Here is a 144,179-nt window from a genome sequence, read left to right as displayed (position 1 = left end):
TGGGTCACCTCTCCTGGCTGTGCCCCCTCCCAGCTTCTTGTGCACCTGGCACAGCATGAGAAGTTGAAACATCCTTGGCCACTTAGCAACAACTAAACCATCAGTGTATTATCAATATCATTTTCATTCTAAATGCAAACCACAGCACTATACCAGCTACCAGGAAGAAAATGAACTCTATCCTAGCCAAAAGCAGGACATTTCTGGCTTACCACCAGACCTGAAGAAAAAAGTGAGGTTCCACTTTGTATTTGTCTGAGAAATGCTACTTGCCTAACTTGGCAGCTACAGTAAAGTATAGCATTCTCATGCTGTCTTTGCATTGTTTTACATTTTTGTAATTAAAACTTGTTGCAAGAGCTTGCATGTCCAGTGTGAAGGTATGATCCTGATATATTCTTTACAAACATATTTTTTTAGCTGTTGACACTATCTGAACTTCTACTTTATCATTCTTATGTTAATTCTAAAGAAAAACAAACTATTAGTTCTTTTTTTTTTTATATTACTAAAGGTCGGGGCAAACTTAACTTGCATGCTTTTCTTCTTTAAGAATATTTAGGCATTTTCTTCAGTGAAAGGGGAGATTTTCAGGATTCTTATAACACAAGTTTGTTTATTTGTTAGCAGGAGTCATTAGCCTAGTTGAATGCTCCTGTCCAATGTGGTATACTTGAACTTCAAGAATAATAGACTGAAAAGATTTGATGTTTCATGGGATTGTTCATATAAAATAATTTCAAAGCTAAACAGCATTTTAAAAAACAAAACCTAATACAGCAGTTGATTAAGAAGTCTTGCCTAAAGTTTTGACTGAAAACTGTTTCCCCTTTCACTTTTTTGAAGACGACAAAGATTTTAGAATGTAGAAAATATTTTGCTGTGAATATCACGCAAGTCAAGAATAAAAGATCTAGAAACATACTTTACCGATTCACAAACAAATGACAGAATGAGTTCTTCAAGAGAAATGCAGTGATCAGTAGTGCCATGCTAACAGAAAAAATGTCAAGATTTAAGTGGGGCAGGTTGCTGGTGGGCACATCTTCATTTTGGTAACAGTGATCTGTTAATCCAGCTTTCAAGGAACTGGTCCAAATCTCATAATACATCTTCATTTGTTTAGAATAATTCTCTCTGTTTTCAATACAAGGTGGATTTCAGTAGGTAGAGGTCTTTAATTTGAACTTAATCTTCACTGTAGCCACATCCAAGACTGAGAATTAAGTAGTGAGTTGCATGGCACTGTTCTTTACATAAACACTTCCATGTCTTTTAAGTACGTATTTATAGCCTGGGAGGAACAATTTTAACTGAACTGTAACTGTGGTTATATGTATGTAGTTATTTCCATGGTTTCTGAAGAGTAAAGCAGTGCTTTCCAGTGCAACCCAAGTGTTTTTGTCTTACAAAATCTGCTATGTTATTTGCAGTAAACACGATCTTGACAGGTGAGAATTGCTCTGAATCTAATTCAGCAGAGTACTCAAATGCAGCCTTACCTTTAACTATGCAAATACCCCTGTTGAGTTCAATATACGCATGTAAGACAAAATATATGCTACTAAGTGCTTTGCTGAATCATGACCAGAATGCACAAAACCTGCAGGATTACATCAGACTGGGCTTATTTCCATTGTCCTTAATACATCTACTCATATTTATTGGAAGATCACTTTCAAGGCCACTACAGCCTGGAAGTATAACAATTTAGTCTAAGAAATCAAGCAATTTAAAATTTCAGACTGTATATTGCATGTTTCGCCACTAGGGAACATATATAGATAAAGTGGGATTTTACATTTTAGAACAAGAATCCCAAACAGAAAATTGCTTTTACGTGCAGCTGGATACTGTTCTTTCCAACTCAAGCTTTTATTTTTTTTTTTGGTGATCTCTACAGAAATAGCGTAGTCAGAGATCTTTTACTTGGCAAAACAACTTATAGCCATTTGCTTGATAAGAACATCTATTGCAGGTTTGATACGGTTACAGAAATATCACAGAATTCATTTCACTACTGATTCAAAAGTAGATGTACTCTTTCTTCTTGCAACACTCACAACTTTAAAGCCATGAATGGTGCCATAATGGACAGGAACCTGTCCAGCCTGCTTTAGACTCTTCCAGTGCAGTAGTGACAGAAATGGTCAGTGACCCAAAGAGAAAAGCATTTCAGGCTTCTGTCACAAGAGAGACATAGGGCTAAAAGCAAGAGCTTGATGTGGCCAGGCTCATGCATCACCTTCTCTACAACCAGAGCAAGCACGTTCCCCACAGCCTGTCTCTGCATCTGTGAGGTTCAATAAAATGCAAATCAATCCCTATGGCCACAGTCTAGGATGGGCCTTAATCTTAAATACTTTTCATGGCCCAACCTGGAAGGCAAAAAGCATAATTACAACTATGTCAGTGGTGTGAAGTGTTTTGACACGTGCAACTATTTGCAGAGCCATTTCTATTGGCACAAACACTGCCTGCGGTCTGTGTCTCAGTGGGAGCCAGGATATATATCTGTATTCAGGTGTAGGGTAACAGCAGTCTTAAGAGATTCTGTGGTTTAGTAAACAGGAGAGATTTGTTTGGGCTAGATTGTCCCTCAATTTTCCAATGCCTTTGCCATCCCTCACATGATCTGAGGGTCTTTACTGCTTACACACAAACTTTTCCTTTTCTCTTCTGGGCTTTTGCAGGAGTATAAAACAGAAATTCATCAGTTGAGGTGTGCAGGAAGAGACCGAGCAAGATTTTAGGCAGGAAAGAGTAGAGGTGCAGTCAGAGGAGGGATAAAACAGACTCTTCATCCCTGCAACTTTTGCAGAGATACCCCAGAACACCTGCACAGCCCAGCCTACCCTGTTTTTAGAATGTCCTCCCAGTCAGAGGTAGCTTGACTGAATTGTGTCATTAACAAGGATGTCTGGCTCCGCCCAAACGGGGCTGCCACAGAGACAGGTTCCTGTGCCAACTGAAGCAAGCAGCATGAGTCCTAAGTGGAAAAACACATATATTGGAGAAAAGGCTCTAAAGGTCTTCCAGTCTCTCAGCAAGACAAGCTAGGAAAAAATGGCCTTAGCAAAGAGAACACTTAACATTTCCATCCACAAGTACCTTGCATCTCCTGTTCTTCCCTTTGGCCTTCTTCCCTCAGTTAAGGGTGGTCTAGAGATTTTAACAAAAGAGAAATGAAACTGATGAATTAGCTTACCATGGAAACACTCAAACGTTTCATCTGCTCATTCACTGAAATGCAATTAGGATTTCAGCGAATTCGTTTGTCTTGCTTTTGCAATGACTTGTCACCTCAGCTGCCAGTTCTCTCATATTTTCCTGCTCATGAGAATGGTTTGCTAGTGAGAAAAAAAACCCAAAACCAAAACCAAAGCTCTTTGGTGAAGCAGTCTGAAGCTTCTTGGGGCTGGTGGGGAGAGACAGGAATTAAGATGCAATGAAGTGGTGAGATGCAACAGGATACACACTGCTTAGTTCTAGGCATGCTTTCTTTCAGCCAATAAGTTCATGCTAGCCAGGAAGTGAACTTTTAAAAATCTTGCTGCTTCTAGGAGACAATCAACAAGATGATACCTTGAAGCATTCATACAAGTTAAATTCTCCAGTAACTAAAAAAAATTTACTCTGTGGAGGATTGCATACCATCTAGCTTAGACTGATACTTCTCTCTGAAGATGGAGAGAAGTAAATAGGTAGATATTTATTTCCCTTCACTACTCTATATTGGTGGACGGACCCAGCATAGGCTGTAGCACATAAAAGGCCTCAGCACTGATCACTGAAGTTTGGGTCCCATATGCGTACCAAGATGGGTGTAACCGTGGTTATTTAGGAATTGCTCAATGGGGTCAGTAGTGTTTTGTTTTGGTGTCCTATGATAACATTAACACAGCAGTTGGACTCGATGGTCCTTTGTTGGTCCTTTCTGGCTGAGGACATTTTATGATCAGCTCAAGCAACAATCAACTAAACAGACAGCAGCTGGAGGAATCATGTGTTTGGTTTCAGGAGATGATAGCAGTGTTGATACAAACATTACTGGCCGTTTGTTTTGCTGGGTAGGTGTGAATGTTAGATTAGAAGTGACAAATCAGATGACACTAAGCAAATAGCTTGCTGATGCGATCTAAGCCACATACAGTGACCCTCTCTCTTCCCCACTCCATAAGCCTAACAAGTCTATAAAGAGGGAGGGAGATAGGATCGAGATCCAAGGCATGCAGGGTATAGTTTACCAAACATGAGGACTCTCCAATTTAAAGAAATCTCTGTTCTTTAGGAAGCCAGAGAGGTCTGCCACAAATCTCTGCAGTTCATACTACAGCTCTGCCTTTAAGTTCCATTTGAAGGCTGTGACTCCTAAAGATCCCTTATGGAGGACATTACTGCAGCCTGCAGGAGCAGCGCTCCTTTTCCAGTGGAGCAGGAAATTCCACAGGATTTGCAACAGTTTGGCCTTTTTATTGAAGTTTCTTTATCGCTGGTTTAGGCAGTCATGCTGTGTTTCTCTGGCCCACCAGCAGCCCAGCATGACATGGCAGGTGAGATGCGGCAGGTGAGGTGAAGCATCCATCACCCAGATCGCTGAGGCTGTAGTGCCATCACCTGCAAAAGTGCAAGACAGCTTCAGTGCCTCCAGCTGCTCATCTCCCACTTCTGTGAACTCGCTGCTATGTTGCCTCACAGGTGATGTTTACAAGCATCTCTCTGTCATTTTTAACTAACCAGCCTTTAGCTGGATTTAGTAGAAATTATTATGCTTCATGGGAATGACAGCTGCCAGGACACACTTATTACATCAAATCCTTGGAGGACTGCAGTAGAGGAACACACTATGTATCATATATTTAGACACAAGAGTTACATTCATTTAATACTCTAATTCAAGACTGTAGTCCTCAAAACATATCCTCGTCTCTCACTGACTCTATTAAGATCTGAAATTTCTGCCATATTTCCTGAGAAATCTAAAATCAATCCCTCACCTGCTCACACAGTCAGAGGGGCTGCTATTTGAGGTACGAGGTATAGCAGGGTTGAACTGGGGTTCCGAAGGCATTGGTTAGCAGTGGAGTGAGCAGAGAACTATCCTGCATTTCAATTTATAAAATTTCAATCTATAAAATAGAGATGCCGGCTCTTCTCTGTATCATATGAACACTGTATCCATATGTGCACTTTAATATCTGGATAATGCAGTGAAAACAGACCAATAGTCCTTGGTGTGTGTAAAACCATAAGGCTTGGGGGTTATCTGCTTCATGCATGGACTACAATCTGTCCATTTTACTCAGTCTGAACAGCAGCTCCTGACATGGCTCTGAACCATCTCCTTCACTTTCAGATTTCAGGGGCAGGCCCCATTTGTGGTGGTTGGGTCATACTTTCATAGCAGTTGATATTAAAACACCATATGCAAAGCACGAAACACACAGGGCTTCTCCTGAGCAGCTTGTCTATCTGCTGTAGGCAGGTGATGCTCAAAGTCCATTCCAGCTCACTCCTTTTTCATCTCCATTTAGTGAAACGTGGGATGCATTAGTCTTCAACTGATTACGTTTCACTTGCACCTACCTCCTCCTCCCCCTGCCCTGAATTGTCTTACTACTTGATATGCATACAAAATTACAGCAAATTGATCTCATCTGAATTTGAAATAATATCTGCATTAGCCTTGCTTTCTTAAAAAGCTTAGTTTTCAACACCACCTTTTATGACCTCAAACTTAGTCTGAGACTCTGAATTTTAGTCTTCAGGGAATCTTCACGTTTTTCCTGTTGTACTGTTAGGAGTCTGCATTTTCTCCATTTCCAGACCTGAGATAAAAAATGAAAGAAGAAAAGTTTTTGTTTATAAGAAGAAAGACTAGAATTTCTTTATAAAACCCAGCTGCAATATTAATACATTTTATATTCTGAGGATGAAGCACATTTGAACTTCCAAAGTTCTTGGTGGGCACTGCATTTGTCCCGGTTTTATGCAAAAAGCTCAGTTCCTGACGAGACATTCAATTTTGTAAGAGAAATCTGAAATTGGGTAACCCTTCCATAGTTTCACATGCCAAAACAAGACTTCTTGTTGCCTTGGAGTCTATTTAGTTATAATCAGCTCGGCTTTTGGTCTGTCTGCCTCTGAAGTAGAAGAGATATTTTTAAAAATTGATTTGTGGATAAGAGTGTCTCCTTCAGGTCGCTGCTTCTGGTTCTGCTTAGTGAGCCTCCAGCTATTTCAGAAAACCTTAATGACTTCCAAGAATTTTGATAATTTCCATACACATTTTCCTACCCCTTCCCACCTGCCATTTACAGTTCTCTAATTCAGGAGACCATTGTTTTTCCATGTAGGACTAATGCAGCGCAATGGAGGATGCCAAATACAAGAAATATTCAAAGTAAATTGTTTACGTATTACCAATGGGTTGCAGATTCTTTCTCACCATCTAGGAAAATAAATGGTGGCATTTCTTTTAACAGGCTGTTTGCAACATCAGAGAACACCCACAGTTTTATGGGTCACAGGAAATGTTTATCAGCTCTTGGAGCATCAAATACTGGCTGTCTTCAGGCAGAGCACTTCAGTAATTAAAAAATTCATTTAGCAGTTCAAAAGGCGGTATGGCATCACAAGCAATTTCTACTGTACAACTGCATCCTTGCTGCTATGACAGGCCATACTTTTGCTGGGAAGCCATTTTAGAGTTGGAGCAAATGAAGGCGGTTTACCTCTGAGGTTTTTGTCTCAAACCTTGTAAAAATTCCATATACAGTTTGTGGGGTGTTTTTTTGTTTGGTTGTTTTATTTTCCTGATACCGGTAATAAAACACACGCTGATTTAACCACAAGAGTCCAGAAACTGGGTGGGATTCCTGGGCTAAATCTGAAGCCCCTATACTTCAAGCCATTCCCTGGCAGCAAGGCAGTTTCTGTTAACTTCAAGTACTCGCCAAGTATATTGTTTCTAGGGCATCAATTCAGTTCTATCATAACAGCTAAAATTACAGTTACAAACTACTTTCCAAATGTCACGTGTGTGAGCTTTTAATTTATGCCAAATGCTTGCTCCATTTCACCAGCTTGTTTCTTAGAAAAAGAAATGGAAGCAGAACCTTCTGCAACACTCCTTCTCACTCATCCACAAAGTAATTTGCAGACATCCATAACAAGGGAACACGGAAACCAAGACCAATTAAATGACAAATATTTGAAAAGTCATTGAGGTGATTTGCAGAACCTTGTAAATAAAAGGCAATTAAAAAAAAGGAAGCATGACATTTGTAATTAAATATTATATGATAAAAGTTTACATTTGTTATTTCATAAAGCTTTCAGATTAATTATTATGCCCAATTTTTGGAGAAGTGTAGTGATTAAAAAGGGAAGAAGAAATAAATCTTGTTTTCCTCTTAGGAAATATACCCATCTTGATTACAAAGCAAGAGTTTACCTTTAAAGCTCAGTTCTCATGAGTTAACTGGAATGCTCCATCTTTTCTCCACTTACTACTTCTTCAATGTCTCTTGCACAAGAATGCGGTCATTGTTCTGGCTAGGGACATTAAAAGAGTAAATTGAATTATACCTGTTCTGCAGAAGTATTAATATGCTCTTAGGTCTGCTCTACATATAGCCAGATGCTTTCCATGGTCCTAATCTAAAAACCACCTTTTGCTCATTGCAGTGATTATTACAGATGAACTGTATTTGATTCCTTTCCTTGGTTGTGTGTTCTCTCAAGATACCTGAATTAGTCACCTCTCAGACAATTCTGTAGGTTCTCAACTTTTGGCCAAGAAATCTTTAGCTATTTTTCACTAAAAATATGCAGAAAAGGCACAGTTTTATTGAATCAAGAAACTGATGTAAATAAGACAGTTTCTGGCTATAATGTTTGAGCAGCTGAATCCCAATATAACATTTTAGAAATGCTCCAGAGCCCTAGAGCACGAAGGTGTGTTGACTTTTGGGGATATTATGCTGCTGTAAAGTACTTCACAGTTCATGCAGCACAAGCACTGCTTAGTATTTAGAAGTATACTTTACAGCTCCGCATTAAACTAAGCATACTGACAACTGAAATAATCCAGTATGAAACCTCTAAGCCCTTGAACAGCTTGGAAAAATGCAATACCTCTCTCACCATCTAAAGAAATCAAGAACCACTCAAAGGACTTTCCCACAGAGATGTTCACTTGGAGTCAGGTTTCTGCAGTGCTTTGACATGAATCAAAATTAAGCAGCGATTCATAATTTCATTATCTCAGTATGATTTGCACTTGCCCAACATTCTTCTGAGGTGTGAGCACAAAGCAGGTACCTGCCGCTTTGCCCACAATGGTCCGTGCCAGCGGAAGTGCTCCAGATGACAATGAGTACCACTGCACCTGACTCTGAAAAGGCAGACTATGTAAACTTTCTCCAGTGGATGAAGCATAGAAAAGGACTGGGTATCCAGCTTTGGTGCTTAATCAATGCTAATTTAAGACAATTTTTAAATGTGAGAAGCTTAGTTTATGTAGGTTCCTCTCAAAACCTCTCTTTTTACAAAATAAATAATTTGTGTGATTTACAAACCAAACAGGATCCTCTCACCCACCTCAACAAAATCAGTGATATTAGACTGGTTGTTGTAGGACAACAAGTGTGTGACTCTTTAGCTTCTACCCACTCCAAGGCTGTATAGCAGGCAAGTGCTACATGATATTAACAGTGCTGCTTCCATAATCCTAACAAACAAATATTTTAAGCTTATAATAGAGGCTGTTTTACTGTACAGTAAGACTAGTAAGTGACTACGCAAGGATGTGAATGATTCTTTAACCTACTCTGAAAACCTAGTACTAATTTTGAAACAGTAACTGGAGAGCTGGAAAAGAAGCAGAACAACAAACACAAATCTTTTAAGTGATCTGTGTGCTTTGGATTTCTACAGACTATATGACAATAAAGAAATTTCCCAGCACAGTGAATGTTAAATATGGTACATCAGCACTACTTGCTTTTACATTCAGTTTCAAGTCTCTGTCTGAGGCTGAATTTGAAGTTTACTGGAATATGTTGCTCCTAAACAACACCCAGGAGAAACTAACATTGTCATCTGAGCATGCACAGGGTGGAGGTAAAGGCATGAACCCTGAAAATGATGGGAAATAAAAGTTTGAAGGCAATGTTCCAAGGGGAATAGTCTTATTGGAAGTGAAGAACCTCCAGCCAGAGGATAGGGGACTCTAGACATGCCTGGCAGCATGCCATGTACCACCTCCATACCTGAAACCAAGCAGCAATGGAACATATGTATATGGTAGGATTTTGTTAATGGCATTTACAGCCCTTTCTCCCCAACATTTAGCTAAAACATGGGGTGCTTGCTCAGGAAAAAAAAAAAAAAAAAGACAATTATTTGACTGCCAATGAATAAAAGGTAAAATCCCCATAGTCTTAAATCTTCAAGCCTGCAACAGCAGCCATGGATACTGAACACCTGTGCTTATCACAGACTGAGACACAGTGTGACCATTAATAATTCCCAAGTTTCCTCACAGTCCTGTACATTGCTCCTGTTTTGGCACAAATGTTTCCTCTAGTTATGGGCTTATAGCAGGTCGAAGCCCTGTGGCTGCTAGAAATTTGGCACTGGCAAAGTGGGGGAGAAATAATGTATTCCACATACCAGTTCACTGAAAGTGACTTCTCACTTATCAAAGGAACAAAAATTCACACCTTGGAAACCAAATCCTTTATTTCCAGCCACACTTATGCCATGTAATCATGTTTGCATACATACAGCTCTTGGCTTAAAGCTTGCAAAGGTGTCGAGAGCTCTGGTGAAGTCTTTGTTACCAACTATAAAACTTTAACAAGGTGCCCTGAAACAAAAGTGACTTCTAAAGAAAAAGGTGTGTGAACTTGCTATTTAGAGATATTGATTTTTAAAATTAATATTAATATAACATTCCTAACATAGGTGTATATTTTCACCTCCTTTCCAGTCTGTGGGTCTGATTTGGCACAATGAAACCTTTTCACTCTTCCTCCTCTTTCCTCCCTAATTCCTGATTTTGGGCTCTGCTTGTAGCTGGAAACATACTCTGACCTAATTTTAGGAAAGAGTAGCGAAAGTTACCTGCACTGGAACACAGTTTTAAAGTTGTGTTCCTTTCTGTTTAGAAGACATATCACAAGCCTCTTCTAAGACATCAGATGATACAATTGTCATCAGCATTACAATCGTGGCAACCTGTGCAGCTGTCATGGCCGCAGCCACGTTAGTTTGTGCATGGGTGTTTTGCCTTAAAGTCGCGTATGTCCTAAGTGACAGACTGATATTTTATTGGCAACATGGTTCTGTTTATATTGGATTTTTTTTTATGTGAAGGGGGCAGTGGAATGGAAAAAAGACAAAACACCTCATCCAAGGTCTCAATTAACCTTAAAAAAAAGGACTGAGGCTCTTAGGGACATGGTTTAGTGCTGTAGTTAGGTAATGGTTGGACTCGATGATCCTGAGGGTCTCTTCCAACCAAAATGATTCTATGATTAAAATTTTTAAGCACTTGTTTTTATCCATATTGCTAGGGTAGAATAAGGAAGCAGGAGATCTTCACTCATATCAAACTTTTCACAGGTTCAGTTAGGTTACAGATGAACTTTTATTTTTTAGTGTGTGTGAGTATTAACACGTCTGATTTGCAAGTATAAGTTCACTGATTTGGGGTTAGATACCTAGGAAACTTTCTTATAGCTTGCATCTGAAAAGAAAATTGTATGGTCTCACCATGCTTCCCTTTATTAGAGAGTGACTAACCCTGCTTGGTGGAGAAGGGGAGGACAGAAAACATACACCAGACAGAAAGAAGACAGGGACTCACATATAAACTGTATTTCTGCAGTAATATTGTTTCCTTGAGGGTAACTCATTCCTCTCTGCCTCAGTTTCCTTTGTGGAATGAGAACCAGAAAGGACAGCTATGCAAATATTTCAAACTTTGTGAACGGAGAGGCAGATTAAAAAAGAAAAACAGCAAAATCCCAACAATTACTAGGTGCTCAAGACACTCACCAGAGCCTTCTGCTGCAGACAGGGTCACCCAGATAACAGCAGCGCCTCGCTACCACCTGGTTCTTGCCCAGTAAATTATAGAACATATGGAAGAACAGAGGTATACACCCAGATTATCATATTATTTGAAAACATATTCAAATCGCGGAGCTCAAATAAATTCTTTTCTTCATTTAGCTGAGAAAGAATCATAATCAAAACACTGAAAGAAAGCAAAAATTCATAAGGGCTTTCATGCAAGATTATACCCAGATAAAAGAGTCTCCAGTGAATTTAATACAATTGGAAGAATCTTCTCCAGTTTAAACTGGACACGTGTGAGTGATGGTCATGATGAAGAAGACCAGAGACCGTATACTCCCAGCTTATCACAGTCCCTGTGCCTTATATCCATCTCAAGTTTTCTTGCTCATATTTTTGAGCAGTTCAAAAGCATTTATTTGGCATTTGTTACTGTGTCAGCTGCTTATTCCTGGTGTTATCTAACAGGATTATGGGGATGCAGAAGGTGGGAATGCACTGCTCCTGTAATACTTTGGGAAATTAATTGTTTTCTTTGTAAAGTCTTATTTAATTTTGAACCAATTTATAAGGGAATGACTTCTCCCCTCCTTTCCTTCCCCACCTCCTTCTATGTTTGAAGGGTGGCATGTCACCTTGAAAACAGCATGTGGGATCTAGATGAGAGAGACGGCAGAGAAAAGCTTTCAGGAGCAGATTTGTGGTCACTGTGGGAATCAAAAGTATAAATCTGAAAAGCGCAAGATTAAACAGAATCTCAGATTTCAATGTGAGAAGTAATGAAAACGTATCCTTTTCTACATTCTTGATAAAAGTAAAACTAGTTCTCTCTTTAGAAAGTTATTAGCAAAAACATCAGGTAAGATTTATCATTGTATCTCAAAAGCTATTCAAAAGGAGCCTAACATATTTGCAAGAATTCTGCTGTTTATATAGCTACTTCCCTTTATTCTAACAATGAATAGTTTCTAAAAAGCTGAATAGTGAAATATTAAGAAACCCCATTGCCTTCTAGTTAATTAGAAGCATGCCAGCACTGGAGCTCATAGGTCCATCTACATGACCTCCTACAGAAATTAAAATATATTATCTAACAATCCTGTTACAGCCTTATTGACATTCCTATGTCTGAATGCTCTATAAGTGACAACAGATATAAGATACTGTTCTAGGTAAGGACATACTGCTGTAATGGATGCCTGTGAAAGCCTTCATCCCTTCCCCGAACAGAACACTTGGAGAGGAAGAAGGAGCTGGGAGTGGAATATTTAAAGAGACATAAAGGCAAGGGCAGGCATGCTCACAGGGGACATGGCTGACTTTAATTTTGCCTCAGATGCTTTCAGATACAAAGCAGAGTGCATTTACTTAGGAAAATGGCCAGGCTTCAGTTGGCTTTCACACTGGCTAGCAACTAAAAAGCCTTTACCTCCTGTGTGCAGGAGTCTGTTACTGTCATACTTAACTACTCACACATAACACAAGTCAGTGCTATGAGGAAGCAGCATTATTCCCATGCTGCAGACACAGACCAAGAGCTTTTAAAGAAGTGAAACTAAACCTCAGGTTCTTGGTCAGAGGAAATCCAGCTCCAGGTTGTGGTCAAGAAGGCTTAACTCTTTACTTTCTAAGTCACTGAATCTGTTGGAACACGCATGGCTTGTTGTAAGAGAAAAAGAGGAGATTTTGGTTATATGGGTTGGTTTGCATTTTTGGTTTAAATTTATGCTCCTTAGACTTGTCTGAATCCTGGCTTTTTCACCCTTTCTTTCCCACCCAGCTCTCTACCTTGTCCTACCCAGCTCTCTACCCTGTTTCACCTTTCCCTCCAAATGTGAATTCTGCTGGATTTTAACTTCTTGCTTTCCCAGTTATAATTTTTATCTACATGTAGAGAAATTTAATGGTCAAGAACAGCAAGTAGTGAAATGCTAAAGCTGCTAGAATGAGCTGAATTATGCAAGCTGACAGCTAGGTAAGTAACCTGCTTTTTATCTATTTGCTTCAGCAGCCCCCACAGCAGATAGCTCAATTTGCTATTGGTAGGAAGATGCTAAGCATCATTCTAAAGTAGAGATTCACATCCATCCTCCTCCACTAATCTTTGGGAGCATTTGGCTTGAAAGAGTCATTACATCTGAATTCATCTTGCTCACCCTCTCTATTATGCCATTTTATTAACATCTGTGATGTGACTGAAGCATTCAGGGTTTCATTCATAACCTGTACAAAACCCAGCTACAGACATTGCAGATAAATGAAGCTCCAGGTTCTATGTGAAACATTATTACATAATACGTCAGTTTTATGTCAGAGCTACTGATGTTTTTATGGCCTCTCTGTTCAGAGTAATGGGCCTGTACTCACAGGGGCTTCATAATCTGAATAGCAAGCATCTTTTAGATTGACAAAGTAATTTATAAAATCTGCATCATGAGTCAAGGCTAGTTATGTAAATCGGAAGTTTTTTTGAAGTGAGAATTGCTGTTGCTTTCTGATGATGGATGTGGTCTGCACGTCCTCCGGAGAAACTCCTAACCGCTAACAGTATCCTGAAAATAGCATTATCCTAATGAAGGCCATTTTTGCCTTGTAATCCTACCCAATTAAATTTGAGCAATGGCTTTTTGCATATGGACATATGTAGCTTAATTTCCTAAGCTATTCCTTTCTCATGCCATAGCCAATGTAAAATCCCACCAATTCTGACCCACAGCACCTGCAGCAGCTGTTCTTAGTCATGATAAAATGCAGGTCCCCTATTTTGGCCCCAAATAGTCTGAAAAATAAAGGCTGAGATAAAGCAAAGAGTCTTTGACAAAGTATTTCTAACTCTCTTGGTAGACCTGAACAACACCTTTTTGAGCTAAAGAAAATAAGTCAAATAATATTAAGTAGCAACTGCTTTTTAAAAATCTAATATGTGTTCTTAAATGTCTCTTACATGCATCTCCCATGTGTAAATTAAGGCAAACTTGATTGAATGCATGGAGGTGACCAGTTGGAAGTAATGTCAGTTTTGATGAACTGACTCAAATTCTGTATTGCTTCAGTTCTTGTTGCAGGCTCCTTCTTCTGAATTTGTCACATTTCCTGTCCTGGTGCTTTGAAATCCTGATAATCTGAACAAAGAGAAACCCCAGCAATGCTCATGCCAGATATCATGCTGCATTCTCCTTTGCTGTCCTTGTCACCCAAATACAAAGGAAACATGCCACATAATTAAAGTTGTGTCTTAAAACTTCACTGGGACAAAACTGCTTTGCATTGTTACTCTGATCTGGAAAACAGGGAAACTGGAAGAAAGTTCAGGCAGTTTATCATTATAAACCACTCAACCTGTTGAATGATACATTGCCTCAAGTTTCTCTCCGACTCAACTTTCTCTCGTTAACCCTGTTATTCTAATGTTCCACCAAAACATGAAATAGTGTTTTAAGGCAGCTTTAGGAAAATGGCTGAGAAGTTCCAGGTCCATCTCAAATATTGATGTAATACTGATGGTCACTTCTGTACAGTGTCTGTTTTCTGAAACAACACTCCTCTTTCTGGCATCTCAGGAGCTTTAACATCCTTGTATAAACTTTAGATGTAATAACTTAGTTAAAAGAAAATCTAACTCCAAGTCTTTTAAGATGTACCTTTACCACTGCAAGTACAAAATAATGCATTAAATAACTTAATGTTTCCTTTATGTTCTTTCCAGCTTCAAAGAAAATCTCCAAGTGCTAGATCACATTCACAGCTATCAAGAGATTCCTTGATATACATGGACATGACTATTAGAAGACTGAATACCAAGAGTGAAAGATGAATGACCTTGAACTAAAGAAATAATGATGTTCTCATATTCTTCCTGTACCTTGCCAGGAAAGTTACAACCATAGCGTATTTTATATCGAAAAAACTACTGATTTAGCGCTGCATACAAGTAGCATAAGCTTCACTTGTTTTTATATTTAGAGTCTGAGAATTTAATTTTGTATAGGAACTTGCAAGGCAGACTTAGAGCCAACAGGATAGTTCAGTTTCCTGGAATTAAGGCAGTCCCCAAGTCTTATGGATGTAAAGGACCTAGTTATTTTATCGCAAATGTTGACCTCCTTAGTATTTTGTAGATTTCAGGGTGGTTTTTGGCCTCAACAAAAAAAAGTTGCCTTTTATTTTAAGTGCTCTAATGACAAACTATCAACAATTCTTTCTTTTATTCTTTTTTCAATCAAAATAATGAAATCCCAAGATGAACTCTTCGCGCAGTAAAGGTGCAAATGTTTGCATGCTGCGCTGACCACTCAGCTGATCCAGTGGGCACTTCTCACAGCAGCATATTTTTTTAGACCTACCATTCAAGTCAAGTACTAGCTGGTTGTTTGCTTTCAGTATGCCTCCATTCATTAACACTTCTGATTAGATGCTATGTTCTTTACCATTTGACTTCAAACAACATGTAACACATCTATGAAGGTATTACTGCTCTTAGAGATAGCTACAAAAAACAAGAGAAATACTCAGCGATTATGGGCCAACCTCATAGCCCCTCATGGGACATTCCATTAATATGCAATAGTCACTGAACACCACAAATGACTGCTTTTTCTTTCCCCTCCTGTCAAAATAATGTGTCATTATTCACTAGCATCAGAAATAACCACCAGCTCTTATAATTCCTGTTAGTTTCATATTAGCCAGCATATGTAAAAGTAGTCAGGAATTCGCATACTTACCTGGACTTGATGGAGCTACCTGGCATATTCCATGCCACAGACTGTACTCCATACTCTCATCTTCCACGCAGGTTTGCTCTTGGATGTCACAGAGCAATGCCTATTTCTCAGTCACTTGACCAGGATCCATGAGAGCCTAGACACACAGCTAATAGACCAAGAGACAGACAGTTCTTATGGATCTGTTTAACTTCTATCCCTACAATGAAAAGGGAGTTGTGTCTCCCTCGTATGTGTAAGGGTTTGAAGTTAACAGGTACAAAAACCTTGTGTTGCTAGCATGAGCAACCTACTGAAAAGATAGCTTTGCATAGAACTGCATTATAGTTCCCTCTGTCAGCGTGGTGAGACCCTGGCCCAGGCTGCCCAGAGAGGTGGTAGATGCCCCATCCCTGGAGACATTCCAGGCCAGGCTGGATGGGGCTTTGAGCAACCTGATCTAGTTGAAGATGTCCCTGCTCATTGCGGGGGGATTGGACTAGGTGAGCTTTGAAGGTCCCTTGCAACCCAAGCAATTCTATGGTTCTATGATTTAGGATAGGAAGACTTTAAGGAAAACTCCAGGTGACACAAAAATTTAAGCAAACGAGAGGAAAATGTTTATGTTGTTTTTCAGTCCAAGGAATCCTGAAAATATTAATAACTTTTAGTCCAAGGTAAAGAAAAGTTTGCAATTAAGAGTATTAAAATAGGATTTTTTCATAAAACATTTTGAAGCTAAATGTTCATCAAAACCAAGTCTTTCTCACAGTCATTTTCAACACAGTGGCATTCTCCAATTTGCAGTAGTTTTGCCTGAAGTGAGAAAAAAAGAAACCCCAAACCCACATACATACCTGGCTGGCATGTAAGCTAATTTCTGTTCGTAAGCTAGTTTTTAAAGCTAGTTCTGTGTTGAAGTAATTTACAAAAGCTAGATATTCAAAACAAATATGGATAGGCACATACCGAGAAGTCATCCAGGTTTTCAGTTTTTCTTTGGACAGCCTTGCATGAGGAGGAATAAAAGAAAGCACAGCAAGAAATGGGTTGTGTTATGTAGTTAAATTTCCAGTTACAACACAGATATTTATTGCAAAGGAGAAAGGGAGAAGATTAGGTAAACTAACCATTTCCTTCAGCCAGAGAATTTCCAAACTTTATCACTGATTACATAATGGATTTGTACACTACCCAGAATTTACCTAGTACTGTCATTTTAGCACCAGATTTTAGTATTCATGTGATTTTTATGTAACTGCTCCCCTGCCTTTTCCATGTATGTTTAGGCTTCAGACAAACTCTAGAAGTAAACCCAAGCATTCTCCAAATGCAACTCCGTTTCAAGATCACTTGATGGTAAAAGCAAGTTTGCTCTCTTTTACAGTAGCGCAGAAATGAAGCACACGCTAGAGCCAAGAAGAGCAGAGCTGGAACTGTAGCTACAAGAACATACAGAACTATTTTAAGAATAGTTAGGCCCTGGGCTGCAAGCACTAGGCAAATCATGAGAGCTTGTAATGGCCGAGTTCAATTGAAATGACAATACCCGCCCTACTATATGTTATTTCAAAGGATCACATCCCACTTTTTTTGGGTTCAAAGGAGCTCACTGAAGGGGACATTTGTTTGCCCTGCTATGCCCTGCTCAGGCCACCCAGGAAAAGGGCATCCTGTCACCAGTCCTCCTGGAGCCTGCTCTGTTCACCACAAGCCAGTTTACTTATTCATTACAAATCCTCATCAAAATGAAAGTGTGCATGAAGGAGGAAGCAGGATTCACATATTTTTCTCACAACCCTCAGTAGTGAAGGACTTTTGAATTGGGTCCCTTTTTTAGCCTAAAATTGCCATGGTAACCCTTCTCTGCATGGATGTTGCTGGTATCTCCTCCAGCACCCACCAAGCAACTCCCTAAATCTTTTGCGCAGTTCCTGGTTAATGAGTTTGAGCTTGCTTTACTTGGAGTTCTTACAGTCATTTTCTTCCTGATCCTCAAAAGGGAGCCAATTTCTTACTCTCTTCCCTGACCTAAATTACTCTTAGGAATTAAGAGGAGAAATAATAAGGTGCATGGTACTGGCTGAGAGCTATTAATGTGAGGCCTGTCCCCATAGGAGCCATGCCGCCAAGACCCTCAGGAGGAAATTAATTTTCCAGGACATCACATCTCCAACCACACACCGCTTTTGCTATCAAAAAGACTGCTCAGCTACTGCTACAAGGAGTCCGCACATTATGATTGGCAGCCTTTAATTTGTGTGGGAAACTTAAATATAGTCTTTAGTCTTGCTTATTTCTAACGGAGTTGAAATAGGAAATAGGAGTAGAGGGCTGAATTTGAAGAGGGTGGGGTGACTTGTATCAGCTTGAGTTGCAAAGGTTTAAAGGAGTTTTTTGGCCAGTCAGGCAACTGAGATGAAGAAACTAGATTACTCACTATGCAGCAGTGCTGCTAGCAAGGGTTGCATATAATGAAATGTCAATGACCTTTTCTCATACCTTTGGCATTTATCTTCTTAACCGTTTTCTAAGTCCTCTAAATTGCCCAGCTGTGTTCAACATGTTGTGCAGAGTCTGGCCTCACAAATCCTTTTGTGATTTCCGAGACATTGTTCTTGCCCACTGAGAGTCTCAGGGCTGTTCTCTGGAAGATGACCACTAGGCACAGCAGTTAATGCCCCAGCAAAAGCATTTTCCAATAGGGTGCTCTTGGGTTTGTCGAGAAATATTACCATGCAGTGGCAGGCAGCATTTGGAACAGTGAGGAGGCACCAGACACCAGTTCACTGAAGTCGTCAGCAAGTCACTTCACATCTCAACAGATGCCAGCCACCTACAGTATGTGCTAGCTGCTTGCTGCAGGTGAGGGATAAAAATGTTCCAGCCCCTTTGGGAGCCTGCCCAAACTTGCTTAAAGAACCAACAGAAGATTTCCCTATTCATCCTTCATTCACCTTCATTTCCTAATTAATTCACCACACTTATCTTCCCCTACATCTCTTCACATCTCATTTCAACAGATATAAATCCTTCTTCCCCTTTACTTTTGGGTCCTCTTTGTTATAGAAGTGTTCTCTTTCATCCGGGTAACTTCAATGCTATTCATTGTTTGGATATATATCTTTTGTTGCCCTGATTACTGCTACTTGCGACAGATTTTTACATTTCCCTTACATTTATGTATTATTTTGATTTCATAGCCTCCTGTCTCTTCAGTCCATTTAGTGTTCTCATTTTGCCCTGTAGACACCCTCCAAGTAATAAATACTTACTTTGATAATAAACTCAGAAGAGCATTTGACTTACTTTCTTCCCAAGTCCTTTTGCTAAAAGGGGATTATGCAATTGTTTCAGTAGAAGCCAGAAGGTGCACTGAAATTAGGGTTTCTATTGTGCTAAGCACTGTAAAGGCACATTAGTCTGACTAGTTGCAGTTACAATAAAATGTGTCCTTTGAAGAAGTTCAAAGTTTCAAAAACTGTTGACCCCAAAGGAAACAAAAAGTCATCCATTAAAACAAGATTCTGAAGAGCAAGTATTATTTATCCACAACTGCTAATGGAAAAAATACATGATGAAATGTTGCTGGAACAAGGGAGCTTTCAAAAAAATGTTTGCTCATGCTTTTCTAAAATGAAACATCGAAACAGTTTTTAATGAAAATTTTAGATCTTATTTGAAGGGACCTTGAGGTGGTACACTCTTATAGTAAATGTGGTTACCAACTCTAATAGTGAGTTTTCTAGGCAGGTGTGTATTGCCTTTTATATAGTCATTTGGAAAATATAAAATTGGCAAGTATAGAATTTGACATCACAAAAGAATGGCATTACTGTGGGTACACACATCTATAAAGGTCCTTAGCACAGGACATGAGAGGTGAACGGCTCTGCTCTGGCTCTGCCAGCCAGGAGATGAGCTGTTGCTGTCCCTGCACTCCATCAAAGGCTGTGAAGGACCTGTGAGCGCGAGAAATGGCTGCGGGGCACTGAGGACCCAGAGCACGGTTGTGTTCCCTGCAGCATCCGCGCTGCCAGCCTGACCTGGACATGGCCACAGGGCTCTGGCTGGGGCTGCCAGAGGAGCTCAGGCCCCCGTGGGAAGGTCAAACTGTCCCCACTGGGGATGCATGAGGCAGAGATCAAGGATATGTCACCGCAGCGGTACAGAAAGAGCTGACGAGTGGATTATACAGGATAAATGAGGTACCAGTGTTCACAGAAAACGTGGACATACACCACAGACCTACTCCCCCTCCCCATACTGCTGGTGACCAACTATTGACTTCAGATGTAGATGTTTCTTCTCTGCTTTACCTGCCAGAGTCTCCACCGCTCCCCCTCCTACTCTTGTGTTTGCATAGGCAGTGCGGGAATCCAACTACAGAATCAGTCTTTCACAAACTTCATGTGTGGCAGTAACCAGGAATTCTTTGGGACCTGGCTCATTTTACCTAGATGTCTTCTTTGGCCTTAGATACAAATGAAAATATCCATAAAAGTATTTGAATTACTACTAAACAAACAAGCAACATCAAAAACAAGACAACACATGAAGCCACACCATCCTACTTGTTTCCAAAACTTCCCATGACTAGAACTATATGTAATAAAAGTACTTCCTAGAGAAATCTCAAGTTTCAAGACAAAATTTTAAGTCTTGTGGACTCATTGGCATGGAGCAAGTGACAAATACACAGCTAGAACATTTTTGTATTTCTGATTAGTTTTACTTTGTTAAAGTATTATATCTTCTAGGTTAGATCTTTCCTTGCAGTTCAAGACCAAATGCCCAAATTCTGCCAGAAGAAAAGTGTCATGAAGTAGACTATTTCACTAGTTAGGTTCTGCCTAAAGCATAATCTCTGCTGCAAGACCTGCCTGAGCTTCACACCTGAAGAAAGAGATACAAAGTTCACAGAGCAAAAGCCCCTAAAACAAATGTGCTTTTTTTGCCCCTTTTTTATTTAACTTACCCACATTTTTTAGGATAATGAAACAATTTTAAAAATTAAACTATATCATTATTTCCTGCCAGTCAGTGTGTGAAGATACAATAGCTGCATTACCTGTTGCAAAAAACAATTCAGATCACAAACTCTTCTATGCAATCTAGAGACCAGTTTCTTGTCCTAAATACATTTTTTTGGTGAAATGTTGAATTTTCCTAGGTATGGAATCTCTCGCCAACTCTCCATTTGATTTTCTTTACTAGACAAAAAGGTTACTGTCACCAAATTATTTAGTACAGAAAAAAGAAGCAACAAAGTCTTCTTTCAATTTACTTCCTAAGTGAACAGGAACTTGCAATGAAATCTTACAATGAAATAAGAAAATGGCCTAAATAGAGCATACAGCAAACAAATGATGCCTTTCTCTGGCAGGCTTTGCCAGACAACTATGACAAACTTAGAAACTTTACACAGTTGTATCTCCGCACTTCCCCACTCTTGGATGAAAAACAAGGAGTGTAATGATAGTCAAGAAACAGCTCTAAAGAGAGAATTATATACGTATAAGGGCTATTCCATGAGAAGATATTACGTATAATACTTTTTGGATGTCCTCCCCTTCACACTGAAATAAAAAGAGGCAGTGCATTCGTCAGCTTGATAGATAGACACTGAAGGTATTTATGCCCCAGTCCCTCACTGATGCATGGCTGCTCTGCATGTCAAATGAGAGAAGACTATTTCCCTGATGCCCTGATCCCAAATATCTTGCTGTCTTTCTTCAGCTGCCACCTCTGTACTCTGCTGTTTTCTCCTCCAAATGGGTACCAGGCCAAGGAGGGTTTTGGAGAAAACAGTGATGATTATTTGCACTCAGAAAATTGCAATCAAAACACCCAGACATTGTCCAAACATTTAGAACCTGGTGTGCCACAAACAGTAGTTTCCACTCCTTAGTATTACTTAGGAGAGCCCTGTTTGGGTGGCCTGTGCACACTCTTCCAGTCTTACTTTAGGGATTACTGTTTGCAAACGAGCATTAGCTGGTCTGCACATGGTCAGAAAGTGACCACCAAACACTATCTGTGACAATGAAGGAAATAATTAGCTATAAAACAACTTGAGCTTGTATTCAAAGTGTCATATTTAAATACGTAAGGTGACAGAAATATCAGCTGGTATAACCTTCTGATGCATTAAAGTCTCATGTTTCCTTTTGCTTGTGTTTATGAGTTAGAGCAAGGTAAGGCAGTAGTTTCATTCAAGTCTTACAATTCCCTGACATCAGGAAGACCATGTTCAGAATAGCTGAATGGTTCAGAATAGCTTTACTTTTCCTCCTATGAAAGGAGATGCTTGATATTAGTATGGTTCTAGATAGGATTTTTTTCCCCCGTCAGTTTAGAAATAATAGATATAAGCAGGAAAACAAACAAACAAACCCTAGTCCTTCTCTGTAATCATCTACACTAAACCAAAACCAGCAGATTGTTCTGTTTCTGTATTAATCAGCTAATGAAAGGAGCAGAAAAAAATCCCCAAGCTGGTAGCACTTTGCTATCCAGAAGTTCACTTTTTGGTTTTTGCCCCAATCAGAATAATCAATCTACGATTCTCACTCCTTTGTTTTTGTGGTTTAACCTGAGTTAGCAATGTAACCACGATAACCACTCATTCACTCCCCCCTGCTCCCACCCCCAAATAGGGGAGAGACTTGAAAGGGAAGGGAGAAACTCGTGGATTGAGATAAATACAGTTTAATAAAATAACCAAATAACACTAATATACTACTACTGCTACTACTAATGTATATGCAATGAAAATAGAATATGAAATAAAAGATACTCAATGCAATTCCTCATGAACTCTGTCTGCACCGAGCAGCCAGTCCCAGGAAGCAGCGCCTGGTCCCGAACAGCTGATCCCAGAGAGAAAAAGGCAGAAAGGCCCAGAGGCCTCTGCAAAATGGCAGGATGGCAAGAGGCCAAAATAAAAGAAACTCCCAAACAGAAATCTCCTGAACAGGTCTCCATCCCAACTCAAAAGCAAACTGGAAGATCCTGATTCAAATATAAAGCAGGATGCTAATGGGATGGAACACTCTTATTGATCAGCCTGGATGTCAGTCAAGCTCTGCCCCATCCATGCCCCGCTTCCTCAATGCCTCACACCTGTGGGCAGAGCTTAGAGGCCTTGGATCCCAGACCAGAGCAATTAAAAACATTAACTCTCTCCTGGGGTGTTATCTCCTTGTTTTTAAACTTAATCCAAACAATGACTGTGCTAGCTACAAAAAAGAAAGTTTTCTAACTGCATGAGGGAAAATTAACTCATTTTCAGTCCAACAAGCACAGTTGTTTATATTCTGTCTTTATTCAATATGTCCATATCCATTAGAGGTCACAGAAACTTAGAGAACATCCAGAATCTTCACATTTGTAACTGCAGCAGTTGCTGGATCTGTAGTTTCAGAAATGACTGACTGATTGTTGGCAAGGGGTGGCCCAAGAAAAGAGTTGGACGCTAGATTCCAGTGCATAAGCTGTGTACCGCTGCAGTATGAAAAGATGTTGCAAATTCTATAAAGTGGGGGAGGGGATTGAAGGGAGAACAAAGACAGGAAAAAAAAATAGTTAGGTGCTCCCACAAACTTACATATAACACAAAGCCTCATGAACTTGGGCTTCGCTTAGAAATTGAATACCATCATGTATAAACTTATTTTTCCATTAGTGACCTCTGGAACATCTCAGCACTAAGTGGTGCTGGTGTTCAAGAAAAGAGGCAGCCTCATGCTTGTGTTATACAGTAAGCAAGGCCATGCTCCTTCTTCATCTATCACCCGGCAGCAACAGGATAGAGAGATTACAACATAGGAGACCCAGGTAGCTACAAAGGTCTCATAATTTCTGTCGGAGCTCACTTAAGGGGTACATAAATTAACTAATTTAGGGATTCTGAATGATTCAACTTCATGCCCATTCTGGCACTGAACGAGAGGCCCTGATGACGGAGAACCAGTCAGCAATGAGGACATAAGACTGAAAATACAACAGTACCAGAGGGGGCCAGGTCAAGCTGGGATCCAGAGAAACAATGAGTACTCTAGAAACACTTTCCTCATTTTAAGATGATGCCCAATTTCTAAGGTGAACACAGTGCAGTTTGCCTAGGAGTTTCATGATCCACTCCCACGCATAACAAGCAACGTCAATATGAAGTGCCTGAAATTTGTGGAGTGTTGCCAGCATGGAACACGTAAAGCTGTCTGGTGAGGTTGTCACAAACTACTTGGCTCTCAGCCAGAAGGCTGAGGAGAGCTGGCATTGGAAAGAGACCATGACAGTCTGTGGGAGCTCAACGTGCTGATACTGAAAGAAGCTGCCATGACAATAAGGATTAGGCAGGCAGCTGATATGTTCAGCAGAAGCATCTATGCATATTGAGGGTGCTAACTAGGCCCCTTCTTTGCTGGGATTTCTGAGGGTCAGAACAGACTATGTACGGATAAAACACACCATCTTCTCTGTCAGTACCATTAGGAATGGGAGTCAGTAATTTGAATATCTTGTGGCTGACAACCAAAATCCAGAGTAAAGTCTGCGTTCAGAAAGCCACCAACATCTTGACTTAAGGAGAAGAGAAAAAAAAGCTGTGTATACAAATAGTTTATTTTCTTCTGCACCAGTAGGTGGTGCTCTTTATATTCTATCACAGGTTACTTCTGAGAAAGAGGGCTTCCATGCCTGGGGGTGAAATCTCTAAGTGCTTTTTCCACACGCCCCTCTTCATCTCCTTAAATTGCCAGACCTTCTTCCCGCTAAAGTGGTTGGACAATAATCATATTAGCTCTCAATGGGTTCAACCAGGAACTTTAGATTAATCTGTCAAGGTAAATAACCAAAGGAGTCAGAGAACATGTAGGATTTCTATGGCTCTCTGGAAGGCTACCACTCAGTAAATACTAATGTATTCCTTCCTTTGTAAGTGCCACTGAAGGCATCTCACCATGCTTCTGTCCTTGGTTGTGCTGGCAGGATTGTGCTGAGCAGCGGACTGACACCGTGTCTGACAGAGCTCAAACATAGTACTTGTGGGTGCACAGTGTTTAGAGCTAGTATATGAATTTGACACCTTTGAGACCCATCAAAACCACCCTGTATGTTTCTGTCACACAACTTACGTGTATTAGGCTACCAGAATCCCAAACACTGCCACATTCAAATAAAATTTCCAAGTGCAAAATGAAGAAGGACATATCCTGGGGAATCCACATGAATACAGGCCCCTTTTCTGATCCCCAGAACAGAGGCATCTGTGGTCCAGCCAGTGGCAAAACCAGGTGTCGTCATCTCCACAGGCAGGCATAAATGCCCTTGTCCTCTGGAAATGGAGCATCTGGGCATTTGTCCCAGTGTACTCACTGTAACTCAGGCAGGTGATGGAAGATCACGCAGTCTTTAAATAGCCTCAGAGGCATAACCAAACAGAATCAATTTCTGGGATAATAGGAGGAGAAGTAGTCCAAATATGCACACACATAAATCAAGGCAGTTGGCACCCTTACATAAAAGTGCTATGAATGACGCAGTACTGTGCAGGTCTCTCTGTCCTATCCAAGTTGCCTTTTAAGTCTATTGCCTTCCACAACTGGCACTCATTATTTCATGGCTTCCTACTGAGCCTGGCACTGGAAGTTGCTCTGAAGACGATGTATTGTATGAAGTGACCTGGATTTATCAAAAAGGAATTAGCCTATACCACAAAATGCATCCAGCCCATGACAATAAGGGTAAGACCACAAACCACAAACAGTGGCACCGACACCGAGGTAGCAATACACTGCAGTGCTTGTCAATCAGCTTTCCCACCAGAGGGAAAACAAACAGCAAAAAACAAACAAGCATAAGTCTCCCCTAAGCCCATGGAAGTATCTATTGCATTTACTGCTACTTTAATTCCATTGTAAACCTGGTCAGGTGTTATTCTTCGGAGGCGTGAGATTGATTCGTTTCATCTCTAGCAGTGAAGGTATCTAACCCACAACAAACCACGTGGCGAGAACTAAGACTTCCTCAAGAATTAGCTCCTCCACAGCTGCTCCTTTTTTAAATCTAGAAAAGCTCCTCTGTTTTTTTGTCGGTTGTTAAACTTTAGCCCTTGTGTACAGAGCCTGCTCTGTGCCCTCGGCAGGAGGTGGAGTATTTCCCCAGAGCAGGTGAGGGAGGAGAAGCAAGTAGGTGGAACATGAGTTTCCTTCTTGAGTGGCAAGATTGAACACTTCCACAATTTTTTCCACATAAATGGATAAGATTTATACATCCGTTACCCATTTCCAACCTCCTGCCCCCACCTTGGCACAGTCCTTATGTAAGGACTCAGTTTTGCTCTTGCAGCAAGCCTCCCAAAGATTTCAAGGACATGTTAGCACCACCATCCAAGGCTCAGTGAGAACCTTTGTTGTCTGTCCTTTACTGAAATGATTCAAGTTCTGCTTTGTGTCTTTCTCCTATATCTCTTTCTTTATTCCTTATCTCTTCCTCATCTTAAGTCTTGCCTCTCTTTTCTCTGCAGTATTACCTGGTTGGCCTTTCCAGCAAGACCCATTCAATCTTCAATGTAAGAGGTTTGTTGCTAAACTGAAGCATTCATAACTTGAGGAAATTCCTGAGAGCAAAGGAACTCAGCTTCAAAATATACTGCTGAAAAGCATGCGCAGAGACTTAGGAACTCACCGCCTCAATAGGCATTTTCACAATTCCTTTCTGAGCTAGAACATTCACCTTGAGAGAGTGCTGAAAATGGCATCAAGATAAATACGGCTTTGGCACTCAGTGCACTCTGCTTTTTTGTTTGTCATTCTAATGAAGCAACACAAATGCCAGTACTTTTCTCCCAACAGAAGTCATGTATCTGATAGCCCAGAAAATCCCTTCCTGTACCTTAAACACCTATATCTCAGAAATGCCACCCTGTGTGGTAAACTGAATTATGTATCTTGACCTGATGTTTATGGTACATATTTTTCAGTTTGTTTTCACTCCACACTCTGCTCTCTCAAGATAAGCCACCCTTTGAACAGAGATGAGAGGAGAAAACAGAAACAAAGGCGAATGAGACAATTCTCTGGCACTGGGAGAAGACTCTGTCTCTTGCTGAGGGCACGGGACTGGTTCTGTGCTTAAAGGCAGAAAGATCAGAAGAGAATAGAACAGAGCTGGCCTGAAAGGAGGGAGCTTGAAAAGCTTTCCAAATTAACAGAGGTGTCTGCTAAAAGGATCTGAAGTTCTGGCTGCTTATCATCATAAGAAAGTCTTCACTCAGTACAGATAGATGTATTGACCATTTTAAAATCCTCTAATTAAATCATAGTTTGGGTTAATAAAGCAGAAAAATCCTTATGCTTGCCAGAAATCACAGGCAATGGATGTAAAGCAGCACATTTATTGATCCCACTTCAGGATAACAAACATCTTCATCTCTGAGCTACAGAAAAGCAGCTGCCAATTAACTGGCAGCCTCAGTGTGCTGGTGAGGTGAGGGACGTGTACGGCTGATCCGTGCAAAATAACCCTGCAAAACAGTAATAATTTCTCTCTGACCACAGAAGAAACTAGTTTTCTCTAAGAAGTGCTAATTGCATAGGTGGCATCCCACTACTTGGCCAGAATTTTCTAAATTTTAAAGATTTGCATGCCCTCCCCTTCGCCTCCTAATAGGAGACATCAGTGACATGCTGCTAAAGGCTTATGCATTCAGACAAGCCTCTGTTCTTTCTCCTATTAGTGTTGTCAGGTCTCTCATATGGGGTCAGACAACCTTGCCAGTTGTCTCCCATCACATGCTTCACTGTTGTTAGAGCTTTATCTCGTGAATCAGTGCGGAAGAAACACTCGAGCCCTGCGCTGCAGCTAGGGAGGCAGGTCGTGCCAGGAAAGACAGTGCTCAAAAGGTAGCCTGCCCATAGCAAACTGCTAATTGTGCAGCCCAGGGCAGGAGTCCCTCACCCACCTCAGGACCAGGATGGTCAAAGCAGTAGGTGTCACATCGGGAAAGCAGAGACATGAAAGGACTGTACAGTAATTACTGCTACCCACACATTAGTGTAATTCCTCATATGAGTGCTCTGCTTCCCTTTTTTGCTTCTCCAAACTTAAAATTTAACCAACTAAATCATCAGTGCCGACATCTTTAAAAACACTGGCATCAAAGTGAGAAGTGCAGGTAGTATTTCACAGCTGCTTTGTCAGGCTATCTGCAACCACAGGGAAATACTACTGAGTTGATGTGTAAGCCTTGTTATAAAAAACAAGCATGCTAGGAAGGGTAAAAACTCCCTCACTTCAGGAATTTTATAACTACTAGTATAATGTCCTTCCTGAAAACATCCACTTATTTAGCTTTAAATGCATTAAATCTCCAGATTTCTCTTGTGTTAAATTAAATGTGAATTAGTGCTCTCAGCAAGTCATTGGAGGTCTGAACTTGCAAATATGGCAATGCTCAAGGGAAACTCAGAGCCAAGACTCTGCACATGTACCATAGAACTGTTTGCACAAAGAGAAAATAGTTGCTTCAGTGTAGAGAGGAAAATGTGTGTTACTACTTCTATTTAGGGGAAGCCAACCTGCTTTCCTCATTTCAGGTCATCTTTCCATCATGGCTTTAAACAATCTCACAGAGCTGCTGCTGAGTAAGAGGTGTATTCTGTATCAGAACTGGCTGCAGTTGAATGTTGGATGTACGATCATGCTGTGTATGGTGCACAGCATTTATTGATTTCATTTTATAAAGTGTTTTGATATGTTTCAAGGATAGACAGTCCTGTAAGAAGTCTTTTCTATCAAGCCTTAAAAAGCACTTCAGTACAGATTCATTTCTGTATAGTTCACCTCTGGATTTCAGCATTGCCTAAGCTGAGCGGATGGGCACATTGAAATACAGAATTCCATTATATGGTAGCAGGGGAAAAAAAATTAGCATCAAGTCACAGCATAAGCATATGAATAATGCATCCAATTATACATGTTTAACTAGTGAAATAGAAACCTTTGTGAGCTACAAATGGTCTCTGAGTTTTTTTCTCTCAATTAAAAAGAAAAATAATAAAAACCCAAACCAAACCAAAACAATACAAATTTTCTTTAAAAGAACCTCCTGAGCCTCTAGCTATGGAGAAAGAAACTCTGGGTTTTGCATGTCAACACTGCACATTTGTTCAACAGTCTTATCAGTGCAAACTTTTGATGTATACAGGAAATTAATAATGGTTAAAAGAAAAGCAGACTTATATACATATGGAGAAAATTCCAGCTTTTCTTTGCACTCCACAGTTTTGTTACTGCTACTGGGTTTTAGGACAACTCCAGGAAAACTGGTATAAGGCACATCAGAACCTGCCATCTCTGTGTGATTAAATGACCCTCTGTGAACTCTCCCACAATGTAAAGTCATGTGTACATTTCAAACACAGAACAAAAGCATTCAGTAGGAGAAAGCCACAAACCAGAATGGCCAGCCTTTACCACAATTTTTTTCTCCCCAAATAGCACCAATACCCAGGTCGTGATTGCTCAGCTAAAACAGAGAATTGTTTACGAGAACCACAGAAAATAATTTACACTCTTCTCTCTATTTTAGCATGGTGCTATAACTCCTAAAATAAAGTTTCACTTCAAGTAAAAGGCACAGTGAGGTATGAAACTCATGCTTTATCCAGGATGCTTGGCTCACAGCAAGATGAACAGTTTTAACCATGCATTTAGTCATGTACTGAGAAGAAAATAAAGCTCAGTGCACAAAGATCAAATAGTAACACTAAAACCATTCCCTTGTTTGCCTCACTTAATTTTCAAGCTTATGGGGTGCTGGTACTTTTTTTTCTCTTTCGCTGAGGCGTGGGTAGAGCATATAATCCACCTCCCTACACCTCTCTATCCCGCTATGATACTTAGAAGTATGCCACCTCTCTGTTAGGGAAGTGTAGGTAAGGTTGGAAAATGGCTTGCTCTACTTGCCTCCTTTGCTTGAAGGGAATGCTATCAAGTTTCTGAACTCCATTTAGAAAAATATTTCTTTGCAGCAGCTGCAGAGCATGGCCTAAGGAGTATTCTACAAACTACATAGTTTAGCACACTTTCTGCTAAAAAGTCAACCAGTTTTAAAGGCAGAAACGCCATCTATTCCTGCAGTACTCACACAGAGGGACAGCACTGTTGGATACTTTGGTGTCACTCAACTCCTATCCCAGTCACAATTTCTTTGCTTCCCCTGGTCATGTCTGACATAGAGAGCTGAACCCACACACACATGCACATCAACGGTGATGCAGAAGGATGTGTGCTTTTAATGCATTGGTTAAATCAGCAACTGAAGAGAAATTTCTAAATAGCAACCAAATCACACAATTGCCCATCATCTTTAAATATGAAGTAATTTTGTTGTTTAGATTATAAAAGGAGAAAAGCCACTCGTGCAAATATTTCCGCATCCCTGGACAGTGCTGCAAATACAGTACTAGCTAAGCAACATAGCAAGAATTTATTGGGACCAATAGCAGCAAGCAGAGTAACTCTTTCCTAAGCATCAGCTATGGAAGTGGGAGCTGCACATGCACAAAAAAAGAAGACAAAAAATATGCCTAAGTAGCATATTTTCATAAAAAAGAAACACACCTTTCTTAAGCGATCAGACTCAAAATGATATTTGTTCAGCACAGGACATGAATAGAAAGACTAGCGGTCTAGATTAGAAACAAAGTGATAATCGAAGTCAGGGAATTATTCTGCTAGTGTATAAATTTGAAGGAACAAAGCCAGAGGTTGCTTAGAGGCAATCAGTTTTTCAGCAGTACCAGACTTCCAAGAGAACATGGGCTTTTTAGCCAGGAAGCTTAGTGAAATGCGGCATGACACTCCTGTTGGGAAAACTTCCTCCAGTTGAGGATGCAGCATTTGTGCGTGGCAGACTAAGGCTGCCCATGACACCTAACAAGGTCCGTCACCGCATTTTTCAGCTATCACACAGAGACAGAAGTTCAGTCCATGTCCTGCCTTCCCCACACAGACTCTCATGCCCGAAGAAAGCACCTTAAACATATATAATACTTACTTGGGCCTCTGAGAAATGCCAAAATGTGCATGTCAATGTAAAACAATCACTTTATAGCCTTACAACATTTTGTGGGACGAGACAGCCATTTTCCACGCACCTGTGCTCTTACTTTCTGCAAACGCTAACAAGTCACCGACAGTTTACACTATGGGGAAAGCAGCACATGCTTTGCTGTGCCCAGAAGAGCTGCTGAACAGGAAATAGTAACAATGTTTTAACAGCCGTGAATGTGACCAGACGGGCACTTTTATCTGCTTACTGGGTGTTTCTTTAAATAGAGATACAACCACAACACTGTTAAACTGAAAGGTTCGGTAGTTGAGTGATTGAGTTCAAATTCACTACTCCAATGCATCACTGATCACTTTTCAAGGGTTAGCTTCACAGTCGTTATTTCAAATCTTCATCTTAACCTACCGCACACTAATTAGTTCTAAATGGTCATTCAGCTGCACTGCAGAGATGCCTTGGCTTGTTGGTAAATATGTGCAACCACAGATTAAGTTGAGGCAGGCTCATGCATTTTCTAATTTCCTCATCACTGTTTCTGACCTTGCAGAGATGTGGATGAACACATACCTTGACTTGCAGTGCTGTGGTTCTCCTGCTGCCTTCTGGGAACTGGGTCATGGTAGGGGAACGGTGTCCCTACCCCTCTGAGATGAAACGCAGCAACGATTTGAGAGCAGAAAACCATGCAGTTCAAATGCTTTTCACTTGCATTGTCATGGCAAAGGGAGGCGGGAGCAGACACATACACAGCAGAGTATGACTTCTGAGTATGACTTCTAACAAGAAGCCCCAACAAGACAGCCTAGCCTAGGTCTCCAGCAGCTTTTAAAGAGCTCAAAACGTCTGTTGTGTCTAGAAGAGGGACAGGTCAAAGTCCAGTTAAGACCCGAGATGAATGCTGCTGTGATAACAGAGGCTTCGAGAAATGGTGGAAGAAGCTTAAAGTGCAGAGAGGGCAGCTTGAGTTAAGACAATTCATTAGCTGCGATACCAGTCATTCAGCAGAGCGCAGGTGTTGTTTTGCTCAAAGCAAGGGTTATTTTCATTCAAAATTTTATCTGGCAATACTTCACTCAAAGCAGAGCAAGGTTAACTCATTGCAACAGAGTGGATAAGCTTCTGATATTGTCTTAGCCAAATGCTGAAGCCAGAAGCAATGGATGAGAAAGTCCACTATGAAGGGCTAGGCCAGTTAAAGAATGCACTGCAGAACTGAGATCAGCTTAATCACTTTAGCAATGAGCACAACTGAGGACAAGTTGGGTCTACCTACTCAGCCTTAGTGCTGTAGAACGGGACTTAGACTCTTTGGGGAGATTGTCCACAAGGCTGCAGGCCACATACACACAAGTCTGGATTTTCTACACTGGCTTCAACTGAGTCACATGCACGTGCTCATGGTAGTCCCAAGCAACTCCTTTTAAAACCACAAACTCAGTATTTTAGGGACACTATCTTGCTCTCGAATTCTTTTTGCGCTTTGGTCAAAGTTTATAGAGTTGCAAGCTTGCTACTGAGCATAGAACGGAGCCTGCTGGCTTCACTAGCGTGTCTCACATGAGGAATAGTTACAGGATCAGGTCTTCGGCTGCCCACGGGAAAATGTTTGTCCACACTGTTTGTATAACTGTGTCAAGGGGGAATTAAAAAAATCCTAAAACCAGATAAATGGATAATGACAACTTTAATACGAAATGCATTCTTCTTGTGGCTATTGGAAGAAATATCACTAGAGATTACAGCTCTCTCAGCATACCGTGTCTGTCTGAACAGAATACAGAATCCACTAAAGTCATTGGGAAGGCCACACTTTACTTCTGCAGGTTCTGGATGAAACGGCATCTGTTCTGTTTTCTCTCTGCTAGTCATGCAGAGCCTGCTCAGCTATCTTACAGCATGCAACATAAAAAACCCCACCCAGAGCTGCACAAGTGTGCAGTGTTTGCTTTCAATGGAAATTTTGACAGTGCAGAATTACCAAGATAAGAAGCTTTCTCTTTACAGTCCTTGATAATAAGGCTTTGTAGCATTCGGAAAAAAACCCTGTGGTTTCCCCACAGGAAACCCATGGTACTGCTTGTAATAGGAGCCATAATTTCAGGGGCAGTTAATGAGATAACATTGTGCTTAACACTGGTTTAAGTAAAATAGTGAAATTCAGGACTCTGCAAAAATGACACTGATTTTTTTAAAATTTTATCATTAAGAACAAAATTCACTGTAAGAGTCAGAAAAGCTCTCTGCAGCATTTGAGGCTGGCTTGAAAGGCCTCACTCCTTCTGGTAGCTGTTTTACGTCAGCCTCTCTTCTGTGGTCTTGTTGCTCATTTATGTTCACTACACAAGGAAGACCAGGTCTGCACCTGAATCTAAGCAAAGAGCCACGTGCTAAACTTAAAAGAATGGTTCTACTTCTCTGATGTATTTGTGAGATTAGAACCAGAGCAGACTCCAGTATAAGATGTAGTCACTTTCCCCAGCAAATCCAAGAAGATACATTGTCAAAAACATATTCCCACTTCAAACAGAAATGTCATTTACATCTTGCAGGAATACCTACGCTTTTCAAGACTTTTACTACAAACAGTTTCTCTTTCGTTCTTTGCAAAGGGGTTTCCACTACACCCCTTAGCATTGAAAATGACATCATTTTTCATAGAAAGGTTGTAATTTGAGTAGTGACAGAGAATATAGGCATTTGAAGCCCGATTCCATTGTTAGCTGTGCAATTTATTTCACCTTCAGGAAGCTTGCATAAACATGTATTCTGTGGTCTTAGAAAAGTACAACTTGCTGGCAACATTCACACATCACGAAAATGTACTGAACTAAATTACTTGTTAAGTAAATAAGAGATGCAGATTTATCAAGTCAAATGCATTGAAGCCTTGTGCCAGCTGCCTGTTAAATTTGCATTTTCTCCAATTACACTTGTAAAATGTAGTATTTAGTTTTAACGCTCATTTTCTGAGAAAGAGTTAAGGGTGTTGTTACCTTTTTAACAAAACAACAGTAAAACATTCCATCCTTATATGCTTTATCCACAGCCAGAAAAGTCCTTTAAATATAAAAATTCTGGTAACTGTATTGCTTCTGGAAACTTGCTCACTTCCTCTATTGGGGTCTCAGCACTATTATAATCTGTCCTTGGTCAGCCACTGCCTTAGCTCCATGGGAAGAGTCTGCTGTCTCATCACAAAAGTTAGATATAGATATCTAACATGTTTGGCTGCTGCCATGTATCTCCTTCTTCAAAAAATTAGTGTAAACCTTCCAATTTCATATATACCACTGATGAATAAACATACATGTAGAAGTAACTTCATAGTAAGGGTGAGTTACAATCTCCTAGAACATGAGTACTTAACACAGGCACTTCCAGGTTTTCTAACTATTCCACTCTGTAGATAGCACAATGTGTATTCAAAACAAAAGCATACAAACAAAAAAGCAACAACCCCCCCCTACATCCATAACATACTTCCCCTCTGCCCCCCTTTCTCTACACTAATATCAAGCTTAGGAAGACTCAGCTAAGCCCAAAGAAAGAAATTTGAGACCTACCCTCTCCTTTCTAAGTATGCCTTTCCTCCCCAAGGTAGAGTTGTCTTTCATGCCTACTTTAGGATGCTTCTGCTTGTCTTTCTCTAAAACAACAAACAAAATACTACCTCATAAGCTCTTTTTCTTACTTTCTCAAGTGATCTCTCAGTCAGCTTCACTCAGTCATCTAAGTCTTCTGCCAAACATTACTGTTTGCTTGACTCCATTTGAGCAGACTTACTCCTTCATATACAGCTGTGCACATCAATATTTAATAATACTCCATTTACCTTCTCCAAGCACTTAAATACTAACAGCTATTCCCAGCCAAGTCAGATGTCCACTTGACATAGATTCTTATGTTGGAGACATCAGCAGCATATGTTTACCAAAGATCACATAAGCAGCTAAGCAGTCAGAGATACTTTCCCAGAATACGCACCCAACAGTTTATAGCTTGGGGACTTTGAAAAGAAGATAAAATGTCTTTGTACAGAATAGATGTGGATGGAATAGCATTACCTTATGTCCCATCTTTCTAAAATTGGGCATAATTTGTCCTTGTCTTTACCATCCTGAATAACAGCACTTCAAGCAGACTATTGGCTCACTAAGTTTTTTAATGTAACACCAATATAAAGGACAAGAAAGAAAAGTAAGAAATCCTTTATATTCACGGTGGATTTTACAGCCTGCAGCAAATAATTTCTTACTATTGAACAGAGCTTTCATTCTGTTGCAGGCTGCCCAAAATAGTATACCAAGCTCATGTCCAATCCAATAGACTTTGCTTCTGCAGCCAGTCTGACACTGTAAAACGATGATTTGCTCTTGGAGAGCAGATTTATTAACACACCACCAGGATCACAAACCCAGAAATCCCCTGCTGCATCCTCAGTTTTCACCTTTCCATCATGCCCTTAATTATCTCCAAAGGAGTTTATTCCTTGTAAGCTTCTTGTTCAGGCTGATAAGCATTTCATTCTGAGTCCTCTGCAGATCTCGGATTTACTCCTCATGCTCTCAGCTGAGAAACCAAGCAACTGTCTCCAGTTTTACAATGCGTATCTCCCACTCTCTCCAGCTTCTCTTTCAGTTCAAGATCCTTCTTTGCTTAACAAGAGGCCTCCTCTTGAGGTGCAGACTCTTATCAGATGGTCCTGGGACTCTTCTGTTCACTTGATCCTACAAATGGGATGGCTCAATCCAGTCCTTATAACTGGTTGAGTCCTTCTCCTTCCCTGGGCTCGTGACAAACCCTTTACTTTCAAACACATGAATTGCAGTCTCCACTTCATAAAACTGGATGTCTTCCCTGCTTTAAGCCACAGTTCAGACTACAGATGATAGAATGCATCACTTACCGAAAGGAGCTCTAGTTCTATTACATATCCTGTTTTTCAGTGAAGCGTGATGGACTCATGCCTTTTGGTTTATCAATGAGAAATTTTGATTCTACTCACATTTATGAGTGTGGTCTCTAAATTGAGTTGCTGGCAAATGCCAAAGATATGTCCACTTTAAAATAGTGTCATTTTCATGCGATTTTTCATCATGTTAATTACAACCTCAAGAACTGTACAAAGTGGAAGAATTCCCACAATTTTCAGTGTTTTTTTATTAATTTCTCCTCATCCACTCTCTTCATTATGATAAAACTCTAAATAGTTAAGAGTCTATATCACCTTTGGACTCAGATGGAAGGTTATATTATATTAATCAAGACTAACCTGCTCCTTCACGTTCAGATAAGATGCTAATCCAGTAAATTATTTCTTAAGCATTGATCAAAGGCAGTTAATGTAAAAATAATTTTCCAAAGTAATAACATCTCAAATAAACATATACTGCAAAGGACATTTTCTCAGGTAAGAACTTTTCTTGAAGAACAATGTTTTACATTGCTCCTTAGACTACACTGAGGGCTATTTCAATGTACTTATTCCAAAAAGATAAATGTAGTCATGTGATTCACTTTTTCTGTTAAGAAACCCTTCCCCCTTCCACATTGTGCATGATTGGAAATAAAATCCTTTGCTCTGCAAAAACAAATGAATAAACAAAAACCCATAAAAAACCAAACCCTCAGAAGTTAACAGAAAACTTCTTTGACAGTGCTCAGAGTGCAATCTTCCTCTGGAAGAAGCTACTCCGATGCCTTGTCTACCCAAACACGGGCATGTTTCATTAAATTTTAAAAATAAATACACACTGTAAGCCACATGCTGATGTACTCCGTCTTTCCACAAATGTTCTGGATTGTGGGCCCAGATTTATAGACTTTAAAGGACAGAGGAAGTGTATTATGATATCCTAACCTGACCTTCCAGAGCTGGCAATGGTATCATTTTTGCACTGTGCCTCTGAATCCTATTTCGGCTAAAACGTAGGCTCTCTCGGTGATGAACTTTCAGACTTGGTGTAGAAACCTCAAGAGATAAAGAGTCAAATAGCACACCTAGGTAATATAGATCTGTAATTTAGTTTAAGAAGTATCTAAATACTTTTGTTGAGTTCAACACAACATCACAAACAGGAAGACTTAGAGCACGGGTCTCATATGAATATCACAAAAGCAGGTTTGTTTCACATAAAATGGAACTAATATTCCTGTACATGCGCTTCTGTGGCAAGGCAGGTGGATAATAAATACATTAATAAATACATACATAATTACATACTTGAATGAATTTCAAATTCATTTGAATGAAATTACACATTTGAATGAGGCAAACACTGAAGGAGACTGTCAGTTTGCTAGTGAGGTTGTATAAGCCTGAACCACACTTCCTGTTTTTAAGAAAGCTGGTGGAAAAAAAAGGCTGGAGACCTTAAAGACTGGTGATAGCTGTAGAGATAGATTCATGCCGCCAGGTCCAACACAAAAGAGCATCCACGGTTTGCCAACATAACTTGATTGCCTGTTGGATAAAGGGGTGGGGAGTATTCCTAGAAACACCGAAAACAGGTAAGCCTTATCTTTTCAGTGTTATAAACTTGTAAACAAATCAGCAGTAAAAACACACTGTGGTAGAGCACCAGTATTGCAAGAAGGTTGCTCAGGGTTCTGAATTCAAATTATTAATAATAATCATCATGATGATGAGTCATCATCGACAGCTTAAATCTTCCTTAATGTTTGTTAATGAAGACTAAGGATTGGTGTTAGTTTTGTGCTTAATATATTTACTGTGCTGTAGGCTTCTTATTTTACAATGTGCTGCTTCCCTTCTGAAGTATGAAGTTGATAACTTACAAAGCAATTAGTTGTGCACTAATTAATTGCAGTTTAAGGAATGCTTTCCAGAGAATTAATCTTGTCTTACAAACTCACACAGGTGGAAGCATGTTTAATGCTAATTTAACATTCATCAGTCTTTTAATGGGTTTCTTTATCTAAGGGTCATTAGTATGTAATATTATTTATCTCACCATTCAATTGGAGAGGGGGGAAAACGCTAATTTTATCTCATACTTGACAAATTTGCAGACAGAACAGGAAACAAATAATTTTGTGCTCCAGATGATCATTTTAAATCTGGTAGCGACCAAAGTAATTAATCTGCTTGTATGAATGATGAGTTGATACCATAGATGGCATGTCCAGCTACACGTGTATCTATATTCCGCACCTCACGTTCCTTTTCAGTAGGAGAAACTGGTCGAAGTGTGGTATCTTCCTGTTATCCTTTGTGAGAGATTCTCTAAATACATTAGAACAAGAAGGAACGAAACATAGTACTTCCGCTACCTATTCTTATGCTGTTAGGAGGACAAACACCTACTTCTAGCCCCAAATTGTTAAATCTGTCCCCTGCTCCCAAAGGTAAGTACAGGATTATATCCACTCCTTTGAGTTGCAATAATATTGAATTGCAGAAATTAATCCAGGAAAGTTTAGAATGTTTGGGGGGCTTCTGTTTGTTTGGTTATTCTTTTTGTTTGCTTCCTCCTCTCCATCCCCCTCCAATTCCAGTATAATGAGCCCTGCAAAGAGAAAACCTGACAAGTGACCAAAAGTCTATTTATTCCTGGTTTTTGCCTCTGTTGGTAGAGAAAGTCATCAATATATTTAAAAAAGAGAAAAGACACAAATAACTATGTCTTTAGAAAATCTTTTACTTGCCTGTATTTTGTTGTTGAATATAGTACCTTTAGTTTACAGCAGTGTAAAATATACTAAGAGGAGACGAGTAACTCCATCTCTAAACTCAGAAAAGTAAAAACATCATCCAGATGGAGCAAATTACCTAAGGTAGATGTTTACTTGGGTACAACTCCAAGTTTGACCTGGTTTCTAAAGAGAAGTGAAAGAACAGCAGAACAGGAGTATATAATTAATACTAGAGAGATTCAGGTATTAGATAGTCAAAATACTGTCACCTTGATAATGATTAAATATAGTACTTTTGCCACTCACACTTCCCAACATGTAACAATAAAATGAGAATTGTTGTCCTTCTCATGAAACCCTTGGCTATACAATGAGCTACTTCACAGAGGAGCACAGTAGTTTAAGAATAGCTTCAATATAATTTCTTATGAACAAACTACCATCACTCTTAGTTGTTCCCATCAGAGATAGACTATTACAGAAAATCCTGATGAAATGTGAGCTTATCCCATTAGAATCACAGTGTACTATTCCCAGGGGCCTATTTTTTCCTTAGGACTTTTTTTTTCAAAGATATAACAAAATTTTAAAAAATATGCAATTCGATCGCAATAGAGTGAGAATGTCCTTGAACACAGTGCTACAGGTTCTTTGGAATAAATATGTAATATGTAAAAATTAATAATCTGCTTTTGCTACATTTGACAGTAAATTACTTGAATGATAATTAAAATGAGTATAGAATACAAGAGACTATTTCAGAACAGACTATAATTAGTCTAATAGACTTCTCTTTCTGTTTATTTCTCACTCTCCATCAACAGCCACTTCATTTTTTTTTTTTTTTTTGTCTTTAGCACAACCAGTTAACTGTCACAGGTTGCATCTGCTATTATACATACAGGGACAGCAGTGTAGTTATTTGAGGAGACGTATTTTTTTCTTCACACAGGTATTCAGCTTTTCTTCTACTGCTGCTGTTGCCAAAGTAATAAATATTTAAATTATGCAGCATACTGGCAACAGCTGTAAGGGTAGTACAAGAACACGTGGGAAAGAGCTGCGAGTTGTATATCTGTAAAGCTAAGGTATATAATCAAAATCTCACATATTTTGTACTTGGAAAGTAAGATTAACTTGAAACTGACGTTAGAAAAACATAGAGAACTCAGAGTGGCACCTGTATGTCTCTGATCATGCCTTTGCTATGGTTTTATGGGGTAAATGAAAACTGCTGTTGTTTCTCAGATATAACTAGTGTTGTCTGACAAACAAATAGCTCCTATGGCAAAGACAAAAACCAAAACAACCTGAAGTCACACGTATATTTGTATACATTCTCCTGAAATACAAGCAGATGTTTAAGTCAGAGCTGTGGAAAATAAATTTAACAATAAACTCAGTTGTGTTCAGCTAGGAGTAAATTTAAATATTGTTTTCTTAATCTCCCCACACCTATGCAATTTCCTTAATTGTATTTAAGAAAGAACTATAGATAGTGAGGTTTAACACATTGGTACGTTGTATTAGAAATCCAAGTTTCATGACTTTTGTTTTGTTAGAATATTTTTTAAGTCCTAGAGAAGTGGGACTGCTCAAATACTGTAGATGTTAAACCTGAGACTGAAAAGGGAAACAACTTTTTTTCCAAACCTTTACTATTTTCCAGATAATACTTCCAATTTAAATCAGAAGCTGAACCACAAAAATAATACTTGTCATCAAAATTTCGTTTTCCTCCTCCACTTCAATTAAGGGCTGAAAATATTAAAATTGAAACTAAGAGTTCTCCTTCTACCTGGAAACATCAGGGAAAAATAGGATTCCTGAATCAGAAAAATAAATGACAGCATTGAGTATCAAGAAAAAGGTACATACTTTGGTCAGAACTTTATTTTAGGTATCGACTCTCTTTATTCAAATGAATTACAGGGTTGTAGTTTCTATGTGCTTCCCTACTCTTATGCAACAATACTGGTTTTGCTCCCTGAAAAAAAAAAAAAAATAAAGAGAGTTTGTAGGAGAAGAAGGAAGGAAGACAAGGATGACTCTTATTATTTAGGAACTATCTTGAGACTTAAAAGTTCTTGCCTTTGACACAGACTTCTTGTAGTTTTGGACAGGTTGCATAGGATGCAAATGCTGAGTGACTAATTGTAGACTAACAAGGTTCCAAACATTGATGGTTCTTGATGTGGCCTGGTAACATCTTCTCAAGGTAGGATGTCCCTTTCTTTTAACGCTGTCTCTGAAAAATCAGAATAATATGTAGCTGCTTCATGGAGGTGTCATGTCTCCTTATGAATGTCTGTACCTTGTAAAAAAGTGCCTTTCAACATGAAGAGTAGTATTGCAGTGAAGTAGAATGCTCAAACACCTTTGGGAGAACTCAAGTAGGAGAAAAGAAAGGAGTGGAAATTGGATGTACAGTGAAAAAGGAAGGATAAATGGCCACTGGAAGTACCATGTGCAAAAACCAGCTACAAGCCAGTCAGAAAGTCTATTTTGTTCCTTTTAAAAGAGAGTTCTGATAGGAAGGAAACATGCATCACAGAAGTCCATGTGATTTGTGATTTTTTACTACCAAGGATTACCTTATCTTGTTTCAACATCATAAATACACCTGCGGCTTGAAATAAAACAAAACTAAAAGAGCTTTTGCAACCCCAGCATAATTAGGGAGCAAAGCCCGTAAAGGGGCTGTCCCCAAGATGAGCTGGAGCCAGTCAGCCAAGGAACAAACCTGTCTTCTCAGCAGGAGCACATGCATTGCCCCTGCCGCCCGTGGCTGGCAACATGGGAATGTGTATTCCTGTATTCTTTTACCTCAGCGTTCCTTTAAGGAGGAAAGAAAACATCGGCCCCACGAAGGAATCCAGCTGCAGCAAAACCAAATAAGTGTATTAAGGACCTGCTCAAATCTCATTCTGACAGTATCATCCAGTCTCTCCCCTTGACTGCTCTGTTCCAGCTAGACTTTTTATGCAATATTAGTGGAATTGACTAGTTTTGGGCATCAGGCTTTATCTCAAACACTCTGAATCTAGAAAAATATAAAACATGCCTCTAGGGAAAGTGAAAAATCTAGCTTCAAGCTCCTTTCACTCATGTATTTGGCTCAGCATTTCCTCTGTAAAGGAAGGGTTTTCACAGGCCATTTGCAGCAATGCTGATCACTTTGGCCACTAGACTGTCACAAATAGGCTATTTTCTTCAGCATGGTTTGTGATGGAAAATCTGTATGAGCTAGGTTAATCGAAGGATTAATTAAATGGCAAAATTCATTTGGTGCAAGGGGAGTTCCTTCCTGTATTTCTAACGGGGCTCTAAGAAGAGGCAAGCTCAGTGCAAAAGGAGGCTTTATTCATTTAAGTTGACCCACCTTTTCCCAAGTGATTCTTCAGGAGCTGTTCAGGTTTTATCCTGTAGTACTTCTGGAGGGTTCACTGGTTCCCAGCCACTTCTCATCCTTTGCCACTACAACCTCTACTTTCTCAGGAAGGAGAGTGAGGATATGAGTACAAGTGGTTTTAATAGGAGATGCAAGAAAAGACATAACCAACCTTTGAAATCTGTTGCAGAGAGAATTAAAACCTGATGGTCTTAGCTATTATTCAGAGACATTTCCAGTGAAGTTGTTTTGACTGAATTAATCTTAAGAACTGCATTCATGAACTCCAGAATTGAGCCCAAAATTTACTGCAAATAATAAGTTAAAGACAATTACAAAAATAATTTCAAAGCTATTGACTTTTTTCTTTATCAATTTCTGACTTTTACTGCATCTTACAGGTAAACTATAGTCCAACCTTTGGCTGAATTCCTATGAAATAGTAGTTCTGTTAACAGCTTATTGACGTTGCTCTCTTATTATTTAGCGTCTGGTTTCGATATTAATTATTTAGCTTGTATAGCAATGGCTGTCAGAGAGTAAACAACAAAATAGCAGCTTCAATTACAGAAAGCAAAAATCAACCAACCACAAAGAATACAGTAAAACTGTTAGACAACACAAACTATGGAATTATTTTCTCTCAGTTGCAGAAATGGACTGCCATTTTTCTGTCTGGGGAGTTTTGGTCTTTCTGAGTTTGGCCCTCATTGTTTCGTTGATACTGAACATTTCACACTATATGAAAAAGAAGCAAGGTAAGTCATGTGTTTCTGTAAGGAATGGAGTTTGAGTGTTTAAAGTGTTTGCAGAGAAAGCCATCACTGCTGGGAGATTTCAAGCCAACAAATGGATTAATTATCTTTTGGCAAGAATGGTTCTAGTAGAGAGGATGTAACTTTCAAACATTTTTAGGGGAGTCAGGTATGATTATACAATGGTTGCTAGCTGCCCAATCCGCTGCCAAACACAGCTGTCTGAATCCATTCTCTGAAGAAAAACCAACAGAACATGTACAAGTTGAGAAATTTAGTTTTGGCTAAATTTGTATTTTTAATGTACATTTTTAACATCTGTAACTTCCTTTTTTTAAAGTGTACTTTTCATGTAACTGGTTATTATTCTTACTTTAGTTTAAAAATTATTTTAAGTAGCTGCACTGACACAAAATACATTTGAGAAAATTTTATCGTCCCAAAATTCCTGAATGCTTATTTGAATTCCAGATTTCATACACATTTTATGCTTAATTAGTTTGTTTTGAAGAAGTCCAAATTGCTTTTCATCATGGGATGCTAATGTAGCTCTTAAGTCAATGTGTCACTCACAATAAGGAACTGATTTGTTTAATTCACGTTAGAGGGTGACTACAGTCATACTCTCGTTTCGGTTAAAATTAACTATGACTTTTAACAGATTTGATGATGCCAGTGCAAAATCTCTTATGCATGCAATTCTGTAGTTTTTAAGTTGCACAATCCTCACCACTCCCATTCAGAGAAAAAGTGCATTTCCACAGGGAAAACTGCACCTGTGCTATATGCACATGGGTGCTCAGGCAAACACCGGTGGGTTCAACCCCATTAAACACACATACGTTCGTAACCTACATAAACAGGCCTATGCTTATAAACTGAACTCACCAAGTACAAGAGAATTAGAATATGACAGGATATTAAAAGAGCTGCTGGAGAGCTGTGGGATGAGGGAGTGCCTTTTTGGTTTGTCTTTTAGTACTGCTAGGCAGGTATTTCCATGATGAAAGATCACAGTCATTTACAAAACTAATTTTGAGCAAGGTTTTGGTAAGGTTGGCTGATGTTGCATTGCTCATGTAATCGGAGCTTACTGTGCTAAATTCTCGAGTTCTGGAGCAGAAGATAGAAAGTCAGACATTCCTGAGTTATTAATCAAGCTCCAGCAACAAACCTCTTTGGAGCCAATGCCTCTCTGCTTCAGTTTCTTTTTCTCCGTGGTCACAGGATATACATCTCTCTTTCAGAGATACAAGCAGCAGAACTAGCAAAATAAATAAACCCTTCACCTTGTAATATAAACACATGATGCACCTCCCTAGGCGGAGAAAAAGATGGGGTAGAAGCAGAAGGAGGAGGAAATAAGAAATTAATCGCAGTTGTTACAATACATTTTTGGGGACTTGTAAACTAATGTGGACTTTGCAGCCACAGCACAGGGTAACGCATAAACATTTCTTGTATTAGTCAAAAGTGTTTGTGAAAAGCAAGGGGACAAATGAAGGTCCTCAGAGCCAAGAGCTTTCAATTTTACTGTCTACAGTGAAATCAAAAGCACGTCAGTTGGACAATTATCTGAAGTGTTCTAAAAATAGCATGTTTCATTTGCTCTCAACTTTATTTTTTTTAAACAATTTTTCCAGCTAAAATGTATAAAGACTATGAAGACAACAGTCCAAGGTAAGTTTGATAAAATATTTCTTTCTGGAAAGGTTGAAATAAGCAATAAATAATGACAGAAGGCTTTGGCGGGACAGCATAGGGAAAAATCCAGTATCTCATGCAGCCTGCCTGGAAATATCAGAGCACACGCTGGTTGTGGGGGAAAAAAAAAAAAAAATCCAAAGAAAACAGGAACAAAAATCATGTGGGAGAGATGTACTCCAGTCATTTTATCAACAAAGAAATAATTGCATGTTAATATGATAATTTTATATACTAAAGTGCAAGATATTGAGCTAAAACAATATTTACTATCACTCAAACTCAGTAAGTGTATAATTTAAAATAAATATCAGAAAACAATAAGTTATATAAAAACATGTATTTACATTTCTTACTCTTATTTTACACATGATGTTCGAAAGCAATAAAACGGAGTCTGTATACAGCTGCTGGATACCTCATAATCTGTTACAAGTCTGTTTCTCTTATCCCATAGTAAAAAAGGAAATGGCTCCTGTGTCAACCCAAATATAAAAGGCCCTTGAAATAAAAATCCAAAAGCCTCCACCTGTTTCCCCAAGCCAATCCTCAATTACAAATTTACCTGAAGCTGGGAAGTCTCTGTCTATTACTGCCTGTTCAGTTGAAAAATATCACTGTAAAAGTGGTGTTAGATTCCATTATTTCATTCCCTTGACAAGGCACAGTACATGGATGCAAAAGGAACAAGGTTACTCAGTGCTTCCCACTAACAATTCCCATTTTACAAACATCGTTAAAAATATTTTCAACCAACACGGGCTGATAAAACACAGAATACCGCTAAGAATCCAAAGCTGAACTTTACCTTGGTCTTCTCTAGTTGGGTCAACATAAGTACTTTAGTTGAATCGAGACTGGAGTTTTTAAGAACATTGCCACAAGAGACCCATTTAGTGCTTTAGTTTGTATCGCAAAGCGGGCTCAGAGGACATGAAGTGGATTCCTTTCAGTGATCAATAATATCTCTAGAACTACATCAAACAGTAGCTTAGTGGTCTTGAGATTAGCTTTATACTTAAGTAAGTTCCAGGAAAGAAGAGTTCTATTCTTGGCTATATAACAAATCTCTCTTCAGAACAGTCACATAGCCGTTTCTGCACTGTGTCCCCCCACTTGCTTGGTCTTGTTTTTTAGATCACATACAATCTGCTTGCTGTTGCTACATGTGTGTAAAATGTTTAAAGTAGAACAGTGAGGCCCTAAATAAAGCATATTCTGTGAATTAAAAGTATTTTTTCCATTGCCCTTCTAGCTATGATGACTACTACACAGAAGACGATCCAGTTTATGGCAATCTCAATCAAGATATTTTAGGTAAGCTTCACTTTAAAAACACGTGTCTGTTCAGAGGCTGTAATAAATGTGTAGTTGAAAGCTGACTGACCAACACTTTCTGTGTTTCTCAACACGTAATTAATACCTACTTGGGATAGAACTGCCAACCATCATACTGCACTACTATTTGTAAGACCAGATCTCATACTGAATTGGATTTTTTACAGTCCAAATGATCCTGTTCAGCCAAATATCTCAAAAACAAGAGCTGTTCCTCATGTAAAGTTGCACCGGTTGAAATAACAGCTTGATCCACGCAGGTAGAGCAATCTAAGACACTTATTGCTCTCTGCCCGAAGTCAATGCTCCCATAGAAGCTGGTAGAAACAGATACAGACCAGTTCTCTGTTGTGGCTGTCCACAGTTCATCAGCAATGTTGACAAATATGCTGGAACAAGCCCAGTGGCTAAATGGTGGGCAGACACAGCTTTTCCCTGCCTTACTGGGCTGAAGTTAATAATCCTTGGCAGAGAAGGCAGCAGCATCATAAAACTGCAGCTAGAGCTAGATATGCTGAGGGTATGTCTCTCAAAGACCTTATGGTGTTAAAGCAGTATTTAAGTAATGTGAGCACAAATGTTTGCTAGTTCTCTTTGGGATTATCAAAACTAAACCGAAGTACTTGAACTGCAGGGAAAAAATCCAACAAAGTCAACTTTTTCATACAGGGTTTGCATAAATTTAACTAAGCCAACACTCAAATGCATTGACACTACAAAAGTCTGAAAACTGTGAGGAAATAATCTGTTTTACTGATGGCTAAAATGAGATATGTGATGAAAAGATGACTTGCACCGGATTTTTCAGAAAACTGGAAGTAGAGTCAGGAATACAATTTAATCACCAGTTGCTGCAACTCACAGCCTCTTTCTTAGCCCAATAGAAGATTGCCCGTGCTGAAAAATACATCAGTATGTGGTTACCCTCTAATTGCAAGATCACAGAATCACAGAATCACAGAATGTTAGGGATTGGAAGGGACCTCAAAAGATCATCTAGTCCAATCCCCCTGCCAGAGCAGGAAAACTTAGGTGAGGTTACACAGGAAGGCGTCCAGGCGGGTTTTGAATGTCTCCAGAGAAGGAGAATCCACAACCCCCCTGGGCAGCCTGTTCCAGTGCTCTGTCACCCTCACTGAGAAGAAGTTTCTTCTCACATTTAAGTGGAACCTCTTGTGTTCCAGCTTGAACCCATTACCCCTTGTCTTACTGTTGGTTGTCACCGAGAAGAGCCTGGCTCCATCCTCGTGACACCCACCCTTTATATATTTATAAACATTATTATCATATATATAGATGTACCCCTAGCAGTCTAAAATGATGCCCACTTAGTGAATAATGAGAAACTTTCCATCCATATGAACAGAAAATGCTTTTCATTTTCACAGTATGCACGTCTGAATTTCTTAGCTATTCGCCCTTCTGTTAATAGAGAAAGACATCTGTGTGTGATTTCAAAACAAAACAAACTTCTACCAAAGCAAACTGGGGGAAATTAGTTCTGTAACAGGGAGGATCTGCTGATTTGATCTTTTAAGACTCAGTGGTGTGCCTTAATAACTAAAGCATTTTTCTACTTTGATAAATTATAGAGGAATGTTGTTACGAGCAGATGAAGTCCCAGCCTCAAAGGCCAGTTAACCAACTACAGGTATCTCTAATTTTAATTCTGGATTTATGAATTAGGGTAATGTGGTCTGTCTCAGAATTCTTGTGTGTATCCCATGACAATATATAACAAAAATCTTCACGCTGCTCATCACAAAAATTACCATGCATTAGTGTCTTAGTTCATCAAGAAATTTAAGCACGGACTCGACCCTTTGTTCCATCTGGGTCATTAATAAGGGAGCAGGAGAATTATAGACAGTTCATTTCCATCCATGTGGCATAATAAAGCTCAGACACAGGCATGCAGATCAGGCTGAATTGAGCCTATATCTACTGCCATGGCTTATGTAAAGAATTAATTGTATTTATTTTGGACATCAGTCAACTGAAAACACAAGCGGCATCACTTGAGAATCATGAGTTTGACTGGCTCTCTCCTGCCCGACACAAAATCTATATGCCTTAACAAATAAACACCTGTTTTTGTATTGCTTTATATTTTGTTGAGACACCTGGATGCCTAAAAGTATGCAACCTTCAGCTGAAATTTGTCTGTAATTGAAGCATTCCTAGCATCAATTTTCTGAGTTGATTTCCAACTTCTCTCTCAGGATACTTCCAGGTGGTGGAAATTTTTTTTTTTTTTCTTTTTAAATCTAGACATTTGCTTTATTAACTTCACAGAAACAGACTAACCTATGAAAATGCCAATATGAAAAATGTTTGATAATTTGGCTTGAAAAACACAGAGAAAAGCAGGGAAAAGACACATGAAGCATACATTTTGCACTGGAAATGAGATCATATTTACAGACAAGAATCACTCATCTTTCGTTTTCTGCACAGACCAAGCCTATGAAAAATGTTGCTAGTAACTGGATTATAATTTAAAAACCAACCAACCAATGAACAACAGTAAGAAGAAAACCAGATCAAATAATGTCTTACATCCCAAAGAACTTGGACCAATTAGATAAAGTACTCTCACTCCTATAGTGAATCTTTCCAATAATAGCTGCCACTACCCTAAGAACATGAGTCATTTACTGTTAGGTTACGTTGGTCTGTTTTCTGTGCTGCCACAGCTTAATCGTTTGTACTTTTAATGAGTTCATTTACAGCTAATTTGGGTAAACCTCAGCCACTATTATGATTACAGTATAGACATACTCAAAGTCTTAGACATAATTTTAAAGCAAGCATAACTACTGAACGTTAAAGTGAATTTTCATCTAGGTGGAGTCTGCCAATCAGATGTGTTATGCCTCACTTGATCACAGTGTCAAGGGAAAACGCAGAAAACCGAGGAGAAAGAAAGGCCCTTCATCAGAGGAGGATGAAGAAGAAAGATCATCTAACCCCACCATGACGGCTTCCAAAGTTAGCATTTATCTCAACAGTGAGCAGCTAGCTGCTGAAAACACAGCAAACGTAGAAGCTATTCATGATGATCCCATCAGATTAATGGGCTTGATTCATACTACAAAGGAGAGAACATTTGAAGTGGCTTCATAAACCAAATATGTAATCATAAAGTGATATCTGCTTCTCCATTCTGGAAAAACAGTGAATGATTAGAGGCAACATCCTGACAAACTGACATACCAAACCATGTTATAAAATGGGTAAGTTAAGTGTTCTAAAGTGTCTTCCAAGCACATTTACAGACTAAGCAAGAAATAAGATCCAGACTGCCACTTTGAAGGACCTGCCCTTCTGAAGACGTTTTGGAAAGGAGTTGTAGAAGCTGGTATCAGCATTCACATGGTATTGATTCTAGTAAAAATTAATCCTTAGTTTAAAACAACCATCAACTTTCAAACGGTCCTAAAAGACTCACCGTGTTGCCTGCAGAGCTCTAGCAGAGTGTAACTGCTCTTCTGTATAGGTTTGAACAACACCTTTGGAAGGAAATTGTGTTTCATGCTTGCACACTTAATGATTTAGTTGTTTTCCCAACTAAGAACTGATCTGCTGTTTGACATTTTATACTTTCCTACTGTGACTGGTCTATGGTATTAACACAACATATTTAAAGCTAATTGGAGAATAAGTTAATTGCTTGTTTAAAGTAGTAATTGTACATCTTGCAAGATTTAACAGCATCCTTGTACATCTTTCGTTTCCTTCTGTGAGCAATACCAGAATACATCTCAAGTCTCAACTCCTCTAATAATGTAATGTTGTATCCAGCCCATATTAAAGAGTCCACAAAGATATTACCCAAATATCTGTAACATTAAATCTCCCAGGGAGTATTTTTTCCTTCTAATATTCTATGTGATGTTTAACATTCTCTGTGGGTTTTACACTGCCATTGTTACCAATAATTTTACAAAAGTAGAGTTGTTTTTTTTCTCCAAATAATTCACATATTGTGCACACATTTATCTTAAGACTTTAAACTCATCAGATGGTAACCTTTTATAGAGTGGGGATTTATTTTTATATTCCAGGAGTCATTAAGTAGTAGAAGCAGGAAACAGTAAGGCGTGGTGATGTATTTAGGCCAGTGCAAAAGCAACTGAAGTTTTTGCATTATTGAAATTTTCCATTTGATATTGGAATACATTCTTAAATAAATGTGGTTATGTTATGCATCATTTTAATGCACTTTTCTTGCTTTATGGGGTTTTTTTAAATTTTTTTTTTGGCTAGCGACTTATTACTCGCTGTATATTTTATATTTATTTTAGACTATGGAAATGATGTTAGACAAAAAAATTTGAGTGGTTTTCTTATTCAAGTTCAAAATGAGTCATAAAGCAGTGGAGACAGCTCACAACATCAACCATGCATTTGGCCCAGGAACTACTAAGGAATGTCACAGTGCAATGGTGGTTTAAGAAGTTTCACAAAGGAGATGAGAGCCTTGAGGAGTATAGCAGCCAGCCATTGCAAGTTGACAATGACCAGTTCAGAGCAATCAAAGCTGATCATCTTACAACTACACAAGTTGCTGAAGAACTCAGCGTTGACCGTCCTACAGTTGTTTGGCATTTGAAGCAAATTGGAAAGGTGAAAAAGCTTGATTAGCGGGTGCCTCATGAGCTGACCAAAAAAGAGTCAAGAAAATCATAATTTGTCTTCTCTTATTCTACACAATAACAATGAACCATTTCTTGATTGGATTGTGATGGATTGATGAAAAGTGGATTTTGTACAAAAACCGGTGATGACCAGCGCAGTGGTTGGACAGAGAAGAACCTCCGAAACGCTTCCCAAAGCCAAACTTGCACCAAAAAAAGGTCATGGTCACTGTTTGGTGGTCTGCTGCTGGTCTGATCCACTACAGCTTTCTGAATCCTGGCGAAACCTGAAAAGTTATGCTCAGCAAATCAATGAGATGCACTGAAAACTGCAAAGCCTGCAGCCGGCCTCGGTCAACAGAAAGGGCCCAATTCTTCTCCACGACAATGCCCAACTGCACATCGCCCAGCACTTCAGAAGTTGAATAAACTGGGCTACAAAGTTTTGCCTCATCTGCCATATTCACATGTCACTTCTTCAAGCATCTTGACAACTTTTTGCAGGGAAAAATCTTTCAATACCAGCAGGATGCAGAAAATGCTTTCCAAGAGTGTGTCGAATCCCGAAGCATGGATTTTTATGCTACAGGAATAAACAAACTTATTTATTATTGGCAAAAATGTGTTGACTGTAATGGATCCTATTTTGATTAATAAAGGTGCGTTTGAGTCTAGTTATAATGATTTAAAATTCACGGTCCAAAACCACAATTACTTTTGCACCAACTAAGAATATGTCTGCCTCTAAGTGTCAGAGAGTTCTGCCTTCTCAAAATAAGCATATTAGTGCCTTTAAAATCCATGCAGAGCGCAGCGTCAAGGAGTTTGAAACTCTCAAGCACATAGAGCCCTGCAAGTGTTTCAGGTACTGAAAAAATATAACCCCGAAAGCAGTTACAAGAAACAACCAAAAAAAGCCCATAGTACAAAGAACCAATACCTCTTGTAAAGGCAGAAATGGGTGGACGTATCCAGATGTGACAAATTTAACAAGGAAAAATAAAAAGAAAAAGTTCTTTGACAGCCTGGTTCATGTTTTGTTTAGCTCATAGTTAATGAGCCTCTTTAACTTGCCCTAACTTCTACGCAAGACCCAAAGGCCAGCCCTTGTATCCAAAGCTGCCCAGTGTCACTGCCTGTCTTGCACTAGCACTTGCTTTTGTGTGCAGAAATCAAGTCAATATATGCTTGATTCTTACACTGCAGAAACCAGGCAGACTTGGAATTAAAGCAACCATATTATCATGGTCTTAGACCGACTACCATTGTATAAGCAAAAGTAAATACTGTCAAAGCATTGATAAAAAACATTTTAATGAAAAAACATTTAATGACGACTCTGACTAAGAGCCAAAGTGGGGGAAGGAGGAAGGCAAATCCAACGCCAAAGATCCAAAGCTAAACACCGATATATCAGTGCATGAAATACTAACTTAATTTAATCAGATTGGAAAGACTTATACTTTGTTCCATAGTAGGAGCAAAATAAGTAGTATTTATCATACACTCTTGCTTAAACTTGCACATCAAAATGGTTTGAATAGCATTAATATGTAAAACATTTATATAAAATATCTCAGTTTAGCTGGCACCAATCAGATCCAATACTCAGCCCTCTGAGATGATTAAAAGCTATCTTATCTCTCAAGCAAATAAACACATGCCCAAGAGTCTATTTTCTACTATTTTCCAACATACACATGAAATGAGGGATGTTGTATTTTAATACTATTTGTGTACATTTTGTACAAAAGTTGCTATTTCCCAATTTTCTCACAGCATTTGCACTCTTGATTATGCCTTTCCTCTAAATATCCCAAAGTCAAAGAACTTCTATGAGTTACTTAACTTCCATCTGTCATTTCAGTCTGATCATTAATTTAACGGAAATGAAGTACACACTCCTCTCATCGAGTATACATAATACAGTAAACCCACTTCACAGCCTTTAGGTACATATAACTTCCTCTGTATTCATTAGTCTTCACTGTTTAGTCCGGCTATGTATTTATGCCAATTTTCAGCAGCTGCTTTCCCTTGGAACATAGCTTGCTAAAACCAGGGCACTTCTGTAAATATTCTCCTTCAATATATATTTCCCTTCCACATTCAGTCACTGCTTCCATTAAATTATTCACTGCTGCTCTCACAGACTCCCCCCCGCTTCAAGATCATATTTAATGGCCTATCAACTGCTTCCAAGGAACTAGTGCTACCACATTCCAGATTTAGTTTTATTCTTCCAGCTCTTTACCCTCTATCTGCTTAAATAAGCAACTGAATGACTTATTTTTCTTTTTTTAATGACTTTTTGGGATAGTTTTCAAATGACTACTGAATTCTTACATGAAATAACATGTTCAACATTGCTTCATCTTCATGTCATTGGAGAAAGATCTATATAAATGATCACAGATTAGCTAAATTTTAGCTTCAACTAATTACAACAAAATAAGGAGATACTAGGTTCTAGGTTTATACTGCCTCAGTAACCTATCCTGTTTTTCCAGTGCTCTTTATAAAAATTTTGAAGCAGAGGGAAGCAGTCTGAAGCTTTTATTAACAGTAAGCTTTGCATTCAAGTATCAGTTCAATGAAACAGTGCAGAAAGAGTAAACAAAACACAGTGGAAGAAGCAAAATTGTTTGGGAGGGAAGAAGAATGGAGCTCAAAACAGAAAAGAGATCAAGTAGCACCACGAAATCTTTGTAAGTCTCGCACAGGTATACTCCAGTAGTCATTATAGCATCTGACAATCACTGCAGATGCATCTGTTTAAACAGTATTGTTAGGAAAAACACCACAGACTTTTGGTTATATCATACTTTTAAGAGTCCTATGGCTCAAGTGGATGTCGGAGGATCAAACTGTAAAAATAATTGTGTAACTTTCTCCCATTTTTTTTGCTATTGTTAGCAATAAAAAGAGATGTGCTTATCTTCCAACACCTCAAGGTTTTTCAAGAACCACCTCTTAAAATTCTTTCAAAGTAGTTTTCATGGAGACAATGAACTATTGCTATATTGCTTAAATAAACTTACCTTCCTACTTGGGTAAGACTGTATTCAGGTTGCAGTGTAAGAGACATATGTAGAGTCAGAACATGTCCAAAACCCAATTCCAGTTTACATTTAATTTACTTTAGAACAGAAAACATTAAGTTATGTAATCTCTCAGTATTGGTGTATCAAGAAATATTGGGAAATAACTACTTCAACAAATCCAAGGAGAACATAGTTCATAGAGCATATTCCCTACAGTTCATCCATGTCTGGAACAGGAAGAAAAATGAGCCACAAAAGCATTTCTAAAAGACAATCTTTTTTGCTGTTGTTAAAGGAAACATAATACACAAATTATGAGGGACAGAAGGTGTGTGTATATTGCAGAAGCTCATCTTATTGTAAACCTCACTGAAACTGGCTTCTTGGCCCTTTCAAGAAAAACACGTAAGGTAAGATTTTGGTTTTAAGAACTAAAACAACATAAAAACTCCTGTGTGCCCAGAAATGAAGTAAAGCCAAAGGAACGTGATTTTTTCCTTTTCTGGAGCTCAGAAAGCTGACAAGGGGCAGGGTTGATAAAACAGAGTGTACTTGGCCTGACACCACTAAAACAATCTCCTTGTCAAGAAAGAATGCAACGACGAAAACCTGTGGGACCCAGCCACACCACTCTCATGTATTTGCTGTAGGGATACAAACTCCTCATGAGAATTCACATACCTGAAATAAAATGTTGAAAGCAGATACTTGTTGAGAACAGGTTTTTATTTAGAACATATATTGTGTCAGGTAGGATTTTGTCAGAACACAGAATATAACTATCAAATTCACTAAAACATATAAAATTTTATCGAACAATCCACTCTGGTGAGCTATGCAGAAAATGTAACATTAAAATTGCATAGCAGGCATATTACAAGTCATAGCGTCTAATACTGCATTTGAATCATCCATCCCAGTTTAGAATTTTTCATTTAGTGTCAATACACTTATAAAGCATGAATAGGCAGGAATCCAGCAAAAAGAGCTTGTTTCTTATCTTATGACTCATATGTTAAGAATCAAAGCTTATTAGCAGATAACAAGAAAATACTGATCACACTGTTATAATAAACACTACTAAATACAAAATTTAAACATAGCCATAGAATGGAACCCTGATTCCCTGCAATACCTGATGAAGCCAAAGGACTAAGAAGTGCCCTGCCGGAAGGGATGAACCAGTCCTGAAGATTTACATTACAGGTAAGCATAAAACAGGACTAACTGCATAACATATACATAAAATACATCCCTGATTCTTGGAAGAAGAACGAAAAACAAAACAAAAACTTTATAAAACAAAGTTTTTCCTGTGGCAGTCCATGAATGCTCCTTCGTGAGTTTCAACCAGGAAGTCGCCCAAGGGATTGCTGGGATTGTCATCTTTACCTACAGCATAGCTTAGTTTTCTGGATACCCTATAGAAAAGAATTGTTAAGAGGATAAAGTAAATTACACAAAAATACTATGCCTGCTGAAACTCTGATGAACAGAATGAAATTGAAACAAATCAAAGCAAGATATCTGAACATCTTGACTGTAAACAGCAGCAGGACTCCTTGTCCACATTCCTATGTGGTCTCAGCTAGACAAGAAAACTTTACATCCTATGTCATTTTAATGTCTCAGTAATGCTATCTTAACCTAAATCATGTAAGTATCTCTTAAACTTCCAGATGTAATCTTTGAATGTATTCACCAATAGCTAAAAAGGAAAGATACAAGTGAGAATGTAATTATTTCCTTGCATATTACTTAAGAAATGACATTTTTTAACATCGATTTTGAACCGTTTTGATTTACATCTGACAATTCAGTATAGCACTATAGCTGTACAACAGCAGTCACACAGAGCTCAAGAAAAGTTTTAGTTATGAACGTTTACTTTTCTGAAATATGTCTTTCATAATCACCTTCTACATAAAGGCTATCAAGCTTGAGACAGGAAGACAATACTAGTTTCTTTCAACAATCATTCATTACAAATGCAGCATTTTGCCACGTGGCTTAAGCATAAAAATTCTGAGGGCTCTGTAGCCATTAAAGAAGATCTTCACTCCTTGGAACCATAGACAAGAACGATGCACTACAGGCCTAAGGAAGCTTGCCAGCTGACAGTCCATCTGAGTTATATCTAAAATAATAAATATGTCTACAGGGAACAGAAAGAAGGACTAGAGTAGCTATTCAGTCAAGCCATCTTACTAACTTATTTTCACCGGCCAGCCATGCTGAAGTCTGCCTAGTTTTGTCCACAGACAATTGCCTCCCAGTGTTTGAGTCTGCAGGTTTCATTAGCTTGGGCTTTCCCAAGCATCCATTCTGATTTTCATTCTAGAAGTACACATGTAAGCAACAGCCTTCACACCTTTAATATAGATGTAAAGCACCAAGAATTTCTTTTGAATTTTCTTTTTGAGAAAGAACTTACCTTCGGTGACAGTACTGTGCATTTCTGGGACTGCTGAAATTCTTCACTGCACTAGGCCAACCAGAGTCGGTACCCGCAATCCCAGATTCTGGTGGTAAAAAACAGTAGTATGAAAAGGGTAAGAACAATGCTGAGTAGCATGGACACTACTGTATGTTGTTAAAATATTAGCATGTTAACACATGGGTAATATTTCACTGGCATACTTCAATGAGCAAACTGCCTTACAAAAATATTCTAATGCAAAAGGTGCTGGCAAAACTTAATTTCAAATACATTTTATGCACTCTATTTAAGTATAAGCTACGTTTCTTCAAAAATGCTTATGCCATTAGAAAAATGTAGAAGGAACTGCTGATACCAGAAAAAACATAATAAAGTATGAGTTAAAATTTGAGGAAAGCAAAATAGACAGATGTCCACCTCAAGTAATCAAGTTATTTACAATTAACCAGCAATGAAAATGCAACAGAGCAAGAAACATGCAAAGAAGTACTTTTCTTCTGTCATTTTCTTCTTGTATACCAGTTGCCAATATATTGAGGAACCTTCTTCAGTATTTTCCTTTACATGTTAGTTGTTATCTTGGTGACAAGGTTCATAAAAATAAAACAAACATTTTACTTAGTAGGAAAAAAGTCCAGGTCATGTTACAGATATGCTTTAAAGCAAAATCAGATTTTAAAAAGAAAATTAGAAGATCAGCATTTACAAATCTTACACTAAGGTAGTTTTGGCGATTTTTTTTTAATTATAAAATTCTACTGTCCTGAATTAGCAAAAGTCTTTTTATCCAGCTTAACAATCTAATTCACCTAAGAAAGTGACAGTAGCCATGCAACAACTCAATTGCAAGTTTTTGTAAAGCTGAAGAATCCAAACGAAAGCATGTGGTTATTCAAGTGTAGGATTAATAAACTATGCATTTCCTGCTGAACATGTAGATATAGAAAGTAAAAAAGAGACGACAAATTTTAAATAAAATAGAAAAAAGGAAGGGAGAAAACCAATGGGTAATAAGCAACGCTTTGGTAGGAAAAGTCCTAGTTAACCTGCAGAAAACCTTCTTAAATTGCTGTTAACATGTGATTCAGAAAACCCTTTTCTGTATAGATTCCTTAAAGGACTGCTTGAACATATCCAACTATTACTGGGGAAGAACAGCTGTCACCTAGACAGTGGTCTGTTGAGATTTGTAGATCTACCCTTGAAGAAGCGCTTGTAATTGCTAAAGTAGTAATTCATAAAGTCTCTGAAACCAACCTTGCAGGGAAGTACCAGGAACACCAAGAAAAGTTTTATCTGAAGAAGCATGAAATCCAGAGTCCTGAGAATAAAAGCATTAACAGATTACATTGATGGAAAAACTCATGTATTATGTCACAGCTTGCCTCAGAAGAAATGACTGGGAACCTGGAAATAAGGGCTGGATTTAACATTTCAATCAACAAATCTAATGATTCCAGTGGAATCTGGTAAAGTTTAATTTGTTCACCTCAATTCGTTCACCTACAAAGTGTTATCATTTCAGAAGGACAACACCTTCATTAACAGGCTCACTGTCTGAGATTATTTTAACCAGTGACACAGTCTATTAAAACAAACTATTATTGAGCATTTTATAACCACTTTCAAGGTTATTAAGTATAGTGAACTTCCTCACATGATCCTGGAGACCTGATATGACTTATATTTTAGCAAATTAAAACCCCCTAAACCCCAAAGTTATAGAACAACTCTGCTGACCAAATCACACAAGTAGTAAGCTACTGCTTGTTTAAAAAGCTTCCAGCTCTAACATATTTTTAAGCCCTTCTCCAAATATCAAAGAGTACACAATATTATTTTTTTTACAAGGTCCTTTAGTACCTGACTCTGGTAGTTGTGACTGTCAAAAATGCTGGGGTTACTGCCATCGTATGGGCTCAAAAACCTCATGCCATCTGTCTGAAGTTCAGCGTTTTTTCTGTGAGTAGTCTGTTCCCATTTTATTGAAGAAAAATAACGTTCCGGTATATCTCTCAGTCGCTTTACTGGTGAACAAAGATGATCATTTTGGAAATTCCCTAGTCTTTTAACTCTGGGAGATGCAGATAAAGTTCGAACAGGCGAGTTAACAAGAGCATTTACAGTTTCAGACATCTGTATTCCTTCATACTTCTTTAAATTTGAAGCTCTCTGAAACCCAGGAAGTTTTGGAACACCCCCACTACACAATTGCTCATAGATCCTGTCAAATTCTCTATCACATGGTGTATAGGACCTCACAGAATGACTTAAATTACTCTTCACTAATCTTCCTTTATCTTCAAGGTTCTGTGAACTTGAAAGATGTCTTGTCAATGTCAAAGGCTTTTGGATTTCTTTGGGACACAGTTTGTAGTAGAGCTTTTCAAATGCGTCTTCGTATTTCTGGGGCATCTTTGAAGGACTCTGCTTTGTAGACAATGAGGAAAATAAGTGTTTGTGCTGGAAAGAAATTTGTCTTTCAGAAGTTATTTTTTCAGGATTTATGAGTAAAGTATTTGATGCTCTCGCAAGAGAACACTTTGTGACAGGTGTAAAAGCATTACTATTGCCATAGGAACTGCAAGTAGATGAACACAACTCTGAGGTATCGCCACAAGAATAATTTTTTTGAGTTTTAATCTCTTTTACCAGATGAAGTCCTGTTGACCCTGAACTGGCAACAGACATTATGAAACGGTATTCTGAAGGACATTTGTAAGCAGATTTTTCACTTTCTTTGCACTTCGAATTAAGTGAGACAGTAGTCTGCAACTCATCTTCAACTATAAATGTCTCTCCCATTCTAGCCATAACATTAGGAAAAACAGTCTGTCTGGAGACTTTTGGGCTTTTCCTAGATTCCAAATGATGTTCTAAACTTGAGTCGGAGCAGTCCATTTTGATTTCATTTGTATCAATGTAAGAATAAGGTAAGAGACCAGACAAATTATTAATGGAACACTTGTCATCACGAAGTTCTCTATTCTCATTTCCAGAAGTTTGATTCTGGATGTCTTCATGTCTACTGCTGCATATGCTGGGTTGTGCTCGCTTCAGTTTAAGAGGTCTGAACCCTCTTATTTTGACTAAGGTGACATTGAGCTTTGGTCTTCTAGAAGGGTGTCTTCTGTGCCTTAATTGTCCAAACATGTATTTTGACTCCTTTCTCCGAGTCTGCTTCGTCATGAGCCTTGTAAGTTCCTCTAACATCCCTGGATACAAGTCTGCAAGAGTTACATTGCTCCAGGAACATTCCTCATCTGCAGACTGATATTCTTCCAAGATACTATCACAGCAAGTTTTATTCAGTTCTGGGGAAGTCTGATGCCTGGGTATGGTTATTGCATTTGTTGAAATGGGAACATCAGAAGATTGTAACTGTGGAGGTCTGGATGACAAACATTCATTTGACAATTCTACTTTCCTTCTGCAAACAGCAGCTTGGTTGCCTATTAAAAAAACCCAACCAAATTAATGACAAAACAAAACAAGAAGAAGAAAAAAACCCCCAAATCTATTAAGGCACTTCCACTAATGTATTACATGACTTAGAAACAAGTCTTACTGTAATAGCATATTTCATTAAGCTTTTTTGACAGGCTAAATGGATGATTAACATACAATCTATTAGGAAAAAAAATAAAAGGTTTTTCCTAACCATATTGATTTCACAGACTATAGAAGACAGAAAAGAGATGTGTTGGAAAACCCCCTCCATCTTAAAATAGCTTAATATATATCTATATCTCTAAAATATTTTCATTGTAGAGGAAGACTGCTTTGCTCTTTGTGATTTCTGATCAGAAGGAACAGCCTTATCCAACAGGTTTTGTTACTCTATTTTTATATTACTTTAAAGCTTTGTAGTTGGCTAGTACCAGCGCAGCTTTGCTTGCCATAAAGCATGATTAAGATAATGCTTTTTGTAGTTGTTAGGCTTGAAGTATTTACACCAAAATTCTATTTTAGGTTCACATCAAGTCTGGAGACCTTCTGAAGAAAAAGTTTACTAGTAAAGTACCACTTTGAGTACCAGTTACCAGCCAACACAAAGCCATTCATGACATTCCAGAACCAAAAAAACTATGCTTTCATTTAATGGAGCATAATGCTCCTGAATTTTGTAACTATGCGTTTTCTTTTTCCTGGGGCTGTTTAAGGAAAGCTGCTTTTATGTACACAAGTTATTTATTTTCTGTTTTTCAAACACATTTTGCCATAGGCAAAATCATGTCTATCTTCTCTTCAAGAATCCAGTCTGTTGAACTTTTCTGTTGGTTAAACAGTGCTTCTGTGTTTTCAATAAATTAAATATTTCTAATAAATTTTAATAAAAACATGTTTTGTAACTAACATATTTGACCAACCTCCAAAAGATTTAGTTGTACCAATCAGTTCTTGCACTGGGGAAGCTAAATGCAGACCTTTTGACAAACCTTGACATCCTATCTGAAACACAAACAAAAGACACATAATCTAATATCCTCAATTTTTTGCACATTAGAAGTAACGACAAAACCTTATTTGTGACCTGTCCTACTCTCTCCTTACTATAATAGGTCCTGTACAGAGTTATGGTCCTAAGGGGCTTCGTAAGTTTCAGACAAGGAAGAAAATGTCTAGTCAGACTTCAGTTACAATTTTTAAGAGTTACCAGTTTAATCTTGGAAAGGCTATTTATCTTTGCAACTTCTACATTATGTATATTTTAACCCCTTTCCCAAATATGAGAATCTATACATGGATATATATACCTGGATAATCTATACATCTCTGGCAACTTCAGTAGGAAACAGAAGCCATACCATGTAACATAACCCTTTGTGCCCCTAATCCCCCTTATCCCCAAACCCAAAATAAAGCTAAAACTCCCTTTTTCTCTACAACCTTCAAATTTAGGCTTCTCAGAAAACTTACTGAAGTGAAGATGAACTCACACATCAGGGTTCAAAGAACAAAGTAATAAAACCAAAAAACAAAAACCACACTTGGATACAGTCTGCACTGCTTCTTACAAATCACTGCTGTCAGAGACCTGAGATACTGTGATATTTATGTAAATAGCAAGCAAGAGAGGAACAATGATAGAACAGCAGAGAAGTTATATTAGAATTCACTGTGCTGCACAGTTAGAGAGCTCTTACTTTATTCTAATTAGCTAATAACTTAGAACAGGAGAAATATGTTACCATAATCCAGCTGGGAATTTTTCTAGCCTTATCTTGTACTATAACATCCACTTTTACTTTCTCTTGTATTTTCCCATCACGTACGTACAGATTCTTAGTGGGCAGGAAGGAAAAAAAAAAGTTAAATTCAACACATAGAAGTTATTGACGCTGACAAACCCAAACAATATTACTTAGATTTGTTTCAAACCACTATTATTCAGATGAGGATATCCAACCTGCATAAACTTATTTTTAATGTAAACATTTAATGCCAAAAATATCCCAAGAGGAAACTGGATGTGAAGACATATTAAAAAAAGAGATAAATAGCCAGTTCCTTGATGCAGCAAAAAGCACACACTGCCTCAGAAGACCTTCTGATAAATACAAAACCAAAAAACTCCAAACAACAAAAAAAAAAGAAAAAGAGTCCTAGTGTTAGGCTACAAATCTCTGGTAATTACAGCTGCAAATCTTTGTATCTATTATTAGTATTCCCTGAGCTCATATACAAATTAAGGCCTACTCTGTAATTCACCTCTATGTAAAATCTAAAAGCATTTGGTGATAAACAGCAAATGTTTTTCATTAGTGAAACTCTTGCTTTCTGAAGCGGTTTGTATTAGTTGTTGTCAGAGACATGACAACACCTAGCACTATGCTAAACAAGCAAAGACAGTAAATTTAATTTTAGTAATTGGTATTTGAGCAAGCAGAACACAGGATTAGTATGGCTGCACACACAAAGTGTGCGTTGTACTTTTCTGCATCAGTGTAACTACTCTGGGTAGCCCATAGTCCAGTTTGGGAAACAACAGCAGAATATTCCAGTTTGCTTTTGTTATGGTATCCATTATCTCAGATTTACTTTTCTTTTTTTTAAAAAAAACCCCAAACCACCATGTTACCTGTTTATGTTCGGCTCTCAGGTGAATGATCATATTTTTCTAAGTTTTTTCATTTTGTGATTCATCTGGTTATTCTTTTTCCATACCTATCATAGCCTTTCTCAGGGTTGCCTATTCTATGCAATATATTGTATGGCTTTCTCTGGTATACTAATAATACAAGACATAATATTACTTCATATTGGTCTTCATGACATTATTTATTGAACCTCTCTCTTGTTATACTTGCTGAAAATATGCATTAATACGCAGGCTACATGGAGTCTTCTGCTGACTGCATCAGCTCATCAGGCATATGTAAGCTATTCAAATAATTCAATCATTTCTATTGAACATAAAATTATTCCATTGCATTGGACATCAGAAATTTTTACCTGTAAGTGAATGTCTTGAAATTTTCTTCTTACTGAAACTATATCGGCATCACTTTCTTCACCTACAATTTGAAAATAAATACTAAATAAAACCCAGTTGAATTCAAAACCAAAACGGAAATGTTTTTAAACACACTCTGTATGACTCATTGTCTAAACAGGTTTCATTTTAGAAAACTCTTTTCTACACTAAAACTGTTTATCTGTATTACCTTTCCATTTCAAGTCAAATTTAAAAGCATGGCTTATAGGGTCCTAAATGGCTTGAGTGGAACAAAGAAGAGTGGAGATAACTTGTTTGTGACCAGTTCTTTAAGGTTTACACTAACAATTTCAGACAGTAAATATTTTCAAAGTACTGAACTGCAAGATTCACTATTCATTAATGTATCATTCCCACTTATTTCCTACTACATTCCTAAATTTCCCAACAAAGATTGTAAGGACCTTCTACCATGCTTCCTTTTCCTAGTTGCTTCTCATCAAGGCTGCCTTAAAACTGCCAAGGCAAGAAATAAGACAGACTTAAGAATACTAAAAAGCAAGTCCAAATCTTCCAACTTAATTTTTAGATATTCTATGTGTATGTTTGTGAATGAAACACAATAAAACATTTCTTTGCTAGATGTATCAGACCTTCCAACTCATCACTAACTAAAGCCTTAGTCTCTCATGATCAGAAAACATGTAGCTGCATTGTAAGTCCTCATTTCTGAAATTCCCTGGCTGTTATATCTTTGTCCCATGATCGTGTTCATCACAGGGAGGGGAAGAGGAAAGGAGAATAACCCTGAAAATGGAAAAAAAGAGTGAAAAAGATCTGGTTATGATACCTACGACATCACTGCCTCTTGACACTATTCTTAAATTATTAAAACCAGAATGAAAATATTTTCCAACTAATCTCATCTTCCTTTTTGTCCCCTGTCACTGCAGTCATCACCTAAAGCTCTGTGGACATCTGCTGCCATAGACCTAAAATAAAGACACATATGAAAGAAACTGTATCTTTGTGGGAAACAACATAATTTCGCATCTTCTGGTGAAAATGTTGAGCAAACAGAGCGTCGTCTTTGACAATCTACCTGACTCCAGCAGAATTATTTTATTGGAACTGAAACCCATACCTGTCAGATTATCAAAGTTTCTTCCCACATGACTAACAGGAAAAAGTTGTTATCACTTTATCCAGAGGAAACCAGTTACTGAGCATCAATAGTGGAGGAAGCAGTAAAAATGTTAATGTTATCATCTGGAAAAGTTTCAGCCTCCAATTGCTGCTGTAACAGCTGATACTCTTTCTGCCATTTAGTCTTTTTTATCCAGTAGAAATGGGCACAAAACCAGCATACTGCCCCCTAAACAGGCAGAAATGACTAGACTGCTATAGAAATGAGAGGTTCTTGAAATAAAGGTAACTCAAGTGTCCAAGAATGGTTGACTCCATCATGTCAATTCCAAATTACTAGAAATAGGTTGTATCATACAACAAGTTGATCTGCATACAAGTTGAATACCCTTCTAGGTGTGAAACATCACAAAAGTGTAATTTTAAATATGTTTTCAAGGTATTGTCAATCATACTTCGAATCACTAGAACATTATTTACTAGCAGAGGATCATGGCACAGCACAAAACAGAAGAAAAGTCAAGTATCTTCTCCAAAGAACCCTGAAGCGTTTTTAAGGGCCAAAAGGGAAATTCAGGACACCTTTGTTGCTCAAGTGCAGGAGAGAGGAAAAATGAAAACTTCCACTTTTCTGTCTGAAAAATTAGACCTATAATACAGGAAGTTATTTCACTGGAAATGCACTCAATATAATGTTATCTAAAAGATATATCATTACCTAAAAGAGATATCTTATATAAGAGTTGAACATATTAGTAGGGAGGTTACTGTAAATATTAAGTTTCGACTTTGATACAATCTTCTAAACTTAAATACACTTAAATAAATACACAATGCAGACTGAACTCCCCCTTTCTCTCCAAATTAATTATTCTGTGATACCACCCTCATAGATATAAGAAATTGTTCAGATATCACTATACTTTGCCACGCTACTTCCTGTGAAACCAAAGGAGGCAGACCTAATAATTTTCCCTATTAAGGGAAGACCAATACTTTCATGTACAGGCGAGAGCTGTTTGGTTTATTTGTACCTGCTGTTGACAGGCTTCGCATACTTTCAGAACAAAAGTACTGTATAATACCTGGAAGAAACACTGCCTTCACTAAGAAGTGTCTCTGTATGAATACTAAAGATGAAAAAAACCTGCTAAAACTAAAGTTTTAGCTAAAGCAGCTAGAGATACTCTTTTTTCTTAAGAGTTAGCACGTCCTATTGCTAACCTTTTATATATTAAAAAAACCAAAACATACACACACCAAACCAAACCAAACCCCAGAACTGGAACACCTAGGTGAATTCCATTTTTAAGTGAGGAATCCAATCCCACATCTCTAAGAAGCTACTGTATTTGGAGATAGCTGGAACTCACTGAGGCTGCTATAAATCCTCTCCAGTCTCTTCCTAGAACATTCACAAGAGGAGGAGGAGGAGGAGTGGATAATCATATTATCGCACACTGCTATAAAGCTCCCAGGGTCTGAACTGTACCACTCATTTATCCCATGAGTGCAAAAGACACAAAGGACACTTAGAGAAGCTAAGCTACAGGTGCCTCTGAAATTTGTTTCCTATATTTCATTACACAGGTTGAGAAAACACAAGGTTACATATTCTAAATTTGCAGAAATTATTTTATTATTCAAATAGATATTTGAAATTACCCTCTCAAATGACAGGAGGACAAATGTCAGATTGCTATTTTCTGTTTTCCCTCAACAAGGAAGTAATCATCTGCCTTGGTGACAGCTATACGTATGAAACACCTAATACATATATCAGAGTATTTAAACACCAGCTAACCATATTTTGCTGCAGCTGCTTTGTTCATCATTAAATGTTGGTTACCACCTAGCCAAAGTTTAATTTATGCAAAATAGTAAGTTTTTATATGCACAAGAATAAAAAGACCTTGAGTAATACAAGTTTCAAAAAGTAAAAGTGTCTAAAAAGTAAATTAAAAAACCCACCTGTGTCAGATGTATTCAGACAAGAGTTCTCAGGAGATTCCTTAAAAGAACATCAAAGGAATTTTAAGACCTGGTAGCATAAGCTATATTAACCATTCTGTATTTGGTGCTGGTGAGGCCCCACCTTGAATATTGTGCTCAGTTTTGGGCCCCTCACTACAAGAAAAACATTGAGGTGCTGGAGCGAGTTCAGAGAAGGGTGACGAAGCTGGTGAGGGGTCTGGAGCACAAGACTGATGAGGAGCAGCTGAGGGAACTGGGGCTCTTTAGCCTGGAGAAAAGGAGACTGAGGGGAGACCTGATCACTGTGTACAACCCTGAAAGGAGGCTGTTGCATGGAGTGTGTTGGTCTCTTCTCCCAGGTAAGAAGTGATAGGACAAGAGGAAATGGCCTCAGGTTGTCCCAGGGGAGGTTTAGGTTGGATAGTAGGAAAAAATTCTTCACAGAAAAGGTTGTCAGGCTGCCCAGGAAAGTGGTGGAGTCACCATCCCCGGAAGCATTTAAAAGACACATAGATGAAGTTCTTAAGGACACGGTTTAGTGACAGAGTTAGGTTAATGGTTGGACTCAATGATCTCGAGGGTCTTTTCCAACTAAAACGATTCTACGATTCTGTGCACCTAGCAAGTAAAGACACATTTTTCCTAAGATAATGCAACTACATGAGGGGAAATACAAAACAATTGTTTAATAAGGTATCTAAAGTTTGAAGAGCTGCAGTAGAACTGCAGCAAAATACTTTAAGCCCTCATTTTTTTTCAGAAGTTCTTACTTAAGGAGAAGAAAGTGATTCAATTTAGCAATGAGTAGGCCTTTAAAAAACTAAGTTTATAGGTATGATACAGGATCACCTGTTCATGGTTATTTTCTTAGCTTTTGAGTACATAAATACTTTTTCCTAAAGAGGCTTTATAACAGTAGATGCAATGGGGTGCCCATACCTGATGTCCTGTTGAATGTCCATCCTCAAAATCACTGGTATGTTGCTTTGACATTTCTTAGCATGCACAGGAGGAAAAAAAAAATAATTCTATTTCAATTTGATAAGTCACAGAACAGTATTATACTCAAACTCATTAATTCATCATCTGTATATACTCTTACTTAGAAAAATATTTAACACTAACATTTTGCAAATGGAGAACTTACATAGGACTGATACAAAAAACAGACAAGTGACAGAACAACATTCTAGTCAAATACAGCAGACTAATTCTCATCAGAGATGTATATCTACCATATTAGGTTTTCTTAACTCATGAAGCACTACAGAAAATAAAATTTGCCCTTTTATCAGTTGGTATCACTTGTAGAAAAGGAAGAAAACTGCAGACTTTTTCTGCATTTTTCTTGACGTGTTGAAAAGGATAAGAAAAAGATGAACTACTCCTGAAGCCTGAGGATGGAGCCCCAAACCTCTATTGCATCTTTTTAATGATTTTTGGCAAGGGGACCTTCCAAAAGTGCTGTGCCTGTCTTCCTGCACAGATAGACCCACTCACAATCTTTGTGGGTTGATCCCCCCCCATTTATCTCAGAAGAAGCAGAAGAAATATGAAGACTGTAAGAGCTGCCTATTTCAGCAGAGATCTCTACTTTTTACATTTGCTACCACAACTCAAATGGATTTAAATAAAACCGAAACGAGATCCACAGAGAAGCAGCTATCTTCAAATAAATGTGACTTCCACACAAGTTTATTTCATAATCAGCCTCTAAGACAAATACTGTTGCTATTAAAATTAATCTGACTGAAAACTGTTTTGATATTGCACAAAAAAAGTTACACTTCTAACCACTGCCTTGTTAGATATAAAAATGTATCTATAGCAAGCCACAACCTCTCAAGTCTGTATACAGTGCATATGATTATAAGGTGTGTATAAAAAAAATATTGCTTAAATCTCTTGCTAATACTGCATAAATTACAGAAACTTAGTCTTTCCCAAAAGAGAAGATCTGTATCTCCAAATGTATGACTCTGCTGGTACTAAAGCTGTTGCAGGACTTCTCATGATTCAATGAGTGTGACTTAAATAATAAAAACAGTACCTGTGCTTAAGCAGGTATGTATACCCTACGATCTCAAAGATATTTTAAATGTTCACACTTAATAGCATAGAACTTTATGTATCCTAACTGAAAACACATATCAGGCCCACTTAAGAATATAGAAGAACAGGTAAAATGTGCAGAGTAGCTTTAATAATCCATAGCCAGAACATTTTTTTTTTTTTAAAGGGTAACACCAACCATAATCAGCCAGTTCAAATGCTTGCTCCATTTACTTTTGCACTTCAAATAAAAAGGTCAATGCAATATATGATTTTCTTAAATTGAACAAAATCTACGAGATTCCATCTTTTATAGCATATATAAATATACAAGTATAAATACTAATCTGTAAAAGTAGGTTTTTCCTTATAACAAAAGCTGTTAACACTAGTGCTATTCCCCCACCTTCAATATTCAGTTAAATATTTCTTCCCTAGCAGAACTTAAAACATAACTAAATAATAAAGACTTTGCTGAAGTTATATTAAAAGTTGGAAAAAATAAGACATTGGGTTTTTTTGCTTTTCTACCTTATCTGTAATGCAGTCCATTTAAAATTAATTAGATCAAGTCTTCATAGCATTAGATAAACTCCAAGTAAATTCCTTCAATAAGAACTTCTAAGGTATTCAGAACTTAGGGCAACACAGAAAGATTAACAAAAAACTTACTTCTGAAAGACTTCCAATACTGTATAGTTTAAAAAACTAATTTCTGGACGCTTGCTTTCCGAGTTTTACCACAGATTGTAATCAGTCATTTTTTGTACTTTTCAGACCCATCAGCATATATTTTCTAAAAATTGGAGGCAAAGGTCTGGACCATCTAATCTTTTTGTATCAGAACCTTCCCAGCTCAACGTTTTCATCATAGGCTGATTCAAAGTATACCTGAAGCCTGTATGAAAAACCTTTTTGGTAGGATTATAGAGGGACAGACACACTAGATTGTGTTTTGTCCTCAGATGTTCAGCTAAGAGTTTCTCAGATAAGTGTCATAAAACAAGCAACACCACCAAAAAAGAAAAAAAAAGACTGCAAAACCTTAAGAAAATAAAGCCCAACGTACCTTTGCTGTACTACACATCAGCTTTTCCCCTCAATCATTTATTCCAGTAAAAACATGTATTTTATTGGAACATACAGGACCTTTTCAGAACAATGAGAATATCTTCAGATGTCATACATCTCCCTAAGTAGTATCAGAATTACACTTTGGTGTGCAGTCTCGATTTGACTTCCATCGTGATACTTGATCCCTAATGAACCTTTTCCTGCAGGCAGCCTGATTAATTCAGTATACAGAATAATCTGCTAAATTTTTGATAGTTCATCATACAACTTCATGAGATTCTTTTAACACTAATTTTTTAATATGCCTGCTTATCTAGTTATTTCAAAAAGTTAGCAACTTCCAAATCTCTCCACTTGAACATCCATGTAAGTTAGGGCTGGAATTTTTAGATTCAATGAACATCTGCTGAAACTGACACATACAACAAAAAGCTGTCTGTTTAATTGATCAGGTGAGATTATCTTAATCAGCTTGTGATGACAGCAATATCAATTATAATGTATTTACTCAAACTTTTAATTATGAACATTATTGGTTTTGTGTGGTTCCCCCCACAAAAAACAGCAAGTATCCTAGAGAGTTTGGCATAAAACCAGGATGTCTTCTATTAAGGCAAGCTTCTTTGGATAAGATAATCTATAGCACTTATTTTCTTAAACACTTTACCTGCATTCCTTTGACTTCCTCTGTTATACTGCAATTAGAAACAGGAAAAGAAAAAACATCAGAAGAATATTAGAATAGTAATTAATGGATGCCTTTGTTTACTTTGGTACATCTCACAACTAGGCACTTCCTAAATAATCATTCTGTTTCCTTCAGGTTTCCCCTGGCCTGATGAGAAAAGCCACAAGTATAATACATGGTAAAAGTTACCTGATCACTTACTTCTTGTCATACTATTGCTGTTAAAATCACTACAAGAATGTAAGCTTTAGCTAGCTTGGCCCAGGCTAAGACAGACAATTCCTCTTACAGTCCTTAATGTATTTAGTCTGTAAAGTTGTGCAGCAATGATTAGTAGATGATGCACAAGGTATTACCCTGGAGTGGAAAAGGAAAGGGAAATACAGCCCCTTTGCTGTCTCCATTAAATACTCTCTTGTTTCCCAAGACTGAATTTTACCCCTTGTCCCCTCACTCTGTGGGGTTCAAAACAGCTTCTCTGTTAACTACCAAGGCACACTACGTAACTTAGCTTTTTAGCAAGATATTAGGAACGTAGCAGCAAGGTGACTTTTTGCAGTTATGGCAGAAACACTGAGCTTTAGAATAAATTCACTGTTGATTTCTTACGGGGGAGTTCAGGAAATAGAAAAAGAAGCAACTGCTTGTTTAATGTAAGTACTCAGAATAAAAAAAATACAGTTCGCACAACAGTAATGGCTTTAGCCTGACAAAGACAGCAAGTGCTGAGACTGCAAAGACACTTTAATTACTTTAGCATTATTTTGCAGAAAAAAAAATAATCTAATGATGAAACCAGTAAGCCCTCTGGAACCAAGATAAATTGATTCAATGCTTGTTAACTTCAATGACAATATTCTGATAAGATCCAAAAGTACACATCCCCACCAGACAGCATTTAAAAAAAAAAATATTTATTTTTCCAGGTTTACTAGTGGTGCTTACCACTGGTAAATGGTCATCTATTTTAGTCTGTCTCATCTGGCAGTCTTAACGAATTTATCCTAAACCCCTATTTTAAGGCAGATGTTGAATTAATTGATTAATACCTCTTGCAAATATTATATGGCACAGCAAGATTTGAATTTATTCTTATATATATTATATATTAAGGAAAAAGAAACATTACTACCAACTGCATAGTAGGACTACATTAATAGCTACCTCAAGTACTTCCTCCTGCCATTCTCTAAGGTTCTCGGTTGACACATCCTCCCATGGTTTTGGTCCTAAAAACAACAAGAGGTACCAGTATAAACATAGCTTTTCTTATAACACTATATATATCCAGTATCATTCTAACAAACAAACATTTAGGAAGAACATATTACATAGTAACAACACATTATCAAATCTGAACAGCCTCCAATACAATTGCAGAAACAAAAACTTATAGGTAAACAAACCAAGAGAAAATTGTAATTCAAAGTTAATTGAGAGGCAAAAAAAAAAAAGTCACATACTAAGTCTAACAACACTGAGCTAAAATCCAAAGAGCATTACAGCCGCACATGCCAAGAGGAGGGAAAAAAAGCAAATTATTTTACTTTTAAAATTTTATTGAATGCATGTTGACTACATGGTATCTGACGTTAGTTAAAGCCATAATTAAGGCTTGACGGGACTGAGATCCATATTGATTCCATACTGAATAAAGGTTAGTAAACCAAAAGCATAAGCCAGCCTTTACAAATCAAAGGTTGTGAACTACAGTGCTGTATGCCTCCCTCTCCTTCTCTTGATGGACAATGTACATAAAATGCTATGAAATGCAAGTTTCCCAGTCTGTAAAAGCCTTTAAAAGGTAAATCATATTTGGTGCAATGATTACATAAGGCTTGGCACTGTGGTAGTACTTCATGTGTATGTCTGGTAAGTTCTACTTTACAAGAATTGATAAAGTAATTTACGAAACATAGTCATCACTTCAGTGATAATAAAAACTGGTAGAACATTTCATTTCCCTGTAAGGCCACCAAGATACTAAGTCATAAGTCCTACTAAAACCTCAAGCAATGTATTTTTGAACGGGGTTTTTTTTTTCCCAATAAGCTCTCCATAAGCATTGTCAACTCTATAATGGATCAACATTTATAATGAAACACCGGAAAAATATGACATAGCACAATGTGGTAAAGATTTACACTAACCACTCGAACATTCAATGAAAAGTTAAAGACTATCCACCCAGTCTCCCCTGACATTTGACATAACAGAAACTTATCAGAGCAGCTTTCAGAATACTAAGCAGAAATGAAACTACACAATCCATTCATGTGTATCAACTTCCTGGTAATACCTCCATTCCTTTGTTTCCTCTCAGTCTTCTTCACTTTGATTCTTCTTCTTACAAGTCATCCAAATATTAACCATTGTTATCCTGAACTTTGCTAATAACTCTTTTCTGTTGTCCAAAACAGAGCACGCAATGGACCAAAATGGTGCATATACAGAAAATCTCCAGGTATTACACACATGCCTCAAAGTTTACATATGAAATGCCACACCTACATGTACAAAATTCAGTATCTTTTGCCATCAAATGTTATATAACTTCCACCAGTTGCATGTTTTACTAGGTCTAAATACACAGCACATAAATATTGAAGCTTTATGAAGTTCTTACCATCAGGCGTATTGTAAGTGAGAGTTTCCATGGAGATAAGTAAATCATCTTCAAAAGGATGATTATACTAAATAAAAAGGACAAATATTATAATAAATGTTTAAAGCGATGTTTTTAACATGCATTTTAAGTATTGTTTTTATACAATTTTGTTTTGACCAAAACACGAAATTATCCACATGCTCCTTTATTGGCTGAAGTTAGCAATCTCAAAACATTAATTCTTAGAAAAAACATACATATTTTAAGCATATATATGAGTTGTTCAATTTCAAGGCATAAGCCAGTCACTGACAAAACGAGGCTTCAGCGAGTTTTCAAAAATGGTTAAGTTACTTAATTACAGAGCTTCTAAACTCCCTCTGTAGTAATTGGAAGCAGCCACTTACCACAGACCTGCAGGTCATGACATACGAAAATGTCATCCAGTCTAATGCTAGATGAGAAAAACATTCTAGAAACAGTCATGTGGCTTTTTTTTTTTCTAAGTTGTTGGAAACCATTGCTGAGGTACTAACAGGCTAACTCCTGTTCTTACCTCTGCTATCAGAGTGGTTCCAAAGAATTTTTATTGATATGGTGATAGACGCTTTGTACATAAATATGGCCTTATATATTTATAAATATAGCCTTATGCCAGCACCTAGACATTAACACAAAACATTTCTCTGAACTGCAAAGCTGATATCCCTGAATAAATACATGCATCTCTGGATGGAGGTGTATGGTTCTTACATCTTTAGCAGAAAACAGCTCTAAAGTAAGGAGGATTTGTAGAGGGATTTTCACTTCTGTCTGTAATTTTATTGAAAATACCTCATCTAATGCTAGCTAAAATGGATTAAGGGCACTACAAAGACAACTCGGACTTATGTCACTTATTCAAAACTGGCAATCGCTGATCTAAGTGTTACTCACGCCAAGGCTCAGCACAAACTGCGAAGCTGCGTGAGGCCCCGGGTGACAGCTGCTTTCGGCAGCCAGGGAAAACGGGACCTTGTGACACCAGAAGTAACTAATTGGCAAAGAGAATTCAGTGCCGGTTACCGCAAATCGGCACACGGGAAGAAAACCGAACGTGTCGGCACTGACACAGCAGGACTGAAAGGTGGCCGGGGAGGAGCGGAGCGGAGAGCCCGGACACTGCGCCAGGCGAGGCGGGCAGAGAGGGCCGCGCTGCCCGGCCGCCTGCCAGAGGCGGGCAGAGGGACGCACAAGGGCGGCCGGGTCCCGCCACACACCATTTCGGCAAGAGAGACGGTAAAAGCGGACCGCGCTCCTCAGACAGGCAGCGGCGAGGCCGGGCGGCGGCCGCAGCCTGGAGGTCGCGCCGCTGACAGAGCGTCCGCGCCGCGCCCGCCTCAGGACGGCGGCGAAAGAATAAAAAAAAAAAAAGCCGCTGCCAACGGCTCCCGCCCTCCAACGGCCGCGGCGGCGCGCGCGGCCCTCACCCTCTCTAAGATGCTGTTGATGGCGGCCACGAAGCGGGCGTTGCTCCGCCGCAGGGACTCCTCCAGGGCCATGGCGCACGGGCTGGGCTCCTCCGCGGCGCTGGGGGAATGGCGGCGGCGGCCGCTCCGCACACGCACCCAGCCGCCCGCTTTTGCACACCCTGACCCCAGCCCGACTTCCACGGCCGTCAGACGCTCCCACCCCGCCTCACGTCAATTCAAATTGCGCGCCGACTCGCCCCCACGGCCTCCGCCCCACCTCTGATTGGGTCTTGCACAGGCGCCGCAGCCCATCCGAGTACGCGGCCAGGAGCGCGTCTTATTCTGATTGGCTGCTAGAGCTGCTGAGCGCCCACCCCCTCCTCACTGCCAGCTCGCCTCAAGGTCCTCCCATTGGCTACGGGGCTTGCAGCGAATCGCGGGTTGGACGCGGCGCGAAGTCTCTGTTCTACCTAGCAACAGTGTCCCACCGTGAGCTCCCATTGGCCGCGGGGTCAGCGGCAGGCGCAGCCCGCCGAGCTCTGTGCTTGGGTGGGGGGCGGTGGCGGCCCCGGCCTTGTGGCTGTTTACGGACCGCGGGCTGCTGCTGTCGGGTGGGCCCTGGAGCCGTGTCCCGCCTTCGGGCCGTGGCCGCTGCCCTGGCGTCGGCAGAAAGCCAATTTTTAAAAAACCGATATGAGCCACTTCATGTAATTTTTTTTTTTAATTTTTTTTTTTTTCAAGCCAAGTTTAGGCAGGGCTACCAGTGGCCGGGGCTTCCTGGAGCTGCAGGCTGTGCTGCCCCCCAGCCGGGGAGTGGTGCGAACCGGGGAATCATAGAATCACAGAATGTCCCGAGTTGAAGGGACCCACAAGGATCATCGAGTCCAACTCCTGTCCCTGCACAGGACAACCCCACAGTTCACACCGTGTGTCTGAGGCCTTGTCCAGTCTCTGCTTGAACACTGTCAGGCTTGGGGCCGTGACACCTCCCTGGGGAGCCTGTTCCAGTGTCCACCACCCTCTGGGGGAAGAACCTTTTCCTAATGTCCAACCTGAACCTCCCCTGGCACATCTTCCTGCCATTCCCTGGGGTTCTGTCACTGGTCACCAGAGAGAAGAGCTCAGCGCCTGCCCCTCCTCCTCCCCTTGTGAGGCAGCTGCAGCCCCATGAGGTCTCCCCTCAGGCTCCTCTTCTCCAGGCTGAACAAACCCAGTGACTTCAGCCGCTCCTCACACGGCTTCCCCTCCAAACCCTTCACCAACTTCGTGTCCCTCTTCTGGACACTCTCCAGTAGCTTTATATCTTTTAAACTGTGGGTCTCAGTGGGGAGCTCTAGGCAAAGCGATACAGAATGTAACCTTCTTGTTGTGTTCTGCATAAGCGGCCAGAGGCACAAGGGCTGGAAAACCGGTCCCTAAGTGGCCAGCACGACTCATGCCCTTTCTGGTTGTTCTCCATAGGGTCCTGGAGGGTTGCAGGTCTGAGGCCACTGAGGAGAAGGGCTGGAACTGGCACCACCGAAAGCGTTACCAGTCTGCTGGCACTGGTATTTTTTATATCATCCCGTTCCTATCCCAATATTCTTAAAATAACCATTTTCTATAAATAAAGATTTAATTTTTAAAAAATTGCTATCATCGAGTCGCCTGGAACCTCCCATTCCAAAAACATTTTCCATTTCACTGATATAAAGGCTTAGATGCATCTTTTCAGAATGGCATCTTCATAATGGCATCTTGTCTAAAGCCGATTTTTGCTTATCTACTTACTTTCTATGTGTTCAGTTGTAATAAATCTTATTTTTTTAAATTACACAACTAAAAAATACTTTTTTTCATCCATTTTTAAGCATTCTTACTATTACGTGGTTGTGAAATTTCCACAGTTGACAAGTTTTGCATTAAGGCCTTACCCTGTTTTTAGCAGGTCTTACCCCTTTTCTGGTTCCACATTAAAGACTTACTGTTTTTCAAGGTACAATTTTTCTGCCACCACTGCACGGACCCCTGTGGTCAGTGGTTAAATCACATTTATGAGAGTAGCAAAGTGTTGATTTCAGCTAGCAGGACGAGAAAAGATGAGTGTGGTAATTCAAATCTTGATGAACTAGATCCCACTCCTACATTTGTCACTCTTCTCCCACTGGGATGAATGCAAGACAAATAATCTAAAAATCAGAACATCACTGATGATTACCTAACTGCATGTTCTTTATTTTCTTGATACCCACCTGGGAGGAGATTTGCAGAAGCTCTCAGCACTTTCTCTTGCTATTCGCTTTAATGGAAGATAGACTTTGAATATATAAAAGCATATATAAACTTTCTATGATTAAAAAAAATTGTAGATACCCTGAATAAATCAGATTGTGTAGCTCAGATTGACTTGACAAAATTGATGTGCATGTAGTAGTTCGAATCAAGTCCCTGTAATCTTTCCCATGGGCAAAGGAGGAATACTACTACTACTACTTCCCTAAATACTGGAAAAATAAATTCTATGATACTTTCAAGATGGTCAAATATTGGGATAGGTCAGAATAGTAGTAGGAAGTTTATTAGTACCCAAGTAATTCTGTATCTGTTCAGGGCAAAGTTTACATGATCTGTAATAAATAAAACTTGAGGTGCCACACTTAAAGTAGTATAAAAAGAAGTATTGGATAATGAACTATTCAGTTCTTTCAACAAAGTGCTATTCCCATGGGAAAAAATGTATCATAAAGTCACTTGTGGAAAAAAAAAGCATCATAAAGTCTCTGGTTTTTTTCACTCTAGGGTTTAGGGCCATCATGGCCTTTGTTATAGTGGTTTGTGATCCCCTTGCAGTGCTTTGATAATTAAATATTAAAATACAGTGCATACATAGGATGAGATTAATTACTTTCTTTTGACATTCCCTAGCTTAGAAGTCACTCAGTTTACAACCATCTTCTAATTTCTTAACGTGTAATTTTATACTAGCAATAGAAGTAGCCTCAGACATTTTGTATTTGAAGTAATCACTAACCTGGGAAAATAAGGGTATGTTCCTGTTATTTCAGTTTTATTGGGAGAAGATCAGTCTTTCAGCCAGTCTACCCAGTAGTTACTTTTGGCTGTTTGGAATTCATGCTACCCTTCACTAGACTGACAGGAGCACTCAATTGCAAAGAATTTCTTATACACCCCTGTGAGAAAATGAGAGTGGCATTCAGCAGTTGCACGTGAAAACTATCCTGTAACAGTAGTAACTGGTATATTTGATAGGGTGTAACCAAAAATTTCAAACTCCATGACCTTTGGAATCACAGAGTCAATGAACTTTAGCTAATGCTTTTGCCCAGAGGATGCATTTATGCAGACTGCAAAGCAAAGTAGTGCATCAAACTGTAAACAAGCAAAAGAAACGAAACAAGGGAAAACCATAATGTTAAAGTGTTGATGGTAAGGAAACAGCAGCTGTCATTTGTCTTGTGTGACCTGAGAATGGCCTGTCTTTTCCGAGTGTTCCTCTGTACTTCTTTGTGCGTCTGCTGCTTGCTGTACCTTGCTTAATTATTGAGTTGTAAATTAACAGGGACTACCCATTTGTCTTGTCTTTACGCAGCACCTAGTGTAACAAAGTCCTTGTCTTATGTTCTACTCCTATAAAGATACTCAGTAAATCATTAAAACTATTTCTGAAGTCATGAGTAAACTGAGTACTGAGAGAAGTGGTTTGCAGTCCTCATGTGAGTGGGGGTGGCTGGGTTGTAAAGCTGTAATTGTGCAATCCGTGGCATGAGGAAATGTGGGTCTTGGATGGTACCAGCAGAGAGATGAAGATGTCCTGGTCCCACCATCAGTGCACAGCCAGACTTCTGAGGCTTTGCTTTTAGATCGATTCTCACTCTTGCTCTGCCACTGCGAGAGGCCATACTGACATCAGCAGGAAATTTCTTAGGGTGCAAAGACAGCCAGCATCTTTTTAATCTAATGATTAAGTAAACAATGAACATTGTGCCACTTTTTGGCTACAAAAGATGATATTGTTAATTAATATGATGCAGAAACACAGGCATTTCAAGAAGAAAACTTATTTGGTGCCTGTATAATGCTAGAAGCTTGTCCTCTGTTCTGTCCAAGCTCCACATTTTCTGCAATTCTGCTGAGTAGGTCTGTGCAGAAATGATTGACAGAAGATTTAACCTCAACTTCTCTTGGATTAATTTGGCTTATAGAAGAATAATTTGTGGGACTGAGTTGTGTGTGCCATTGCTTACCCCGTGGTATGCTGCCATATGTATATGTTTTATTTATGGTCTTTATTCGTATCTGGAGAGGGCTGTGCCCACTCTAGCTCATCAGTTGGTCCAGCCCCAAGCTGTATTTTATCCCTTTAATCTTTTAATCACTTTTTTATAAATCAAAACATCTGCACTAAGTGATCATTTTTACTATTCTACTCTGAACTCTTTACAGTCAATATCTTTGAGGCATCTGGAATAGTAAATAATCTCTGAAGAACCATATAAAAAAGTGATTTACACATCTATTCTCTGTAAATGTTGATCTTCAGATACAGCCAAAACATCACATTGACTCTTGAAATGACAAACTCCTCTCTCTTCAGTACATTTCTTCCGGATTGCACGCTGCTCCCTTTGTACAAGGGAGTATGAAATCGTAAAATAACTGCTCTTTTCCAGAAACCCTTGCACAGCTCAGTTTGTGTCAACTCAGTGAATATAATTAGAGATTCAGAGGCTGTGAAAAACGACTGAGAAGCGTGGAGAGGGGAGTAGCCGTGGAAGAGCTGGCAGCCTGTGGAAAAGGGAGCATGAGCATCACTGGAAAACACCACGGTAAATTAGTCAGCACAGGCCAAGTGCTGCAGCAGGTGCCATGTACCATCGCCTCTGCAAGGAGTCCTGCCTTCCCTGCTTTTCTAGAGGTAGGACAGAAAATGGTATTTTACTCTAACCAAAGTCACAAATTTGTTCTGTCACAGAAGGCAGTCCCTGCATGAGTGTCTGTTAAACAGACAACTGTTTCCGAACCTTATCATAATTAAACACACCCAACCAGTCATAACTCTGTTTATATAGAACATAAAAGAAACCAAACCAAACCAAACCAACCACAGTTGGCCATCAGGAAGCCATCACAAATCTTTCCCGTCAAGCCAAATACTTCGCTAAGCTCCCAAACATGGTACTGGGCAGAGTAACATTATTTAGCTCCATACTTCCAAACATGGGGTGCAGGCCTGCTGGAAGGGAATCGGAGCAGGCTCTAAGGCTGCCCTTGCTGGGCTGCTCATTCTTTGAAGGTTGTTTACTGTCCTCAGTTGTTCAAGAGCATATTTTATTTTGTGAAGAAGTAATTTAATCAGATCCAGTCTAATCAAGTCCTCTGCCAGAATGGGACTTTGCTGTTTGGTTTCCTGGTGTACTGGGTGTGGCTGGGATGGAGCTAACTTTCTTCATAGCAGCCGTGTGGTGCTGTGTTTTGGGTTTGAGGTTAAAACAGTGTTGGCAAGATATTAATTATATGACTATTGCTGAACAGTGCCTGCAAACATGAGGCTTTCTCTTTTTCCCCACTCTGCTCTCTCCCCCTCTGCTCCCTCCGCAGTGAGTATGAGTAGGCTGGGGCTGTACAAGAAGTTGGGAGAGGACACAGCAGGATAGCTGATCCAAATTTACCAAAGCGATATTCCATGCCATATAATGTCATGCTCAGCAGTAAAAACTTGAGTAGAAGAAGAACATGAGGGTTTTTTTCTTCCATGTTGACGTTGCTCAGCAAGCTCTGCTTGTAGGAGGTAGGGAGTCATTGCCTTTGCAATGTTTTTGTAGAGTTTGTTGTTGTTGTTTCCCTCTTTCCTTCACCTTCTCAGCTGTCTTTATCTTGACTGACAAGTTTTCTTGCATTTGCTCTTCCTGTTCTGTCCCCTGTCCCACGGGGGTGTGTATGGGTGCCTGTCTGGTGGCAGGGCTCAACCCACAGTACCTGGTTACTTCTGAAGCCTTCTGACCACTGAAATATGTCCAACTGTAAGCTCATTTATAAAGGCAGATCCCGAGTTCAACCACCATGTCTGTGAATAGAGGGACAAGCAATTACTAGGACAGCGATTACCTTGAAATGGTCAGTCATCTTTTCTATTACATGTGGCAATGGAGAAGCGAGAACAAAGGTAACTTTTTATCATTGAGGACTGAGGGCACAAAGCCTAGGAATCAGACCTAGTCGAATTGTACTATCATTGAAGCAAAGAATGAGATTTTCCTTGCAAAGGAATGAGGAATACTTGTCCCTTTCACTATTCACCACTTTCCCCAATTTCTCAGCACCAGCTGAAACTGTCTGGATTGGCTTTTGCTCCAAACCCTTCACTCTCCCTGGCATTTTGTAGATGTAGCTCCTGCCTAGATTGATAAATGTCACTGATGTGCTGAATGAATGCCACGACTTATGCCTCTCTTGCATAGATGTCAAACTGTTTCACAAAACATAGGAAGATTTATTAACCTTGTCTGATAGAAGACCCAAGGCACAGAGCTAAGTGATTTGCCCAAGGTTATGCACATGCCATTGGCGCATCAGTGAATAGGCTGTAGGCACATCCTAAATTCTAGTCTGGCATCTCTCTGCTTGACAGTATTAACATGTAAGTGATCGTAACCAATTCCTCTGAGTGCTTTCACACACATCAGGGTGGAAGGCTCAGGGTCTGTCCCCAGATGTGAGTCCTCCTGAGGAGTACTTGGCTGCCTGTCGTGTCCCTTTTGGTCTTCCTTTGAAGGAAAGGAAGCAACCATTCTGCGTGTCCCCATCCATGCCTGCCAGCTTGCACAAATGAACGATTGCAGTCAGATACATGGGAGGCAATATCAAAGCATATTTATCTGTAACAGAGGCCACTAAAAATGGCTACCTACCCTCTGTCCTGCATGAGCAGATTAAATTGTTTTAAAATGTTTGAACACAGCATTCATTGTGATCAATGTCGTTCTGTTGATCAGATCAGCGGGAGTGAAAAAACCACATTTACTCAACAACAAATATTGGCAGCGCTTCTGAAACAGGCCAAGGGCTCATTGAAAAGAATATTGATTGAGCCAAGAAAACATCAAGCAGTTATAAAAGTTTAATCATATTCTCATTCAAGCCTGCCTTCAGTGCCCGGAATTAAAATTCTCCCATCTCCTGAGGATGGAAGATACATTTCCATAATGTTCTGTAACTTCCAACGCTCTGCATCTGTACTGAATGGTGGAATTATTCATTGCAAATGATTTAGTTGAGATACAGAGGCCTTTCTACTGTGAGCGTACAAATTATGCATAAAAAAGCTGTATTTTTTTTAATGTTTCTGATTTGCAATAGTTTAACAAAGACCTGGGAAAACCAGAGTTAGCTCACCAGGTATTTTTGAAGTGGCCAAAATAAATATTTGGTCCGTATGACTCAACAACATACACCTGGTCATTATAACAGTTCCTCAGTTAGAAAATGTTAGTTTCGTTAAAAGGTTGTGTCCGTGTCTGTATTAGAAAACTGGTCATAAACATTTGCACTTGCCTGAGAGAACTACTTTATGCAGAGACTGAAAGGCCGTTTTTCAGAATGGCATATTTTGACACGAATGCTGTGGCAGTGTCTGGTTATATAGGCTGTATGTGGTTTAAGAGCACAGAAGAAGTTGGTGCTTGCTAGGAGAAAACAGGAAGTGCTTTTTCTGGGCTGCAGTTGTGAAGATTCACACCTTTCTAAGCTAGACGTGCTGCTGTGGAGAACAAATAGATAACAGAGCTATGCCTGAGCTATGATTTCCCCTCCTCTTTCCACCCTCTGTTTCTCTTACATCCGTGGCAAGCTTTATGGAAGTCAAGTGCTGCTGGGTCTGTCCTGCAAATGGAGATGTGAACATACCAGGGGCTCCCAAATAGCTGGGACTTTGGCAATAGCAAGAGCGGTGGGGTTACACAGAGTGTGGACTCCCCCTGAACACACCTGGGAGCCCTCAAACATGCTGCTGTATTCTCAAGGATTTTTGTGTAACAGGTACCTGGCTAAATCAGAGTTGTGTGGCATATACTCCCATGTGTTGTAAAACTGACTTATATTGTGCCCAAAGTCAGGTGTGCTGGGCGTCCTTCCCCCATTGCAAAGCTCATAAGAATTCATGGCTACAAATGGAGTCAGTGGGCAGCATAGCTTTACAGATATGTCTTGCATGTCTCCGAACTCTGACATCTGACCGCCATGGACCACAAAGCAAGGAGTCAAACCTACCTGAACATGTAGGCTTCACTTTTCCTTGTCTGGCTTATCACTTCTGAGGTGCAATGGACAGTTGCATTGGTTCATGGAGTTCTGAATTCCTAACCTTCTTTTTTCTTGCCTGTGACCCTTCAATTGCATTCTTTGGCAGGATCTCTTCAAGGAAGTGCAAAGAAATTTCATACATGAAGAAGGCTTTAAAATTAAGACAGGGTCTGCATGAAGCTGGCTGAAGGATAGGGTTGCAGCAGAAAAAAAAATGAAAGGGAGTGGACAAAGACCTGGTAGCAAGTGCTAAGGTAGAAAAAAAATTGTGATGCATTGGTGGGGTTAGCTTGGGTGGAGGTGGGTACAAACAGAAGCAGGGCCCAGAGGAACCAGAAAAGCCTGGAAATCCTCCTTTTGCCATCAACAGATGCACACAATGTGAATGCTTGGAGGCCCTTTTCTCATGGTAGTGAGGAGGAACTGCATCCCCTTACTTAAAAAAAAAAGAAACCAAACATAAAAAACCCAAAAAACCACACACACACAAAAACAACAGGAAGATTTTAGACCAATTCTTCTCCCGATTTATCTGGGAAGGAAACAGTCAATGTGACAAGTGCAGATGACAGGGCTCTGCAGAGCTGTTGTGTCCTGAGTCACCTTGGCTACCTCCACTTGTCTGATCTGGCATCTAACACTCATGGATTCGTAGCTCCAGCTGTGCCCATGCTACCCAAGCCAGGACAGTGCTTCCTCATGGCACTTATGCTTTAAAATGCCCCTTTTGAAGACATGTTCCCAGTCTCCACTGTTACGGCTTGGTCCTTCGCACATCATCCAGCACCCCTAGCTCTAATACCTGCACTTACTGTGTGACTTGGAGCTGTATGTGTGTTCATCATGCTGCTTTGACAAGCTGAATGCTGTGCTCCCCATCACTTAACCCAGTATTTAGAGTGTTACTCATCAGCATGCTCAGTTAAACTGGACAGATTAGGTCATCTGCTTTTTGGCACAATACACCCAAATAGCTTAGAAAGAAAAAGAAAGTACTGCTTTGCACTTTTTTTTCTGCCTTACTCTTATGATGCATGAGGCTAACATTTGCTTAGACATTTCTTCGTGTTTAGAGAAGATCTGGTAAGGTGAATACAGACCTACACTGTGAGGTGGGAGCTGGGAGGGAGCAAAGGAGCTGCTAGTCAAGGAGTTATATCTCTTGCTTGTATGTTTTAAAGGCGATACTGTACATAGATTAGCAGCATGTGGGAAAACAAGAGCTGATCAGGAATCATTTGCAGATATAGATTAGGATTACTTTTAGCGTGAAAATCAGAGCTGCATTTATATAGCTCACTGTATCTGGTCACCATCTTACTACAGAAGTTATAGTGAAATCGATTCTCAACGAAACCTCCTTTAAGAAAAAAATGTGTTTATCCAGTCTTCTCTATCTCTGCACTCTTTTTGGTATCACAGAAACATGTGGAGATAGATATGTAGCCAAATACTCATCTCATAAATGCCACAAACGCTAACTAGCACCATCTGTGGCAATTTTTACTGCAAATTACCACCACATGTGAAATGCTTCTCTCAGTCTGATAAGCAGGGCCTTGTCATGGGAAGGCCTTGTCACAAGGCCTCCTTGCACCATGGCTTTCATTTCTAGATGCCTCTGGTTTAGATATATAGGAAAAGATGCTTTGTTATATCTCTCCAGTAAAGAGGAAAGTTCATCATCTGAGTGCGCCTTGAATGTCAATGCAAAGCAGAAATGAAACAAATCAAAATAAGCAGCAGGAGTAGCAGATCTGTGAGTAAACAGTTTTCTCTGGCACAAAGCTACTCCCTAGATGCTGGAAAGCCATTTCTATCTGTCCTCTCCTCGTTCTCAGGGCCTGACTCCATCTCCCTCGAGCTTCCAGTAGCACTTTGGGCAAGTAGAAAAAAGCACAAACAATTTGGAGGGGAAAAAAACATAGTTCAGCCACCAACAGACCAAACCACTGAGAACAGGAAAACAGATATGGAAAAACAACCCATCATACTCCATTCATATCCAGTTTGCTGACTCTTCGCATAAAATATTCCTTCCTGCCAGCAGCAGACTGTCTTGCCCCAAACATACTTTGCCATCTCCACTTTCAGGAAAAGCTCTTGGGGCTTGGAGGATTTTGAGGATTTCTCTTCCATCTGAAACAATAATATAGTTTAGTTGCTGAACGATATCTCCCTAACTTTTGTACCTGCAAGACAATAATTTCTTACATGTTACTCTCACTTTGGGTTGTATTAAGATCATTGGTCAGCGCTTCCCTTTAGTCCTGGGGATGGCTTCTTGCCGATCATGCGCATCTATTCAGAGACCTGGCGGCATTTGACTTTTTTTCTGATAAGAGGTGACAGCAGAACACGTCCTGCATCTGAGTGAGCACAAATGTGCTTTCTGAAACTCTCAAACCCACCAGGAAGTACTAAGTTAAGATTTATAACTGTGTTCTCCAGAGGCATTTACTGACCCTGGCAGGCAGAACCCATCATTTTTGGAGTGTCCCTTTTTGGGGAGCAGCCCTATACCTTTATTTTGCATGATTGTTCATACCAGCTTCTTTAGGCAGTAGTTCTGATGTGCTGATCTACCACTGCAAGAGCTTCCTCTTTCCACTCACTATCTAGGGAAAGTCATCTCCTAACTTGGGTGCTTGGGAATATCACTAGCTTAGAAAAAAATTAACTACTAATTAAAAAACTTGGATTTTTTTGTGTATTTGTTTTCCCTGTGCACTTTGAAGTTCTAGGGAAGTGCCCAAACTTTCTTGGAAAACTGAAAAACTATTCTGCTTGGAGGTAGTTCTGGTCATATGTTATAGTTAGTGTTTTGCGAGCTGTTTAATATTCACTATTTATGGAATGTTATTGGAAGTCATTGTATTACTTAGAAGATGACTAAATTGTTATGATCTTCACGAAATTTGGTTGCCAGCTGACACTGCCACTAGAGGCTGAGCTGGTGAACAGGGTATCAAAGGGAGGACTGACCAAATTAAAAAATAAATGAGGGTAACGGAATAAAGATCCTCTTTTGATATAAGCACCTTTAGTATAATAAAGGAACAAGGAACAATAAAACCCAGTTTAATTGCAAATGTTCAACTTTTTCCTCTAAGTGTTAGCAACTCTTCAAGAGTGAGCTGTGTTTTAAATGTGAAGGGTTTTGAAATCCTCCAGGATAGAAGTAGTTTTTTTAAATTAAATTACAAATATTTGACAGAGGAGGAAACATGCAAACTCTTCCCATATTGTCCAGAACCATTAAGATATGTGCCAGAGGTATGCTGCCAGTGTAAAGAATCCCCACATAATTTTGCTTTGGGGACAGGGATAGAAACAACATGTGAACGGATGCTAAGAATGAAAAGCTGCGCCTGAAGCCTGATGGGAGTTTAGTTTCTTTTGATACAGTCAAAACTATGTCAACCCTTTCCATGAATATTTCATTCATTTTTAAAAGGAAAATTATCATGGTGCTAACACCTTACTAATTTTTTTAAAGTGTTTTCAAACTACTTATTTCATTCCTTCACTACACCCTTCTGCAGTAGCCCCCAGAAATACTGTGCTGCATAAAAGGTTAATAAGATTCTGAATAAATAAAAAATTTCTTATATTCTTTAGATATTAGCATGAAGAAATTCTGTTTCAGTTTGCAATCAATGGGATCATTGACTTATATAGGACCACAAATGGTCCATAAGTCCACATTCATTTATCATTCTGAGTGTACTTAGAGTTTTCCAAGAAAAATGGAGTTTAAAAGATCTGTAATTGCTATGTATATTCAAAATGCCAGAAGACTAGATGGCTCATGGGGTAGGAGAATGGAATACCAACCATTTTCTCTTTAGATCAGTTGCTCAGACTCAGTTGTGAAAAACAGCACTCGAGTATCATTGCCATTCAGAGGGTATTTAGTTACCTGTGAGAGAAGAAATTACTGTGTTTCCCAAATAAACAGTTTTCCACAGCATGCAAAATTCTGCATTCCAACACACCTGTTGGTACCTTACTAATTTGGACAGCTAATGAAAATAATATAGAGAGGAACAACAAAAGGTACTTTTGTTTTGCTGGGATGTTGAACATCCTCTCTGAAGAAACAGAAGACATCTTGAGTGGTTAATTCCCTTGGTCCATGAGAAATAAAGTGCGATAGCAGTAGTGCTCCAGCACTGTCCTCAGGTATAAAAAACTGCTGGTGCAGATTATCACTATCTCAAATTCCTAATCTGTAATATTACTAATCAGATTCCTTCTGAATGCTTGACAATCTCGAAGGGCAATTTTGATTTGTACCTATGTGCAGGAGATAGGCATATACAGGGTAGTGTGTATGACCTCTTTTGGGCTCTTCCTTCAACAGCGCATGGTTGGAAAAGTTTTTAATTCCATTAGGGCAGCAAGGAGAGCCAAAGCTTGGACAGAGTCTGAGACGAAATATCATATACTTTCTGTTTAAGGTTTTGTTGAGCACTTGTAGAAGCAATTGAGTTGTCAAGTATCATAGAACAGTCACAACATGAACATGCCTCTTCATCACCTTTGTCTCTTCTCCTTTTCTTCTTTTCCATACTTTGAAATTTGGACTTTCTTCTAGAGCTTGTCCCTTAGGGCCAGAGGCTGTCATGCCATGACGTCCATTTCACAGAGCCCGATCGCCTCTACCTCCTCTCCAGGTTTCTTCCCCTGCTTCTTATTCCCTGTGGTCTTTTTCGGTGTTCTGCGGCTCACTCCCATCCACCCTCCCAGTCTTTCTGGTATTCTGTATGGGATGTAGGTTAGTTTTTTGTAAGCAGTGCAGCTTTAAATGAGTTGAGAAGGTCAGGCCTTATTAAAAGCAAATAGACTTTCAAGCCAGAGCCACTGGTATTTGATGGTTAGCAATTTAAAAGCTAGTATTTCATTATAGTGTTGTTTGTAAGCACAGTGACAACTATGTAGTGAGCTGTCTTAAATTCTTTCACAGTTCTACTGCAGAGGAGGTGGAAATAAAAATTAAGTATTGATACACAAACATTTTTAGAACAACTTTCTTTGGCAGTTAAGTTACCTTTGATAGGTGAACCTTCTCTCACATGGCTGCTGTAAGGCAAAAATCAGTGCAGGCCTGAGCATAAAACATTGCTTTTCACATTGAGCCATATACCTTTATCTGAAGCTGGAGCTTAGGCTTCTGCTCTGCGTCCCAGTCAGGCTATAGAAGTAAAAAAGTTCTCTGCCTGCTGCACGTACTGCCTGAGCAGTAGCTCCTTTCCTAATCTTTGAGTCAGAAGAAGTTACATTACTGGAGCTTGGTTATGAATGTAGATACACCAATGATGCAAGCAGGTTGGGCTGGGACTGGAGAAAAGACCTTCTTCCAGCCAGAGATGGGTCATTATGCTTGTTATTTCAGACAGAGCTCTTAAAACCTCAAGCCAAGTAGATTTTGCCATGTTAAAAATCACATTCTTGAGCTGTTTTCTCCCTCAGCTTTCTAGTAAGGGCAGGTCAAAATGTACAGCATAAAGCTGCATACATGTGCTATTTTTGGAACATTCTACTGTATTTAGCAGAAGTTTTAAACGGTGTTTAAAAATCCCTCCCTGATATCTTCAGCAGTTTCTATAACCATGCAAGACTTCTAGAAATCTTTCCACGTGGAAAATCTTGAGCCAGTATCAAGTAAATGGACAGATCGCCTTCCATACAGGGAACCTGAGCTTTGAATATTTAGTTGAATATTTGGCTGTTAAGGTCTGTATGGTACAGCTAATCTTACATAAGATCAAAAATTAAGTGCATCTATGGGATCTTTTTCACACCACAGCAAGTTATCCTCCCACTTTTTCAGCGATGCATAACTATGGCATAAGCAGTTTCATATGTACAAGAAAAGGCAATTTGCTTTGAATTCCCAGATTCTCAGAAGAAAAAGTACTTATTTGTTTTCCTAGCATATTGAGCTACCAGAAAAGAAAAAGAGATAATTTTAGGACAATTAAGAATTGTTTGAAAAAGATGACTGTCACACTAATTACCTTTAGCTGTTTGGATGCAATAAAAAGAATGTAAAGTCATAAGGATTTCTAAACAGTAAAAGAGCTTATATTAGAAGAGAAACTATCAATTACCCCATTGATTGGCAAAGCTCACCCAGCTGCACAGAGTGAGTTTGAAACCTGTGATTCTTTTCAAGGTGAATATGGTGACAAAATCATTAGCCATTCTCAGTACACATCTATCTTAATTAAAACCTACCCCCCTGTGATGATGATATAGGCAGCCCAGCTTCTCCAGACACTCACAGCTGGCATCTGCATCAATCTCGTTGACAAAGACACTTCTTGAGAGCAAGCGCTAGAATGTTTTTTTTCTCTCCCATGCAGGGCTTTGAAGCAAAAGCATTCCTGTGGGCTCTGGCAGCCCTCAGGATCAGCGGCTCAGCTCTGCCCCTTCACCACTCGTATTTGCTAAGGGGTATAATGTAATATGAGCTAACATTAGGCTTTCTTTTTCCTTTTCTGCTGTCCATTAAACTAGCAATAAGCATTCCAATAACCAGATCAACTTACAATATACCTTCATGACTTCAAAGCACCTCCACAACAACAAGTTGCAGCTTCACGTTGGTTTAGAGCAAGGCTTTGTGGAGTCACACGAGAGTTTTTTCATGTGCCTCTTGTTTTCACTGACACACTTGATGAGCAGCTGACAAATTTAGAAGAATGACACCAATAGAAAATTGTGACCATAATGCATTTATCTCAAACAGCTGTGTATCAAATGGTGCTTAAGTAGTTAAAGGAAATTTATGTTAATCAACTTATAAAAAAACTAGATAGAATCTTATAACTAGTCCCAAACACACGTGGAGTTACTGTAGGTAAATATTTTTTGAAATTATGTGCCAGAGTGTTTACATTAAACAGTAAAGATATTTACTTCTTAATTACACAGGTTTCTGCTAAATGATTTTAGATGAAAGTGTGGAAAATGACCATGTCAGCTCCTCCTTTAAAATTTAGTTTAACAAAAAATGGCTAAGAATTTCCTTACATACATAATTTTTTTAATACAACACAACACTCCTCCTGAATAGGTAATTCACTTCATGTAATTACAGTTATACAGAAAAACTAGACAAGTTTAAAGTGAAATATTCTCTTTAAAATGCCTTTATAAAAAAGAATCTGTGTAGATAGATAGTTGTCATTTTTTCAAAGCCCATAACTTCGTTAGTTTAAAAGCAAAAATCCAAACCACATCTGTTCCCATACACTCAAATTGTTTAGATTGGACCATATTTTAAAGCCAGTTCTGAAGGATACCACCCTCATAGGATCTAAATGTAAAAGCGTTAGATTAAGAAAAGGGATATTTTGAAGTCTGAGTGTGAGAAAACTTATACTGACAATGACATATTAATGTCTCAATGGTGAATAAATACAAGAACTTAAAATTTGAACCACCAGCAATCTCATGCATCATTCTCTCTTCTTTATTTATTTATTTAGGAAAGGATATAAAAGATTCAAATGTCAGAACTATAATGTCAGAGCTGTTTATAATGTCAAGTGATGCATGTTGCATACTCTTAGTATATTCCATTGATCAAATCAGAACCTGGGATAATAATTACAGATGATGGAGCACATTTCTTGTGCAAATGGACATGGATTTGAAGTGAATTTGGAAGAAAAACATTTTCATATTGAAGTCTTAATAATTGTTTCATTCGGCCTGCACTGATCCGTGCACAAATTATTTTGCATAAAGCCAATGTTTCTAACACTAACTAATATTAGTGTGATTCCTGTAGGGCACTGTCAGCCAAGGAGAACTTCTGATATAATGTAGTAATTTGATAAAACTTGTTGCAGACTCGAGAGAGAATCAGTCCTAACAGAACCAGAGAGAACTATAATTTTCCCTTTGCAGACAGTTCATGCAGTTCTATTTTAGCTCATAGAATTAATCTTGTTATTTATAAAGTAAGATCGAGTTGGTTTTAGTCTAGTTTCCTAAGAAAATGAGGCATATGTTATCATGCCATTTGTGAATACCTTCCCTGCACTCCTAACAGGTACCATGTTCAGAGACAATTGCAACCCAGTTTGAAAGAAGATAGAAGTATCAGAGAGACTAAATTGCTAAACGCTTTCACCCAGGTATCTGGGCAGGACAAAGATACCTAAATTAGTACTCCCTGTCAGGGAAAGGCAGGAAGAATTCAGCTGTTAAACAGTCTGTTTGGCAGAAGCTAGCAGTCCCATCAGCAGGAATTAGTCATGGTGCCTCTTACTTTTTGTCTCATGCAGCCATACAAGGACATACAAGTCAAAGGACACAAATCTCTGGGAAAACAGAGAGTTTACAAAATAATTTGGTTTCAGCTATTCTTTGAACTTCTAATTTTAATCTACAAAGATAGTAAAATTTCATTCCAGTGCTTCTATAAAAGGTTAATTTGAAGGAACAGTAGCTGAACCATACCAAACCATCAAAGCATCACAGTATTTAAATTTACAGATGTAATAAAATCAACAATGGTAGACAGTTTGTTTAGGAGGATGCACATCTCAGGAATATTAAACTGACCGAGGTGCTTCCCAGAGAACCTACTCCAATTTTAAGTACTTAGAGCAAAAGTTAAGTTAATGCAAACCAGGCTTCATTCTTAATTGATCCAGATAGAACGCAGTCCTACCTAGAAGTTCATGTCCACACTTTAGGTAGTAGGTTAAAGAGCCTGTACTTAAAAGAAGAAATTTGTTAACTCCGTGTTTTCTAGAAAGGTTGAATTTTGTGATATTTTCATTATTTTATTGATTACTCTGAACAGTGTTCATTGAGACCAAGTGAATTACTTGTACTGCATGAAATAACTTTTCTGTTATATGTGGGCAAAGGTTTGTGTTCTGTGGCTGCCACAGTCATTAATGAGGGAAATAATAAAGAAAAGGAGAGCTACGGAGTCAAGAGTGAAAATTGTTACTCCTGGAGCAGGCCACTTGGTGTTGCCTGGGCAAGCTTGGACAACGTCAAGCTCTCTGAATGGATCAAATATCATCTTCCTTGAACTGATGACACAGATGCCACATCCATCACTGGATCCTTCAGATGCTGTGTCTCCTGCCGCTCTGTATGACTTTGAGTACGTTGGAAAGGTCAAAACTTTTTGTAATCAATTCCATTAGGTCCTCGTCTCTTTCCACACCATTGATAAATTCTTCTAGAGTCAGCTCCCCTAAAAGGAAATCAGATACCTCTTAGGAACCAAGGAACCCAGCAATCACTCTCAGCCCAACACAAGGCCATGCATGCTAGATTGAATCCCTCAGGAAGGTTCCCCGTTCTTTGCTGGGAGGCAAATACAGGCAGAATATTTTCTAATGTTTTCTTACTTTACACCAGATCCTAGAACTCAGACTTGCTTTTTTTTCTGTAGAGATCAAACACACCTTTCACATAAGTCTAAATATCTATGGTGACAGAAATGTGTGGAAAGGGTGCTAATGAAGCCTGTATCAAGGCTGAATTTAGATGTATGGACCAATTCTCACTGAGTTAACTGGAATTTATCCTATAGCTGGTTTTAACATAGATTAGGGCATGATTTGCTGAGGATTACGAGGCATACTCCCTGTGTTGACTACTAGGATTATTTAGAGCCATGATAAGATGTAGTAAAAAAATTGGTTAAGTGGTTTGATTGATAAATTCTTCCAAGCAACTGAAATGGTCATCCAAAGTGTGACTTTTTGGGCTCGTGTCAAAAGCAGGTTATACCTTGGAAGTTGCGAGACAAATATAAAATCACTTCTATTGTGGAGCAGGAATATGACTAAGCATTCTTCTCCTTTTTACCTGTCAGCAAAAGCAAAGGCTTGTCCTAGGTATGTGTCTACTCACATGTTACACGAGAGTGTACACAATTCTCTGCTTAGAGGTTATTACAGTGATCCTGGGATCCCTCTGAAAGGGAAAACAGAGTTTGGTTTAATAGGAAAAGCTTGGTTCTTTCCTCTGAGGATGATTTAAAGCTCCTTGTTAAAATCACAAAAATGAATGATTTCTCACTGAAATAAGAAATGACAGAAGGCCAGGCAAAGAGGACGATAGCTGGATGACTTAGGGCCCCAGGGTGCAGGGGAGCAGCAATTCAAATTGTGTGCGCTTCTGGTGAAAGCTTAGCTAGATGACTTTTGGCTGTTTTTGGGTTTAAGTATAACAGTCCCCAGAGGTTTCTTGTGTTTCAGTTTTTGTTCATGGCAACCTTGGAAACTTCATCTGATGTGAAAAAGGAAAATGATCACCATTTGAAAAATGTGAAAACCACTTTCTGCCGATGGGCAGTAAAGGTTGTTTCGTCTTCAGTCACAGGGGTCCTCACTGCACTGATGAGCAGGCTCATATACACACTATTCAAGTGGAAAGACATCAGCTGACAGGAGCCCTGGCTCTTAGGCTTCAGGGAGGGGAGTAAGACCCTCTCCAGGGGCCGGGGTGCAGTGCCCTGAGGATGTTTGCACCTCCTCTTTCAACCCCAGTGCCCTTAGATAATCATCCTGGGAGCAGAGACAGAACAAACCATCTCTGTACGCTTGTCTGCATCCTCCTGCTTAGCCACTCATCCACTCGCTTCCTCTGATCTCTCCTCCTATGCCAGGCACTCTTACTTCCCATCTCCTTCCCTCTGTATTGCCTTTGGTTGGATGGGACTCGTCAGATGGACACACTGCATCATTTTCCTGCTCATGCATGTCAGAGGGCCTGGAATTCCCTCCTCTCGATCCCAGGCTATATATTTCAAAGTACCAATACTGTCGTGTGAGTATACAAAAACCAGTGCAGTTACCACTGACACATGGTTACGCTGGCATGTCCAGACTCACTGAGACCGTGACAGGTCTCATGAAAATAAATTGCAAAGCTGTCAGGAAATTTGTTCTAAGAATTGTTCCCCACAATCATGGGATTATTCCTTCTATTTTAATGTGAAGGACATTGCAACATCTATTTAATAAGAAGCTACAAGGAGGTAGCATAGTTTAAACTAAACTTGGCAAAATTAGTTCCGTTCCTTAGGTGGAGCTAGTCCTGCTGCTTTGCAGCTATTTAAGAAAATAACTAACTATGCAAAGCAGTTTGAAATGGGAGCATTACGGAGATAATTCTGAGTAATTAGTGTTCTGGCATTTCACTGCTAACATGTAAGACATAAAAGTTATTTTTTCATCTGATGGTCTACCTCAGATAAAATTATTACTTTTAGTAAACATATGGTCAAAGCAGAGGCCAAAGAATGAATAATGATAGAATTTGGGTTAGATTCTAGAATATGACTATATGTTATTTTGGTCCTTTGGTAATTTGCCTTCACCCAAAAGATGGGCCAAGCAGGTGGGGAAAAAATCCTCCACAAGTTATTCACGTGCATCACAAGATCACTGTTTAAACTGTGATTATATATTGCAAACCGCTTTTTTAAAAGTAACCTTAACACAGGAAATAGTGCTAGAAAAATGAACAAAAAAATGCCCCGAAGTTGTGGCTGGGATCTGATTTTACTCTGCAATGCTTTCCTGATATTCCTAATTTGTCAATGATTGCAGTAATTGATATAAAATGTAATTGCCAGTGGGAGGAGGTTCTTCATGATTAGATGTATGAGAGAAGACATTCACATGTGACAAGTTTTCTGTTAGAAACAACTCTGAATCAATAAATTACAGTTTTAGTTTCCAAATACAAGCCCAATTGGCATAATCTAGCTATCTTGAGGAAAAACAGTAGCATGTGTCTTAGCATGTGTTAACAGTCAACCTTCAAGGGACATCCAATGTGCTGTCCAATCTTTAGAACATGCTAGAGCCTGTGCAGTCATGCATCTTAATTGATTTTCTTATCCATTTTAGACAGATTAAGCCAACACAAATATACTAAAAAAGTACCTTGATCATACTTTCATTTTGCTGTGCAACCAGAGTACTGGCATTTTAGATGAACAGTACAAGACCTCCATGTTTTAGCCCCTACTGCATGTGACTTGTATGTCATCTTTTAAGAGAGTCAGTTGATATACAGTTTGCTGTGAAGCTGACATAATATGCGTAAAGAACAGATTCTGGCTTTCAGTTCATCTAAACCAGTCAGTTCTTCAGTAGTGTGTTCAACTCCCCTCTTGGTCCCATACTTCCTTATGGGGGAAAATCCCTGCCAATGCCAAGAAAACCCAGATTCTTACCGTCATTGTTCACATCTATCTTCTGAAATATCATGTTTGTGAACTCTTCAGCAGACATGTTTGTGTAGCCATTGATAGCCTGGATAGCCTGAAGGCAGAAATGTGGAAAGTTCTTTCAGATTATTTTTCCCGTCAAGTTGTGAAAACAATACACTAGGAACTGCAGTAATTGAGATTCAGCTCTGTAGTTCATCAGCCCTTTCAAAAATCACTAAATAAATAGCTATTTCAAGTAAATCTTCAGTAATGAGGATTGGAAATTTAATTAACATAACGCAGCCTGAAGATTACAGACTAATTTACATATCTCTGAAGGTCTTCTGAAACCATGTGGCACTTCTGCTCTTCAATACACTTTACATTCCACACCAGCATTTTTATCTTGCCCTAGAGAGTTCTCTTGTCTTCAGAGAGTGCCCTATGGTCTGTATGATTTAAATATAGTATTATTTTTCACGGCCGAAAGCACATGAGGAGAAAGCCTAAGTCATTTTTTTAAGACATGTTTAACTCAGTAATCACAAATAAAGTCAGACCAGCAGTCCTGGAGTTTGACAGAATTTACTTGTTCTCCAAAGAAATCAAGAAAACCAGAAGTCTCCTCTCTACTCTTTCTGTGGCAAAGGGAACCAATGTTTGGAGTAAAGGTATACATGAATATTTCTGCAAGATTGTATCCTATTCACTGAGACAGTAATTTTTGCATTATGGTGATCATTTAGGTTAATAAAATAGGTGCCTATATGTTACGAGCCAGTGGTCCAGAGGCAACAAACGTATGTTTACAGAGTTGTACTCAAATTCAATATCACAATTAGTAAGTGGCTGTGAAAATACATAAATATATATATAAACACACATGCATAGATGTTCTGTAATGGCCATACTATAGAATTTGTTTTTCTTCACCTGAGTTATCTTGAGATGAACTGTGTTGTGTAAGGTAATTCACTGTATGTGCCCTTTTTTTCCTTTAGTATTCCTGATATTATTTTATAACTCGTTATGTTTAAATAAAAAGTAAGTTAAACCTGTTTAGCACTGTTGTGGAATTCATGACCATCACTATTTATTTTACTTTGCACAAATGAATTCAGAAAGGCAGGAAGAACTTTACAAAAATAGGTACATAAACTTGTTTGTATTACTAATTCATACTTTAGATACTTCTGGTGGTTTATACGTCTGGTGCTAGCACAGTCTTCAGAGGAATATTGTACCTCTGCCACAGCTAAATTTGTTGTAGTGCTACGAGGAAGCAGTGGTTCCTGAAGTACTTGAATCATTGACTATCACAGAATCACCCTTAAATAATAAAATAAAATAACTGCACTGTTAAAAGGCACTGAAAAGGTTTATGATTGTCTGGAAGGAATTTTGATGGTTGATAATGATCTGCTGGTCCGAAGTTTGCACAGCTGTAGGGACAGATGAAGTTTTAATAGGACTTCTGTGATTTAAATTAATGTTTCAGATATGATGTATATTTTTGGACAAGCCCTGTTTACTGATGCTTAGTTTAAGCAGGGCCCTTAAGGGCTGTGAGCGTGTATTTTTATTTTTGTTTAGAGCCCACTGATTTTAATCTAGCCTAGGTCAAATGGCTTAGACAGGTTTACATTAAAGTTCTTGTACTCCAAAAGAGAAGAAAACATACAGACGTTTAAACTGGTTTTAAAACCAGGTAAATTGAAAAAGAAATCTGTACATTAAAAGGATAAAGCCCAAGACAAAACACAGTTGCTTCATTGCCTCTGGATGAAAAATGATGGAGAATATCTGCAAAAGAAAGTGAGGAGAAAACTGGAGGATGCAGCCTCTCCCTCTGCCTTCAGAAAGCTGCTTTTTAGAAGGTGATGCATCAGCTTTATTTGTTTGACCCAGTGGCTCCATGTGGCTCCAGTTCCTTTTAATTTGGGCAGTAGCTCTTGAAAGTCTCTAACAGTGACTAGCCAGGCACCAGCAGTAATTCAGAATCCAGGAAAAATACGTTACTTGTTTATTATGACATTAAATCCCTGTTTAGATTTTATACTCCCTGCAGCAAAACCTTGATCTGTAACAAGTCTTGTACATTTAGGGAGCAACATTAAGGCATTTGTATTTGCAAAAACCCCTGTAATACGTTTTGGATGAAATCAGCTACTGAAGTGCAAAATATTATTTCACTAGAACAAGTTGAAAAATAAGGAAACCATTTTTATGAAATAATGCTGCTTTGGTTTTATGGGTTTGAAATGGACCCATTTTCTGCAAAATTTTCTACAATATTTTTATCCAAATGTCATTGCATGTTTTAATGATAAAATTAAATTTCCACAATTTAATTTTAAAATAGGAGTAATGGCATTTGTAGTAAACAAATCTAAAAGCCTGTCAAAAATTTAAAATATTGTAATATTTTGATGACAGCTATTTTGTTTCTTGCAGCAAGTTCAGTTTGAGAAGCCAGTTTTCCACAACAGACTGGCACAAACACTTTGTCACCAGCTGTTTTATTCATTATGATGCCTCGGTTCTACCCTGCCTTACAGTATAGTTTATCACAATAACGTCTCTACTGCTTCTACAGGTTTTCATTTTCAGTAAAGCATTATATCTGTAGAACTGTGGTTTAAAGCATAATATTACTTTGATACATTTACTTCAATAAGCAGGAAACTAACAGCAGGAGTATTGCTAGCAGAACAATTCTGCTTTTACAGCTGTACAACATTAGGTAAAGTACAGGCAACCGATTTACAACACATGATAAACCACTGTTTCAGGGGCAATGCACTATGTCAGATGTCCTTGTTATTGGTCATAACTTGCTTACCGAGAATATGCTTAATAGTTCTTTTTTGTCAATACATCCGTTTCCATCAGCATCGTATAGCTTAAAATACCATTTCAATTTTTGGTCAATTTTCCCTCGTATAACCAAATTTATTGCAGCTATGAACTCCAAGAAGTCTATAAATCCATCCTAAGAGAGAGAAAGAGAAAAAAAAACCCTCTTTAACAAAATTTGTTTTCTGTTGATTCTGGTAATTTCACAGAAACAGGTCATCACATTCACTATAACACACGCTGATTTATAAAGCACCTTAGCATAGAAATCTCCTGTGGTGTTTAAAAAGGATGCACTCAACTGGAAACACTCTAGGACAGGGTGTTAGCACAGACAGTTTTGTTCCCCCCTGATAGCTGGGGGAAATAGGGGTGGGGGGCAAATCTGTTCTGAGCAATTGTTACTGACATTTTTTGAGAAGAAAAGAAACAGTTTTGTGGTAGACTTCCACATGTGAAAAAAAGGGTGTCTGGGATATCTGGTTTGGTATTAATGAGATGTCTACACCAGAGTTGCTTATATTCATGTGAGTACTGCAGAGCTATGGATGATTTCCAGTTCAACAGAGCTGCTCCAGGTGTTATTCATCTGAGACATCATGCAAAAGTGTTGTACATGGTAACCAGTAACCTGGCATGAGCTCCAGATACTGTCTTTTTTCCTTACAAACATCATATCTCTGACTAATACATTTCGCATGGGATATGAAGCTTTCAAGTCATAAACTGGTTTCTAAATAGTGAGGACTGGGTGATATTCATAGGGAAAGAGCATTTCAGATCGATTTAATGCCATATTTTCTGCATTATTCTCTGAAGCTAGTGATGGAAACCTGTCAAGGACAGGCCACCGTGATCAGGTGGTTTAAGCCACTGTGACAGTTCCTTTGTTTCTGTAAAAATGTGTTAAAGATGGAAGAAACAGTTGCTGAATTTGGAGAGTACTCGCTCCAACTGTTTCTCATGTGCATATATAAAGAATTTACTGCTGGTGAATTTAATCTTGTGATCTTTATGTTGGTCAGAATCCAATCACTTGAAAAACCTTGGAAAGACTGTCATCAGTTTCAGATGGCCTGCGTTTGAGAAGAGAAGGTTGGATGAGTATCTACTAGATTTAGCATATTACTTATTTTTATTGTCATATATCAACACACGTCTTGCCAGTTGAGGTTCTGCAACCGCCAGGCATTAATCTGCCCTCGAGACTATGAGACTAAAGGAAAAGAAGTCCTGTAAAGATGCAGTGTGACTCATGGCCATACTTGTAGTGCTTGTTTTGATTTCTGTGCAAGGGTGTTTGGCAGAGTGGCACCTAAGAGGTAAATCCAATGTTTCAAACATGCTGGATTCAATGTGCATGCAAAACTGGTGCGTGCATAACTTGTGCAGACTGACTTGCTTCACAGACTCTTGGTGCAGGTTCTGCTGTGGTTGCTGGGTTTATTGTAATTGCAATCACAGCAAACTCAACAAAGGCAAAGACACCATTCAACTGCTGTTTGGGATTAAATGAGATTTGGCAGTAACTGCGTGTACTTTTCAAACAAGATTAGGCCCAGTATTAAAAGCAGATGCTTTACTAAAAAATGACAGACCATGTACCACAAACTTTATGCTTCTTTTTGGCACACAGCTTGAATTTCAACTTTGCAATTATTATTTCAAGAAGTATCTCATCAAGTATTTTACAGGAGGGCAAGGTTTATTTCTCTGATTACATTTCCATCATCTGATTCAATAGATCTATTAAGAATGTGGTTAGATGTGTTTCACGTTGCTGCTTTTTTATTGCACTTCATGCTACTTATTGAAACTACAGATTCATTTTAGGCTTGCTGGATGGCCATGACAAGATTAATTTTCTTCTTTCTCCCTTACATTTCACTTTGAATTTTGGAAAATAGTATTTTGTTTGCTTTTTTTCCTATATCTTGGTGTCACTGTCACCGCTCTGACAAAATATCAGAAGTTTGGACAATGTAATAATCAGCTTAATGTGTTTGGGCATGTAATTCTGATCTGGTGGATTGTTTGGCCTGTTCCAAGCAGGAAGGGGCTGAAGGCCAAGGTCAAAAACTCTCACCTCTGACAAATACCTGAGAGAAGTTGTAGTTGTCAGGAAAGTCCCAGCCACATTCCGTTGACATACAAAGACCACTGGCGACATATTAACAGCAACCAGTGCACCAAGAATAGAAACCTACATGAATAGAATCCTACATGATGTAGGACCAGAAGCATTGCAGAAAAGGCTTGATGAGAAATGTACTGTTTTTCCCTTCTGCACCAAACCCCGTACATTGTAGGTAGAAAAGAATATATTTATGTGATGCAGAAGGCTATGGAGATCATCTTACACATGTACAGAGCTTTCTCAGATGCAGAGAAATACCGTGTTTTCTACAGTAGCACATAAGAGCCTCAGAATAGTACATTAAATAATGGAAAAAACCCCGTAACAGTAACCTATGAAGATCATCCTGTGGTTCTGCGAATGCAACAAATAATACAATAAATGTGTTATGATGCTATTGAAAGAATACTGCTGTGCTGATTTACCCATCTGCTGCTCTATAACCATTCAATGTACAAGTATCTAGGTAGGTCCTTATATGTCTCTGGGCACTGTAAAACTCCACTCTGTGCAGCGCACACAGTAAAGTGTCTGTTGCTTGTTAGGAAGCCAGTAATTCACAAGCGAAGGTCTACCATAAAAATAATAAAATAAATAACCATAAAATGAAAAAAAAACCAAACAACAACACAATGAGCAGAGCTGATTACCAGTGGTGGAAGATAAAAATAATTTACTTCTGGTGCTTTATTATTCCAAAGGGCAATCTTCTAATATTTTTATTAAATGGAGTTAATGCTGGTGAAGTCTGCTTATTTGGCAGCTTAGGATACAGGACAGATTTGGGTGATTGATGCATTTCTTGTGTGTGAAGGCTTATTTTTCATGTCTGTGTGGCACTGGCCCTGCCTTCGTCAGCTGCAGCACAATTACATTTGGATAATATTGACATCTATCTAGTAGGGCAGTGAAGTCCCATTTCTTTCCCTGCCTGTATGTGCAGAGCCAGCGGGGGTAAGCCCACAGGGTACCCCTCTGGATACGGTGTAAAATAGGGGGACAGAAATCCTAATGTGGTTCTGAGGAGTGGGCTGTAGAGACACCAAAAAAAAAGGGTTCGGAATTTCTTTTACATGCCCCAAAGTCTTCTGGACTTTCTGCTTAGCACAGTAGACTTAAGAAAAATACCTACTTCTTTTTTAGTCTCTTAACGGCTTGACCAGACGAACTAGAAGCTTAAGGATGGCATTATGGTTGTGCATGAGTTTGTGCCCTTTGATGCTGTGTTTTTTTAACTTGTTTTGCTTTCACTGATGAGTGTTTTTTTAAGCCGCAGGAACAGTTTGATTCATAAAACAAAGGCAAAGGAAGGCTCCAAAACTAGAAGGAGAATTTGCTGATGATATAAAACTGATCCTCACAGCCCTGAAGGCACCACCAGCCCTGACTGCCCCTGCCCAGGCCCCATTTCAGTTGTTCGCTAGTTACTGGATCTCCTGGGGAGAAAACAATTGAATTTTATCTACTTATGAGATGTTTTTGCTTCAGAATGTCAGCCTGTGTGCAGTTGCTGGAGGCTGCTTGCTTTTGTTGGGTGAGGAGGGGGATGTGTGTCCTGTGAGGGCAAAGCCAGGCAGTGAGGGACCTCAGCATTACACAACAGCAATTAAGGCCCTGGGGCTGTAGGAGCGCATTATCCCTCGGTTCCTAGAATAGCATCACTAATCTTCACAGGTCCTTAAAAACTGTCACAGCTTCAAACTATTTGAATTCAGATTAAAAATAATTGACTTGTCAGCTGTGAATGCACACCTGATCTTAAATGGCGCAGGGATTCAAGGTTGGGCCACAATGATCTGAACTTGGTGTTTTGGCTGCCTGGCTCTCACCTGAACATGATTTCCTGACCGTGTTGGTGCAGCGCTACTGGGATGGTGAGCCAGCCATCTCCCATGGCACACCACGGCTATGTGTGTGGAAAGGGCAGATTTCCATCTGCGCAAAACCCTGTGATGAGTGAACTCAAGAGTACTGAGGACTCTACGAAGAGTCTATGCACAATAAGCAGTGTCGTGTTTTCACGTTGGTTCCTGAGAAATCTCTGAACTCAACCTGACAACACCAGGAGAATAGCTCAACAGGCTTTATCAGGATTAAAAATTGTACAAATATAGGTGGTGTAGGTATTTCAAACCTAGGGCTTAGGACATTAAGCCCCCTTCCCTCCCCAGTCCCTGTTGTTCAGAATACTACTTAAATCTTGTGAGGGAGAGAGAGGAGGCACAGGTCAAACATCAGATTACAACGGCTCAGAATAACTGTGACATTTATAGCTAATCCTACGTGCTTCTTTCTTTTCTGTGTAGACCCCATTTCAAATATAGCGCTGCTTTCTCTGCCCTCAGAAACCTAAAGGAGGATTAATTTCGCTCCATTTCATCTTCCCCCATTTCCTTGCTTTTTGCTTTTGAAGACTTTCAGCTGTTCCTCAAAGGTTGCATACACATTATTGAAGAAATACAAAACGACTTGTGATTCTTTTATGCTGATGTGTTCCTAAGGTCTGATACTGGAGTTTGGGGCTTGGAGAGAGCTCCAGATCCCTTACGAGCTGTGGCCAGAATCACTAGTTTCCTAAGTAAACAAGGCTGGTGTTTGTCACAGGATGGGGGGAGACTCTTGGCAAGCAAAGGCTATTAGATAACTATGAAGAATGAAACAGGGAATTAGGAGCTGCAGATCGTTAAGAGGTTTTGTAGCATACCCGCTGTTACATAAAGAGACAAGGCCGTATTGACCAGATTATTACACAAGGTTCTGCTTTGTGCAGACAAAGAGGACCTGCGAGATTTGGGGACTTAGAAAATACCTAGACCTTTGTGTTAGAGGAGTTGGAAATACAGAGCCAGCTATGCGCTCTGGCTCTCAGGCTGGTAGGCTACCCTGGTAAAACCTGGTGAAATCCAAAATGTTAAGATGACAAACTGTTTTATTTATTTAAAATTAACAACTACCCCCAATTCCCCACCATCACTCACAATTTTCTTTCAGGATTACTGGAGAAGCAGGAAGACAGGGAAATCATCAAGGCATGGGGCTGGGTCCTGTGCTCAGGCTGCAGCACAGCACAGCAGTGCCCAGGAGGGCTGTACTGGAGAAAAGCATGTTCTCAAGGACCTAACCCTCTGCCATCATCTCCTGGATGGTGGGATTCAGCTTTCTGTGCCCCTAATTTTGAGCCTCTGCCTGTGCTTTTGGGAGCCTCTTTCCCAACTTAAAGCAGTAGTCGAGAGAAAACTAAAAAATGCAGCTATGATCACATAACACATTTTTCAGCAAATTTCTTGCTGACTATTCAAGAAGAATTTTCTTCTTTGACAAAACCAAGAATGTAGCAGGACAAACCTCCAGGAAACGCACATTGAAGACATATGTGTGTTCTAGTGGCCAAGATGCTCTGTTTAACAGATTATCTTGGGTGCTCCTAGATAATGTTACTAGGAATTAATGTCTCAAGGCATGTATGCAAGAAGGCTCCTAAAAGTTAAGCATTCCCCAAACTACTCAGTACTATCAGATAAAGGACTTTAGGAAAGGAAAAAGTTAATACCCTCTACCTTTTTTTACCTAGTAGGCATCTTTTATTTCTGCAAAAAGTGGGAGATTATAGACAAGAAATCAGTTACTGGTTTATTGTCATTACATGAGTTTGTGGCCAAGTTAGTTAAAACAGATCATCTAATTTCTGCTGCATTTTTTCTGCAATTATTATTTCCAAAGTATGGTTCACCTTATCCTTGGTGCCATCTTAAGACATATCAAGGATAAGAGGGTCATCAGGGACAGTCAGCATGGCTTCACCAAGGGGAAGTCGTGTTTGACCAACCTCATAGCCTTTTACGAAGACGTAACAAGGTGGATTGACGATGGCAGAGCAGTGGATGTGGTCTACCTTGACTTCAGCAAAGCATTTGACACCGTCTCCCACAGCATCCTCACGGCAAAACTGAGGAAGTGTGGACTGGATGATCGGGTAGTGAGGTGGACTGCAAACTGGCTGAAGGAGAGAAGCCAGAGAGTTGTGATCAATGGGGCGGAGTCTGGTTGGAGGCCTGTATCTAGTGGAGTGCCTCAAGGGTCAGTTCTGGGACCAATACTGTTCAATATATTCATCAATGACTTGGATGAGGGAATTGAGTGTACCATCAGCAAGTTTGCTGATGACACCAAGCTGGGAGGAGTGGCTGACACGCCAGAAGGCTGTGCTGCCATCCAGCGAGATCTGGACAGGCTAGAGAGTTGGGCGGGGAAAAATTTAATGAAATATAACAAGGGGAAATGTAGAGTCTTGCATCTGGGCAGGAACAACCCCAGGTTCCAGTACAGGTTGGGGAATGACCTATTAGAGAGCAGTGTAGGGGAAAGAGACCTGGGGGTCCTGGTGGACAGCAGGATGACCATGAGCCAGCACTGTGCCCTTGTGGCCAAGAAGGCCAATGGCATCCTGGGGTGTATTAGAAGGGGGGTGGTTAGTAGGTCCAGAGAGGTTCTCCTTCCCCTCTACTCTGCCCTGGTGAGACCTCATCTGGAATATTGTGTCCAGTTCTGGGCCCCTCAGTTCAAGAAGGACAGGGAACTGCTGGAGAGAGTCCAGCGCAGGGCCACAAAGATGATTAAGGGAGTGGAGCATCTCCCTTATGAGGAAAGGCTGAGGGAGCTGGGTCTCTTTAGCTTGGAGAAGAGGAGACTGAGGGGTGACCTCATTAATGTTTATAAATATATAAAGGGTGGGTGTCACGAGGATGGAGCTAGGCTCTTCTCGGTGACAACCAACAGTAAGACAAGGGGTAATGGGTTCAAGCTGGAACACAAGAGGTTCCACTTAAATGTGAGAAGAAACTTCTTCTCAGTGAGGGTGACAGAACACTGGAACAGGCTGCCCAGGGGGGTTGTGGATTCTCCTTCTCTGGAGACATTCAAAACCCGCCTGGACACCTTCCTGTGTAACCTCACCTAAGTTTTCCTGCTCTGGCAGGGGGATTGGACTAGATGATCTTTTGAGGTCCCTTCCAATCCCTAACATTCTGTGATTCTGTGATTCTGTGATTCACCAACATCATTGTCACCCACAAATGTGTGAATCGTGACTGCATAGTTTTGGGTGTTTCAAAGCAACACTTAAATGATGAAGGGGAAAAAGAAGAAAATGTAAACCTGGAGTAGCCTCTAACTGCTCTATTCATAATTAATAAGGAAATAAATAGAAAAAAAAAGACAGTTGCACTTTAAAAAAAAAAAAATTACAATTTCTTTAAATGAAAGAAGCAGATTCCTGAACTATTTCTCATTAAAATTACTTTCCCCTTTATATACATCATAACTTAACAAGTAGTATTTAAAAGTAATTATGATTAATTGTACAAAGTTAATCTTCCTTGCCTATTCACATAATGTGACAAAATTACAGTGTTATCTGGTAATGGGAGTAATATGCTCCAAGTGCTTTTTAAGCTCAGTGAAAGCTGCAGAATACATGATAACTTGTTTACACTTAAATGAAATTTTCAAAGAAACTACACATTGTTAGAAAAGTGTAATTGCTTCAGTTTGATGCATAATATTGGTCACTGAGTAACTGCAGACGAAATAACTCTAAAGCCTTTCTCTTGTTTTAAAAACCGGTGGCGTAGGAGCTCAGCACGACTCAGTGGGAGACTGTGTAGATGATGAAGATTATTTTAAAATAAAATTGAACTTCATCATTCTTTTGTCTTCCTCCCTTTCTATACTGACTCACATTGAGTTTTGCTACATCTGTTTCTGCATGACATTCAGTAAAAATGTATGTGATATAAATTTAATCCATGTTAAGGAAAAAAAGTTAAGCCAAAGAATCAATTCACCAAACCTCTAAGTGCTTAATTTTTTATCGTTGGTACTTTTTTGCCACTGATTTCTGTGTAGCCAATGTAGTAATTAGTTTTCTTTAGGTCTCTTGTGCAATGTAGTTGGCATTACAGCTCCATACAGGTCCTATGGGCTGGGATGTCTTAACCTGTGGATCTCAGGTGCTGGGACCTTGTGTGAAAGGGGACACCTGACAGCCAGGTGCCAAAGCGCCAGTGGATCTGGTACATCTGGCCTTGCACCACACATAAACACTGTCTTTGATCCTGATGTGCTCTACAGCGTGATGGACCTACTGCCCAAGTGCGGCAAATCTCCCTTGCAAAGGCAGTGAGCCTGGACACGCTGTGCACGGGTGACAACGAAGGGGCTATTCAGTGAGGTAGGGAAACTCCATGGGGTGCACCGTGAGTGCCACTGCCCCATCACGTAGTTTAATCCGGTCCACCTAAGCATCAAGACTACAATGCAAGAAAAATGTAACTGGAATATTACTTAATAGCACTCGCCTATGTTAGTATTTTGAAATGTTGCTTTTAAAGAGAAAATTTCCTGGAGATTCAGATTACACCTTTTGAAATATGAAAAAAAAAACAACACTAAAATCTGCAATACTGTAATAGACATCTGAGATAAACCTCACTTTAATATCCCATGTAAAGAATCAGGCTTCCACACATGATGGTGCCATGCCACTACTGGGGAACTACCTCTAGTTTAAAACTTTTAGATCTTAACTCGTACCATCAAATCCTGTAGTCAAGAATTCAACTGTACTGACATTAGGCAAGTGGTGATTTTAATGATAATGTTAACTTCGGGTTTTAGCTGGTAATGACACATTGTTGTAGCATAAGTTAGTACTATCACAGCAGTAAGTCCTGTGCCAAATCACTGGAAAACAAAACTAAGATTGTGAAATTGCACAAATTATTTTGGGAAGTTCTTACAAAGTAATAGATGCATTTTGAGAATCAATGTATAAAAGTGGATGTAAAATAATTCTGGAGGTAGTTAAGAGGTAGAACAAAGACATTGTTTAAGACAGCCTATAAATAAATTGTGTTCTGTGGAACCAGGTGAAATAACCATAGAACATAGTTGCTATTCCATGGAATTTTTTATAAAGGGACAGTACCTTTCCAAGGCATTTAAGCATGCTGACAAAAATGATATAACTACACTGCCTTTACAAAAACAAAGCATAATTCAACCTTCTCCTTGTTTACAGTAATCAGGCTAGTTACTTTACATTTGGGATAATTTTGTGCAACATTACTCCAGATTAAGGAGAAGCAAATGGTTTAGCTTTGCTGGTTTTGTTGCTTTTGTTGAATTGTGTGAAACTAATGGGAAAAAGATTTGAACATGTACATATAAACTCCAAAAAGCCTGAATATTTCAGGACGTAAGAGCTGCAGATTTTTGTTACTTCTGACAGAAGAATTCTTTCTGGCTAAGAGATATCTCGATTCTTATTTTCTTCTAGCCCTTGGTTTAGAAGCTGATTAATTTTTTGATACACAGGCTTTTATTGATGACTCCACAATGTGAGAGCTATGACTGTTATGAAAAGAAAATAAGTTTTCTAAGTATTTCTTCTTGTGGAGACTAATTAGAGGTAATTGTGAGAGTGAAAAAGGGTTAAAAACCAGGAAAAGCAAGACTTAGAGTTCTCTGGGCAAAGTGGTAGTGCTATCCACATGTCCTGGACCAACAAAAGGACCACGGAAAAGTAATAGCATAAAATGTTAGCATGTCTTGCCAACCACAATACCAGCTTATATGGTCTTGGCCCCATAGTGTAGTGTGTAATGCAGATGTTGCTGCTGCAACCTCACCGCCTTGGTTCAGCTCACTGGTTAGAGTAAGCTAAGGAAGTATACTTGTCCAGAGAGATATTTCAGCCTGAAGACATCCCTAAAACTGTATGTGAAGCTGAACTTAAGTTTGCACAACTATTTGAAGACTTAGGATACAGAAGAGGAAAGTTATTCAGAAAAGTTTGGGAGAATATTTCTATACTTACCATCCTCTCTCACCCTGCTTTGGATAGCTATTAACTATTACACCCAATTCTATTGTGTCAACTTTGGTAATGCCTGCAAACATGTAAGGATGCAGCAAACAGTCTAGGCAGTTCCTTAGGCAGCCTCACAATTCGTATCACAGCAGCTATTCCTGGTCCTGAGGACACATCAGAGCAAGACAATCTAAGAAAGGAAGCCTGACTGAAGATCAAATTTTCCATCAAAAGAGAATTTGCAAAGATGCCCTGAGCCTTTATAAGTAATACTACAAGAGGTGGAAACACTTATTATTTAGGTTCCAGGTAGTGTTTGAAGTATTGCTTGCTACAGTCATTTTATTTCATTGTTTAAGAGCTCTTCATGTCTTCAATAAGAACATGGAAGGCAGCTATCACATTGTGCTAAGTAGTTGTTACATAGTTGGGCCATATCAATTTTAACAGAATAACATCTTCAGTAGAATCTGTAGCAACTAGTTGCCTCATATAAATGAAAATAATATTCCTCTGTCTCTCACAATTCTTAAGAAAGAGGAAAAAGTGAGTGAGAAAATAACTGAAAATCAAATGAAGAATTAGTTACATTAATCATCAAAACATCTCTGAAAAACATTACATCTTTCTGTGAACATTTGCACGCTTTTCTTGGAATATGAGGTGCAACTACTGCTTTCATAGAGAATTTAATGGCCAAAGGATTCGCATTTCCTTCTACTACAATACCTGAGAAGATATTCTTGGCTAATCCCATTCATATCCCCATAGCCAGAAAGGATAACATCTATTTATAGCCAGAACACAGAATCAGATGATGAAAAGTCTAGCTGAAAATGAGAACTATAAAGACATAGCAGGACAGTGGGGAAGGAGCTAGGATGAGGAAGAAAGGAATGGTGGTCTGCCTCTCAATACTTGCCAGCATTGTGCTAAGTGTGAGGAGTGAAAGGAAACTCTCATTCTTCAGGGAAGAAAAAAAAAAAAAGCAAAAAAAAAAAGCTTGAGGTTTAGTTTACATTGATCTGTAGTCATTTTGACATACAACAAAGTTCTATTGAAGTAACACATTTTTGCATTTCTTATTATCTGATCTACATCAAACAGCCTGTTTCAACTTTCTGCTTTAGATTTTAAAATGGATTCCTTTAAAAATCTTTTTTATAGTTCTAATCTGCATAATGATGTCAGATGAACTCTAGTTTATCACATAACTACTTTAAATTTTAAATGAAAAAGCACAAACTAGAAAGATTACTAAAGACTGACACAGATGGTGGCTCCTTATCTAAAGGTTTCTTGAACTCTTTGCTGTGGAGTGTCCATTTTTCTGCATCTACCAACTTTATCTCTGCATAAGAAGTGTAGCAGAAAATACTAGTCTCAGTTGAATACTATCCAATGCTTTATAAAACATCAACAGAAAATCCTTGTACTTGCATAATTTTCCTTTGGTGCACGTGTCTATTAATCTTCTTTACTCTTCACAGTATATCCTACCTTTCAAAATCCTGTTTTCTTACAAAGCAACAGACATTTCTTCCTGCAGCTAGTTTCAATTGATGTCAAAATAAGCAAAAAGAGAACTACAACAGCAGCATCCCATTTTCAGTACATTGCTTCACATGTTAAATGGCTATGCAAATGTTGTCCTTCGCAGGTCAAAAGAATCCAATCAATCAATTCTTACGGTGTTCAATTTTTATTTTATTTATTTTTTTAAAACCTATGTGCAAGCCAGTGGAAGAGGATGACAGTGATCTGGGTTTCTGATTTAAAGAAAGAAGATTTTTTTAGGATAAGTGTTAAGTAATAGCAGTGCTGATGAAAGAATGTTTCCTTACTTCTGTTTAAGAGCAACTAATGCTTCCAGTATATTATGGATACACCAGACATTGTTTTTCTAGATATGCTCTCTCCTTTAACATTGATGTAACCTCATTTTGAAGGATATAATCTCTCTGAAATATGATACATATTCTCACAGAAAATCAAATATACATCAGTATACTTGGCAACTACTGAAGTATTTTAGATAAACATAACTGTTTCCTTTCTAAAATTCATCAGCAGGCTGCATGAACTAGCGCTGCATGACAGTTATGCATGCACTGAGACGCAGAAGGAATAAGAAAAGCAGAAGGAATTCAGCTTACTCGTATGTGATTGCAGCTTTTTCACTTTTGTATTACAAATAGCTTAAGGGTGAAGAAGATAGAGATCATTTTTCCTTAAAATAACCTAATAAATGGAATCTTTTAGAAAATGAACTCTGTTGCAGTTGTATTTTTGAAAAACAAAACAAAACCAAACCAACATTATTTTTGTAGGTTTTCTTTGGAAAGCTGTTGCAAAAGATAAACCCACCATTTATTATACTGCCAATGCCATTATGTGAATAATGTTTACAAGTATTAATGTATGAGTCATGAATAAAACGTTTGCTTAAATGCTACCTCCTGCATTCCATGTGATAATCTCAAGGAAAGTTAACTTTGCAATTAGAATTCTGAATGTTCAGCATCTTTGTTTTTCACTGGAGCTAGGAATTATGAAGAACAACTTTCAAACTTCACTAGCCTATTTATTAATTTGTTTATTTATTTAATTATCAGCAAAGCCTCCCACAGAGGTCAAGGAAAGGATGAAAAGGCTTGACATAGAACCCTCGTTTTTAAGAAAGACGGAAAAATTAAAGACATCTGCATACTTGTTGTACAAGGTCATTTAATTATGAAACAGCTGGTGGTCTGCCCAAGAGACACACCAGAAATAGTTAGCATTTATTTAGTATGTTCCTGAGAAGAAAGCTACACAGCCTACGTCACTAATCTCCAAGAGAAACAGGCCCTGGCTGGAAACAGCTTTTATACATTGAGCAGATGCGCTCTGTTGAGCCAGAGGTGTGAATACCTGTACGGTGCTGTGCTCTGCCACGTATAGACACGCAAAATAAGTGAGTCCTAGAAGCCTTACAGCCATGGTATCGTTGCCTCTTTGGCACGACAGGTTAGTGCAATGCTTTGAGGTTACGTGGCCCGCCTGCTGCCAAGGCCAGAGGCAACCTCCATCGCTACATGACATTGGATTGTGCTGTGGAAACATACCCCTCCCTGTTGTATGTCCACTGACTACAGACATTTCCATTAGTGGGGAGCTGAACTACTCTATTATCTGCAACCTAAAGAAATCCAGAGAAAGATAAGCTTTGGCTTGCAACTGAATTACTGTTCGTATTTTTATGGATGACTTGAGTGAAACAAGCTTTGACTAGGCTTTCAATCTATCACAAATTGTCAAAAACAACTACTATGCTGCCATGATTCCTTTTTAACTGTTTCCAGTTTACAGGCAAGATGATTTTTTAAAAATGGAAATCCTAAGCAGGAGAAGCATGTCTGTGACAGATTTCAGCTGGAAGCAACAAGGCTAATAAGGAGGTAAAATGCAATTCACATCTGTAATTACCGCCCCGCACCTGCCAAGTCCCATTGACATCCTATGAGGTTATTGTTCCACACTTTACCTGCTAGAGGTTTTAAACTGGGCATGCATGAAACATAGAAGAGAAAGTCTATGCACCTTTGAAGAGTGTTTTATCATCTATGACAGAATACCTCCAAGCCTGGATGACCCCAAGTTCACTAAAGGAGCATTAGGCTGCTATAATTGGAAATGTACATTAATCTCAAGCCTAACACTTTAACTAAGCTTTCTGATCAGATTCCTATTTGTGAGAAAACAGAAGCCTGCATGTGAAAAATGTATTTTATGCTGAGAGTAGAAGACCTTATTAAATGACTTAAGTTTTCCAGAGTGAGTGTCATTAGATTTAAAGCAACTGTAAACTAGTCCCCAAATTACGTGCTTTTATACATAAGCTTCAGCGATAGAAATCATGACAATTTTCAACTGTAAAAATCCCACTATTAAATCATGGTATTGTCTGGCCACAAAAAGTTAGATAAGGAAAAAAATCAGGTCACATAGCTATAATATGAGCTGGAGGAAGCATGGGAGAAGGTTCAAGTTTTCTAGCTGTCTAGCTAAACAGCACTTCTCTATAAAGGATATTATGAAGGGAAAGGAAATAATTTCTATGAAGAAGTTTGGTGTACTTCACCACTCAATGGCATAATGGCCCCTTTATTAGAAAGCAACAACCAGACAAGAATACAATAGCAAAGGAAATACAATTTTGATCTACAAACCTGAGAAGCTGCTATAGTACTGAAGGAAACTGAATGTAAGCAAAAGCTTAAATGACCAAATTATTTCTGAATTCATGCATTATGCATGCAACTGCTCACAGCCATTAACATCTGTGGACTGGAGGTGAAAGATTATAATCTGTTTAATACTGCACAGTGCCTAAATGTTCTACATAATATCATGGAAGGATAATGACCCCTTACTTGTACAATCATAGCTGCCATTTCAGAGCCCACGGTGTGATACTCCCAGTCAGCCATGCATTGACCGCTCTTCACACATCTGTACTTAACTAAAAGCACTTTTCAGGGTCAAAGCCTACATTTCTGACAAAAAACCCTGGGAGGAGAAAAAGCTGTACAAAGGGCATAGGACAAAAAGTGACTGTATGGAATAAGGAGATCCTCTTATTTTACCTCATGAATAACATACAACATTCCTTTGTCCTGCCCTGCGAGGCTAGTCTGTTGCCACTTTATTCCCAGCTTAACCATCTAGAGAGCATCATAGTCATGTACTTGAAAAGTGTTTGATTGATGCTCATTATTTCTAAAAGTATACCTTAAAAATAGTGGTCATTAATCTTGGTAATAAAAGAAAAAATATAATTAAAGTTATGAAAACAGTGCTATTAACAGTGTTAGAAAAAGAAACAAAGGCTGTATGGTAACAGAAATGCAAGCATTATACTGAATAGAGATCACACTACAACAAATCTGTAAAGCTCTGTAAAAAGTTGTTGTGGGCTCAGGATATAGCATACATCTTAAATGGTTCCTTTCCATTTTTATTCTGAATAAAAATCTTTGCTGGTCTCAAATATGCCAGATTTAGTTATGGTTCCCTGACTTCCTTCCCTAGCAAGGCTGACTCTCTCAGTACCTAACATACCTTACAAAGGCTCACAGACTAGTGATCAGTATAGATTTCTGAGCTTTGATGCACTCTGGCTTGATTCCCAGATGCTATATTGTTTAATACCCATTCCTCTTTTTTTTTTTTTTTTTCCTCCTCATTTTTCTTTTACCTTGGAAGCTAATCTACAGGTTGGGATCTCCTTGCTGTAACCACATCTCAATTCCACATTACAAAGAGAGCTGAAATTTTCAGGAAACCTAGGTATGAAACACCTGAAAAAAAAGTGGTATCTATAGGGACTGAAAGAGGTACTATGCTAAGACACTCCAAGAGGTGTTCAAGAATCACAGTCACTGTCAATGGCCATGCATGTGATGGTTTGGAAAAGTCCTTAGCTCTGAAGGCTGGCAAATCCATAGACTTGCTCAAATTGAGTGGCGCAGTCCCTGTTTGACAGATATTGAGGTGCTGGTGCTGGACACATATGGCCTTCTTGGTGGAGGGATTGCTGTTCCAACCCACCCAGTTTGCTGCAATCAAGCAAGCAAGTCCTCGTTGATCTGGTATCTGTGACCCTGAGCATTACGAAATAGAGACACGGGAGAAGACAGTAGGGGGAAATGCTTTTTCTTGAATCGACTGTACAGCCATAACCTGCAGACCCGCAGGGATGTGTTCCTGAAAGGTGTGGTGGTGAGCAATGTGATGGGTGATGAAGCAGTTTTTCTGTGAGACTGAATTCCTGGTCATTACCCTGTTTTTCCATCCTTTAGCCTTAACTGATCTTGGTTCACCTGAGGGAGATGAGGATGAAGATGATACGGTGAAGCTCAGAAAGATGCAGCAAGAAAATTCCTGGTAAAAGAGGGAGTTGGTCCCACAGAAGAGGCAGCTGAGATCTTTCAGGATGGTGATCCTGAAAGCCATGCTGAAAAGACATGTTCTCCAGCTGACAATCCTGATGCAGCTCCTCCTGCATCTCTGTCCTTCACACTATGCATACTGTCGCTCTATGCTTAAAACACATTTATTAAGTCCCCACAAGCATCTGCCCTCTACTTTTTATGGGAAAAGCTGCTTTGCTGTCTGGCAACTTGACTGCTTCATATATAAGAGTGATGACAGCCTGCAAGGAAGGGCGACACAACTCTGAGACACCAGATAGAGAAGCAACAATTAGCAGAGGGTTCCCACTTTGTGTTTGGCCACTGCCACAGCAGCTAATGTTGAGAAAATGCTCTTTCTGAATCCTGATTTTATTCCACACTCCTCACTTTTACATTAATCCAGAATCTGAAGGTCTCACAAATGTGAAGGTTTCACAGTTCTGCAGAGCATGTGCTGACAGGCAGCGCTCTTGGACACACCAGCATTGCAATGAGAGGAGGGCTCAAGGTGGCCAGCTCCAGGACCTTACAAGCATGAGGCAGTGCTGAAGACAGACCTAGAAAACAGCCCTCACTTGTCTGTCAGTTGTTAGATCTTCTGATGTCTTTTGCCTGCTCTGTCCACAACCACATGGTCTAACGTCTTCTCCGCCTAGTGAAAGGTGCTGTACACAAGTACCAGATGACCATGGCTTTGGCCTTTTCTGTACAAATAAGGAAAATATATATTGTTTGTCTGGCAGCCAGCTTTGTTACAGAGAGCTGAGTGCAATCACAAGCAGCTATTGCAGTAGCAGGGAGAGAAACTTAGAAATGTAGCCCAGAGAGGCTGCTTGACCTGTTTGTTCAGTTTGGTCTTGTAACTTGGGCACTGTGTGGGATCTCCTCATCTGAGTTACATTTTCCTCTCTGCCACAAGTTCAGTACAGTACTTTGAGCAAATCTGTTTATCTACGCTGAACTTCATCATCAGTTAAGTGCAAACCATATCTTCCCCTCTAATATTGTTGTACAAACTTATTAACTTTGTATTTGAGTATACCAATATTTACATATGCTTATATACAGGCACGGGAAAAGCAAAGGATAGAAGAATAATGAGTAAACTGCAAAATATATCTCATTTTCAGTATTGTTTCTTGACATTTTTAAGTGCCCCTGGAAAGTACTAAGAAGAGTCCTACTCAAAGCACAGCCCCACTTCTTCACCTCTAGTGTACCATAATGGCAACCCTGTCCACAATAGCAGTTTTGTGAGCAGACCACTAAAGAGGAGCCTGAAGGCTACAACTCACAACCAAAGCAAAAGTATGAGATTAAAGAAATAAAGAAAAGAAGATTTACCTGGTTCAGATCAAAGATATCAAACACTCGTTTAATGTATACATCTCCCTGTGGATCCAGCCCTTGTAGACCCAGGAGTTTCTTGAATTCATGCAGACTAAGCTGCCCAGATGGACATTCTCTCATAAACTTGCTGTAATAATGGTGCATCTCTGGGACAGGATCATCACCTGGTAATGATTCTTTGGCGCCCATGTTATTATGCAGAAAGTATCTCTTTTTTTCCTATTCACATTTATATCTCTCTGGTTCAGACTCTTGCCCATGACCAGAACTCAGATAAATACTGCATTTAAATGACCATGGTAAACCTCTTACAGCGTAAGTTTCTATTTTTATTTAGTGACTATCCGTACTCATGTGAGATTACCTTTAATGCCCAGTTCTAAATCAGGTGGGATTTCAGATTGTGGCTAGAGAGCCATGCTCAAATTATTGTTCATGAAAATCCAGACTATCCCACTGACTACAAACTTGCATATTAGAAAAAGAAAGATTAGGAGATCCTCAAAGTGGTTGACTGAATTATATGCAAACCATTAGCAACACGTAGAAGTCTAATCCTGGATTGTCTGTAAGGAATAGCTACAATTTTTGCTGTTAATAAGGATGGAAGAGTTTGAGAGTGCAAAAAGATATGCCCCTTATAAGATTCTCTCTGTTGTAGATGGATTAAGCCTTTCTGAAAACAGAGCCCTTTGGACTCCTCCATGAGGCACTTCTTGTCATGAATGTGCTGTTTGGTATCTTGTGTTTGTGTGCAATTGTACCCTATTTCCTCCCTCTCAGCACAGGTCACCAGCCTTGTGACAGAACCTGAGCAAAAGACGAATCTTTTGCATTAACTTTTTTTAAAAAAATCAGTTTGGTTTAAGAAGTGAATTAAATACAAGTTTCCTCGCTGTTGGTCAGTTCTGTAGTCCTACTTTATATTGTACAGCTTTCAGGAGCTGAACTCCTTCCTCCACAAGGTCAGGGAAGGGGTTAAGTATCAATAATACTCCTGTACTGATTGGCTTCTATACAAGGAGATGAGCGGCTCAGGGGCATTACTATAGCACACACAAATTTGGAACTATAAATACTGGTGTAAAACTATAGGATGTTAGAGATGCAGGAACAAGACACTCCCACTCACTTGTCTTTTTGATTTATAATCGCACATTGGAGTTAAGGGGCGCAGCCTTGTGAGGTCCTGAGTGCCTCATGAAAAACCTCCCTCCAGCCCAACTTAAACCAGAGAGCAATCAATATTGTGTAGGCTCAGGACAGTTTTTGGGAAGGACTTCCATTCTCTTAATAAGGTATGCTACAGCTCTCTCCACAAGAACATCACTAAGTTTAATATCATATACTTCAAAATGTGGAATAAGAGTAAGAAAGCTTGAGCACTCCTCTAGTACCCGTGAACTTTTGAAGATTGATCAGGAAGACGCAGACATTGCTATCGGTTTAGCCCAGACTGGTTCATTAGGCAAAGAACACACAGTGAACTGAGTAGTTGGTGTGTTGCCCTTCCCCTGAAGACCATTTCTGAGCCCTAGAGCTGCTGTGTGCTCCCAGTGACTGAAGGAGAGTGGGGACACATCTCGTGTGGGCATCTCGTCTGCAGGTGAGTGCTGGCTGGAGCAGTGGGGGTGAGGGAAAAGGAAGCAAGGACAAGGGAGGTGAAAGGAAATATGCAGACAAACCTCTTGGGTATACGCAGTCCGACAAAAATCCTGAATCTTCTTCTTCAGCCATCATGCCCTGCTGTTAAAGCAATAGTGTCAAACACCGGAGAAAGACAGGGCACCAGGAACAGCACTTAGGCAGGCTGCAATCTTAACATGATGTGATCAGGTAAGAACTGTCCATCAATAGCTCACCCAGTGCTAGTCATCCTTCCTCTTTTATCTCTTCCACTTGGACAATAAACAGCTCTCTTGCATCTCTTCACATGATCTTGTGCAAGCACTGTTCACAGGATCCCTCTTAGGCACAGGGAACTGGGGAGTCGCTCACATCCACTCGACCCCCTCCTCTCCTTGCTATTTTCTGCCCCTGAAAAACACACTACTGCTGCTTGCTTCCCGATAGCAACTCTTGGGGAATTGTACCCATCGTGACTGAGGCACATGAGAGAGACCACTGCAACTGACTTAAAGATGGGCCTTCAGAAGTCAGATTTTTATCAGATTTCGTACATTCTGGTAAAAAACTTACAAGACAGTGTTATTTTAAAATCATTCCAACTTTAATACCTGTTTTCAAGATCCCTTTAGTTTAATAACAATAACTAAAATACCTGTAAAAGACAGCAAAAATGCCTGGGGAAAAAGTGATTTATACTTCAGTCTCAAAGCATCCCTTGCTCCTAGTGGGGGACTGGAATAGTGTATAATAGTTGATATTATACCTGACAAAAAAAGGAAGGTGAGTTTTACAGAGCACAGAAAGGCTGAAATTTATAACCCATTGCATAGTTTGACAGCACTTAATAAACTCACAAATGAAATGTGTGCTGAGGCAGTAGAAATTCTACAGAAATCACCTGTTCCTAAAGCCAGCAGGAATGGAACATTTCTACTTTTATAAATAAAAATAGAAAAATTCACAACAATGTGAAACTGAACTGATGAAATTAATATAGCAAAGCCATTTTGAAGAACACGGAAACAATGGGTACAGAGAACTGTTTGTTTATAGGAAGCCCAGTGAAATGATTCCAAATGAACTATCTGTAGCAAACTGAACTGATGCTAAAAGAAGAAGGTAAAATTACAGTATCTATTGAGATCTATACTAGAGATATCAAGAAGCTTTCTGGAGTCTGTACAATATTCTGGGAATTAAGAAAAAGATACAAACAAGCAACTAGGGGGACTAGGTACTTACACTGAAAATAATGGTCCTATAATAAAGAAAATTGCTGGTTCGAGGACCAGCTGTTTCTAAACTGTGAGAACATGGGACATACAGAAGATGCACACTGCAGGTAAAGCAAAACTCTCTCTGTAGGGAAATACGGAAAAAAAATCACATTCTAAAAATGGTATAAAATCTCATCAGTTTGAGAAGGGATTGTGCCATCTAGATGTTTTTACAAGTGAGAAAGAGGTACTCTTTTGACAGTTTGAAAATAGCAGTTGCTCTTTTTTTTTCTTTTTTTAAGAAAAAACTCCACAGCAGGGTGGATCAGGAACTACCCTCATACAAAAAATGGCAGAAAAGTAAAATAGTAAAGAATATATTCTCTTTCTCTTGAGTATTATGAAAGCAGCAGTAACTTGGCTGTAGGCAGCAGATACTAAATCCCTGTGTTGTGAAACAAGATGGTCACGCATCTTTCAACTCTGAGAGATTCGAGCAAATTATACCTGTCTGAAGCGTGTGACAAAAAAACTACTAGCGCTTGAAGTGGCAAATGACAAGTCTTAAACGTATTTGAATAAAAAGCTTGTCTACAGATTTTTAATCTAGAAGCTGTGTCATCTTTGCTAATTAACTTTTTGTCTTTTCCTCTTTTTAATCCACTCTGGCTCACTCCGCCCACTCCCTTTTTCCTTCCTCAGCAGTGTCTATCTGCCATTTGCTCTGAAAAATGCCAGTTCTGTCTCCTGTGTGACACAGCTTGTGCTTCTGGACTTTTCCCCATGTCTCTCTTCTTCCATTTCCTTTCTTCCCTGGACTCCGCTGCTATCAGATGCTGTGTCCTACCAGTGCTGGGTGCATGCAGAGATCTGCCGCTGCTCATTTCAGTCACAGAGGGCAGCTACCTGGGCAGGACCACAGAAAGCACCACTGCTGCATTCCCGTGTCCCAGCCTAGCCAGCTGACTTAAGAGCATCATTTCCTTCCTGCTATCCTGCCATCTCCCTCTCCTTAACTTCATTGCCAGCTCCTCACATGCACATGGCTACCCCTCATCCTCAGCCAGCTTCAGAGTCCATGTATGCTTCTTAGGTAGATGCAACCTACCTCCTAGCTCAAGCAGACGTGGGCAAGGTGCTTTCAGAAGGACTGCCTAGGCTGCCCAAATGAAAGAGAGCCATCTGGACGAGACACAAAATTGTAGAAAAGGGTTATTCTCCATCAAGAGCTGGAATGGCCTATTCTGGTCAGAAAATTTACCCCATGAAGGCTTTAACTTTTTTTTTTTTTTTTAAGTCCCAAACTGTGAGGTCCCAAGCATCACCATCTTTTCCCTATGGTCCATCCTACACTTTTTTAACTATTTGAATGAGTGTTTAGCTTCTAAATCCTGCTTTCCTCCTCCTATGCATGGTACAAGGAGAAGGACCAAGCTAGCATTTCCTTTTCCTGTCTCTTCATCAGAATGATGGCTTGCTTTTAAGGATAGTTTTCCTCTCCTTCATAAACTAGAAAACTTGCCGTAATGAGGCAAGTTTCTAGTAGGACACAACCTCCAGTCTCCCTGCCTGAGAGGGGAGAACTCACCAAATTCTTGCTAACTCAAGCATGGGGATGAGGAAAAAAGATGTCGTCTCTACTTTCTATGGCATTTTAACCATGGCATACACAGCAAATTGTGTGGGAATATATATACAATCACTTAATTATTCTACCATTGAAAACACTGATCAAGCACCGGCACAGCTTTGTTAGTTAATGATCACATTCCTTGTTTGCCTGCTACTATATTTCTAAAAATAATGATTTTCTTGGGTTTGGGTATGGATTTAAAACTGAAACAGAAGGCAGAAACCATTTAAAAGTACATCTATAGAAACCTATTATGTCCAATTCCTTTTGGTACTACTGCTTCATTATTCCTGACATGGAGATTATGAGTGTAGCACAATGATACTTGTTCTGGTGGTGAGATAAGCAATTGTGCTTATCATAGTTGCACACAGCCTAGCCTAGGCTTTTTTTTTTGTCATTAACTACTTACGGACATGATTTCGTGGGTGGTGTTAGCCGCACATGCTACAGTACCCTGACATCTGTTAATAACCAACAGACTGTGAATAATGAAATAACAAGTCTTACCCTTCCCACAGAACCATTTGTAGTGCAGTTGTTTTCATTTTAATGATTACGGGAAGTGCTCCGAGATACTGGCTTTACATTTTTCATTTCGAGTTAAAGATTTAACATAATGAAGGCCCACTCCTGAATCTGTTTTTTTAAGTCAAGGTTTCCAGTTGCCAAAGAGCTGCATCCTCCTTTATCAGGAGGATAAGTCAGGAATACTTTCTTTTTTGTAACTATTGCACATTCACTGATTTTCCTGAACTCGGAGTTGGTAATAGCTTGGGCTGTGCTTTGCCTTGTGGGCATTAGGGAGCTGCAAATGGGACCAACAACCTCTGATTAAGGACAGAGAGGCAAGCGTAGTGACTGTTAAACTGTTAATTTTAAGTGGTCTTACTAGAAATGAAAGGAAAGACACCTCTCAGACAGGGAAAATCTGAGAGGCCAATGAAATGTCCAGACTTCAGCTGGGAGAAATGAAAAGAGAAGAAACCATTCAACTTTTACATACTGATAACCTGGTGAGAAAGGGGGATGTGTGTGTGGTGGTGAGTGGGGGTGATAAACCACAAAATACTTAATTAAAAAAAAAAATTAAATACTTGGTTTTCAACCATCTGTAGCTACCATTAGTTTAAATTTATGAAAAGTAAATTAAGTTAATAAATTCTTGTTTCAAAAGTCCCCAAAATAACCCCCACCCAAATGACATTTTGATGCCACAAGCTGTTTTCATTAAGGATTTCAGCTTAGACAACTTGGATTTTTCCAGTTAATAATGTTTAATATAAATCCTTAAACAACTCTTAATCCCAGCTCCCTGTTTTTATCTGCCTGCACAGCACAGCTATTTGGAAGAACTTTGGATATTAAAGCATCTTTTTTTTTTTTTTTTCTTCCCTCCCCATCCACCAGCTATAAAATCTACTGAGTTAAGCATTTTGGAAGAGGGAAAACTGAGCCAATAGAGAGAGACATCACTAAACACTTAATGAAAAGGAGAGGCTGTCTTCCCTAATTAGGTACCATTGTTCTGATGGGAGATGTTCTCTTTCTTGGTGTCTGAACTTTTCCCCAAACTGAGCAGACACTGAGCAACTTGCATCTCCCAGCGGCTCCCGTTAGCAAGGCAAGGGTTTGTTGCGGTTGCTGAAGAGCACGGTGGTATTTCTGTCTAGTAATCCCTGTCCAAGTGGTTTTCTGGGCCAGTGGGAGAGGCAAGACCTGTGGAGAGACACCCCGAGGGGCTGGATCTTGTGGCTGACACTGCCAGCAGCCTCTTCTCCCTCTTGTGGCAGCTGCGCAAACTACCGCATTTATTCTCATATGTTGGTTTTGTCTAAGTTATCCTGTTTCTGATGGAAAAAGAATCTCTTGCTAAGATCTTAACTATCTCTTCAACACTTTTTCCGCACAGCTTGCATTTCAGTTTCACAAGGGTTTCAATTAATGTATGAAGAAGGCATGAGACACTAGTTCCTCCTCCTACTCTTCGAAGATTTATTTCCATCTTTATATTCATGGCTGAATTTTATTAATTTGATTTCTTGTTTGTTTGTTTTACATTTCACTTATTTATTTCCCTTCTTCAAAGGCTGGTATCTACATATCTCATTTCTGCCTATTCCTGGTTTTTACTGTACTTTTCCACTGCATTTCTTGATTCTTTCCATTTATCTTTTTGAAGAACACTGTCTTCTGATTTCTGATCTATGCAAGAATTCAAGTCTACCATCTTTCCACTGCTCAGCTTTAAAAGTTGCTTTATTAAGGGGCGGGTAGGAATTAAAACAGTTATATTACTCTTCTACAGACTTTCCAAATAAGAATAAAAATTGTGCTAATAAAATAAAGGAAAAAAATTCATTGTGACTGTCCAAAAATGCAGCTCAATAGATCTGAAGAGACTTTGTTTTGGAAGTGGTGGGGAAAATAATATTTAAAAAGGAGAGTGAAGACAGAAATATTTACACAACTTTCTAGTAGAAAAAAAGGGGAACACGAGGGTTTTAGGACTCTCGCCCAGTCCTACCTACAAGGAATCAATCTTGTTTAGTAGATTTTTGAACAACTCTTCTCTTAAACAGCCTAAATGACATTGAAAAGAATCCAACAAATCCAGTTTTCTAAATTTAAGTAATACTGCAGAGCTGCTGGAAATTAATGAGAAAAATCCCAATTCATGGTTACTTAATGCTTCTTATTTGATATCACTAGGCCAAAGTCCTCTACTGTTCATGTTAACACATGCATTTCATGACGAAAATAGTCCAAGAAATTTTCTTTACCTGATTCATGTCAAAGAGGTGAAACACCTGCTCAACAAACTTGTTTGCCTGAGGGTTCACATCATGTGAACCCAGTATTGTCTTTAACCCATGGAGACTAAGTTGCCCAGAAGGGCAACGATTCATAAATTTCTGGTACCACTGGCTGTTTTCTTTGGCAGCAAACTTGTCAGCAGGTTCCCTGGCACCCACAGCACCTTCTCTCTATGCATGCCGCACTGTTTACCTTTGCGTAGTGCTCCTACGTTCCCTGGCTCATATCCAGCTAGAATTCACCAACAGACCAGGAGCCGTAAAACTACCACAAACCTGTTAAAGATCCCTACAGATCTGGATTCAGCAAAAATAGAATCTCCACAGGATCTTTCTTCACAGCCTGTTTGAATGCAAGCAGGCTCGTCAGTAGGTGGCTGCTTCTCTCTAGCCAGAGCTACCTCAACATGTTCACAGGGCTCAGCCTGCTTCTGCAGGGGCTCTTTTGAGGACAAAATGTGAAATTTCTGCTCATGTTGTACAAGATCCTGTGTCAGGTTTGCAGCCTTGGTACACTTGCTAAACTTAAAATGCTTTGCACTGAAAATGTGCTGGCTAAGATGACTTTGAATGCTTCCTAAACTGTGAAATGGTGTTGCTGTGCTTTGTTTGGAAGGCCTTGCATTCAGTTGCTGGGAAAACAGGGACAATCGTAAATCCTGCAAAATGCTGATGAGGTATATGGTTGCTCTGGTGTATGCCAGTAAGTGTTCATCCAGCTGAAGGAAGATAATCGATAAACAGACCATACAGTATCATAACTTCAGCATTGAAAACAAATGCTCTGACAATCTGCCACAGGAGACATCAGGTTATTTAAATAAAAAACTGGTGCAATTCACGCACCAGAACCTGAAGAAAGGTTATAAATCAGAAGTAGGGAAATTAAGGAATGGGGCTTTTTAACTGAAGGCAGACTCTTCATAACTCTCCAATTAAAAGTGCATCGAATTTGACTTAACATCCCATCTAAACCAAGCACGTGATAAATAATTTTCGTGTAATCTTAAGACAAAAAGAACTAGGAACATGTCCTTATTTATATAATTCTGAAACAGTAAGAGTGTGGGGAGTCACAAAAGAGTAATCACATTGCTTCATTTGCATAATCCACTTAACACACACTTCTGTTCACAGAGTCTCAGTGATAGGTTTTCAGATAATACAGTTACAGAAATTTGAATACTTTCAGTATCATAGAAACTGGAAGCTGATAGAGGCACCTTCAGCAATTTCAGGCTCAGGGAGAAGCTTGCAGCACACCAAAATCTGTGATTTGCTTGAAATCTCACTTCCTAAATGCCGAATACATGCTGCAAGAGATTAGATCCCAAATTCTTTTCTTCATCCAGTAATGTCAAAGATCTGGCAGTGATTTTTACCGTCGCAGCAGCAGACAAAATCTGATCCTCTAATAGAAGAAAAAAAAAAAATAGAGACTTTAGAACAAAAAAAGAAAACTAACCCTGCCATTTTCAACTTCTAAAATATATTAATATTTGTATTGCAGTGGGCAAGATGTTACACACTTCAGAACCTTGGTTTATGTGTAGTTTCTTTCACACCAAGAATTATATCTTCTCCTTCTGTTAAGAAAGAGTTAAATATTTCCAATGACCAAATCAGATAGGTTGCTATCCCACTGAAGTATAAAGGAGGGTAAAGAGATTTGGTTCATCTAACCTGTGAAGAGCTGAGTCATCTTGAAATAAGATCCTTCAGCTCTGCTAAGCACAGAAAGGAGCCTTGAGCTGGATTTCTGTATTAAGACCAGAATCCAGAAGACAAATGCATTTTGATTGTACTACGCATAACTCATGCTCTTGTTAGAAAAGTGTCGATATAGTCAGAATGATCAAGAACAGGATAAAGATACCGTTACTGAGAAAGCCCCATGCCAAGCCATAAAAATCCCATATGTGCTAATCTTGGCAAGCTGGTATACCAACAGCTCATTATTCTTCTTATGTAGATTGGTTCCCTAAGCCAGTCTGAAGCCCCATAGAATGACTTCACAGGAAACATATATCATAATAGATAAATATACACATCATAGCAAACTAAACAGACGTGGTGTGAATCCCAAAGGGGAAGCTTATGGAATCCTGGCATGTGGCTTGAGAGGTCCTGGTCCTCATTTGCCACAGGCTTTTCAGTGAGGGTCTCACAAGACTTTATTCAAGACAAGCAAAAAATAAAAATGAGCTACAGCTTATCTAGGTGCCACATGTTGTGTATCTGAATCGTGTAGTTATACTGTTGCCATTTCTTAAAAATTATACTGTTGCCATTTCATCAAAAATAGATTTTTTTATTATTAAAAAGTAAAAAAGTAAAACATTCAGATAAAACTTTCTAGTTTAGTTGATTCATTTCTCTAAGCATTTAAACCTTTCAAGCCACTACACTGTACAGATAGATTGGACAAGGAGAAAAAACTTGACAGCTTTTTTTTCTGGAAGTAGATGCCACATTCTTCGTATTATTTTCAGCTGCAAAAGGATACAGACTGTATAATATCAGGTATATGCCTATTCTGAATGTGCCATTCTGGCCCTGCCTTCTGAATAACTTTTCCTGGGCCTACTGCTACAACAGCTCAATTAAGAAAATATACAATAAAAACTATGCCTCAGATTACAGTAGCTAATGGAGAACTGTTAAAACATCTCGCAGAACTGGAAATGAATATCAGATCTTTAGCTGGCGCTCCTTATTAAATAATGAAGTTATAAGCCTACCATAAGCAGTTTTTGAGTGGATTTTATGAAGCCCTAAAGCCAAATTGTTATTTAATTTCATTAAAATGGGGGGAAGACTTCCAAACAGATGAAACATTGAAACATCTTTTTCTGCCTAACATGGAACATCAATTAAACAAGCTCTTTTGGGAACAGCAAAACAAAAGCCTAGATTTGTACAGACTCTGTCTTTTGTCTCATAAACCTCTGCACCTCAGTACCCCAGCTCCACCCTGTATCCTAACCAGGCAAAAGGAAACAAGTGTCTGATTATTTTGCCAGCTAGCTGTTGTCTTTAACAATGAATAAAAGCTGAATTTTGCATGAGTGGGACATTCATCCTGCGTGTGTCCCTGCTAACCAGCTGCCATTTTTTATTAAAACTTCAGGAACTAATCAGCTGAAATGCCTGGTCTTTGAAGTGCCAGTGAAATATGCTAAATTAAAAATTTATGAGGAAATAGGAGAAGGGGATCAGAGATTGATGGACAGGACTATGTAACAGTCAAACTCTGATGTGTGTATAAGCAACTTTAAGGCATACATCTTAATATTCATGAGATAACTTCAGCAAGATGGTCCCTGGGTGCTAAGTTATTTGTACTGGGAGGGAGGCCCTGTGATTGGTAACTTGTAAAAAATCAACCAAATCAACCAAAAAAGATGCCCTGCCCCTCCAGAAAAAAAAAAAAAAAACAACCCCCCAAACCAACAACAACAACAAAACCCCCCTAAAACCTAACCCAACCAAACCAAAACACCCCCAAAGCTCCCCACCATTTTTGGTTTAGAGCTCTTTCCCTGTTTAGATGGGTTCCAGGTTCACCTAAGGCTTGTCTTCATACAGAGTGACTGGCTACTTTTGCAAAATATTTTTCATTACAGAAAGGTACTCTAAATAACCTAGATATAGAAAAGTATTCTTCACAACTGCAACATGTTGCATTGTAATGCTTGAAGTATATAAAAAGCAAATGTCAGCATCTGCATGCACATTCTCAATACTGTAAGTAGTATAAACAAGTGAAGAAAACTGTTACAGTGTTGATTAAACACAGTATTACAAAGACTACAAATAGCAGAGAAAGCTGAAGGGGGTGAGGTGGTAAAGAGCAACCCTACCCTGACAGTTTGTATTTAATTTATTCTGCAGTTTCTGCCTGTACCAGATGCACCATTTACTGAGCACGAAAGATATTTTCAAATATATAGACCAATATCAGCAGTAGCAGCAGGTTCTGCTAGGCATTCCTGTAGGCGCAAAACTATTTGAAGGGTATTTCTTACTTCTCCACACCCTCAGTTATCTAATGGCAAACACTCAGTTTCCCTGTGCTTGTAGCTGGTCTTGCCCTGCTATGCTACCGTCTTGACAGAAGCCTAATTTTCAGGTAGTGTTTATTTCATGTTCCAGTTTTCTGAAGAGTAACTGAAACCAGCTGCAGACTCAATTTTCTGAAACATCCTCAAGTCGCTAGTTGCTTTGAAAGTACTTGTCTAAAATAAATTTTGGAAATATTTCCAAATATTTGTCAAGAGCACTGAAATGCAAAGGCTTTTCGCAGTACACATTAAAGCTAAACTAAAAGAGCTCTTTGATGAGCTCAGGCACTGTCCATGCATGTTACACAAGAAAGTGAACATTGAAAAAGCTTTACCGGGGAATATAATGCATTGATTTGTTAATTGAAAAGAACATAGTAAATTGAAAATTTCTGCCAGTCAGATTCCCGGTTTATGGACTAGAAGTTTGCTCATCATCTGTTATTATCACATTTATTAAGTTAAGTGATCCTACTTAATCAAATTCCAGTACATTTATCTGGTAATTGGTGGAGGGGGAGAAATGAACACACAATAAGCCTGATATTATAGGAACGGTACTTGAAGATTATGTAAGAAAGAATGACATAATACCAAAAGCAACCTGAATTGGGGGTGGGGTGTCTGCGGAAATACGTATAACAAGAAAACGGTGTAACAAAGGTACTGATTCTGGGAATTTGTAGTCTACTGGGGACCATACAAGAAATTAAAGGTTGATGTAAAAACACACGAGGTACCTTACACTCTCAGCATTTTCTGAAACAAATATAATTAATTTTGTAATAAAGAACAGAAAGCCATTTCTGGAAATTGAAACTGGAGTAGTTCTGGCTACAATTTGGACTAGTTTTAACCTGCCAATAAACTCATTCATGTAATAACACATTTTTCTTTATGTTCTTGGCTTCAGCTGGGACAGAGTTAATTTTCTTCTTAGCAGCTGATGTAGTGCTGTGTTTGAATTTAGAATGAGAATAATGTTGATAACACATCCATGTTTTAGTTTGTTGCTGAGCAATGCTTACACTAAGTCAAGGACTTTTCAGCTTCTCATACTTCCCTGCCAGTGAGGAGGCTGAGGGTGCACAAGACACTGGAAGGGGGCACAGCCAGGACAGCTGACCCAGACTGGCCAAAGGGATATTACATACCATATGACACCATGCTGAACAAAAAACTGGGGACAGTTTGCTGGGCGGGGTGTGGCCCCTGCTTGGAGACTGGTTGGGCATCAGTTGGCCGGTGCTGAGCAGCTGCATTGTTCATCACTTGTTTTGTTTATTCTTTTCTCATTAGTATTATTATTTTCCCTTTTCTGTCCTATTAAACTGTCTATATCTCAACCCACTAATTTTTTTTCTAATTCTCTTCCCCTTCCCATGAAGGGGGAGTAAGTGAACTGCTGTGTGATGTTTAGCTGCCTGCTGGGTTAAACCACATCTTGGAATTTGTTAAACCACATCTCTGAAATCATTGAAATCAATGACATGGGTAGAGAACACTAACGCTGCTTTTTTTTTTTTTTTTTTTTAAATGAGTGTTTATACCATGATGGGTCCATGTATTCTATTAGCTGGAAGAAGACTTTGTGCAGCATTGACAGTTCAGCCTAAGCCTTATTACAGTCAAGGACAAACACTTTAGGAGGAATTACACATGACTCTCCACTTCTTTTGTAGCATTTGATAGAAAGTGTTATTTTGGCTTAAGGGGAAAATAACAAGACACAGTCTTCTGGAAGGGTATCACAGCTAGAAGGAACCTGTATGAACATAGAGTTGGAAGAACATAAAACAGCAATGTAACTAACAGCCACTGGATGCCTTTGGGATGACCTAGGATGTTAAGCAGGAAAATTCATATGATAGATCAAAACCAGACAGATGTGTCTTTAGAAAAGGGGGATTAACTGATACCAAACTAAGCCACAGAAGGTGCTCGGAATTAATCCAGCAATATTTTATTTGGTGACAGAAGGAATCATATTGTGTCTCTATTGCGTATTCTTAAAGTCTTAAAACTTATGGACCCAGCCAAACACTGCTTTAAAAATGATCTTTTTCAAGCAGAGTTATATAAATAAAACTTCCAATTATTAACACACACTGAAAACAATAATAAAAATCCAGGTTTCAAATATGAGAAACTATTCAATATATATTAGAATGACTGTATACAATTTTCAAAATGACAAAATGTACTGAAAACAGTGCATTCAAAATTGTTTGCCTGCCACGTGTTTATTTGCCCATGGTTTTCTATTGAATCACCTCTGAATCACTTCCATTACCTCTGAACAGTCAGCATTGCCAGCCCTCTGAGACTTGTTGCTGAATGCATCAAATGATACATCCATAAGAAAGCCAGCAAGTTAAGAACGAATTCTTACCTTATTCATGTCAAATGTGTGAAATACTTGTTCAACATAGCTGTTAGCTTCTGGAGTAAGTCCATGTAGATCCAGGACATGTTTAAATTCATGCAGACAAAGTTGTCCAGAAGGGCACTCCTTCATAAATTTTGTATACCAATGGTGAATTTCCATAGCATTAATGTCATCCGCTGATCCAGCAGCACCCATAGCAAACATACCAAGTAATCTTTTTCAGTATTTATTCATCCAAATGTTCATTCTTGCTTCCCGACAATGATGATTCAAACACCAACTCTGCTTTTGAGAGCGACTTTAAACCTCTTACAGATCACAACCGATATAGACCAAGTAAATATAGCACCCTAGCAAGATTACTGGCGCCCAGTTTTAGTGCACCATGGTTTTATCAGCTGATTACAGTCTGTGCACAGTCACTTTGCAAAGCCCCAGCAGGACACGAGGACTGATTATGCTGATTCTCATCTTGCGTTGGCATCTGTGGTGCTAAAGCTCTATAGACTGGATGAATATTGAATAAGCAACACATAAGGACTTTGAAAGTAGTTTCTAAACCTATATTTTAATAATTCACAGGGTTTTAATTAAACCTTCAGCCCCATTTTAATATTTGGATACCTTTTGTGCTGCTGCCTTGTAGCAACTGACTTTTCATTTTTATTACTTCTGTATATACTGTAGTCCAAGTCTTACTTTATAGAGCCAAAAATGCAATATGATTTGACTTGGATACCTGAAAAAAACCTGAAAGCAGCTATGTACTAAGCACAAAAAAAATGCCATTTTCTTTAGACAGCAGTTCTACAAGCATCTGAGGCTTACATAAGCCAATGCTGTCCTAAAAACTGTTCCGTCACTGCCACTGCTCATTCAACCCCATGATTTCCCTTCCCTTAGGCCAGCATGAGTGTTTGTGGTTGCACTTGGGAACAACTGTAAGAATGGATCCAGGCAAAAGCCTGCAATAAAATTGAATACTAACATAGTTAGATTTAGACAACATTATTTACATTTTGTGTTGCCTGGTCTCACAAAACATGGGTTTGTACAAGAAAACAGATTAAACAGGGATGAAAAAGGGTGGCCAGCAGCAGAGGGTGTGCAAGACTGCTTCCTCTGCTGATTCAAATTGTTTGTGGAAACTTGTAATGCCATAATCTCTGTGCTGTAAAGCGTTACATAGCAGTTTACAGTATTTAAGCCTTACAGCATATGCTATGGCATGCAGTAGTTAAAGACTAAACTGGTAGAATGTAAAAATACAGCTGTTACACTTTAGCCTACCGTAAAGGTGTTGTCTCACCGGTGGCACTCTAGTGGCGCCTCACAAGAGGAAAGGTGAGCGCTACCTGAGCAGCATTTCTGCTTCTCTCTGCGGAGCAGAGTGCAGTCTGGCTGCCCCAGGAGTGCTGTGCAGCTGCCTGGGCTGAACTCTCCTCCGGGCCAAGGTTCAGGCTGGTGCAGCTGCAAAAGTGGTATCGACAGCCAAGAGAGACAAATTTGATCTCAAAACTGCAAAGAAACTGAATGCTACTGTTGGACACATCACAAAATCTGGTTTTCGGGTGACGCAAGGGGTGAGCGGTGGTGCACTCGTTGGGTGTGCGCAGCGAGGGTGGCGTAACTGAACCCGGGCAAGCTGCCCCTGCAGCAGAGGGTTTGGGTCAGGCTCTGTGTCACAGCATACAGGTTCGTGTAGTCATCCAGTGTTTTGAACTCTGCTTAAATCTGTAGGCGAGTAAAGAGCTGGGGCACACTAATCATTTAATATTAGAATTGCGTAATATTTATCAGAAATAGGTGCAAGCCTTCACTGCAAAAGGTGACAGGGCTGGAACAAGCTGGGCTGTGACAGGAACAGGGATTCAGCGCATATTTATAACTACATTGCATAAACCAGAGTCTGCAGCCAGTCAGGGCTCTGCTGCTGAGGAGGGAGAGACGGAGGAAAAAAAGCACACCTGGATGCCTAGAGGACTTCAACAGCAACATATACCATAGCTATGATTAAAAGGTGATTTTCCTATTCTCTGGTCTTTTCTTGCACTGATTTCAACAGTCTCCCCAGAGCAACAACAGCTGTCTGCTAGCATGCTGTCAGTTATAGGATCAAGGCCTTCAATACTGAAAAGCAGTAAAATACTGAATAAAACCAGAATAAATCTGAAACTTGTGAAGCGGTGTTTGGAAACACTCCAGTTCAAAATATCACTAGCAGGCAAAGAATGCTGTATTTGTAATAACCAAGAAAAGCAAGCAAAAGAAAGGTAGCTTGAAGCAGCAACCTTCAGTCCTATATATTTTTTCATCAAATCTAAATTATCAATAGCTTGGTATTGGAAATGCCAACACAGATTTTCCAAGTGTATACATACTAGATTTCTTGTTCTAAAGAAAAAGAGGAAGTGTTTTAAAACTCATATGTTACTCTGACTTCCATTATTATTTTTCAGAAATAACAGTAGTATTCAAAGGAAAACATCAAAGGCTTCAACCATAGGTTTCAGAAGCCATAGACAATTACTTTTTTTTGGTAAAGACAATGATTTTTGTCTACAATCATTGTCTACAACAATTTTTTGTACATTTTCATTTTCCAATGTGCTTCTGAAAAAAGCGACAGCATTAATGCAAGTATCAAAGACTCAGACATATAAGTACTTAAACATGCATATTTCTTTCATGTAGAATGGAAGAATCTCCTAACTGTTGTGTTTGTCCTCACAGAAGGCAAGGTTAAAACACCTGAGAAATCCACATTTTATTTAAGTAACTATTCAAGATACACCTTATCCTTGGTGCCATCTCAAGGCATATCAAGGAGAAGAGGGTCATTAGGGGCAGTCAACAGGGCTTCACCAAGGGGAAGTCATGGTTGACCAACCTCATAGCCTTTTATGAAGACATAACAAGGTGGATTGATGAAGGCAGAGCGGTGGATGTGGTCTACCTTGTGTTCAGTAAAGCATTTGGCACAGTCTCCCACAGCATCCTTGCTGCTAAACTGAGGAAGTGTGGTCTGGACGATTGGGTAGTGAGGTGGACTGGGAACTGGCTGAAGGAAAGAAGCCAGAGAGTCGTGGTCAATGGGGCGGAATCTGGTTGGAGGCCTGTATCTAGTGGAGTGCCTCAAGGGTCAGTACTGGGACCAGTATTATTCAATATATTCATCAACGACATGGATAAGGAAATTGAGTGTACTATCAGCAAGTTTGCTGATGACACCAAGCTGGGAGGAGTGGCTGACACGCCAGAAGGCTGTGCTGCCATCCAGCGATATCTGGACAGGCTAGAGAGTTGGGCAGGGAAAAATTTAATGAAATATAATAAGGGAAAATGTAGAGTCTTACATCTGGGCAGGAACAACCCCAGGTTCCAGTACAGGTTGGGGAATGACCTATTAGAGAGCAGTGTAGGGGAAAGGGACCTGGGGGTCCTGGTGGACAGCAGGATGACCATGAGCCAGCCCTGTGCCCTTGTGGCCAAGAAGGCCAATGGCATCCTGGGGTGTATTAGAAGGGGGGTGGTTAGTAGGTCGAGAGAGGTTCTCCTCCCCCTCTACTCTGCCCTGGTGAGACCTCATCTGGAATATTGTGTCCAGTTCTGGGCCCCTCAGTTCAAGAAGGACAGGGAACTGCTGGAGAGAGTCTAGCACAGGGCAACAAAGATGATGAAGGGAGTGGAGCATCTCCCTTATGAGGAAAGGCTGAGGGAGCTGGGTCTCTTTAGCTTGGAGAAGAGGAGACTGAGGGGAGACCTCATTAATGTTTATAAATATATAAAGAGTGGGTGTCACGAGGATGGAGCCAGGCTCTTCTCGGTGACGACCAACAGCAAGACAAGGGGTAATGGGTTCAAGCTGGAACACAAGAGGTTCCACTTAAATTTGAGAAGAAACTTCTTCTCAGTGAGGGTGACGGAACACTGGAACAGGCTGCCCAGGGAGGTTGTGGAGTCTCCTTCTCTGGAGACATTCAAAACCCGCCTGGACGCCTTCCTGTGTAACCTCATCTAGGTGTTCCTGCTCTGGCAGGGGGATTGGACTAGATGATCTTTTGAGGTCCCTTCCAATCCCTAACTTTCTGTGATTCTGTGAATCAAACTGTTCTAAATTATCTATTTGAGGAATCTGAAAAAACTTTAATTTTACACTGCAGCATTTGACAAAATAAGCATATGAACAAGAACAAGATGCTTATCAGCAAAGGTCATAATTTAAAAAGAAATAAGAGAGAACACTCAGAAGACTTGAAGAAGCAGTGCAACAGCCCAGAATAAAATAGAAACATGGAGGGTATAATTAAGTGTGAGTAGGAGAAGAAACCGCTTTTAAGGTTCTGTTAGGATAGCTTTACTGAGGGATTACAGTGATGAAGTACACACAGATTAGAATGGCTATGTTGGCAACACTCTTCTTTTTAGCAATTTAATACTATCCTCACTTTCAGTCTGAGTAAAAGGTACTTCTCTAGTTGAAGCACAATTTTCTCAGACTTGTCATATCTGCACATCCAGATTAGCTGGGGGTTATATTTTTTCATGTGTATGACCCTAGAAGCAAAGTCCAGAAGTAGAATGAGGGGGAATGCAGAAGTAGCAAAGAACTTGGATTGTAGGTCTGCAGGCAATGCAGAATAAAGGGGAGGGAAAAGAAACACATAGCAGAGAGACTGAAAGGACTTCGAGAATGAAACGTAATTCACGAAAAGATTAAAAAAAAAAAAAAAATCTGCCATAGAATAAGTGTGAGACCTGGAAAGAGGAAGCTGAAATTACGCGTACAAATTAAAACTAGAATTTAATTCCAAAATCTTAAATCCAGCATCAACAGTTGTACACAGAAACCTATTCCCTGAATAGTGCCTGTATCAAACATATACCATGTGCTTAGTTTCTTCTGAACATGATTGGGGAAAAAAAAGCCAGGTCACCTGGAGCCTCTCAGCACGGTACCAGATGGCACCTGCGCTTAGACCATCATATGCCATGGAAGTGACTCATGGCTACTAATGCAGGTTATGAAATAAAGGCCCTTGAGGCTCCGACAAACTGCGCCTAGGAAATTTCAAGTTTTCTATGCATTATGCTGTGAAACGTAGGGGAAAATATAATGAACAATTTGAAACACAAAAATCACAGTCAATGAGGACAATGGTATCAGGACAGAGAAATCAACAGATATTTCATGGAGAAACTTCAAGGAACAAAACTGACCCCAGCTTTTTCTCCATAGCAAAATTCTTATTAATTCTCTCTCAGTGTTACATATTAGCACCATCAGTCTCTGCAATCCACAGTGACAAGATGCTTGGACTTTAAGGACATAGGAAGACAGCACCATTTAGAATTTTTATTTGATCTCTTTGCTATAGTGACAGGCAATGATCTTAACTGTGGCCACAAAAATCACGGGTCACTGAATTACAAAATCTTATTTTCCTTTAACCTCGAGACAGCCTTTCTGGAATTCTTTGAAATATTCCTGCAAAATAATTTGAGAAAGGATCACTCAAATTTCTTTAAACAAAGAACATGTGTGTAATTATCCCGTGGAACTGATTATGACAAGGTGGTATGGAGGCTAAAAGTAAATATGAGTTCAAAAAGCAACTAGACAATTTCATGGAGGAAAAGCCCATTAAACCCATTTATTAAACTAGTTATTTGATTGAGTGGCCACTGGCTACTGCAAGCAGGGAAGGTGACTGAGGGGTACCTGTTCCCTAGAAACATGCTCCTGGCTATTGCCAGAGACAAGAAAGTGGACCAGAAATACTTTTGACCTGACTAGTACGGCTATTTTTATATACCAGACGTGATCCGAAGACTGTTTAATTGGCTTATGCTTATCCAGCTAATGGTCAGACTGAATGAACAAAGAGCAAACATTTTGGAAAAAATTATACTATTTCACAGGTCTTGTCTTAGATGGATGTCTGGGTACAATGCAGGCAAACTAATTTTATTTGTAATTTGCACATTTATCAAAAAAGCATTGATGTAAATTATTTTTTTTCCATACAATTTCTATTTGCATCTTCCCATCATTTTTTCACACAGGCTTACTGCTTCCTTATTAGGACCCTTTCTGTTTTAATTTGACTGTAAACTTGTATGTGAAAATATGCAGCTCTGACTACACAATAATAAACCTGTAAACTAGAGTCTTTTTATTGTGTTATGTCCTATATCTGTTTTCTTAAGTGACAAAACAATACATATGCAGAAATCTGTCTGCCATCAAAGTCATAATGCATGGTGGGACAAAACATGGTTCTACTGATATCAGCTAATAAGAGAATGAAAAATCAGAAAGAGTTGTGATAGCCTACACTGAAGAAATTACTAGATGGCAATTAAGCTATAATTCTTCACTTTCTATTGTTTTTATTATTAACTAATTTTCAGTGGTTCTCATAAACTTTATTAGATTCCTCTTAAAGTTAGTTTTGTAAATTGTTTCTAAAGTGTTGGTAAGCTTACTTAAGTAATATTCTAATGCTACTAAACCCCTTTATAAAGTACTGAGTCAACATCACTGCTTCTCTGGGAGTCTTATACAACAGAGACATAACTTTATTATAAAAAAACCAAAACAAAACAACCCCAAAAGGCAACTATCCCCTTCCCTCCACCCTAACTGGAAATAAGAGAAAGGATAAATAAAAGTTATTCCTCCTTCAGAAGGATACTAAATATTATAAAATTCCCCAAAAGGTATTAATGAAACAATTTAACAATTAATATTTGTAAAGTGATTGTACGAACTTAAATTGAAGAACATACATAACATGCTTAGCACCACCACTAGCCTTGAAGAGAAATCTTACTTTTAATAAATAAGTTGTAATTTGATTTGACAGCAGTAATTGCATCTAATCTGTTAGTCCTTGCTGGAGTAGAGTCTGGGATTATCTAAACAGTGAGGTTAGTGCTATGTGAACAGGCACAGGAATTCACAGCATACAAAGCATCATGTTCTGTCTAAGCACCTGGGTGCAGAGGGACTCGGTAGGAAACGGGAGCAGATTCAGCTGCAGAGCACCAGGGCACATCTCCCAGGCTACAAATAATCCATAGATGGACATCTATGCTAGCTATATGCATCTGTGATTATAGATGGACATGCAGCTAACTGGAATCCCATGACAGGCCACATTTTTCTGTGTTTGTTCAATAACTAGAAATACTTGAAATTAAATGTAATTTACCCTCTGGAGGCACTTTAGTAATTCTGCTATCTTTCCCCTCAGGCTACTAAATTTTCCTTAAACAGCTGTGTTTGCAAATCACAGCTTTGCTGCAGTTTCTAGCATGCTCTGCTTTGTAGAGGCAAGTGAGGGACAGATTTTTTTTTTTTCATGGATTGAAATATTCTTTCAAATCTAAAGAAACTCTTTTGGTTTATATCCTGGATAAAGACAACCCTGCACTCCCTTTAAAATATATTTCTACTGAGAACTAATATAAATATTCATCTGCATGTAGATAATTACTAGCTAATATCCTGTTGTGGTTAATAACCCGTAACAGAGGACATGCAAACAACGGCCCGTAAGGTATATCTATGGTTCATGTCTTCAACAGTAACTGATGCAGAATCGACTCAGGTGACTACAGTAACTTTATAGCAGATCCACAAAGTTTTATCTGAACCTCTGCTGGCCTCTTGACAGCCACAATGCCAGTTTTTTCCTTGTTGATGTCAGACTGAAAAAACTTGTAAGTTTTGTTTTCTCTCTCCTGTTTTTCTGTCAGAAGGACACCAAATAGTTGAGAGCAAGATCTGTTAATAGGACAGGACAAAGAAAACAAAAAGGAAACTGGTATCTTTTTATCTTACTATCAGCATTTGGTATGAGATCCTGAGAGACAATACACAAAAATAAAGCCAGCATGGAATTTAACTTAAAGATGTGGGAAAATCTTTCAACCTTTTATAGTTTATATTCCTCAAAAGGAATTTCATCACCACTGTGCTATGCAGCACTAACTGTGCTGCAAAGTTGTCTCACGCTGCCACGGCAATCTCAAAGATAGTTCCTGACTGCTGTAATGGTTGACAAATTTTAAGATATGAAAAAATATCAGTAGGTGCAACACTTATTCAAGCGTGGTTTTTTTTTTTCCTCTGAGTATTGACAAAGATTCCCCTGTGTTTCAGTCTGAAAAACTGACAAAAACACGTTAGAGAATTTATTCTTCACTAAGTTGCACTGTATGAGTAGGAACGCTCAGCTTCAGTGCTTTTAGAAAGGAAATGTATATGCTTAATCAGGACATGCAATTAAAATAAAGGCACAGGAAATCTGGTAGAGTTTAGAAAGTAAAGATTACTGTTTCCAGACATTGTTTTTTCAGTTTTGAAGTATTTTCATCATCATATAATAGGTCAGCATATCAGCATTCACTGTTAAGAGCAAACCACTTTAACTCTAAACCCTGAAAAACTGGATTCTGTCTTGGAATCAAAATTTGAAAAAAATATAAAGGGGAAAAAAACCCTACCAAAACTGATTGCGGTTCCAAAGCTATTTGAAAGTTTAATTTCATGAAAAGATCTTTCTAGCTTAAAAAGTGCAGGTTACATATTCTGTTTGTGAAACTAGGTAGGTTCCTTTCAGCTATTATACTTCAGTGGAAATAGAGACCTCAAGTGATCTTCCAGTTTCATAAGCTGGCATTTCAAGAAAATTTCTAATCCGTTCCAAACTTCCATTTTCTTAGAGAATACAATATCCACTGAACTAGTAGAAAGGGAGATATAGGATGACAGGAAAAAATTCTCATTCCTTGAAAACCACATATTCAGCACACAACAGGGAGCATGAAAATTTTACCAAAGTTAATTTACTTACTAAACCAGGCCTCATCCTTGAAAAGCACATCACAGTGAAATACGTGAACTATTCTTGACAGCAAGTTTGCATGAGCTGGGAAAACTGACCTTTAATAGACTAATATCACTTTTCTCACAGTTCTTAAAAATCACCACATTGGTGTGATTTGCCTAGGACACAAAGTACACCTTATAGAGCAGTTCCTCTAAATCTGAAGATTTACTCAAAGATAACCACTCTGGTTTTGCCCTAATATGTTTGAGATCAAATTTCCAGCCTGTCATCAAAGACATTAATGTATTCACAACCTCCACAAAAATTCACAGCAAAACATTTAAGTGAACTAAATTATTTCTGTATTAATCTTTTGATAGTCTTGACTGCCACTATATTTTGCAACAATAACTGAAAGCTAAAGCTGAGCTCAGGTTTTCTGAATTAGACTTTAATTTTTTGTGTACTTCACATAATTTAAGAAGGCTCTCTGAAGTAGTAAACATACTTGTGTTAATAAAATCCAGAATATAGATCAAAGAATGCTCTTTTCCTTGGAAAGTAGCATCCACAAAAAATAATTAAACAGTTATCTACTGGCAAATCATCTTGAAATAGAAACGAATTTTAGATATATATATATTTTTTACCTGGATGTAGCAAGATTCTGACTTCTTTAATTGTTCAGAAGGAATCTCAGGTTGTTCTTATTTAGAAGGAAAAACAATTAGCATTTACATTCAGGAGGTGAGTATTATGTATGTGTATAGAAGGAGTCAAGAGAAGTTTGTAAAGGAACAACTGAGCTAAAGTTAATAGAGAAGGGAGAGAACACTAATTAAGTTCGGGAGGGTATGGAAGCCCTAGGTAAGGAAACTAACTCTTTACTGTCAGCTGGTGAATAATGACATTTTCACAGCTGAGTTACCCTCCCATGCCTTAAAGGTGGCACTGGAGTATTTAAAGATAATAAGTCAGTGGTACAGGAGGAAAAGCCTAGGACAACTGATAAACCTGCTTTCTGATACTAATATGAGTTTCAAATCCTTGATCTAAAATGAAACTCACCAGAAGAACCATAACAGGCTGTTTAATTTTGTAGGTCAGTTCCTGGAAAAGTTTGAAAAACTGAAGTTTGTTGTTGTGACAAACCTCAGAGAGTGTGAACATGCACTTTGGACAACCAAGCACTGGCATCTTCCAGTAACATAAGCTCCCAGTAAACATGCATAGGTAGTAAACTTTGCTGATGCTGCAAGACAGCATAGGACAAAATACAAAGAGATCTCTGAAAACAGATCTATATATTTATTTGGCCCATGATGGGAAAACAATTCAAACTTCGCATGAAAATATCTGAACTTTGCCTTTCACATTAAAGGTGTCTAGGAGCTCTTCCCTTTCTAAACTGAATTAGCAATATGCAGAAGCTGGAGGAAAGCAGCTTATTAACAGGGGCAGAGCGAGCTGCAGCTTCTCTGAATGGTGCTGTAGTCCTGTCTCCTGAGTTCATCGTACATCTGCAAAGTTTTAGAAACAAGTGGGTAAAAATTTGTCCACGGAGATAAAACGTAGAAACTAAACACGTGTAATGTGGACTAGTGGAAATGACCAAGCTGAGTAGCTGCACTTACCAAGAGTGACTCCTGCGCTCCTTGCACTCCCTACTAGAGTTAGGTTAGGTTATGGTTGGACTCGATGATCCTGAGGGTCTCTTCCAACCGAAATGATGCTATGACTCTATGATTCTAAAGCATATCAGTTTCTATTGTAAATGATTATGGTGGGTTGACTGTGGCCAGGGGGACAATAAAATGAAAAAGTTCATGTGTCAAGATAAAGATGGGGAGATCACTTACCAATTACTATCACGAGCAAAACAGACCTGACTTGGAGAAAATGAATTTAATTTATTCGCAAATAAAATAGAGCACCATGCTGAGAAAGAAAGACGAATAAAAACCAACAACGTCTCCACAGCCACCTTTTTTTCCATGCTCACCCTCACTGCCTCATTCCCAACTCCTCGACCTCCTCTCCCCCGGCAGTGCAGGGGATGGGGAATGGGGGCTGTGGTCAGTCCATGACAGCTCCTCTCTGCCTCTCCTATCTCCATGCTCTTTTCCCCTTCTGCAGTGCAGCTCCTTCCCACGGGCTGCAGTCCTTCAGGATAAACCTGCTCCGGTGTGGACTCTCCGTGGCCTGCAGCTCCTTCAGGGCATGTCCACCCACTGCAGCGTGGTCTCCTGCAGGGGAATCTCTGCTCGGGTGCCTGGGGAACCTCCTCCGCTCCTCCTTCTCTGACTTTGGTGTCTGCAGGGCTGTTTCTCACACGTTTTCCTGTCACTCCTCGCTGCCGGGCAGCGTTTTGCGCTTTCTTACACAGGCTTTCCCCAGGGCGCCACCATCTTGGCTGCGGGGCTCAGCCATGCCTTGTGGTGGGTGGGTTGGAGCCCTCTGGAACCAGCTGTGTCCGGCCCCGGGCAACCCCGGCCGCTCCTCACAGAAGCTGCCCCGCAGCCCCCTGCCAGCACCTGGGCACCGGCACCCTGTACATTGATTGCTTTAACCAAAATTTCAGTGCAGCTGAGGGTGGGAACAAAGGCAAAGGTCGCCCATGCTGAAAAACAGGAGAGGCCAATGACTTCCCTTGCAAAACTCATTGGAAAAATCGTGTCGATGCATGCATTGATACCACTTCTGCAAGGTCTTCTCATATCTATGTGTCGGTGTCACTGCGGTTTCCAATGAAGCAGGGACTCTGCCTGCATCTATATGTCAGAAGTACTGAAGAGAGCAGGGTATTCTCCCTATTTAGAAAGCATTTTTTTTTTTTAAATTACACCAGTGTGGACCTTTTATAGTGGAAGGTAATCTAATTCTGAGTGAATACAATCAAGCAGCTGTAGGTTCCCATACTGTGAACATGAGATATCAGATCCCCTATGGGCATGCAGGCAAGCTGTTCTCTTGAGAGCCTACATCTGGCAAAAACCTACAGCAGAACTCTAGGAAGTTCAATGTCAATAAGAGCAAATACACACCAGTGATGAAGATTTCTAAAGCATCAAGGCCAGGAAAGTCATGTCCTGGTCACTCAGGGCACCTTTACAAAGGACCATGGCTTGTAGTGAAGCTTTGCCCTGGTACAGTGGAGGGAAACCACCTGTGTGCCGCAAATGAAAAAGTGCTTTTAAACACCACAAGGCTTTAACTTCTTGTAGCTTGGTCAGAGCTTTTATGGCAAAAGATTGAAATCATACATACAAAGTGTGCTTACAAGATTTCAGTCACACCATTCTATTAGAAGAACTAGCAGAAAATTTACTTTGTGGGCAGTTTCCATTTCAGCACACTTTTAAGTAGCAGAAAACTTCTCAGTTTTACGAAAATTAATTCTGTTTTCTCAACCAGCTGTATAAAATAATACCAAACCATCTGGCAGCCTCAGTGTGTAATTTGCTATGTTTAAAATTAAAGAACTGGACTGCAGGCTGACCATTCGTGCTATCCAATGTGTCTTCACTATGTGTCTTATGCTATCCGATGCCATCGATGTGTCTCCCACACGGTGCCAGCAGAAGAACAGAAAGCTCTTTTTATATTAATTTTACATCAACGATGGAAAAAGTCCATGTTTTACAAAACCCTTTGTTGTATTTCAGATAAGAAGCTGCAGCACAGGAGGAGGTTTGTCTCAGAGCTGCAGTGAAACCATGCTGGAGTCAGAAACGGCGTGTGCAGATCTGACACCTGACTTAGTCACTTGGCATCTCAGGGATGAGATTCCCTCCCACTCCACTAGCTCTGTCATTGGAAGAGATGCAGAAGAACTGCCTTTTGCTGTGGGGATGTGACAGCTACCACTGATCAACAGACAGACTATTTACTCACATCACTGCATGCACAGTGGTTGTTAGTTCAGTAAGGAGGGTAAGAGTAGCAACAGAGAAAGGGGATGACAGAGGATCTTCTTTCAGACAGAATATTCATGTTGCATCGCCTAATAACCCTGCTAGAATTATTGTATGCCTTAAGATGGACGCAAATCAATCGTGGATGCCTTTTCAATAAATGGAGTGTAACCCAAACCACAGACAGAACCTGGAAACTGTACTGCAAGCTTGTGTGAGACCCTAACTTACATGTTCAATTATTGTGTCACTGTTCTTAGAAAGTGAGAGAAGCTGGATTCTTAGAAGATTAATTTTACCTGCAAAAAGTCTGACTGTCAAGGCTGACACTGGTGGCATTTCGAATACCTGTACTTCTGGCCTTCAGGTAGTTGTGCATTTCCACAGAACAGTGTTGAAAGGCTGAGTTTAATGCATTTCTCCCTGTTGGCAGAAAAGTCATCTTAGGGAATCACTGGTACTTCTGGCAATTTTATGGATCATCTGCTGAGTTTCAGGCACATAATAATGATAAGGATACTATATAATGCTTATAACACACGTTTGTAGAGACTATTTATTGCATGAACTAAAATCTGACAGTTCAACTGCAGCACACTCATGCTCTTTTACAAACTGCATCTACTGAATCAAAGAAAAACAAAAAAACACACAGCAGTTTTTCCTCTGTCAAAGTTATTAAAAGGTCTTTGAGTGATTTCAGCATTTCTTCTAATTTAGGAATTGTTTTTCTCCTCTCAGAAAACTACTTAGAGCAATTATATTAACAATCTTAATGACATAGCTGGCCACATAGCTGACTATATACACTGGAACAGAAGTGTCATCATTTTGCTAACAAATATCTTTAAAGATTCTTCATATCTCTAATTTTTCACTTCACAAGTTGATAATCAAACAATCATAGTTCCTGCATGTATTGTTTTCTTTAGTTTAAGAAGAATCTACTAAACTGTGCTTTATCCCACGTTAGTTTAATGTAAAAGACACCTGGAGAGTGGATGCTTACTATGGGACCAGTTGCTCTTTATACCTTACCTAGAGCTTCTTAGTTTTAATGATCAATGTAACAGGAGTATAGAATATGTCCCTAATTCTGTCATTTGCTTAGTACATCACTTTTGTTTATGGAGATAAATGGTCTGAAAATATCTAAAACTCTTTCTGCTTCTGTCTTTAGAACCTGACATAATACTTTGCTTTTTACTACAGAGCAGTCAGTCTCAGAAGCCGAATCTGCAAGTCAATTGGTTTGTTTTTTTACTGCCTACGTGAAGCACATAGTGCATGATGAGCCAAATTAAAATTGCAGGAAAAAGTTAAAGAGAATTGCAAAGAGAGTTTAGATAGTACTGTTGCCACAATGCATCTAGTTTAAATTCTAAGCACAATGTTTCAAAGTTATACTTGCAAACCCCCATTCCTCCTCCAAATCTGGTAGAAACACAGCATCTGCCAAATTCTTACGCATCCAGTTTATGCAATTTCCTGACCACCGACTTCGGAACTAAACCAAAGATTTCCTCCTTTGTCCAAGGACAAACTACTTGCCGCTTCAGTTTTCATTCCATTCACTGTCCAGACAAAGGAACAGTCTTTCAGTCCCTGAAAAACAGTCCTGAACACCCGCAGGGAGCATGGCTATTACTGGCTTCCGAGAGAGACATAAGAGGTACTAAGAGATGAAAATCCTCATTTCACCCTGCTAAATCCATCATTACATTATGGTGATGTGTCAGGAAAAGAGCCAAATACCTGCCACTTTCATCCTGCTGAAGTGCTGAAACCAGGATTAGAGTTATATAATGTTGTAAAATGGGAATTCAACCTGTGAAGGGAGGAATCTATCAGTTACCTTCCTTATTAAAATCACTGTTCATGCAGCTGAGTAGCATTGCCCCGTCCTGAACAAACAACACGGAGAAGCCAAGTCCTCAGAAATTGTAACTCTCAGACAAGCACAGTCTTACAGGAGCCCACTCCAGGTCATCTATGTGCACCAGAAAATTCCTGCTTAGAGTAAAACTGCGGGGCACATGTCATAGACTGGTGAAAACTTGATCGGATGTTTATTATGTTCTGGGTGTTTTGTACAGTGCTCAAACTTTGTTTATATGTCTGCACAAGGCTCTGAAGCACGGACTGAAACTGGATTCAAACCTGCCTGCGTGCAAGATGAGCACAGCAGGATTGCTCAGGTATGTGCCGTAGAAAAGCTTTCTTTAAATGAGAGGTTGGCGTTTCCAGTGTCCTCCTCCACATGCACAGGGAATATCCCGTGAATGCTTTCACTGCATCAGCTTCTCGTCTAATGGTGCGCACTTCTTCAGTACACTAAATAAGCAGAGAACAGAATAAACTTAAAGAAAGTGAGAGGTACCCTTCCTATCACCTTCTTCACAGTTAACACGTTAACGCTGCCACAGTAAGTGTCAAACTAAAACCTGAAATCAGGCAGACCATGCTGTTCTTATTTTTGAGTCAAGGTTGTGGAAGCAGATGAAACCTCCACTGGGCAGAGGGTGCTGGTCCCAGGGCTCTGGACTGTTGAACTCCAGTTTTCTCCAACCCTGCAGCACAGTCTTAAAGTCCACTTGGTCATGAAAGCAGGGAGTAAGGGGTGGCTGCCCAAGCCTCTTCAGCCAGGGAGCAGAAAAAGTGCATTTAAAGTTGTAAGAGCAAAGTGAAAGCAAAGGGCTGGCAGAAAGGATTGCAAATAGGGTCAAGTAAGTCTGAGCCCTTCCAAATTATAGCGGTACTAATGCTTCTCAGGAAGAGAAAGGGCTGGAAGAGTTTGGAAGAAAGGGAGCGAAAGCAGCTCAGATATGAAAAATCTGCTTTTGCTTTGGGAACAGGAGTATATGTTGCTTGGAAAAGCATGGTCTCCTGGACAGCCTGGCTGTGTAGGGTAGAGTGTGATATGCACAGTGTAAACCAGGAAAATATTGATGAAATCAACTGTTTTGCCAGCTGGAGTTCAATTACATCAGACAGGGATGAACAGAAAGCATGCTTCAACCTGTTTTTTCATCCAACAGGAGACAGGTACTTTTGTATTAAGAAGACAACTGAATTAGAGTTGTAAATTTTAACTAAAGAGCAAATAAGAAGTGGTTAGTGGAGTGAAACCTTAGAATTTAATTAGCTTAAATGTGCAAAATCAAACAAGTGACAGCTGGATAGGTACTTCTGCAAAGAAATAAGGAAGATGGGAAACAGACTAAATCTTTTAAGAAACAGCTAGTGTTATGTATTTTGGATTTTTTTAAAATGTTGGATATTTTACACTAAAATTTTACAGTATTTTACACAGCATTTTAGTACTGACAAGCCAATGTTCTGACTGTTGCACTCTCCGCAAAAATTAAATTACTTTGAGAAATCTGCTTAAAGTAAAGCTTTATTCAGTGGTCTTCCTTTCACTGGATTTTGAGAGAAGCACATGAGAAAATTCAAAGCAACAGTTCCCAGTTTTGATAAATACTGTAAAGCACAGAAACTGATACTGCACACAGTTGCAGTCCAACATACCACATAAAGATAAATGACCGAGGTACTGCAGAAAAAATATTTGTCCAGATACTACCTTATTCTGATATAGCATTATTTTAATACCTGCATTAGTGCTACTGAAGTGCCTTTTCCATTTATCTTACCTCTGTGAGGCAACACTCTACATGTCTTTAAACTCACTCATCCAACAAGGCCAAGACAGTTGGCTGGATGCTACA

General features: G+C 39.2%; 3 protein-coding genes across 3 annotated transcripts; 1 reads left to right on the top strand and 2 right to left on the bottom strand.

Moving 5' to 3' along the window:
• The first annotated feature begins 42,572 nt into the window (after window positions 1–42,572).
• Window positions 42,573–48,840, top strand: LOC136003160 (T-cell receptor-associated transmembrane adapter 1). The gene is made up of 5 exons (XM_065658506.1): window positions 42,573–42,675; window positions 44,316–44,352; window positions 45,632–45,693; window positions 47,307–47,365; window positions 48,562–48,840. Exons 1-5 carry the CDS (start codon window positions 42,573–42,575, stop codon window positions 48,838–48,840), a joined length of 540 nt encoding a protein of 179 aa, XP_065514578.1.
• Window positions 48,841–54,692: 5,852 nt separating this feature from the next.
• LOC135990980 (uncharacterized) lies at window positions 54,693–73,360 on the bottom strand. The gene is made up of 11 exons (XM_065639227.1): window positions 73,289–73,360; window positions 71,838–71,904; window positions 70,376–70,440; window positions 65,395–65,434; window positions 62,295–62,356; window positions 61,031–61,123; window positions 60,230–60,290; window positions 57,702–59,290; window positions 57,096–57,159; window positions 55,833–55,920; window positions 54,693–54,819 (listed from the first exon to the last, which is right to left on the bottom strand). Exons 1-11 carry the CDS (start codon window positions 73,358–73,360, stop codon window positions 54,693–54,695), a joined length of 2,328 nt encoding a protein of 775 aa, XP_065495299.1.
• A 17,309-nt stretch (window positions 73,361–90,669) lies between these two features.
• Window positions 90,670–127,898, bottom strand: GUCA1C (guanylate cyclase activator 1C). The gene is made up of 4 exons (XM_065657877.1): window positions 127,698–127,898; window positions 96,619–96,768; window positions 93,801–93,888; window positions 90,670–90,800 (listed from the first exon to the last, which is right to left on the bottom strand). Exons 1-4 carry the CDS (start codon window positions 127,896–127,898, stop codon window positions 90,670–90,672), a joined length of 570 nt encoding a protein of 189 aa, XP_065513949.1.
• Between the last annotated feature and the right edge of the window lie 16,281 nt (window positions 127,899–144,179).

This window comes from Caloenas nicobarica, chromosome 1, assembly GCF_036013445.1.
Source record: "Caloenas nicobarica isolate bCalNic1 chromosome 1, bCalNic1.hap1, whole genome shotgun sequence".
NCBI lineage: Eukaryota > Metazoa > Chordata > Aves > Columbiformes > Columbidae > Caloenas > Caloenas nicobarica.
This window is presented reverse-complemented; position numbering and strand designations above follow the sequence as displayed.

Bases quoted from the DNA above. Each gene is read 5' to 3' on its own strand.
- LOC136003160 (XM_065658506.1), top strand. From the start codon at position 42,573: ATGGACTGCCATTTTTCTGTCTGGGGAGTTTTGGTCTTTCTGAGTTTG. The intron at 45,694-47,306 runs GTAAGCTTCACT...GATAAATTATAG, and splicing joins TCTCAATCAAGATATTTTAG to AGGAATGTTGTTACGAGCAG. The intron at 47,366-48,561 runs GTATCTCTAATT...ATTTTCATCTAG, and splicing joins GGCCAGTTAACCAACTACAG to GTGGAGTCTGCCAATCAGAT.
- LOC135990980 (XM_065639227.1), bottom strand. From the start codon at position 73,360: ATGGCCCTGGAGGAGTCCCTGCGGCGGAGCAACGCCCGCTTCGTGGCC. The intron at 60,291-61,030 runs GTAACATATTTC...TTTGTGTTTCAG, and splicing joins AAATTCCCAGCTGGATTATG to ATAGGATGTCAAGGTTTGTC. The intron at 54,820-55,832 runs GTAAGTTCTTTC...TCTTTTCTATAG, and splicing joins GCACAGTACTGTCACCGAAG to GGTATCCAGAAAACTAAGCT.
- GUCA1C (XM_065657877.1), bottom strand. From the start codon at position 127,898: ATGTTTGCTATGGGTGCTGCTGGATCAGCGGATGACATTAATGCTATG. The intron at 93,889-96,618 runs GTAAGCAAGTTA...TTCTGCCTTCAG, and splicing joins AACTATTAAGCATATTCTCG to GCTATCCAGGCTATCAATGG. The intron at 90,801-93,800 runs GTAAGAATCTGG...ATTTCCTTTTAG, and splicing joins GATAGATGTGAACAATGACG to GGGAGCTGACTCTAGAAGAA.